The sequence below is a fragment of the Marmota flaviventris genome, chromosome 6, assembly GCF_047511675.1.
Source record: "Marmota flaviventris isolate mMarFla1 chromosome 6, mMarFla1.hap1, whole genome shotgun sequence".
NCBI lineage: Eukaryota > Metazoa > Chordata > Mammalia > Rodentia > Sciuridae > Marmota > Marmota flaviventris.
The window spans coordinates 120,918,705-121,030,605 of record NC_092503.1 but is presented as its reverse complement, the minus strand read 5'-3'; the positions used below and the strand labels follow the sequence as shown (position 1 = coordinate 121,030,605).

General features: G+C 42.4%; 2 protein-coding genes, 1 long non-coding RNA gene and 1 pseudogene across 4 annotated transcripts; 3 read left to right on the top strand and 1 right to left on the bottom strand.

Annotated features, from left to right (window-relative positions):
* The first annotated feature begins 20,520 nt into the window (after window positions 1-20,520).
* On the top strand, window positions 20,521-23,784 carry LOC139706132 (putative POM121-like protein 1-like). The gene has a single exon (XM_071613829.1). The coding sequence runs from the start codon at window positions 20,521-20,523 to the stop codon at window positions 23,782-23,784; it is 3,264 nt and encodes a 1,087-aa protein (XP_071469930.1).
* A 27,948-nt stretch (window positions 23,785-51,732) lies between these two features.
* On the bottom strand, window positions 51,733-66,971 carry LOC139706246 (uncharacterized). Of its 2 annotated transcripts, none has more exons than XR_011707880.1 (3): window positions 66,767-66,971; window positions 57,460-57,559; window positions 51,733-52,117 (listed from the first exon to the last, which is right to left on the bottom strand). It is a non-coding gene; the product is annotated as an uncharacterized lncRNA (long non-coding RNA). The 2 variants fall into 2 exon arrangements; XR_011707881.1 differs by having other exon boundaries at window positions 51,733-51,968; window positions 66,767-66,922.
* Window positions 66,972-95,974: 29,003 nt separating this feature from the next.
* Window positions 95,975-106,980, top strand: LOC139706131 (butyrophilin subfamily 1 member A1-like). The gene is made up of 5 exons (XM_071613827.1): window positions 95,975-96,389; window positions 99,194-99,475; window positions 101,776-101,802; window positions 105,968-105,994; window positions 106,343-106,980. The coding sequence occupies exons 1-5, from the start codon at window positions 95,975-95,977 to the stop codon at window positions 106,978-106,980; spliced, it is 1,389 nt and encodes a 462-aa protein (XP_071469928.1).
* A 4,698-nt stretch (window positions 106,981-111,678) lies between these two features.
* The window catches only part of LOC114082446 (protein cornichon homolog 4-like), a 528-nt pseudogene continuing 305 nt past the window's right edge, over window positions 111,679-111,901 (top strand).

The following is a 111,901-nucleotide window of genomic DNA, read 5'->3' as shown; positions in this document are numbered from 1 at the left end:
AAATCAATACCCATAAAACAAATGTATTTCTCTATATCAGTGATGAATCCTGACAGAGAAATTAGGAAAACTACCCCATTCACAATAGCCTCAAAATATATATGCTTGGGATTTAACTTAACAAAAGGTGAAAGATCTCTACAATGAAAACTACAGAACACTAAAGAAAGAAATTGAAGAAGACCTTAGAGGATGGACAGATCTCCTATGCTCTTGGATAGGCAATATTAATATTGTCAAAATGGCCATACTTCCCAAAGAGCTATACAGATTCAATGCAACTCCAATTAAAATCCCAACATAATTTCTTATAGAAATAGAAACAGCAACTGGAAATCCATATGCAGCAAAATGAAAATAAACTCCTATCTTTCACCATGCACAAAACTCAACTTAAAGTGGATCAAGGACCTAGGAATTAGTCCAGTAACCCTGCACCCAACAGAGGAAAAAGTAGGCCAAGTCTTAATCAGGTTGGATTAGGCTCTGACTTCCTTAAAAAGAGTCCTAGAGTGCAAGAAATAAAATCAAGAATTAATAAATGAGATGAACTCAAACAAAAAACCTTCTTATCAGAAAAAGAAACAATGAGGTGAACAAAGAGTTTACAATTTAGGAGCAAATTATTGTCACACACATGTCAGATAGAACACTAATTTCCAGGATACATAAAGGACTCAAAAAACTTAATATAAAAAATAAACAACAAAATCAATAAATGGGCTGGAGCTTAACAGACACTTCTTAAAAGAAGATAGACCTTCAATGAACAAATATGTGAAAAAAAAGTTCAATATCTGTATTAATTAGAGAAATGGAAATCAAAACTACTCTAAGATTTCATTTCACACCAGTCAGAGTGGCATTTGTCAAGTATACAGACAACAATAAATGTTGATGAGCATGTGGGGGAAAAGGTACACTCATTTATTGCTGGTGGGACTGCAAATTTGATGCAATCACTGTGGAAAACAGTGTGGATATTCCTTAGAAAACTTGGAATGGAACCACCATTTGACCCAGCTATGCCACTTCTCAGTCTATACCCAAAGGACTTAAAATCAGCATACTACAGTGACACAGCCATATCAATGTTCATTAGCAGCTCAATTTATAAAACTAAACTGTGGAAGAAACCTAGATGCCCTTCAATGGATGAATGGATGAATAAACTGTGGTATATATACACACAATGGAATATTACTCATCATTAAAAGAGAATAAAATCATGACATTTGAGGTAAATGGATGGAGTTGGAGAATATCATGCTAAGTGAAGTAAGCCATTCTCAAAAATCCAAAGGCCGAATGTTCTTTCTGATAACTGCATGCTAATCCAAAACTGGGAGGGGGGAGGCATGGGGAAAATGGAGGAAATTTTTGAATGAGCTACAGAATACTTCCTTTGAAACAGAAAGGATGGTATGCAGATAACATGATTTTACCCATACAAAATAGAAGTAATCTTTCTAACAAGTGGACCAGCTGCCCAATCCCAGAGAGAGTGCTTAACATCCTCACTATTGGTAAAGATGTGTTATCATTGCTCTGATTTATAAGTTACTTAGGTATACATCTTGCAATGAGTTTCTCTTGGAAAGTTATACTGATCAAGGTTGCAAAATGTTTTTCTGGGCTTTTTAGTTTTGTTGTAGGGAACATGTTTGATTTTACAGAAGAAAAACTTTTTTTGGCTACATTTATTACATCCAAACCCATGGTGTAGATCCTTGAAACCCTGTTCTCTTTGTTTTAAAGCAGAGCTCACTTCTCCAGAAGATTCTTGGTGCTTCTCTACAGGCACAGGTTCTTCAAAGTCTGAGCAAGGCTCAAAGGAAGTAGGTATTTAGCAAGGTGGATATCTAGGGGGCTAGAGTTTAATGCTGAGGGAGCACCTGGTATGAAACCTTTGAAGTAGGAGTATGGTTGATTATTCTGGGTATAATGAGGCCATCATGGTTCGTAGAAGGAGTGAGGAAGAGGATGGTAAGAAGTGGCAACACTATAATAAAGAGATGGTCCTGTATTAACACCACTCTCAGGTGTCAGGATGACGTCATTAGGAGTGGACACCTGAGCTGGCACAAGAGCCCTGGATGTTGATGGGCTGGAAGGTGAAAAGGCAGAGGTACTACAACATGGTGATGGTGGCTACTTGCATTTGAGCAGATAGTTCTTGGGGTTGAGTGTGTGGGCCTGAGGTTCTCAGATGGTAGAGTTTGGGAAGAACTCTTGGAGAGAAAGGCAGATACCAGATCAGTAAAGGTTTTGTGTGCTGTGTTATGGAGTTTGGATGCAGAATAGTGGGAATCCTAAACAGAGCCATGCTGGGAATGCTCATTGGTAGCTGTGAATGGATGGATGGGAGGTGAGCAAGAAGGAGGCCTGGAGTGCAGTTATGATGTGGAGAGAATGAGTGACTCACCTGAGGCATGGCAGTGGGGTGGGAGAGGAGGGGTCAGACAGGTTTAGAAACTAGAGTCAACTGAGTAGATTTGTGGGCATGGAGTTTGGAAGGGGAGAAGAGTTCAGAGACTTCCAGGGTTTTATTTTAACCATTTTTTGTTTCCTGACAGGACACTTGATAATTGTGTGTCAGTTGTACTGCTATAATTCTGCTGTGTAACAGACAGCCACAATCTCAGGTACATCTGGCAATAAAAATGTATTTAATTCAGGCACTAAGGGATTTCAACTAATGGGGGCTGAACTTGGCTAATATTACCTGGCTTTGCTCCTACATTTTTGTTCATGATTCAGAAACATAATTAAAAGCAAAATATCCCTCAATCAAGAAAACACTTTTATTACTGTATAAGCATGAAATCAGAGAGTGATACATATTATGGTGATACTCAAATGTATTACAGAACTAGAAAGGAATTTCATCTTTCTTTTTAGAGCCAAGCATATATAATCTCCTGTATACTTGTTTTGAAATTGAAGAAGAACTAATCCTAAACTAAGAGGGCTGAAAGCAGTATTTGTTCCACATAACTCATCCTAAATTTACCTAGTAGTTTGGGAGACCATCTGTGTCTTTATCTGGAAGCAAAATAAACTCCTCCAGCTTTAGGACAGGAAGTAGTTTTACAACTTGGAGCAAGATGCCCACATAAGTTAGGCTCCTATATTTCCACAGAAAAGGAGGCAAAGAGTTGCTATCTTCCCTCATGTTTGCATTTCAAAGAAATGGTTCCCAGGTCCTTGAGAAAGGCATTTCTGAGCCACAAAGCTGGTAAAAAACCTAACCAGTTTTCAAAATCATATATAAGCATTTCAAAAGAGGAGAAAATAACTATTTATAATTGCAGTTTCCTAAAGCAAGTGGCATAAGAAAAGGGAATAGACTCTTCTTTTATTCAACAGGGATAATTAAGCTTTTTACTTGTAATTTTTATTTGTTTTTAAGTCAGCTGAAATGTTCACCAGGTGCACCTTGGTTGGGTGTGCTCACATTTCAGGTGGTCATGTGGCTGACCCAGGGCAGCTATAGTAGGTTGACCAGGAAATGTTACATGAATCCATCCTCCAGTGGGTAGCCCATGATTGTCTTCCTGTGGAAATGGCAGAGGGTAAAACCAAGGCACCAGTGCTTTTCAAACTTCTGCACTAGTCCCATTAGCTAATTTCTCATTGGCTAAATTAAATTCCATGACTGGGTCCAGAGGCAGAAGGTAAAGGTAGTAAAAGTCTGTGGAAGTGAGAGAAATAGCTATAAATAAGGGTGAAGAATTGGGGACATATTAATAATCATTTTATCACAAGTGGTGCAACTTTATGAATTCAGTTTGGAGTTTTGAGTTTCAAGTGTATGTGAGGAAATCTGGTAAAGATAACTCATGGGAACATGGGTGTAGGGGAAGAGAATTCAGGAAAAAAGGTGGTCACTCAATATAATTTTGGATGTGATATACACAGAGAGGCAGAGGTCCCAGGAGAGTCTGTGAAGTGAGAAAACTAGAGATTCAAGGAGGGAGCCCTGGGACCAAATTCTTCCTCATGGTTGGGCCTCATGTTTGGGGAGATGAGCCCACTGCCCTGTGTAGGTCCCTGTGCTCCTTCCTTTTATTCCCTTTTCCTATAGAACTCCCAGAATTTAACATGAAACCTTCTCCCTGATATCTAGGCAACTCTGGGGTCAAGGCGGCCTCCTGGGGCTCCACAGCTTCCTTCCTTCCTTCCAGGGATGGGCTCTGACCCTCAAGTGCACATAGAAGGGCCAGAAGAGGATGGAGTGCGCATGGTGTGCAAAGCCTCAGGATGGTTCCCAAAGCCCCAGGTGCAGTGGAGAGACCTCAGTGGAAACAAGTTCCCAGCGCTTTCTGAGGCCCACACCCAAGACACTAAGGAGCTGTTTAGTGTGGAGGCCACTCTGGTGGTGAGAGACAGTTCTGTGGGGAATGTGACCTGCTCTGTCCTCAACCCTGTCCTGGGCCAGGAGAAGGCCATGGCTATTTACATCCCAGGTCAGTGCTGCTTCCCACTCCCAGCAGAGCTGTGGGGAGGGGCTGGCCTCTCTGAGTGTGCTGGTCTCCTGGGTGTGCCCCTGACCTGCTGTCTGCCTGGGCCACAGAGCCCTTCTTCCCTCAGGCTTCTCCCTGGAGGTCAGCATTTGCTATGATCATGATCATGCTGGGGCTCCTACTCTTGGTGGCTAGCTATTTTTTCACCAAAGAACATTCAACAAGGATGCAGGTGAGGCAGGAAAAGGAGCATCTGTTGAGGCTTAAGGAGGAAGAACAGCAGGCGAAGGAAGAGGTGCTGAAGGCCATTGGTAAGACCACACAGGGCAAGTGCAGACCTGGTAGTGAGTGGGACAGCTGACAGGGGGCAGAGTCTGGGCTAGGGAGATCCAGGGTCCAGGGCCCAGAGGAGGTGACTGAGGAGGTCTGAGAGGACAGCTAGAGATTGGTGGGCTCTGGTGGGTTTGTAGTTAGAAATTCTGTTTAATAGAAAAGCTTTTCTGGGGTTTTCTAGGCACACAGTTTTTCCTTTTCTTGGGGATGGGTGTTCACACTATTTTTCTTTTTCTTTCAGATGAACTTGAGGCAGATCTCAGTAAGTTCTGCTTTCCCTCCTGAATTTCTGTTTCCTTGGTAGCAGATGTTCTAGTTTCTAGTTCCCCTATTTCTTGTTGTTTTTCAGATCAGAGGAAAGCTGCTTATCTGTCTGGTAAGTGACTTTCCAGGTATCCCTTGATTCCTTATCCTACCTATGTCCTAGTGTACCTTCTTGTCTCTATCTAGGCTCAGACATGTGTGGCCCAATCACTGCGAAGCTAATTGGAAGCTAATGGAATCCACAACCCTGCTCCCTGAGCTTTCCTAGATCTGGGATGCTATTTGCTACCTAAAGCTTGGAAACCTGGATGTGATGGAGACCCCTGGTCTGTCATGCATTCTGCATCTTATTTAAACCTTGGCTTGCCCACATTATATTGTGTGGGAAGCCATCCGTGAATTACTTTAGGGTCTTCTTTAGTTTTGGCAGCCAAGAAGGTTTTAGGTTTAACCTTGGAATCTCTCTGTGGCTTTCCCATGCAATAGATTTCCCAAGACACATAACCTTTACTAGAAGGATACTTCATAGTAGCTGTGAAAGTTGGTGTAACCTGTTGGGAATTAAACAGCTCACTTAAAATTTTTTTCCATTCTATGGAAGTCCTTTGATGTTCCCTGATATAAAAAAGCAAGCATGGGCTCCATTTTGCATTTTTTAGTATATAGAAGCTGGATCTGTATGATTGACTACCTGATCTTGCCCCTGATTTCTAAAAATATTTTCTGTGTCCTGGGTTTTTTTTTCCAATCATTTTATTTTTCTTAGCTTTTATTTTGCAGCCAGCACATTCCACCGATGGGAACCACATTACCATTACCTGCATGGGTCTCATGTGAGAATATAGATTTTTAGCCTTCAGTGCATCTAGTTGTTAGTCTGCACCTAGAAGCTTAAAGGCAAATACTAAGAGTTCGTTAAATGATCTATATAAGTAAATGGAGTCATTAAGTTTAGGAGTGTGGCTTTCTGTTCATCTCCCAACAAATCACCATCCAGAGATTTTGTTTTCTCCAGCTCCCAATGGTGCTAATCCAAGTGGGCTGCTCACCACAGGTTGGAATGTGATGGAGTGAACCGAGTACTTCCTAAAAAGTGGTTCTTATTCTCTAGAAGTATTTTGCATGTGAAAAGTTGGGCAGTTTTACCCCAGAACTCATTCCTGTCATTAAATCATTCTTCATTTTGGTAATTTCCCAAATGTCTTTTTAAATTCAATGTTTTTTTTTTTTTTGTTGTTGTTTGTTTTTTTATCTTGTGGTGCTGAGTTGTAAACCTGGTGCCTTGTGGATTCTAGGCAAGCCCTCTACCATGGGCTACATCCCCACCCCTTTTCCAAATATATCTTTGCCAGAAAAAACCTGGATATAATAATGCCTCTGACTATTTTGGGGTGAATTATGTTTTATTCTCTCAAATATTTTCACGTGGAGTATAATTTTTATCCTTAAAAGCAAAACTAAATAAAGACAAATACAATACAGATTGTTATGAGTTCTGAGGCAGATGGTTTTCTGACAGAGAGGAAGCAGTGGGACAGTGGTAAAATCAGCCGTCTTGATCTGTGGTCCAGGGGATTTCCCATAAAACCCTGCTGTCCCTGAATATACTGCAGAGGCCATCTCCTTTCAGGTCTCTGTCCTCCTGTGGGTAGTCTCATCTTTAGAATGGAGGGAGGCAAGGGCTGAGCAGCATTCATGCTGAGCAGGCTTGTTTTAGCTGTGGTCTCACCACCGTGTGTTCCCTTTCAGCCTGGAGGAAGGCCCCCTGTATGCAGGTAAGTGACTCTGATGTTTCCTTGGCCTTCCCTCCTCCAGGAGCCTCCTCTGCCCTTCTGTATCAGTGGCCTCCACCCCAGGATAGGATGGATTTCCTGGTCTCTCTAATTTGTTTCCCACGCCTCCCAGTAAACAGTTTTAATTTCTCTTGTTTTTTTTTCCTTTCATATTTCTCACACTTTAATCTGTCCCCTGCCCAAACTAACCAAGAGCCAAGCACAACGGAAAAGCAAAATTCTCCTAAATCAAGAGGAAAATGATTGTAACGTGTGTTGGAAGACCACAGCGACCTCTCCTAGGAATTGGACCACAGAACTTACCTCACATTCCTGTTTAAATCATTCTTCATTTTTTTCAACATATTTTTAGTTGTAGGTGGACACAGTAACTTTATTTTATTTTTATGTGGTGCTCAGGTAGAACCCAGTGCCTCATGCATGCTAGTTGAGCACTCTACCTCTGAGCCACGATCTCAGCCCTAAATCATTATTCATTTTTGATAATTTCCCAAATGTCTTTTTAAATTTTGATTTTAGCTTTTCATTTTGTGGTGGTGAGAATTGAACCCTTCCTAGGCTTTTCCTCTACTGCAGGCTAGTGTTAGCTGTACCCTCTGAAAACATTGTGTTCAACTGGTATTTGTTGTTAGTACAATGACACTGAAGAGTTCAGTTGTGAGTAGAGCCTGGATGGAGCAGGGTTAAAACTCTGAAAAGGAATTGCTGGTTTCTATAAAATTTCAGAAACCATATTTGACAGCTTAGGACTTTCATATTCCTAATGTGGGGCCTTGGTTCTGTATTCCCTTTACCCCAGATTCCTACTATTTGGGTCCAGATTTAGTTTTCTTGTTTCTTTCTGGTGCCCTGGGTATTGGTCTTCTCTCAGCCACCTCCTACTCTGACTCGCTGTCCTAGCTGGGTTTATTCTATGCACCTTGGTTGCTGAGCAATTAGTTTCTGGTATTCTGAATTTGGGCTCCAAGATGCTTAAGGGGGTATGTGAACTACTTACAATTATATGCAACACTCTGTGTTTTTGTTTATATTACAGGAACAAAATGCAAGTTAATGTTCACAACAATTTTCTCTGCTTTTAAGAAAATTTTGCTTTGCCTGTTGGGGTTGGTCTTTGATTTTTTTTTTTTTAAATATATGAAGATCATAAGAGGAGGAACCTGGAGAGTTTAAAATTATTTACCCGATAAAGGGTTGGGAACAAATCAGAGAAGAAAGGATGAGGTGGGAGGAGAGAGGAGGTGAGAAAGAAAGTAGAGTGCCCAAGACTCACATAGACATTGTGCTGAAGCAGTGAGAGCTGGAAAATCACATCCAAGGTGGTTTGAGTTGAGTGTGAAGAGGATTTGCAGGTTCTTTGTGTACATGAAATGTAACCAACTCCTTGATACATCTTTGAGAGTTTTCAGTGAATTTAGTGTGTGTGTGTGTGTGTGTGTGTGTGTGTGTGAATTCCATTAAGCCATTCCTAAGTAATCATCTCATTGAGTTTGCCTATGATAATGAGACCACCTCCACCTTTCAGTAGCAGTTAGGACAGGCATATGCTAAGGCAGTTTCCAATGCAATGAAACTTCACTTTTTAACTGTGGGGGTTAGTTTAGGAACTGTGTCATCTGAATTTATGTAATATGCCCTTTTCCTGCTCTGGATGTTTCTTTTTGACATCAGGGATATAGAATGTGAGAGACAGAGAAGTGTGAGCCATGGCATCAAGGAGGCTTTAGATTCAGAAGTCTGAGAAACACTCTTTGAGAATCTTAATGATTTTTCTGGGGACATGTTTATTAAAAAAGAAGGATCAAATAGTCTTTTTTAAAAACCATCTCCTCTTTCTCTGCTGAATTAATGTCTATATGTTTTCATGTATAACTTGCATATTCTTTTATTTTGTAAGGATAAACACCATTACTATACTAGAGTCCAAACTTTCACATTGACTGGTCCATAGTGTGAGGTGGACAAATGTCTGTCTCATCTTGTTCATGAAATTGTAACAATGAGTTATAAATTAAAATTTTCTGTGGGAATTATATGAAGGATGCATTAAGGTGCATAGCATGGTACTTGACACACTGGAAAGTTTCATTTTTTTTTCCTTTCACTCTTTCTTCTTTTCTCCCATGTCTGCTTTCTTCTCCTTCTTTTGCTTCTCCTTTGATAATCTGAGTCAGTTATTACATATGTCCTCTGGGACAAGAGTCCCCTGTGTTTTTCCTTTGCTTTCAAAGCAATTAAACTTCTGTTTATCAACTAATATACATATAAACAAATGGGTATATCCATCTAACAGAAGTTATGTGTGGATTTGTGTATGTACATATACATTGTATTTATATAAGATTTTGATATTAGGGATGGAACCCAGTATTTAGTTATTGAATAAACAATATAGGAAGCCTAAATCAATTAAAAATTGATTAGTAATTTTCTCTCTTGAAAAAATGTTAATAGCAATTATACTTATTTTCTACATCTATATTACTTGTTGAGATGTGCATATATATGCATGTTTGTCTATAATATATGTATAATATAAAATATATAATACATATACATATATATCTACATATATCTATATCTATTATCTATCTATCTATATCTATAACTATATCTATATATCTATAACTATCTATCTCGCTATCTATCTATCTATCTATAAAGTTAGGGCTGATGCATTAAGACTATGTAGGAATAACAGTTAACAAAGAGATGTGCTCCTTATAAGTAATCTTTATTTGAAGGTCCTTGGAAAGATCAATTATTGCTACAATTAAGAAATCAAAACCAGTTGACTTGTATCTAATTTTTCTTATTTTATTTCATAGAGTGCTGTGTGGAGTGCTCCTCATCCTTAGAGATTCACAGATATTCCAGAACACAGTGTCCATGGTTTGCAGGTATCACTCGTTTGATCCTGGAGTTTTTTAAGTCTCTGGGCTGGGGCACCATCCCAGCTGTCTCCTTGACCTCATCTGTTTGTGGAACCTGCTGCCCAGCAGGGATAGCAGGAGTGGTCCTGATGTTGAGAGGAAGGGTCCCTTCACCTAGGATATGGGTGCCTCAGAAGAGACTCCTCCCTTTTTATTGCCCTACTTGTGTAAATGCAACTAAGACTGTAAACGGTGCTGTATGGGTGTGTGGCTACTGGCCACAGGCTTTTAAATAGATTCTAAGTGTTTGATGTTCTAGCACCCTGAATGATTCGAAGATGACTGAGTAAACATCTTATCCTAATTTTTAAATTATCAAGCTAACTTTCATTGTGGTGAAAAAAGATAAACACCAGCTTTTTTGTTAAAAACAATCATGAACATAGAAATCTGTGGGAACAAGTGCATGAAGTACTGCATACATGGCATACCTTAAGGGTGTCTGAGAGGCAAAGCACGGCCCTGTGCTAGGGTGAGTAGCATACCATTCACCCCATAGGCACAGCCCTAGGCATGAGGCCACATGTTGCAGTACCAGCACTTGGTCCATGGCCCCTCCTTGATTGGTCGCTGCCAGGACAGTTGGACAGAAATTGTATTGGTGGCTGCCTATAGTCTGCTTAGCTATTGCCTAAGTTTATATACATGGTAACTGTGCAATAAAATCAGACCCGCTTCCTGCTTGGTCTCTGAAGGTCTTGATTATCAACTGTACAGCCACACTCTCCTCTACCCTGTACCATGGACCTCCTCACTGGATGAGAGAGAGCCCACAGATATCCATCTCCAGGAACTGTGATTGACATGGTGATAACCAGGAAGCAATAGTATGATGGTTTTAGTTTTACATCTGAATCTATACCATTCTCAGTTCACCTTGGCAAAATCACTTAATTCCAATAACTTCAATTTAGAAGGATTTTCTGATCCTTGACAACTAATTTGATCTATGTTTCTCACCCTTGACCAGGAACTCTCATTTGGATTTAGAAATTGTGATTAAGTTTCTTAATAAAATATTTGTGTCTGTGACAAAATCAAGGTTAATTTTAGTGTGCCCCTAAAGCCCCTTCAAGTGTGAATATGAAAGTAGCAAGTTATGTGTTTGTTGCCAGGTTGGAGTCATACAAATCAAATATGAATTATGCCCTATCAAAATGTTTAATTATTGAATAGCCTGAAGAGGTTTTCTGTTTTTAAAAATGATTTACTGTCTTTAAAAGGGACAATATAAAAAAAGTTTCTCTTATGCCACTTATCCTTAAGAGCATGGACAAATGATGCACTATAAAGTAATATGAACATTGGATAAGCCACAAAATACAGAGTTATTCTTAAACTGTCAGCTCTACTATCCATGAATATATCAGAGCAGTTACTTATAATTTTTTAATGTAAGGAAATAATCCACCATGAGTGAGAATCAGCAGGCAAATGACATCAGGATCAGACATTCAAAAATTTTACAGAATGAAATGGTATAAACATTCCATAGTAAAGTATGCTTAAAGGGGAAAATTATTAATGGAATAAAAGTCATAAGAAAAGAAACTAAGAATGTTGAATTAAAAGGTCAATTTATATTTTGATATTTAACAATGGTAAACTTCACAAAAATAAAGGAAAATTGGAGGAAGTACCAAAGAGCAGTTTACACCCAAAGAACATGTTTAACTAGAAAATACATGAAAATATCCATGGTTTAGTTGAGAGCCATAAAGATGTGGAAGGGAAGAAGTAAATGTTCAGGAAATTATAGGACAAAATAAGATCTTGCTGTATATCAAATAGAATTTTCCTTAGAAAAAATGTGATTGGGAATAATAATCAAAGACAGACTCTGAGATGTTTGAAAATCATAATGTAAGCAAGATCAATAAAAATAATTCTTCACTTAGGCATATTATAGATTTAAGAATACTAGGGGGCTGGGGTTGTGGCTCAGTGGTAGAACACTTGCCTAGCATGTGTGAGGCACTTGGTTCGATCCTCAGCACCACATATAAATAAAATGAATAAAATAAAGGTCCATCAATGTCTAAAAAATATTTTTAAAAAGACATTTAAAAAAAGAATACTAGGAACAAGAAAATTTACAATTGGAAGAATAATATGTTTATAAAAACAAATCATAAATGTATTATTTATTATTCAATACCAGTAGTAGAAACCAGAATAAATTCTATTGTATCCTTAAACTGTGCCAAAGTAATCAAAGTAGAATTTGATTCCCAGCTAAGCTATCATCAAGGTTGTCTGAAATACAAACATGCTTACATGAATACATAGGGCATACATTGAAAGCCTTGATTTCATAAGAAATGAGTAACTGCTAGGGTATGTTAAAACAAGGTAAAGTCCTATTTTAAAATTGATATGCATGTGTTCAAAGAAAACTCAAAAAGATAGATCTATAATACTATAATAACATTTACACAGTAAAAGTTTAGAGGATTAAAACATTTTAAGGTTGTTCAGTTACTGGGAAAAAAAGAGGTGCTGGATAAATTTAGACTTAACATTTTATTTCCATAATTCAGTTGTGTGAAACCACAATAGGAAATAAAACATATCAATAGAAGGGAAGAAATGAAGTAACATTAAGGAAGGGTAGAAACATTGATCAATAGAGTAGCATGCAGGGAAGGACTAATTGAAAAAGCTAAAGTATAATAAAGTCTTACCTAGGATTGTACACAGCCTCTTCAGTTACTGCCATTTGCATCATGCATGCAGGACTTTGAACTCTCCTTCTGCCAAATGTTAACTGGGTGAATTCTCTGAATCTCAGTTTCTTCTATAAAATGAGAATAATACTACTTATCTTAAAGGGTTGTTTTCAGAACCCGAAATGAAAGTAGGGCTTTACCATAATCCCTTACTTTGCACCCTTGGCTTATAGTTTTAACACCACTTCTTTTTTTTTCCTTTTTCTTTCTTTTTGTAATTCTTAGTGAAACAGCATTTAACATTACCACTCAAATTTTGTGTCAAAAATACATTTGTAAACTACTTGCATATTAGAATTTTTTTATCTATGACTTCCTTTATTTTGCCAGATCCTTTCTGCCAGGATTGGCAATGCCTAGCTCATCTTGCAGATTGGCAATGCAAAATAGGCTGCATGGGATTCAGAGTGAAGTGAGTGGAATAGACAGGTGATAATTTACCTTTCCTACAATGTCCTCTTATTCCCTGTTTTCCTGCCTCCATTGATAGTACATATTTTGAATCTTCTGAAGTTCACATCCTCCATATATTTGGTGTTTGGACAAATGGAAATAGGATGATCACTCCAAAAAGTATTTAGACTCAAACACAATTCACATTACACATTGGTAAAATAAGTTGCTTACTCTTAAGTCTATGGATCACTATAGTTTTAATGACTTACATTCAACATAACTCTACCAATGCCCTAAACTTTAATTTTCAATGCATTCAATGAACTAATAATGTATCTGATAAGGGGTTAAGTGCAAAAATTGTTTTCCTGATGCACATACAACTGAAATTTTATCCATCCACTTGTTTTTATATTTTCATCTCCTCCTCCATATCTCATACTTCCTGACATAAGGAATACACACTTTTTGGATTACAAAATTTTCACACAGGAAGTTGCAAGGATGATGGCCTTTAACCTATAAAACCTTGGCAAAATATAATGAAGAAGTACCAATGTTTTAAAATGAATAAATCATGAAGAAAATTCAGGAAAAGAATAACTATTATTTAATTTTCAGTTGCTTTCAGGACACCATTAGATACTGCACAAATATAGGGCCTGCTATTTTTTTAAGGCCACAACAGCTAGCCAAAGTGGAATCCCTTCCTGGGATGCACAGTGCTAGTGGGATTCATTGCTGGTGAAAAAGCATCATCTCATGATTTTTGTCTTTCCTTCCTTCCAACTGAAAATTTAATCATGATACTGAAAAAAGGAAGGCAGGGAGAGAAGGAAGGGAGTTACAAAAGCAAGAACACATATCACACACTACAGTGCTGCTATTTGAAAAGAGTCACATAGATTTGTGCATCAGATAGCCCTGAAGATGACAGTGGCCTTGTCCAAATCAGTGTATTGCATTCCTAAACTACATTTCAGATAGAAGAGTGACCTGGCTGACATCAATGTCCTGCAAAAGGTGCCAGATGAGCTGACCCTAGCCAGAGCTGAACTGGAGATGCTGACTGAGAACCTGACGGAAGAGTTGGCCTATCTGAAGTAGAATCAATCATGAGGAGGCCAAAATTTGATTTTTTTTCCTCCCAGACCTCAAAATTAAAATATCAGGTTTGCAAATCTGGAGTTAAAACATGACCTGTGTAAGTGGCCATTTGTTTTGGATGTGCCCGTGCATGTACATTGCTGCTACTGCTGTTTATAATGGTTCTTACTAAGGTTTAATTAATCAGAGACACATTCTGATTTTGTCATTTTCATTATAGGTAATAAATTAGGTAATAAGAATTTTAACTCTCTTGATTTAGTGATTTTGAAAATATACATACATATATAATTTCAAAAGTTAGAAAATAAAGAAGTCTACCAATAACATAAAATGCTATCTGTGCCACACATGGCACTCTGATGGACCACAGTGTATACTAGTGACTAGTGTAGAGAATAGATACTGGCAGTAAGTTTTTACTCAATTTTCAGTGATTCTACCAATTCTGCAGGATTGGACACTTCTTGCAGCCCTTGACTTAACAGCTGTAGATGAAATCTCTCTAGCAACCTGCATACCAAGCCTCCCCTTCCTGTACAGACAGGACAGTGGATTCTCTAGAAGGAGGGTTAACCAATCCTTCTGGCTCTTAGACACAGCATATAGAGTCCATGGTCACTTAAATATCCTGTGAAAATATCTTTAGTAGTTATTTTGTTGTTGTTGTTGTTGTTTGATTTAGTGTGCCCAAGAACATTTACTTTTATTTGTTCTAATTAGTTATATGTGAAAGTGGAATTCATTTTGACACATCATACATAAATGGAGTACAAATTCTCATTCTTCTGATTGCACATGATATAGAGTTATTCTGGTCATATTGTAATGGGCCAGGCTATATGGATAATAACCAATCAGACTCCATTTTGCCCTGAGACTCCACATCATGTAAGAAATGCTTCTCCCAGGGAAATCTCCACCTCTACCCATCAACAGTTGCTTAGCATAGCATGTTTGGCAACACAAAATGTCAATTCTTATACAATGTAAAAGTGTTTTCTTTGTGGTTCCCATTTTTCTTGGACAGTGTGTTCTGTCAAAGATTGATTATCTAGATAATAGTAACCATTCTTTACGATGTACATGACATTTTTGTCCATGCTGGGTGAACAAACAACAACAACAAGAAGTAACATTGTCTTTAAAGTTACCAATGCAGTTTCGTTTCTAGGTCATCAAACAGTTGTTGAAAAAATGTGAATGTCTATAAAATGTCTACTATACATTGTTTCTAGGACTTTTCCTCAATTGAAAAAAAAATTGATACTGTTCAGTGCACTTCTCTGATATCTTTGATTTTAAAAATAAGTAAATTTTATTTAACATATATAGAATTAATTTTAAATAAGTTTGTTAGAGACATCTAATTGGCTTACAAAGTTAAAATGTTAACTGCTAAATATAACATCAAGTACTCTTGACTCCTAAATTTTATAGGGTAACATACTTAAACATTAAATGTGTTTTCCTAAATTGATAAATAAAAGAATTTAAAATTACTTTGTGTTGTCACTAAAAATTTGTTTTTCATTCTGCTTATGATTTTAGATCTCATGACATTTGTTTATGGTTTTGAATTATACAAACAGCCACTTATTCTTTAATGTGGTTTTGGACTACAAAAAGTGTACTCACACCCTGGGTGGGGGTTGAAGGGTATAGACTTGCAGCCTACCTATCCCTTGGATGGTGGATCTGGACTACCAGCTGGTGAATAAAGTTTCCATCTCCTGCTTTAAAATCAACTCAGTAATTTATTGCAATGTCACCTTTACAATATATGCATGTAGAGTAATAATTTGCAATTCATTCTGCTCTTCTTCCTCCCTTCATACCCCTCTCCCCTTTCACTCCCCTTTGTCTAATCCAAAGTATCTCTATTTTTTCCTAGCTCCACTTCCTTATTGTGCATTAGCCTCCACATATCAGAGAAAAACATTAGGCATTTTGTTCTTTGGGATTGGCTTATTTCACTTAGCATAATATTCTCTAGCTTCATCCATTTACTGATAAATGTCATAATTTCATTCTTCAAGGATGAGTAATATTCCATTATGTATATGTATTACATTATTTTTATTAATTCATCTCTTGAACAGTACCTAGTTTGGTTCCATAGTTTGTAACTGCTTTGCAAATATAACCTCGTGACATCTTCACCTTATCATTGTTGAGAAGGTTCATTTACTAGGCCCATTTGCTGGATGAGAAAACGGAATCTCAGGGAATTCCACCTAATTATTCAGAGATATTTTGTAAAGTAGAAATACAAATCTAGTTCCATCAGCACCCCCAATGCATTCTACTTCTACACAGTTCATGGCTGACCTTATCTTACCCACAATCCATCCCGAGCAGGTCCCAGAAGGAAATCAGGCTGGCTCTTCCCAGAGCCCTCTAGACAGAGGTTGGCCTCCTCCACTCTTAGTGTTATTTTTTCTCTGATTGCCTGGCTCCTCTCCAGGCTCTTCAAGCTGTCCTCTCCCATCTTTGTTGTTCAGTGACATCACCTGTCATTCATGTTTTTATAGACCTCTCAGGAAGAGAAAATCCACATGGATTTCAGAATGGCTCAAGATGTAAATGACTGGTCATAATTGGACACCCTAAAAGGGGATGGTATTGATGGCACAGGGGTATAAATCTCATGATGGGCCAGAAAACTCATTTACAGAGCAGCCAAAGGTTTATGTAGATCCATAAAATGGCCACAAACAACCTGAACATCTAGGTAGTAACTCATCTGGAGCAGTCATAACCTCTTTCTGCTGGAGAAATATCAGTGGCTTCTTTTGGAATTGAATTAGGTGTGAAAAATAGCTCCTATGCCATTTGGCTAGGAAAACTGGTAATGATGATGAAGGTGATAATGCAATAGCTTATATTCATAGACCACTTTGCATACATTATTTCATTGAATATTCACAAAGTCCTTTCACTGACTGTCCTAGTCAGTTCTAGCTGCTACAACTAAATACTCGAAGCTTAAGGAACATTTATTTCTCCCCATTTGGGAGGGTGGGAAGTTCATGGTCAAGGTACTGATAGATTGAATTCTTGGAAAGAGCCCTCTTTTTGCTCATAGCTGGCTGCTTCTCACTGTATTCTCACTTGGTGGAGAGCAAGTAAGCCCTGGTCTCTTTTTCAAATTCTGAGAACACTAATCTCATCTTGGGAGACATGCCCCCCCTGGCCTATCAAAATCTGATTAGCTCCCAATGGCCCCACTTCTCATGCCTTCGCATTGGCATTAGGGCTTCAACATCAATTTGGAGGAGACACAAACATTCAGTAGGGAATGCACTGTGGAGGCCCGGGCATATTATGTATCTTCTCTGTGCTTCTGCTGCCTCATAAAGAAAAAGGATGGTAATAACTCCTGATCAGTGTGTGTGTGTGTGTGTGTGTGTGTGTGTGTATGATTACATTGAATTAAAAACAGGGGATTAGATGATATATGCAAGTAATCCTCGATTTAAAAAAATGAATATACAAACACAGGTATCAAAATAAAAGCTGAAACCAAGTTTAAGAAAAAATTTCAGTGTGGGAATAGAACATTTTATCCTCTTCCTGGGAAATATTGAGTTTTTTCCTGATGATATCAACTTTTTAGGAGATCTAATACATATTTATGAAATTTAACATGATAATTTAGAAACAATGATATATACTTATATTATACATGTATTACTTTATTCTGATTCCACATTTTAGAAATCAATTTTTAAATAAAACTCATCATAGTCCTCTCTAACATTGTTTTTTTTTTTTTTTTTTTTTTTTACCCTCTCCAAAACAAATTTGGAGTCTTAAAGGCAGTTTCCAGGACTTGGGTTCTGTTCCCTCTAAGGCGAAGGAAAGACAGGTCCTTGTGAATCAGGATGATCTTGACAAACCACAGTGAGGCCTTCATGTGGCTTAGTATATTTGCAAGTTCATCCTACAGGTGTATGTTTGCGACCACCACAATGTGTATTCCTTTTAAATGACTGAACAACACTTGTACACAACACTATCCATAGACTCAAACCCAAGGCCACATTCCAAGGAATCCTAGCAATCTGTACTTTCTATCTGATCTACCCTAAGCATGAATTGCTGATTTAATAAGAAATAAAAGAAGCAATAAAGACTGTGTTTACCTTTGTTAGTAGAAAATAAAGAGTTCGGCCAACCTCATACTCCAGGACCACTCAGGTGTGGCCCACATTTGGTCACCCTGTCCATCAATATAGTCACTACCCTGACTCCAGAGGCAGGCATGATCTAGGAGGGTGTCCATTTTTGCTCCCTATGCAGCAGGAAATGGTGACTGAAAGAAGAAACTGAGAATTTCCCAGCATGTAAGCCTGTGGGGAGGCCTATGGTGGGGGACATAAACCCATCTTAAAGCCATTTTCTCAAAAGCCATATGATTTCATGACACTTGGGAAGTGAAGGAGCTTCTGGTTCTGGCCACTCCAGAGGAAAGTTCAAGATAAGTGCCAATTCAGCTGTGTGGCATGAGGAAGGACCTATACACTGAGCCCCAGGACCATGTTCTTGGCAACCCAACTCCAACTTTGTCACCCACTGCAAGTCTGTGCTGCACTGGCCCATCTGGTGATTCATTACTTCCAGGACCCTGATTCCCAATGCAGCCTACTGGGCAGCACCTTGAACTGGGTTCAGAAGGATGCATTGGCAGGAATTATCCCACCAGGAGAGATGAGCACTGCCACAACCTCACCCAGCGGCTTTCACTGATTACTGCAGGTCCAGTGGACCCAGAAAAGGCCATGGACAATGGAAGGGGCCCAAGGAGCACCCATTTGGGACAACAGTTCCAGGTGAGGCTCCCTCCAACCTCACTCCTCCAGGTCCACACTCACTGATATTTTGCCCAGTTCAGAAACAAGCCCAGAACTCCACCAGTGAGGAGGTGGGACAGTTCATAATAGCTGAGCATGGAGGAGCATGCAGGGCTGCTTAGTGGGTTATGGGAAGCTTGAGCTTGAAACCTCACAGCTAACTCTGGCAGGGTGCCCTTCCATCCAGGAAAAGCCAAGACCCATGACAACTGGAACCTCCAAAGAGTGAATGCTGAGATTGGACTGGTGAAAGGTAACATATCTTATACTCTTGGAACAGTAGGAGGCTTAGTATTGTCCCCAGAACAGCTAAGCAATGAAGACAGTCAAAACAATGGAGAGCTGGGGTTGTGCCTCAATTGCAGAGTGCTTGCCTAGTACGTGGGAGGCACTGGGTTCAATTCTCAGCACTGCACAGAAATGAATAAAGGCCTGTTGACAACTAAAAAAAATAAATTTAAAAATTGGAGAATCTTGATAACCAAAATTCAAAGAAAGCAACCCAAATATGAATAAAACTCGATTTTGTGAGCACACAGCTGGGTTTTTCTGGTTTCCACAAAAAGAGAAAGGACTGTGCACAGAGGGTAGCATTGCCTCCCAGCCTGCCCTGCTGAACCCCTCAGCCAGACTCTGGGGGATGCCTTAAATGCATTCTCAGCAGCTGTTCCATCCACTGTTCCCAGAGGAAGTGCAGGAAGACACACAGGCCATGATCCCAAAGCTGCCACCACCTGCAAATGCTGCTCAGCCAAGAAACTTGCCCCCCAGCAGTTCCCCTTCTGACTGGCCAGGCCCAGGCAGGACAGAAGACAGAACTCTGACAGCTCAGGGGCGGGGCCACGGGCTGAGGGATTCTTGCCATTGCAAGAGCTCCTGGCTGTCAAACTAAGCCCCGCCCACCCTCACCATAGCAACGCTAGATACAAACACTAGCTCACACCTTCAAGGGAGGACAAGGTGTCCTTGCCTCACCCTAGTCCGCACGTGCTCCACGCCCCAAGAGCTACCCTCAACCTGCAGCAAGAACCTGCTCAGCCCTCTGACTGCCCCCACGTCCATCGGAGTTCAGCCCATCTGTGCTGCCATCCTGGCTGCCTCTGGGGAGGGGCAGGGTCGCCGCACCAGTCTGAGGGGAGAGATCCCTGGCCTTGCCATAGCTGCCACCCCTCAAACCCAGCATCTACAACCCTTCCGAGATGATCCGGAAACCTCACTGGGTCAGGAGGTGGACCAGCGGGATCTGAATCACATCCCAGTGTCAGCACTCAACAGTCCCCCAGGACCCACGCACGCACCAGGCACGCAGTTCCCTTGCCTATTTCTTCTGCATCTGGTGCAAGCACGCGGACTTTGCACGAGCATGCAGACTTTGCACGTGCATGCAGACTTTGCACGTGCATGCAGACTTTGCACACGCACGCGGAATTTGCACGCGCGCGTCCGTTGCTGGCGCAAGCCTGCCTCTTGCCCAGTATTGACGGTTTTCCTCGCGTGCTCGCCTGTTCTCCACTCATTCCTTCCTCAGCCGCGCCCTGGCAACAGCTCTGACAGCCATTTCGCCTGAAGCTGCGTGAGCAGCCGAAGAAGGCCTTCTGCGATGGCTGCTAGAATTACCCACTAGAGCCTACGCTAAGACTGCCATGGAGACTTCCCACAGCAAGTGTTGTCCCTCACCCCTGCCCCCGGCGCTGAGTGGCAGAGACCTGCCAGAAGGGTCCCACAAGAAGCCCGGTCATGGGCCTCGCCGACTTCCCTCTACTGGTTGGCCACTAAGGGCTTCCTGGGCTGGTGGCACCACTCGCAGGTCATCTTCCAGGTCATTTTGCCGCCATCCTGCAACTGCTCTTCAGCGGTTGCGAAAAGTGCCTGCTCGGTGCTTTTCCAGGGTCCTGCGGACCCTTGGATCTTTTCTCGGAGACTTGGATATTGCCTCCTCCCTCCGCATGCCAGGTCTCCTGAGGAGGACGCTGCTGTCAACTGCAGCTTTCATGAATTCCTGCATCCCAGGCCGCAGACTCAGACAGCCGCCTTGTAGGGTGCAGGGGCAGGAAGTGGCTCCTTGCCATCTTCCAGCACCCCAAGAACCCTGCCCAGGGAGGACTGTGATCACAGCCCCTGAAGACAGTGGCCAAGTGGTGGCTGAGCAAGCAGAGCACCCTGTAGATAGAGAACATCAGAGGGGGCGCCCTCAGGTCACTGGGAGAGCATCTGCTTTTAGGCCCCTGGGGGCCCATAGCGGTGTGCCTGCCTTTGTGCCCAGGCCTGGGCCTCTGTGGAGAAACCTCTGCACCCAGAGCTCCCAAGACAGAGCTGAGAGCTCCCGGGCCATCTGCATGAGCTCCTGCCCCAAAAGAAACCCCATCAGCAGCTCCTACAGCTCCACACGAGGTCTCCGAGCCCTGAAGAGGAGGGCTCCAGACCCATCCAAGGGGGAGCCGCCCCTGGAATGTTCTTCATCCCCAGGGATTCCCCCAAAGAAGGCCCAGGGTGAGAAGGTGGCAGAAGGCAGGGCGGGACACCCATTGCCCAAGAAGAAGTCCTCACCCACGGGAGACACCAGTAGGCCACGGAAACGCAAGTTTCCTCTCCTGCAATGCCGCCGAGGGGAACCTCTGAAGCTGCCACCACCTCTGTTAGTGGCCCATCCAGTGACTGCTGAGGACCTAGACAGGGAGAAGAAGAAAGCTCTGCAGCACATCAACCGTCTTCTGATGGGTGAGACCCAGGCCATGGGGAACAGCTGTGCCATGGCCCCACAAGCCCATGGGGGGGTCCCCTCTCCACTGGGAGGGGCCAGGCCTCTGCCATCAGTGGGCCTCAGCCAGACCTTTCCCCATCCCCCCAGCAGCTCAACCATGGTGGCCCACACCCCAGTGTGGGTCAGCTCTGCTGTCTCTTCCCAGAGCCATCCTCCCATTAACAATCTTACAGGATGGCTCTCCCCCAGCCTGCCAATTGCTGCTTTGGCCCTTCCTCCAAGGCCCTCTCTCAGCACATTGGCAGGCTTGCCTGCACAGCCAGTGGCCCCCTTTGGGGTCACACCCTTGAACACCACTATGCCTTCACAGCCCCCACATCTGGGGCCTCCCTCCACCTTGGGTAGGAGCTTCCGGCGCTCTCACCAGGGCCCAAAGCCCTACTATACTCACAGGCCCTCACCTGTAGCAAGCTCCAGCTCTCCAGCTCGAAGGGTGCGAGGACACATTCCGCAGGGTAAGCAGCCTCTCACCCCTGGAGCCACTGTCCCACCAAGTTCTGGGGTTCCTGGTGGGATGAACCCTGGAGCCCCTAGCTTAGTCAGCTGTCATCAGCTTGGACACGTGGGAGCTCCAGGTCCAGGGGCAGCTCCAATGCCACCCTTGACTGTGGGCCCAACAACCTTGGGCAGCCTAAACTACTCAACCCTTGGGTCTGACAAACAGAGAAACTCCACTGTGGGTCCTCGTGGTAGCACCCAGACACATTCAGTGACTTCAAAGGCAGCTGGGAGGAGAGACTTGTCCTTGGGTCAGACATCACGCAAGAAAAGATCAAGCTCAGAAAGTAGAGAAACCCCCAAAAGTAGAGAGCACTGTGGGGCAAGTTTGGGAAATGACACCTACACTGCCCCTAGCCAGAACACCACCATGGCACCCAGAAAACACACCAAAGAGGGTAAAAAAGGGCAAGGAAAGAGTGGAGTTCCTACCCCGAGTGCCATTCCTCAAAGCCTGCCCATCCAGAAACACCAAAGCTTACCTCAGGGGACAAGCACTCCCACTGAAAAGGGTATCTCTAGTTTGCCTTCAGTCCCTGGGACATCAAGGAGATCAGAGAGCCCAGACTTGCTTCCTGAACTCATGTCAGCCTTTGGGGCCTGGTGTAGCTCCTCCCAAAGAGGAGAAACCCCAAGCAACAGGCAGCAACAAGGAGCAATGTTGGAACAGAACACCTCCAGTGCCCCTAGCCAGAGCACCACCATGGCACCCAGAAAACACACCAAAGAGGGTAAAAAAGGGCAAGGAAAGAGTGGAGTTCCTACCCCGAGTGCCATTCCTCAAAGCCTGCCCATCCAGAAACACCAAAGCTTACCTCAGGGGACAAGCACTCCCACTGAAAAGGGTATCTCTAGTTTGCCTTCAGTCCCTGGGACATCAAGGAGATCAGAGAGCCCAGACTTGCTTCCTGAACTCATGTCAGCCTTTGGGGCCTGGTGTAGCTCCTCCCAAAGAGGAGAAACCCCAAGCAACAGGCAGCAACAAGGAGCAATGTTGGAACAGAACACCTCCAGTGCCCCTAGCCAGAGCACCACCATGGCACCCAGAAAACACACCAAAGAGGGTAAAAAAGGGCAAGGAAAGAGTGGAGTTCCTACCCCGAGTGCCATTCCTCAAAGCCTGCCCATCCAGAAACACCAAAGCTTACCTCAGGGGACAAGCACTCCCACTGAAAAGGGTATCTCTAGTTTGCCTTCAGTCCCTGGGACATCAAGGAGATCAGAGAGCCCAGACTTGCTTCCTGAACTCATGTCAGCCTTTGGGGCCTGGTGTAGCTCCTCCCAAAGAGGAGGTACCCCAAGCAACAGGCAGCAACATGGGGCACAGTTAGAACACAACACCTCCAGTGCCCCTAGCCAGAGCACCACCATGGGGACCAAGGGACAGAAAGCAAGGCACACACCAGGGAAAGCAACCTCTGGTGTGGCCACAGTTACTGCCATCCCCCAAAGCCTGCCCACACAGAAAGGCTTAAGCTCTCCTGGGGGAACCAGCACCACCTCCTCAAAATCAACCTCTACTTTGACATCCACCCGTAATCCATCTATGAGCCCTGGGAGCCCAGACTGGCTCCCAGATCTGATCTCTGCTTTTGGAGCCATGGTCATCAGCCCACGTGGAGAAACAAGAAGCGTGAGAAAGCGCTAAGAACACACTTGGGCTTTAACACCTCCAGCCCCCCTACCCAGATAGGATGATGCTAACTTCTTTAAGGACTGACACTGCCTAGATCCCAACAGTCCTCCACTGCCCTCAGCTGGGCCTGCCTCCACTCCATGGGTCCACTGGGCATCCTATCACCTCCACCATAGGATGGTGAGTCTGGCATGCTGTAGCCCTTGAAGACTTGTGAGGGCACTCAATTTGGCCAGGGCATCCACCCCAGTGAAGCAGGGCCATACCCCCAAAGACAACAGCCCATGGGAGCAAGGTCAGCTACTTGCTCTGTCTCAACCTATACTTCCTCTCCTCTTCTGGTCTGCCATTTGACCTTAAGTCCCAGAGGCCAGTATGCTGTCTTTACCTTAAAAGTTACTTTTAAAATAGCCACAATGTTTATCATGGAACTAAAATATAGGTGGATTCCCACTGTAGCCAATGTAATTAAATCCAGGCACATGCATTCATCTTTAAAACCTCCCATTATATGAATATCATTAGTAGATAGTGGGATGGATTCTTCATCCACATAGCTGGATGTACTAAAGTTAGATCTGGGAAATAAGTCCAATAAATTTTTCCATAGACTCCACTCACCTGGCAACTCAACAGAACCAGCATAGCCATTGTGGTTGAGACTTATTACCTCCTTGTTGTTGAACTATCTGCTCAGCCTGAAAGGCCAGGTCCTTCAGTTGTCTCCTCAATGACAGGTTGGGTTTTCTGGAAATATAGAGGCATAGCCTTTACCCTATGTTATTACTAAATCTGGTTTATTCTAGTGCTCCATGTGTCACTCAGTAGGAGTGAGACTTTTAATATCACAATTTTGAAACTTTTCAAAATAATTGTGAGATTTAGTTGGGTTATATGGGATTTTGTTTCCCCCTTTTTATTTTTAAAATTGTAGAAATAAGTTGATATTAGCTGGAGCACCATTAGATTTAGAGAATGGCCCAGCACTGTACAAGTACTTAAACAGCAAGAAGTGACAATACATATTTTTATTTGGCCAGGAAAATTAGCAAGAGTGACCTGTGATGCAAGGGAGGATTGTTAAAGTCCATGCTGTCGAGCTAAAGAGGGCACCACAGCAACAGGAGGCCTAGATTTTTGTTGTTTTGTTTGTTTTTATGAGTCTTATGATTTCCCTTTGTCTCTACTAATGGGCTAAGCAATAAAAGTATAAACTGGGGCCAGTATAGATACTAAAATACAGTACTACAACTTGTTTGTCTTATAAGTAATCACCTTATTATTATAAATTACCTTCAGTTGTTACATTAAAATTAGTACTTGCATAAGGCTTTATGAGATAATAGTTTTAAAACTTGTAAGGATAATACATTATAAAACTAATAAGAGTAAAACATTTAATTTTATAATAGTTATAAATTAAGGAATATAATTTTTATAATTTGAAACATTTACTTATTTATATATAGTGTTTTTGCTTACTTTAGGAATATAGTAATCTTTATAACAAAAGCCTATCTTCTGAATTTAATTTTAAATAAACTTGAATAATTGTCTTAACTTGGAATGAGATGAAAGAATTTTAACTTAGGTATGGTGGCCACTTGTTCAATCTTAGGTAAGATGTTTTGATTTTGAAACTAATCTTAATTTTTTACTTGAATATTATTTTATAAAAAATTATACATAATTTTAAAATTAATATTAATTAGTGAACCTAATTTATCATTATATATGAAACATGAAACAGACAAGGTAAGAGAGCTTTTAATTCCCTCTTAAGGCAAAGAGGCACAGCATTTTAAAACTTTAAATAAGTGAGGCTCTCTTTGTTGACTTTTAGAAATATATTTAATTTGACTTCTCAGGAGAACATAAAATTTTATAACATTTCTCAGTAATCATCATGAACCATAGAGTGAAGCTGCATGTAGAGGTATCCCATCGGCTTATAGGAGGGTGCAGTTGGCTGAGCGAGGAGGCCAGTGGTGATACCCTGTCGTTCATCCATAACGAGGTGGAAAGGGTGTTTAGGGTTAGGAAGAGAGAGTGCAAGAATATGTAAGAGCATTCCTGAGCTTGCAAAAGGAATTGGCTACTAGCTTAGGGGAGGTGAGGGTCCAATGAGGGGTCTCCTTAGTGGCCTTGTATAAGGGATTGGTAAGAAGTGCAAAGTGGGGAACCCAATGCCTGAAAAAGTCTGCCAGACCCAGGAAGGAGAGGATGTAGTCCACTGTTTTGGGTGATTGTAGGTCATGGAGAGCTTGAATTCTGTCTGATGTCAGGCTTTTAGAGGTTGAAGTGAGAAGTGTACCTAAATAGTTAACTGAAGAGGTAGTAAGCTGGGCTTTGGCTGGAGAGGCCCAATAGTCCAGGGACCCCAGGAAATTGAGGAGCTGAGCAGTGTGAGTTCACAAGCCTTGAATGATGAACCGCATAGAAGGTCATTCACATATTGTAAGAGTGTGCTGCCCCCTAAGTCACAAGCAGTTAGATCCCATGCCAAGCCTTGCCCAAAGAGATAGGGACTGTCCCTGAAGCCTTGGGGTAGGACTTTCCATGTCAGCTGATGATACCTAAAGGATGTAGGGTCTTCCCATGTGAAGGCAAAGAGCTAATAAGAGTCAGGATGGAGGGACACTATAAAGAAGGCATCTTTAAGATCCAGGACAATAAAGTGAGTGCTCAAAGGGGGGACATGAGAAAGAAGAGTGTCAGGGCTGGGAACCACCAGGTGGATGGGAATAACTGTCTCATTTGTTAGGCGGAGATTCTGGACTAAGTGATAGGCTCCTGAGGGTTTGCATCCTGGCAATATGGGAGTGTTGCAGGGGGAGTCAGTAGGAAAGCAGGGTCTCTGGGCAAGTAAGCAGTCTATAATGGGTTTAAATTGCTCCCTATAGGTTTTGGAGATGGGAAATGGGGACATAAAGGAAGTTTAGTTTGCAGTTTCAGCTAAATATGTACTGGCTTGTGGTGGGAGGCTATGACCGGCTTGAAGATGTTCCAGTCCTGGAGATTGACTAGATCAGGGGACGATGGCACAGTAGATACTGTCTGGTTATTAGAGAGGGTAAAGATTAGAGGCAGAAGGACATGGGTGGTAGTATTCTTTGGATGGATTTTGGACCGTGGCTCCTAATAATTGGAGAACATCTCTGCCTAGGAGAGGAATCGGACAGGATGGAAGGACTAGAAAAGAGTTTGTGAATGGGTGTCCCTTCAGGGCACAGGTCAGCTGAGCAGTTCAGTTTGGGGAGGAAGGTTTGCCTTCAATCTCCATAACTGAGACCTTGGAAGAAAACAGAGGCCCAGAGTGGGCAGGCAAGACCGAATAGGTAGCCCATGTGTCCACAAGGATGGTTGTGGACTTAACCACTACCTGAACTGTTATCCTGGGCTCCGTGAGTGTAATGGGGGTCCTCAAGTCTGGGATTCTTCAGTCTTCTGTGAACCCCAATAGTTTAAGAGAAGATACCGCCTAGCTGGTCATACCCTGATGTAGAGGCACCAAGGAAGGGCCAACCATGGGGCAGTCACTCTTCAAATGTTCTGTCTGCTTACAGATAGGGCATGGCCTGGAAGGAGGGTGTGGCTTTGGGATGGAGGGGGAGGGGAAATATTATGTCAGTAGAAGAGGTGTGCAGGGGAGCCTTGGCTGCAGGAGAAGAGGGAGTTGTATGGAGCGAGGGAGGAGGAGCTGTGGTGGCAGGAGGAGGGGTGGAGGGGTAAGAGGGGTGGCAGGAGCAGATTGGTGTGTATTGGGAGGGGGAAGACAGGTAAGGTAGGGCTGAGAGCAGCTCGCGTGGTTCTGAGAATGTGGAAAAAGAGGTTGAAGAACAATGGGAAGGAGTTTGGGATTTTTCTAGCAAGGAAGTCTGGATCAGGAGAACAGATAGAACAGAGAGGAGGACAGAGCAGAGAGTAGAGGGAAGGACAGGATCATTTCCCAAAAAGCCTGAATGTTTTTGCCCACTTTCCTGTCCAGCAACCAAAATTGTCCAATTCAGTGAGGGTTTCAAACCAAAGTTCCTTCTGGGGGCCATTGTGACTCATTGTTTAAGTCTGGTTCTTTTTCAAACATTCTCTCTCTGGGTTCATGTTCTGCCATAAACCCCTTCATTCTTTCAGCTGAATTCTCTCAGATTCCATTGATATTTTTAAAAGATTAATGTTTTGCATAGTTTGTCTGGCAAGTTCAAATATTTGGCATCTGTGCCAAGAACATTATAGAATGTAGGAGGTGTCAGGTTGCCTTGTATTGTGAAATTTCTTGTATTTGTGCTAAATTTGCACTGCCCATGAGATGGATGTGTCTCTGCTATTTATTTATTTATTTATAATCTAGGATGGAACACAGAGGAGCTTAAGCCCTGAGCCAGCCACATCTTCAGCCCTTTTTTTCATTTTCATTTTGAGGGAAGCTATCACCAATTTGAATAGGGCATCACTGTGTTACAACAGGGGCTGGCTTTGAAATTTCAATCCTCCTACCTCAGCCTCCCATCTTCTGGGATTAAAGGCAGGCACTGCCATTCCCAGTTGTGTCTCACACTTGTTTTGGATCCATTTTTATCATCTGCCTTCTCCTGGTGCAGTCGGCTAGGGATGGTTTTGTGGTGTGTTGTTGAGTTTCACTCCAGATGCACTCCATTGCCTCTATTCCCTGTTGCATCTCTAGCTGTGACTAGTGAGGACTGACCCTGGGCATTGAGTTCCACAGTGTGAAGGCATGGAGTTCTCTGTTTGTGAAGAGAGTGGGGAGCCTCTTGTGTTCCTGTGGTGTGATGTAGACAGAAGGGTCTGTGGGTCATGCCTCTCTACTTCCTCCTGCAGTTGGTAGGGAAGTGCCTACCATTAGAAGAGGTTTTCTTGAGCACTGATGGACATTGGTTTTGGCCCTTAAGATCTCATTTTGGAACGGATATGTGTATGCAATTATCCAGACTGCTCCTCTGAGGAAATGGAATACTTCTGACAGAAAAAAGATGTGACTCAGATGCCAATTCTGTGTCCAAAAGAGACTGAAAATGAAAGAGCTGCCAACAATAGTGTGCCCAATTTGAGGGCCATATTGTTTTGAATATTGACAATGAACTTCACCTAAATGTCCAAGACTGTTAGAAAATTGAATGGAAAGGGGCTCAAAAGCACCCTGAGGGCGACTATTGGGAGACAGCTTCCACAGGGAGAGTATAGGTGACTCCTTCAATGTAATTATGTTCTCACCTTTGTCTCCAAAGTAATTCACCAGTTGAGTAAATCTTGAGGAGTTCTTTGGAGACTGTGTGATGCCTGAAGTCTCAATCAACATGGATCACACAAAATATGACTCACACCCTAAAATGTAGGTAGGGAAAGAGCTGGGTAGGCAGATAGGAGACTTGCACTCACCAAGGTCAAGTTTCTCCTAACAGAAAGACGACAGTGGAACAGAATAGAAAGACCACAGATGCAAGGCTGATTTTCAAACAAAGGGTGAGACATCTGTTAGAAAGGGATAAACTTCAACACAGTGACCATAACATGAGGGGAAGAAATGGCACATGAAGTGCACATTGTCCCTGAATGCCTTACCAAGAGTGGGCTGGAGGCTTATTTTCTTAACCCTTAGATCCTTATAAAATCTGAGACAATTGCCACTCATTGGCAACCCTCTCTTGGGACCACACCCATGCAGGAGTTCTGCTTTCTTTATATTGTTTTTGTATAATCTGACACTTTGCCCTCACACTTTCACTATTTGTGTCTGTGAAATTCCTTCAATGGATGAACAAGGCAAAGAATGCAGTCAATTCCATGGTGTGTGTCACAAAATAACTGAAGACTAATTATGTCAGGAAACTAGATTGATATGGGAAATGATATTACTGCCCAGCTCCACCTCCTGTCTGTCCCCAGAATGGGGCTGCAGTTGAACCCTTATGAGATCATTCAGACCTCACTAAGAAGAATGCATTCTCCATTTTGACAATATGAAGACAGCACTCAATATTCTTTACAGCTGCTGAAACTAATTCTGACCTCCATGCAGGAATTTCCTTCTTCTAGGACAACACCATCTCCTCAGGACCCTTCTCATTCATTCTAGGCAGGAGACTCAATCCTCCTTAAGACATAGAAAAGCCAGAGATCAGAAGTGCAACTCATCGATAAGTGGACAGGCCCTCATGAGTTTCTCCTAACCACGCAGTCACACATTTCTAACCCTCATTCACCACATCTGAAGAGGAAGGACACCACCAGAAGATGATTGTCCTGCTCATCCTGGGAATCCACAGTCCCTGGTTAGCTGACAACCCCTCTACAAATCTCACATGTCTGTTCAGGAGACAAGCCCCAGAGGGAACATACCAAGCTTTCATGTGTTCAATTACTGTTCCTCTTGACCTGCTCTATCTCTCCCTCAATCCAGGTCAGATTTCTTTCCACCTGGTTACAGATTGGGCTCTCAGTTTCTGATCTCCATCATCAGGTAGATGGCTGGGACTTCAGAGAGCTCCCTCTGCTGGCCACTGACTAACTTGGAAAATTCAGGCAGCCATTCAAAGTACCAGCAGCAGTTTCCTAACTGGCTCAGATCAGGGGGGAATGCTGCCATGCTCAACCGAAAATGCCTCCTTCCCCCTTCTAACCAGGAGAATCCTGAGATGTTAAAAATCAAGGCTGAGAAGAGAAAATTTGTCTCTTCTAGAAAGAGAAGGATTCGACACCATTCCAGACAAAGGCAATGGAGTAGGTAATGGAGCCAGATGGCTACTGACAGGAGAAGCTGAATGGGTGAGAGATCCACCTCATGTATTAGTACACTACATGACTTTTGTGGGACTCTCCACCGAGTAGATTGGGCTCCCCAAAGATGTGGAATGCAACCATCACTCCAAAGGAGACCATGTGCCTTGGCCTATAGATGCATTCTTGCAAAATAAAGCATCCCCTTTTCTGGCCTATTCAAAATATTTCTTGAGTTGAAGGGATGCTGGCCCCTGATCTAGTGCCCCAACTATAAGTGTAAATGGAAGACTCACACTTGCTGTACGAGCTGCCACCTGTCACCCACTTCCTTGGTCTTGAAGGATCTGCATCATCTGTCACATTGACTAGGGGTCCCACTGCCCACACTTTGCCCTTTCTGAGGTGGCCTCTTCTTTTTGATTTTTTGTGCAGTTTGTGAGTCTTGGGCCAATCACCATCACAAACATCTTAAAAGAGAGTGCAGGCCTGGCATCAAAACACCTGGGCCAGGAAGAACAAGAAAAGAAAACTCACTTTTTTTTGAACCCAGGGAAAAAATAATTCAAGGGTGTAACATATTCTTGAGGCATTGGTGTCATTCTGCTTTGACAGAGGAAGAGTGTCCCCTGAGCACATCTTCCCACTTTGTGGAATTGGGATGGTAGTAGAGTGTTTTCTGTGTGAACAAAAAACTTAATCGCAGTAGAATACACTAAGATGGTTATTCTGCACCTATTTTATAAATTTCATGAGGGAAAATTAAACGGTCATAACTACTAACAAAAGTGGGGTTGGGGGAATGTAGTATCCAGGAGCAGCTGTTGGTTGGGTCATCACTTCTAGGATTCCAGCTCTCCATTAGCTTGATTTGGATCACTTCACATTTCTACCAGGACACTTAATTTACTGAGAGCCATGTTGCCTGCCTCAGAAGGCTGACACCTGTGAAGACTTGTGTTGGTGTTTCTTTTAGGTCTTCCTCCGATGTCATCAAACAAATATCTTGTGGCATTTTTTCTATATTAAAGGGTAGGCTAATTGACAAGTCCCCTCTCTCTCCACCCCCAAAAACAAGCAAACAGTGGTTTTATGTGAAACGTGATACCTCTCCGTTTTTGAGAGCTGTTCCATTCCCTTAATGACTGGTTGTCTCAGTTGTTGGGGTTAGTATCCAGATTTCCTAGTGATCTTTATCATTTTCCCCAAATTTTTACTGATGCAGTATGGCTCAGCTATGCTACCCCTACCACTTGGTCCCTTTTCTCTACTCATCTTTCCCACATTTCCTTTCCTTTTTGTTCTTTATTTTTTTGCATATCAGAGAAAACGTACATCCAATATTTGTGCATCTGAGTTCTTTGGGGATGTTGATGTGTAGGTTTTTTTCCTTGATATATCCTTATCTGGTTTGGGTATGTGTGCGATGCTGGCTTTATACATTTAGAATGTGTTCCATCCCTTTGTATTTCATGGGGTAATCTGAGGAGTTTTGGCATCACTTCTTCTTCAAAGGTTTTTGGTAGACCTCAGCTGGGAGTCCATCCAGCCCTGAGTTTTTCTTTGTTAGAGACAGTAATGAAAAGCCTTCCATCTTATTACAAGTCATTGGTATTTTTGGGTTTTCTTTTGCTCTGGATTCACTTTTGGTAGATGCTATTTATCTAGAAATGTATTCATTTCTTCTAGGTTTTCCAATGTATTGGAGTACAAATTTTCAAAATAGTCTCTAATGATCCACTGGATTTCTCTGATATCTATGGTGATTTCACCTTTTTAATCTCTAATTTTATAAACTTGGCTTTTCTCTTGGTTACTTTAGCATGGGGGCTTATCAATCTTGTTTACCTTTTTAAAGAAACAACTGTTTCATTGGTCCTTAGTGTTGTTATGTTTGTTGTCAGGTCCATTAATATTGGCTCCAATTTTATTTCCTTCCTTCCTTCAGTGTTTGCTCCTCCACCATAGCCTGGCTTTTACACCATTTCCCATTTACACAGTGCATGATGTTGGCTTCCTCAGTAGAGGCCTGAAGTGACACTGCAGGAAGCAGAGGCCTCTTGTGGTTAAGCTACTGCACCATTGCTCTGTGATGCTGGTATGAGTCCATGTGAGGGCAGCGTGGATCAGGTGAGGAGATCCTCAGATCCTGAGGAAGGCTTTTGTCTCCAGGAAAATTTTCCAACACTTTCCAAGCTGATCTTAGGTGATGGTGCCCTCCTAGTGAATGGTTCAACTGTAGTGGGAGGCACCTGGCTCTGAGTTCAGAACTTGGCAGTCCCTGGCTCTACCCATGCCCACCTGAGTTGTAGCAGACCAAACACACTGCCCTTACCAGGCACATATTCGCAAGGGTCCCCCATCCCTTTCTGTTCAAAGGATGCTGTGAGAGCCAGGGCTGCTGCTCCCTCAGGTAAGGAAGGTCCAGGTGGGCTGGGGAGTGGACAGCCCAGAATGCTCCTACCATGTGGTCACCCATGCCCACCGGCTTGTCCCCTAGAGATGAAGACCCGGCATAAGGCAGAAGCTGCTGCAGAGTATTGAAGCTACTGCTGATCTTGAGGAAGAAGGTAGGTGTAGGATGCACATCTGGGAAGGCACAGCCAACTTGGGTGGGGGCAATGGTTCTTGGAGGGGTGCTCCCTGGTGACAGGAGCTGCCACATTGTAGGCAGGCTCACCCAGGATGAGCATCTACCTCTGGAGGGCTGGAGGGGTGACCCATGAGTTTAGGGTTCTGGGGCTGAAGGTATGGGGTACCTGTGGTGTCTTTAAGCTGTGTGCAGGGGTGGATGCAGTGTGAAGATCCTCCAGGTTGGGGGCATACCTTGAGGTGAGTGGTTGGGACCCCCTGTTTTGCAGGAACAGTTGTGTGGGTCTCAGTGAGGGGGCCTTAAAGGAGAGACAAGCTCCTGGGGACAGGTAGGCCTGTTTGGGGAGGTCCATGTTGAGTGGGCCTGCCAAAGAGGGCCCAGTGTTCAGCAAAGGAGAGGAAAGTCTCCCTCCTGCACCCACACATTCGCATTACCCAGAGCCACCACCACCAAGAGACAGAGGCCACTTCTTGGGGGTCTCAGGTATGTGGACTGCTCCTTTGGCAGGCAGAGTCCCATCATCTTAACCACCTTACACAGGAGAATGACAAACAGACTTCTGCTGCTCTGCTTCCCATTTACTGTCTCTTGGGCCATGGTGGAGATTAGTCCAGCCTCTGGATTTATAGCTAGTCACCTCTGAGGTCCCTGTAGAGGTGGGGGAACATTTATAGTGGCGGGGCTAAGGATGGCATCTGCAGGTCTGGACTGAGTGTGCATGGGTGCACACATGGCTGTGTGTGTGTGTGTGTGTGTGTGTGTGTGGTGTGCATATGTGTGGAGTTTGGGCTGCAGTGTGTGAGTATGAGAATGTATGTGCATCTGTCTGCAGATGTCCAAGTGCATTTCCAGACATTGCATGTGAATCGGTGTGAACTGTTTTTGTGAGTCTGTTTTGTGTAATGCATGACTATATATGAATAAATAAGGCTATGGTTTGTATGTGTGTGTGTGTGTGTGTGTGTGTATGTGTGTGTGAGATTTGCCCTTCTCTTGTCACCCCCCACCATTGCTCAGCCTGGCACCCCTTTGCAGCCATGTTTGCATCTTGTGAGCTGTCAGCTCGAGATCTTGCATGGTGTAGACATTTTGGGACAGCCTGGTCTGTGTGAGTATGTGTGTGTGTGTGTGTGTGTGTGTGTGTGTGTGTGTGTGTGTTAGGGGTGGCATCATATGGTGGACGAACTGAGCACCACTGAGGCTCCCCTCCCTGTGCAGATGCAGATTGAGCACTTACTCACATGCATTCATTGAGAGTACAATCCAGTCTGAGGACAGGTAGATAAATAATAAGTTCCATGGCAGAAATAAAGGTCAGAAAGACAGGGAAGGGGCTCACCAGAGATGGTGGTCAGCTTGGCCTCACTGAGGGGATAATGTTTGAGCAGAGCATTGAAGGAAGGGAGGACATACACTTCTTCAGGAAGGGTGTTCCTCGCAGAATTATCAACACCTGCAAGATATGAGCTGGGAAGACAGAGTAGCAAGGTGGCCAATGAAACCAGAGCAGAGTGAAGGAGAGTGATGATGAGGTCAGAGAAAGAACAGGGTCCACCTTGCAGTCTTGTGGCTGCTGAGGTCTTTGGCCCTTACTCTGGGTAAGATGGGAGCCCTGGGGGAGTTTGGACCAGAGGAGGAACATGGAAGTATCAGGGACCAGTAGGAAGGAAGCAGGTCACTAGGATGTCAGGCCAAAGAGGAAACTTCGGCCTATTCTTTTCAGAATTTTGCCTCTGGGCTGGGAACCCCAGGCTCAGCCTCCACTTTTCAGCATTCAGAGTAGGGGTGGCAGAATCCTTGTTCATCGAATGGGCACAGAACTTCCAAGAAGAACATTTCTAGGTCCCTTGAGTCCTGTAGGATTGACTCAGTTGAGCCTGTGTGTAGGCTCATGGGGGCAGAACTTCTCATGAATAATGCAGTCCCACCCACATGATGTGTTTTGAGGCTGTTTCAGACTCTGGCAGCACAGCTCCTGGGAGCTCTCGATAGTGTTGGGTGTCTGGTAGCCTTGATCTCCCTGGTTATCAATAGTGAGAGTGGCAAGAAGGGCCTGGCTTTCTTGTTTGCTTGTGTCTCCTGTGCCATGCTGTTGGGTCTCCCTGCAGAAGCCTCATGAGGTGCTATAGTAGCTTGGGGGAGCATTTTGTCATGGGTTAACAAGTAGGAAAGGGCACTTTTGTCACCCCCATGGGCCTGCAATTTCTAAGGCTTCAGGCACCTGATGCAACAGGACATGGCCTGAGTCCTTGTTCCCAGGCCTCTGTCCCTAACAACCATGTGATTCCTAAAAAGTCCCTGCTCGCATCCCCCTGTTCCTGCTTTCTAAGCACAGGAGGTTCTAGAGCTGACCACCACCTCTGGTGAGCCCTAGGTTCTAGCCACCAGCTGGCACCACGCTCTGTGACTGGGCCCTCCCTGTAATTTGCCAAGGCTGTACTTAAGATATAATAAAACAGCAGCTGATAAGGCTTGCTCCCCTCCAGGAAGCCCAGGATTCAATTAAAGACATCCTGAGTAAATAAAGGCATAAAAACAAACAAACAAAACAAAAAATTACCATATGATACCTAGCTGTTCAATAGACAATCTCATTTAACCACCCCCATGCTCTGTGGAGTGAACAACACACCTTCACTGGTGCATTAGAAAACTGGGACAAGGACATGGCAGGTATCATGCCTAAGGTCACAGAGATAGTGAGTGGTTCACCCAGGGATCTGGCTGCAAACCGTGCTTTACATTGCTCTGCAGCTGCAACCAACAGCCCATAGGTGGTTGTGACCTATGCTGGGAGTGTGAGTTGGAGTTGGCAAAGGGCCAGAGTTTGGAATCAGACAGTCCTGGGTTCAAATTGTGATCCTGCCTATTTAGTAGCCAGTCTCTTTTCCCTTGTGCAGCAGTGTTGCTGACCTAGTCTAGTGGTGCCATCTGTATGCAGGAAGGACTGCTTCGCTCACTCCAGTGGGAGCAAGATGGACTCAGCTGCAGGGGGTCAGTTTCTGCCCTCTGCTCACAGATGACTTTGCAGATGCTCTCAGAGCATGAGCTTGATCACCTGGATAAGCCCTTGGTAGGGGTGCTGCAGGCCCCAGAGCTGTGCTATATGTTGAATGCAAGGGGTATTTCTTGATGTCCAAAGGGACAAGCTCTTTGTGGGGAGCCTCCTGATCCTGCCATGGAGTTGTCCTGAGCCCTTGGGTGAGGGGTTTCAGAGTTCTAAATTCAGATGGGTCACTGTGTTTTTCTTTTAGTGATATGAGAAGATGGAAGATCCATATTTTTATGCTTTTTCTGTGCCTGATGTTTTAGGAGCTCAGATTGTGGGTGTTCTTAGGAATGCGACAGTTGCTGCCATACCAAGGCCACATTGAAAAATCAGATAGCTGAGGCCTAGGAGTCAGACACTCAGTGATACTTGGGTCTTTGAAAGCATTCCCTGTAGTGATTCTTCAGTCAATTATGCTTAATTAGTAGACTAGAATTATAGAATCTTTAGTTCATCAAACATCAATCCTAAGTGCTTTGCCTTGTCTCATATAATCTACAAGGCTGACTTCCTCTTGTGTAGGTGAAAGTAGCAACTCCTTTATTAGCAAGGAAGTTGAAGCTCTGAGGGTTTAAGGAGTTGAGCCAAGGCCACACAGCTATGAAGCAGCAAAGTGATCCACCTTTCAAATTGGATAAACCCTAACAATGTTAGCTAGAACAATAAGTAAACAAGCATAACTTTACAGGAGAAAGAAAGGCTGACAAGTGGATCGCTTTGGTTCACATGTTTGGGAATTGTGGGCTGAACACAACAGATTTAGGCACAGCTTTATCCAGAGGTTGCAGTGACATCATCAGGATACTACCTCTCTCCATCTCCCTGCGCAGCCTTCTTTGCCCACCCTGACTCTGGGGGTGGTGGCATGTTGCCAAGCAGCTTTAGAGACACAATCTTCTAGTTTGGCATTGGAGGAAAAGACAGTGTCCTAATGATGATAGTGAAAGTCATGGGCCAGCCTGGGTCACTGCTTCTTTCTGCCCATCATGGTGGGATGGATTGATCTCAGTGGTCAAGCCTGGAGGGGCTGAATCATTGTGTGAGAGAAAGAAAGAGTCACCAAAAATATTCAAGGGTAAATGATGAGACAGGGAGATGAAAGCCAAGCAGGCAAGCCACAGATGTCCCCACTGAAGGGGTGAGAGCAGCTGCATTTAGAACACAGCCTCTTGCAGTAGAGGTGGCTGATTTTGCCCCTGTGCCTGTCTTTGGTCCTAAGTGCTGCCTGCAGGCTTACTATTTGCCAGGTGTCCACTGGATCAGGTGAGCAGGCCCTGATATTGTACAAACAGACACCAACTTGCTGCATGGAGAGAGCATCCTCAGCTTTCCTGGGTACTTCCAAGTGTCCAGAGTACAGTACCCAAGCCTGGCTCACATTGCCCAGGTCTTAATCAGTGGAGGCAGTTGTAACTACGACCATCAACTGTGTGGCTTTGATACATCAGAAACTGATTTCTCACAGATCTGAAGGCTGGCAGGCCAAGATCAGGGGGCCAGGATGGCAGGATATGGTGAGGGCCCTTCCTCAGGTTGCAACTGACCCACTTCTCATTATATCCTCACCCTATGACTTTTCCACAGCTCCCAAGCCCTCCTTTCCAATCCTGGGGGACCTGGGGAGACAACAGTGAGCACAAGGAAGGCCCCTACCCTCTGGGAGCCCACAGTCTAGATGGAGAGACTGAGCAAGGACTAGTAAACTGATGAAGAAATAGGATGAATTCAGAAATGGTTGAGGAAACAGAGGAGAGAGAGGGTCAGAGTGTTCCTAGGTGGCAGTCAGAATGGGCTTCTCAGAGGAAGTGTCATTAGCGCTGAGAGCTTATTGATAAACAGGAGCTGCTGGGCCAAGAACTGGGAAGGGCAGCTTAAAGGTAATCAGGCAGCAGGCAGCTGGCAGCCTCTGAGGGAGCAGGAGTGGAATGGAGATAAGTAGGGACAGCCCAGGGACAGAGAGGGAGAGGTGGGCCACCCTAAATCTGAGTCTCCCATCAAGGCCTTCTGAGGAGGTGTCAGGCAGGGCTTCTGAGCTGTCACCATCAGACAGCTTCTCTATAAAGACCCCGAAGCCCCTTGAAGACCCTGCTGTGCTGAGCTTGGAGAGAGGCAGGTTGGGAAGGAGGTGCTGGGTCTGTTTGCCCCAAGCTCTGGTTGCCTGCCCTCAGCCTCTCCCAGTGCAGAGTGACAAAGCACACTTCTTCCTCCTCTTGTTTTTTACTTGATAACTTTTTAGAGCATTTTAAAGCTCAAAATTGAGGGGAAGAACAGAGATTTCCCAAATGCTCCCATCCCTGCCCAGCCTCTGCCTCTGTCACCATCACTACCCACCAGAGAGGCACATTTGTTCCAGTTCAGAAACCCACATCATTGTCACCTAGAGTCTGGAGCTTACCTTAATCTTTACTCTTGCTGATGCACATTCTGTGGGAATGGACAGTTGTAGAATGATATGAACCCACCTTTGGCCATGACCATGATGTTTACTGGCTGTGATCTGAGGAAACAGGTGCATTGGCCATCAGGACAGAGCAATCTGAATCCATGTGGAGCTTCACTGATGCAAAGTGCAGTCTCCTCACAGGCCTGATGGGCCTTGCCTTCCTAGGTCAGCAGCCTCATTGGAAACCTGGGAATGGTAAAAGTGACACCTACAATGCATGGGTGCTATGAATCTTTGGGCTTACACAGGAAGCACTCACTTCTAGGAGGCACCCATAGGGGTTTGTTGAATGAGTGAATAACGATACACTCTTCCAGACTTGGTGTGGGACAGCCTGGATTTGAATTCCCACCCTGGCAAGTCATTTCATCTGACCATGACTCAGTTTCCTCATCTATAGAGGGGGGATATACCCATCACATTGAGTTACCATGAAGAGTTGAAGAAACCATATCCATGAGCATGGGCCAGAAACACAGTGGTAGGTGGTGCTACTAAAACAAATGTATGCAAACTTACTATGCAGCAGCTACTGTCTTCAATTCTTGAAAGGTACTGTATTCTTCCCAAAATTTGGACATTCCTCAGAAGGTGCTGGAGCTGCTGTGTAAAAGATGTGTATTGCTTCCAAGCCCTGGCACATGGCCATCTCCTGCTTGGTGCTGGGAATTCTGGGAACTCAGTCAGCTCTGGGGAAAGTAGTGTTTTCAGAGAAGCAGCCTGCCTGGATGTTTAGAAAACTGAGTAAGATAAGCCCAAAGAGTGTCTGCCTCAGGCCTGGTTCTGTGTAACTATAGGCAGCCTATAGCTCTGGCCTTACCCTGTGGGCATATCCCCTCCCTGTGAGAAAGTTCTCTGCCTCAGGCCTCACTACTCTGAGGCTTCAGGAAAAACAATTTCCACATTTAGGAAGGAGTCTGTGGATTGCATCTGGGAGCATTCCAACCTGCATGTAGCCAGAACAGGGACACTTGGGGAGAAACGAATAGGGTCCTGGCCCTGAATAGCTAGGCAGTAGGTGGTTTGACCCAGTCATCACTCAAGTGTATGTGTAGCACCACCATGGGCCATCATTTGGCCTATTATTTAGGAATCAATGCAGACAAACCTTCTAGTCCTCCTGGAGTTCCAATATTGTCAGGAAGTTAGTCAAGCCCACCAGCCATCTTGGCAGATGAGGGGCACAGGATGTTAGAGGTGTCAGCCTCCTCGCCATCTCTAGGTCTAGAAACCTGCAGCCAGATGTTTGTGAGGAGTAGCTTCAAGGAAAGAAGGGAGTGTTCTTTGGGCCAGTCAGGAGGGCTCCTGTTTCATGGGGAGCTGTTATAAATGATGGCTGGGCAAACCCCAATTTCCACCCTGTGTGATTTCCAGCAGAGGACTCAACTCTGGGGTTTACCCTGTAGAAAGAACATATTGTGGTGCATTTGATTCTGGGTACCAAAGGAACAGAGTAGTGGTTGGGGCCTCAGAGCCAAGCCCTGTGTGGATCCCTTTCCAACACAGCCAATCCAAACCCAGGTTGCCCATGCTTTTTTGTACAGAGACCGGAGAGCAAGTGTGGGGAGCCCCTTACCCACACATGTGCCTCACAGGTTGCCCTTTTGATCGGGTGCATGGACCTGCCTGGCTACTCTTTGGGAACCCATGACGCAGGGACCTTGGGAGGTTCCAGTTAAAAGAGAGGCCCTGTCCATCATGACTCCCTGTTTCACTCCACATTCCACAGCACTCTCTGCTCCATCATCAAAATGCAGCTGTACCTCTATCCAGAAGATTTTTGAGGTCCCAAGACTTGGACAACCTGAAGCTTTTCAGGACCTTCCTGTTTGTCATTATGCCTGAATCAGAGGGGAACTTCCATGTCCTTCCCCAGCTGAAGAACACAGATCCTGTAAGTCTGAGCTCTCTGATGATGGGGTCTGGGGCAGATGACAAAGGTGTGTGCAGAGGAATCTCAGCTGGCGCCCCTGGGATCTGCCATATGTTCCCAAGACACACAACGCTAACATCCTTCAGCTGGTGGAACCTAGTCTGGGAAGATGGCCAATTGTGGAGGAGGGCCAGGACTATTCTCAGAGGCAGGGTTCTGGTGTGAATTGGTAAAGGCCAAAGGAAATTCAGTCATGATGGGTGTTTTCTCCTGCAGCTCTAGCACCATATCAAGTGATATAATTGCCTCCAGCAGCTGTGGCCCAATTTACTTGCTTACATTTGGGGGAGCATGTTATCACATTCCCTGTGAAGGAGGAGAAATAGCCCTCAAAATCAGAGGTTGGTCCAACACCAGCATTGACCACACAGGAAGATATGGAGCCACCAGTGGCCACTGAACCTTCAAGAAGAGGAGGAAGCTTAGCTGCCAATAAGAAAGTCAGTGGATATTGAACATTATTATCTTCCACTTGGTATATATATAGTACATATGGTGCTCCAAGCTGCCATCCCATCCTTTGAAAGAGAGCCACCTTTCCTGGCAGCAATATACATTCAGGGTCCAAAACAATAGAGGCAGGAGGTCAAGAAACTATTAGGCCACAGCCCTCCACATCTCCTAGAATGTATCCTCACTTCCCTAGTTCTAAACTTTTCAATGGCATCTCCCACATGTGAGCTCCTGAGCATTACCCAGTGCCAGAACCCCCAGCACAGCTATCCTTCCCCTCCCCTCTGAGATTACCTATTTTATTTTTTGTGATGCTAATTCTTATGGCATTGTAAGTATTTTTAGTGACATTCTTTTATGTTGACCTAAAAGTGCTTAATCCATTCACCAGGCTGTGCCACCACCAGTACTGCGTATCTGCTGACGGAGCCCATGTAGAGCTCATAGGTGCTGTGAGAGAGGATGCAAACAGGCCATGAAGGATGAGGTGAGATAGATGCCCCTGTGATGGAGCAGAAGGGACTGCCTAATGAGTGTTGAAGATTTTAGGCCATTATAACTCATACTATGATCTATTTTAACTGTCATGTGGCACTACAAATCCCACTCATATAAGATAAAAACCTTAATATGTACATTCTTATTGCTCCACAGATCATGGCTCACCATCCTCTTATTCTTCAAGACACAATATTGAAGTTAGAACCGTTAATGACTCAGTAATGGTCTGTATTGTTTAAATAAAAAGAAGAGTCTTCTTACGTTTTGCACTTCAAGTAAAAAGCTGTGACTCTTACACTACTTTGTCACACTGAGAATGCAAAGGAAATGTTCAAGAAGGAAATTAAAGTGCTGCTCCAGGGCATATGTATATGACTAGAAAGCAAGAACAGCCTTATTGCTGATCTGGAAAAACTTTTTATATTCTGAAGAAAAGAAGAAACAACCCACGTTCTATGAAGATGAAGCCAAATCCAGATAAGGCCATCACTTTAGATTGTTATACTGACAAGAGAAGTGAGAAAGCTGCAGAAGAAGTTTGAAGGTGCCAGAGTTTGGTCCATTATGTTTTTGGCAAGAGGCCCCTCTCCATAAAATAAAAGTGCAAGGCAAAGAAACAAGTGCTGATGTAGAAGCTCTTGCAAGTCATCTAGAAGGTCTTGCTAAGCTATTCGATGAAGATGTGTTGTGCTTTAGGTAGTAGGTGTCCCCAGAAGCTCATGGGCGAGCCAATACAAGGATTATCAGTGAAATGATTCAGTTCTGAGAGCTTTAACCCAATCAATGGTTTATTCCACGGACAGATATGAACAGGCAGCAGGCATGGAAGGGCATGTGCTGGACCCTTCCCAAGCCTGGAGGTATAGGTGGCACCTGCAAAGGCATCTAGTGGCTGTGAAAGAAGTCTGGTTTCTGGGACTGAAGCATATAGAAGCCAACCTCAGCGTTCCACAGCAGGGTTTCCCATTGGAGGTTCCCAGTGACCAGGAGCAGTGTCAGCATCCATCTGTGGGGAGAATGTCAAACAGCGAGCCTAGGTGTCTTAAGGCAGTTTGAGGAGCCCAGATGTATCAGTGGCAGGATGGAGAATTGGCCTCAGGCTTGGAGGACAGCCATGGGCAGGAGCCTGGGCAGTGAAGCCTTGGCGTTTGGAATCTGTGGAGGTATTGGTGTCTGAAGTTCAGTTATGGCAGCGGTGGCAAAGGCAACCAAGGAGTCTGTAGGTGGCAACGTCAAGCCAGGCATCCAGAGAGGAGCATTCTCATCCTCTGGTAGTGGCAGGAGTCTGGTCCCAGTGCAGTGATGGTGGCTGCGGCATCACTGGTGGCCCTGTGGGGACTCCAGTGGCCGCAGTGTGGAGCTCTGTTAGCGGAGATGGTGAAAGCTTGGGACAGCAGGCCTCAGAGTCAGAGGACGACTAGAGGCTGTGATGGCCTCTGCAGTGGCTCCTCCAGGCAACTGGCATTGCTCCTGGTAGGGCCTGCCTGCTCACGAAGCAGGGCGCAGGAGCTGGTGGTACCCAGACACCTGCTGAGTACCTTATGCTGCCCATTCCACCAATGCCTGGCATTGGCCTTGAGTCCACCAGGCTGCTCACCTAATCCTTGAGTTCACCCTGCCCCTCCCTGAGTTGCAGCCTCTGAGGGATGAGTAGGCCTGCTGCCAGCTGGGCAGCCTTGGGAGAAGACACCCACCCTCCCCAGCTACATCTCCCCTTGGCTGTGGTAGCAGAGTGCAGAGGTGGGAGGTGGGGGGGCCTAGAAAATCCTCACCCTCCAAGTGCATCCCTGGGGTAGGACAAGGGTGGAGGGCACAGGTGGCAGTGGGATTCTAAGGGCAACGAGTTCTCTGTCTTGGTCTTCTGCCACCCCCAGTCACAGAATTGCACTTTGGGGGTGACGATGTCCTAGGACCTCTGCTTTCTGCACCCACAGTCCATGCAGGATGTGGCTGGGTATGGTGAGGTTCTCTCCCAAGACCGCCCCAACCTAGCAGACAGCCTAGTTCCTCAGTAGAGAGGCTATATCAGGTGATGGGGTGAGCAGACATCCAGTGGGCTCATGGCCAGAGCGAGACATGGCAGATGTGGGCAGCATAAGATCCTGGGCAGCTGCCTAGGTACCACTGCCTCCCACGTGCTTCTTCCTGAGCAGGCCAGTCGACCAGGAGCAAGACCAGGGCCTGGAGCCTCCACCACAGAGGACATCCCAGCTACCGGTTACCTTCTCACTCTGACACCCACTATCCCATGCCCTTGCTGACATGCCAGCCTGGAGCTCTTCGCTGCGGCCAACCAGACTCCCCACATGGCTACTGGATGCCACCTTCACTGCCCTGCAGCCGGACCCCAGTTCCTTCTGCAGGATGAAGATTCTCACTGCTGGACACTGCCTGTTGTTGCTGCCCCTGCTTCTGAACTCTTATGGTGCCACCACCATTGTGCAGCACTCAAACTTCCAAACTCCAGATGGACTCCAACACTGCCCACCCCACACCTGGTGCCCAACCCCTATACTGAGGCTGGACCCCTGATGCAGCTGCATGTTGCTCCCGCCCCTGCCAGACTCTGGAGCTACACCCTGCTGCCACCAGACTTTAACATGGATACTAGACAGTGACACTCACTACTGGGGCCAACTTCATTGCAACTGCAGCCAGACCCTTGTCACTATGGCAGATGAAAACACTCATGGCTGGATGCATCTGTTGTTACAACCACTGTTTCTGGATTCTTCCACTGTCAGCGCCACCATGAGTAGGAAGCAAGGAACTCCCAAATCACAGCTGCATGCTGACACCACCACAGTCACCCACACCCCATGCCAATACTCAACTCCTGACTTTTGAGGCCTGATGCCCTATGCCCAAAACAGCTGGATGCTGCTCTTGCCACCATATGCCACCATTTCATGATGGTGCCATTGCAGTGAAATGATCCCAAGGATGCTTCTCTGCTCAAGATGTATAAGAGCTGGGAAACTGATCATTCTCCATTACAGTCACCTCACCAAGTTCCACTGCATGCTGCCTGCCTTTTGTCACCCCAGGACCAGATACCAGTCCTCAGGACCCTTGAGGAGTTGTGGCTCTAACTCAGGGAACTCATCCAAATAAACAAGTGAGCACTTTAAATAAAGGCTGCAGTCCTCACAGCAGGCAGTGGGTGGGGCTGGGTGGGTCCAGCTCACTGGTGAGAGGGTGGGGTTAGAGCCTGGGAGCTGCTGGCCAGGTCTAGACCTGATCTTGTAGGACAAGATAGAGAGGGGTCTCTGGCTGCTCTGGGAGTCTAGCCCTGGAAGAACCTTCTGGTCCTTTCTCTTGAACTTTCCATGGTGTCTCCTTCCCCTACTCCTCCACTCTTCCCTGAGGAGACTCTGTGTCCTGGACATAGGGTCATCTGGGCACAGGGTCTCTGGGCAGTGGTGTGAGGCCCCAGTACATTGCAGCAGGCTGGGGACAGCCAGAATGGCCATACCTGGACTTGTAGGAAAAATAGCCTATTGGGAAAATACCCTCCTAGATCTACCAAATTTAGCCTAGCCTAACACTGGCTTCTTCCAAGAGATTATCAAGAAAGGAAAAATAGAAGTAAGCAAGTTTGTCTGGCTAAGGGGTAGTGTGAGGAGAAGTGAAGACTTCAGATTGGATAGAGCTGGATTTAGATCCCTCTTAACTGGGTGACCTTGAGCAGGGTGCAGAACTAGGTACAACCTTGGGTTTGCATCTGGTAAAGTAAAGTTGGTGAGGAGGATAAGCCAGGGGTAAAATTAAGCTGTTGAGCAGTACCTAAACTTTGGGAGCCAGGAAGGCATTTGACATGATTTCCATGCAGAAATATCTTCTGAGATTAAAGTCAACCCACTTAGAGGTGCACCTTTGGAAGGCAACTGACCTGTGAGCAGGCAGTTGAATTTACTTCATTTTTTAGATGAAGTAATAATATATGGAAGATCATAAGCCAATGTTGGTTCAGGCTTGTGAAATTATAGGCTGTTTTCAAATTTGTTTAAAGTTACATTGAGTTAAATCTACATAGTTCAAGCCTCCTGGGATATCCCCCACCTCTTGTCACACCCCCACATAGAGCACTATCTACAATCCCTTACTCTTTTTAGAGTGTCACCAAATATGTTGGTCCTACACCAGCATTGACCACACAGGAAGATATGGAGCCACCAGTGGCCACTGAACCTTCAAGAAGAGGAGGAAGCTTAGCTGCCAATAAGAAAGTCAGTGGATATTGAACATTATTATCTTCCACTTGGTATATATATAGTACATATGGTGCTCCAAGCTGCCATCCCATCCTTTGAAAGAGAGCCACCTTTCCTGGCAGCAATATACATTCAGGGTCCAAAACAATAGAGGCAGGAGGTCAAGAAACTATTAGGCCACAGCCCTCCACATCTCCTAGAATGTATCCTCACTTCCCTAGTTCTAAACTTTTCAATGGCATCTCCCACATGTGAGCTCCTGAGCATTACCCAGTGCCAGAACCCCCAGCACAGCTATCCTTCCCCTCCCCTCTGAGATTACCTATTTTATTTTTTGTGATGCTAATTCTTATGGCATTGTAAGTATTTTTAGTGACATTCTTTTATGTTGACCTAAAAGTGCTTAATCCATTCACCAGGCTGTGCCACCACCAGTACTGCGTATCTGCTGACGGAGCCCATGTAGAGCTCATAGGTGCTGTGAGAGAGGATGCAAACAGGCCATGAAGGATGAGGTGAGATAGATGCCCCTGTGATGGAGCAGAAGGGACTGCCTAATGAGTGTTGAAGATTTTAGGCCATTATAACTCATACTATGATCTATTTTAACTGTCATGTGGCACTACAAATCCCACTCATATAAGATAAAAACCTTAATATGTACATTCTTATTGCTCCACAGATCATGGCTCACCATCCTCTTATTCTTCAAGACACAATATTGAAGTTAGAACCGTTAATGACTCAGTAATGGTCTGTATTGTTTAAATAAAAAGAAGAGTCTTCTTACGTTTTGCACTTCAAATAAAAAGCTGTGACTCTTACACTACTTTGTCACACTGAGAATGCAAAGGAAATGTTCAAGAAGGAAATTAAAGTGCTGCTCCAGGGCATATGTATATGACTAGAAAGCAAGAACAGCCTTATTGCTGATCTGGAAAAACTTTTTATATTCTGAAGAAAAGAAGAAACAACCCACGTTCTATGAAGATGAAGCCAAATCCAGATAAGGCCATCACTTTAGATTGTTATACTGACAAGAGAAGTGAGAAAGCTGCAGAAGAAGTTTGAAGGTGCCAGAGTTTGGTCCATTATGTTTTTGGCAAGAGGCCCCTCTCCATAAAATAAAAGTGCAAGGCAAAGAAACAAGTGCTGATGTAGAAGCTCTTGCAAGTCATCTAGAAGGTCTTGCTAAGCTATTCGATGAAGATGTGTTGTGCTTTAGGTAGTAGGTGTCCCCAGAAGCTCATGGGCGAGCCAATACAAGGATTATCAGTGAAATGATTCAGTTCTGAGAGCTTTAACCCAATCAATGGTTTATTCCACGGACAGATATGAACAGGCAGCAGGCATGGAAGGGCATGTGCTGGACCCTTCCCAAGCCTGGAGGTATAGGTGGCACCTGCAAAGGCATCTAGTGGCTGTGAAAGAAGTCTGGTTTCTGGGACTGAAGCATATAGAAGCCAACCTCAGCGTTCCACAGCAGGGTTTCCCATTGGAGGTTCCCAGTGACCAGGAGCAGTGTCAGCATCCATCTGTGGGGAGAATGTCAAACAGCGAGCCTAGGTGTCTTAAGGCAGTTTGAGGAGCCCAGATGTATCAGTGGCAGGATGGAGAATTGGCCTCAGGCTTGGAGGACAGCCATGGGCAGGAGCCTGGGCAGTGAAGCCTTGGCGTTTGGAATCTGTGGAGGTATTGGTGTCTGAAGTTCAGTTATGGCAGCGGTGGCAAAGGCAACCAAGGAGTCTGTAGGTGGCAACGTCAAGCCAGGCATCCAGAGAGGAGCATTCTCATCCTCTGGTAGTGGCAGGAGTCTGGTCCCAGTGCAGTGATGGTGGCTGCGGCATCACTGGTGGCCCTGTGGGGACTCCAGTGGCCGCAGTGTGGAGCTCTGTTAGCGGAGATGGTGAAAGCTTGGGACAGCAGGCCTCAGAGTCAGAGGACGACTAGAGGCTGTGATGGCCTCTGCAGTGGCTCCTCCAGGCAACTGGCATTGCTCCTGGTAGGGCCTGCCTGCTCACGAAGCAGGGCGCAGGAGCTGGTGGTACCCAGACACCTGCTGAGTACCTTATGCTGCCCATTCCACCAATGCCTGGCATTGGCCTTGAGTCCACCAGGCTGCTCACCTAATCCTTGAGTTCACCCTGCCCCTCCCTGAGTTGCAGCCTCTGAGGGATGAGTAGGCCTGCTGCCAGCTGGGCAGCCTTGGGAGAAGACACCCACCCTCCCCAGCTACATCTCCCCTTGGCTGTGGTAGCAGAGTGCAGAGGTGGGAGGTGGGGGGGCCTAGAAAATCCTCACCCTCCAAGTGCATCCCTGGGGTAGGACAAGGGTGGAGGGCACAGGTGGCAGTGGGATTCTAAGGGCAACGAGTTCTCTGTCTTGGTCTTCTGCCACCCCCAGTCACAGAATTGCACTTTGGGGGTGACGATGTCCTAGGACCTCTGCTTTCTGCACCCACAGTCCATGCAGGATGTGGCTGGGTATGGTGAGGTTCTCTCCCAAGACCGCCCCAACCTAGCAGACAGCCTAGTTCCTCAGTAGAGAGGCTATATCAGGTGATGGGGTGAGCAGACATCCAGTGGGCTCATGGCCAGAGCGAGACATGGCAGATGTGGGCAGCATAAGATCCTGGGCAGCTGCCTAGGTACCACTGCCTCCCACGTGCTTCTTCCTGAGCAGGCCAGTCGACCAGGAGCAAGACCAGGGCCTGGAGCCTCCACCACAGAGGACATCCCAGCTACCGGTTACCTTCTCACTCTGACACCCACTATCCCATGCCCTTGCTGACATGCCAGCCTGGAGCTCTTCGCTGCGGCCAACCAGACTCCCCACATGGCTACTGGATGCCACCTTCACTGCCCTGCAGCCGGACCCCAGTTCCTTCTGCAGGATGAAGATTCTCACTGCTGGACACTGCCTGTTGTTGCTGCCCCTGCTTCTGAACTCTTATGGTGCCACCACCATTGTGCAGCACTCAAACTTCCAAACTCCAGATGGACTCCAACACTGCCCACCCCACACCTGGTGCCCAACCCCTATACTGAGGCTGGACCCCTGATGCAGCTGCATGTTGCTCCCGCCCCTGCCAGACTCTGGAGCTACACCCTGCTGCCACCAGACTTTAACATGGATACTAGACAGTGACACTCACTACTGGGGCCAACTTCATTGCAACTGCAGCCAGACCCTTGTCACTATGGCAGATGAAAACACTCATGGCTGGATGCATCTGTTGTTACAACCACTGTTTCTGGATTCTTCCACTGTCAGCGCCACCATGAGTAGGAAGCAAGGAACTCCCAAATCACAGCTGCATGCTGACACCACCACAGTCACCCACACCCCATGCCAATACTCAACTCCTGACTTTTGAGGCCTGATGCCCTATGCCCAAAACAGCTGGATGCTGCTCTTGCCACCATATGCCACCATTTCATGATGGTGCCATTGCAGTGAAATGATCCCAAGGATGCTTCTCTGCTCAAGATGTATAAGAGCTGGGAAACTGATCATTCTCCATTACAGTCACCTCACCAAGTTCCACTGCATGCTGCCTGCCTTTTGTCACCCCAGGACCAGATACCAGTCCTCAGGACCCTTGAGGAGTTGTGGCTCTAACTCAGGGAACTCATCCAAATAAACAAGTGAGCACTTTAAATAAAGGCTGCAGTCCTCACAGCAGGCAGTGGGTGGGGCTGGGTGGGTCCAGCTCACTGGTGAGAGGGTGGGGTTAGAGCCTGGGAGCTGCTGGCCAGGTCTAGACCTGATCTTGTAGGACAAGATAGAGAGGGGTCTCTGGCTGCTCTGGGAGTCTAGCCCTGGAAGAACCTTCTGGTCCTTTCTCTTGAACTTTCCATGGTGTCTCCGTCCCCTACTCCTCCACTCTTCCCTGAGGAGACTCTGTGTCCTGGACATAGGGTCATCTGGGCACAGGGTCTCTGGGCAGTGGTGTGAGGCCCCAGTACATTGCAGCAGGCTGGGGACAGCCAGAATGGCCATACCTGGACTTGTAGGAAAAATAGCCTATTGGGAAAATACCCTCCTAGATCTACCAAATTTAGCCTAGCCTAACACTGGCTTCTTCCAAGAGATTATCAAGAAAGGAAAAATAGAAGTAAGCAAGTTTGTCTGGCTAAGGGGTAGTGTGAGGAGAAGTGAAGACTTCAGATTGGGTAGAGCTGGATTTAGATCCCTCTTAACTGGGTGACCTTGAGCAGGGTGCAGAACTAGGTACAACCTTGGGTTTGCATCTGGTAAAGTAAAGTTGGTGAGGAGGATAAGCCAGGGGTAAAATTAAGCTGTTGAGCAGTACCTAAACTTTGGGAGCCAGGAAGGCATTTGACATGATTTCCATGCAGAAATATCTTCTGAGATTAAAGTCAACCCACTTAGAGGTGCACCTTTGGAAGGCAACTGACCTGTGAGCAGGCAGTTGAATTTACTTCATTTTTTAGATGAAGTAATAATATATGGAAGATCATAAGCCAATGTTGGTTCAGGCTTGTGAAATTATAGGCTGTTTTCAAATTTGTTTAAAGTTACATTGAGTTAAATCTACATAGTTGAAGCCTCCTGGGATATCCCCCACCTCTTGTCACACCCCCACATAGAGCACTATCTACAATCCCTTACTCTTTTTAGAGTGTCACCAAATATGTTGGTCCTACACCAGCATTGACCACACAGGAAGATATGGAGCCACCAGTGGCCACTGAACCTTCAAGAAGAGGAGGAAGCTTAGCTGCCAATAAGAAAGTCAGTGGATATTGAACATTATTATCTTCCACTTGGTATATATATAGTACATATGGTGCTCCAAGCTGCCATCCCATCCTTTGAAAGAGAGCCACCTTTCCTGGCAGCAATATACATTCAGGGTCCAAAACAATAGAGGCAGGAGGTCAAGAAACTATTAGGCCACAGCCCTCCACATCTCCTAGAATGTATCCTCACTTCCCTAGTTCTAAACTTTTCAATGGCATCTCCCACATGTGAGCTCCTGAGCATTACCCAGTGCCAGAACCCCCAGCACAGCTATCCTTCCCCTCCCCTCTGAGATTACCTATTTTATTTTTTGTGATGCTAATTCTTATGGCATTGTAAGTATTTTTAGTGACATTCTTTTATGTTGACCTAAAAGTGCTTAATCCATTCACCAGGCTGTGCCACCACCAGTACTGCATATCTGCTGACGGAGCCCATGTAGAGCTCATAGGTGCTGTGAGAGAGGATGCAAACAGGCCATGAAGGATGAGGTGAGATAGATGCCCCTGTGATGGAGCAGAAGGGACTGCCTAATGAGTGTTGAAGATTTTAGGCCATTATAACTCATACTATGATCTATTTTAACTGTCATGTGGCACTACAAATCCCACTCATATAAGATAAAAACCTTAATATGTACATTCTTATTGCTCCACAGATCATGGCTCACCATCCTCTTATTCTTCAAGACACAATATTGAAGTTAGAACCGTTAATGACTCAGTAATGGTCTGTATTGTTTAAATAAAAAGAAGAGTCTTCTTACGTTTTGCACTTCAAGTAAAAAGCTGTGACTCTTACACTACTTTGTCACACTGAGAATGCAAAGGAAATGTTCAAGAAGGAAATTAAAGTGCTGCTCCAGGGCATATGTATATGACTAGAAAGCAAGAACAGCCTTATTGCTGATCTGGAAAAACTTTTTATATTCTGAAGAAAAGAAGAAACAACCCACGTTCTATGAAGATGAAGCCAAATCCAGATAAGGCCATCACTTTAGATTGTTATACTGACAAGAGAAGTGAGAAAGCTGCAGAAGAAGTTTGAAGGTGCCAGAGTTTGGTCCATTATGTTTTTGGCAAGAGGCCCCTCTCCATAAAATAAAAGTGCAAGGCAAAGAAACAAGTGCTGATGTAGAAGCTCTTGCAAGTCATCTAGAAGGTCTTGCTAAGCTATTCGATGAAGATGTGTTGTGCTTTAGGTAGTAGGTGTCCCCAGAAGCTCATGGGCGAGCCAATACAAGGATTATCAGTGAAATGATTCAGTTCTGAGAGCTTTAACCCAATCAATGGTTTATTCCACGGACAGATATGAACAGGCAGCAGGCATGGAAGGGCATGTGCTGGACCCTTCCCAAGCCTGGAGGTATAGGTGGCACCTGCAAAGGCATCTAGTGGCTGTGAAAGAAGTCTGGTTTCTGGGACTGAAGCATATAGAAGCCAACCTCAGCGTTCCACAGCAGGGTTTCCCATTGGAGGTTCCCAGTGACCAGGAGCAGTGTCAGCATCCATCTGTGGGGAGAATGTCAAACAGCGAGCCTAGGTGTCTTAAGGCAGTTTGAGGAGCCCAGATGTATCAGTGGCAGGATGGAGAATTGGCCTCAGGCTTGGAGGACAGCCATGGGCAGGAGCCTGGGCAGTGAAGCCTTGGCGTTTGGAATCTGTGGAGGTATTGGTGTCTGAAGTTCAGTTATGGCAGCGGTGGCAAAGGCAACCAAGGAGTCTGTAGGTGGCAACGTCAAGCCAGGCATCCAGAGAGGAGCATTCTCATCCTCTGGTAGTGGCAGGAGTCTGGTCCCAGTGCAGTGATGGTGGCTGCGGCATCACTGGTGGCCCTGTGGGGACTCCAGTGGCCGCAGTGTGGAGCTCTGTTAGCGGAGATGGTGAAAGCTTGGGACAGCAGGCCTCAGAGTCAGAGGACGACTAGAGGCTGTGATGGCCTCTGCAGTGGCTCCTCCAGGCAACTGGCATTGCTCCTGGTAGGGCCTGCCTGCTCACGAAGCAGGGCGCAGGAGCTGGTGGTACCCAGACACCTGCTGAGTACCTTATGCTGCCCATTCCACCAATGCCTGGCATTGGCCTTGAGTCCACCAGGCTGCTCACCTAATCCTTGAGTTCACCCTGCCCCTCCCTGAGTTGCAGCCTCTGAGGGATGAGTAGGCCTGCTGCCAGCTGGGCAGCCTTGGGAGAAGACACCCACCCTCCCCAGCTACATCTCCCCTTGGCTGTGGTAGCAGAGTGCAGAGGTGGGAGGTGGGGGGGCCTAGAAAATCCTCACCCTCCAAGTGCATCCCTGGGGTAGGACAAGGGTGGAGGGCACAGGTGGCAGTGGGATTCTAAGGGCAACGAGTTCTCTGTCTTGGTCTTCTGCCACCCCCAGTCACAGAATTGCACTTTGGGGGTGACGATGTCCTAGGACCTCTGCTTTCTGCACCCACAGTCCATGCAGGATGTGGCTGGGTATGGTGAGGTTCTCTCCCAAGACCGCCCCAACCTAGCAGACAGCCTAGTTCCTCAGTAGAGAGGCTATATCAGGTGATGGGGTGAGCAGACATCCAGTGGGCTCATGGCCAGAGCGAGACATGGCAGATGTGGGCAGCATAAGATCCTGGGCAGCTGCCTAGGTACCACTGCCTCCCACGTGCTTCTTCCTGAGCAGGCCAGTCGACCAGGAGCAAGACCAGGGCCTGGAGCCTCCACCACAGAGGACATCCCAGCTACCGGTTACCTTCTCACTCTGACACCCACTATCCCATGCCCTTGCTGACATGCCAGCCTGGAGCTCTTCGCTGCGGCCAACCAGACTCCCCACATGGCTACTGGATGCCACCTTCACTGCCCTGCAGCCGGACCCCAGTTCCTTCTGCAGGATGAAGATTCTCACTGCTGGACACTGCCTGTTGTTGCTGCCCCTGCTTCTGAACTCTTATGGTGCCACCACCATTGTGCAGCACTCAAACTTCCAAACTCCAGATGGACTCCAACACTGCCCACCCCACACCTGGTGCCCAACCCCTATACTGAGGCTGGACCCCTGATGCAGCTGCATGTTGCTCCCGCCCCTGCCAGACTCTGGAGCTACACCCTGCTGCCACCAGACTTTAACATGGATACTAGACAGTGACACTCACTACTGGGGCCAACTTCATTGCAACTGCAGCCAGACCCTTGTCACTATGGCAGATGAAAACACTCATGGCTGGATGCATCTGTTGTTACAACCACTGTTTCTGGATTCTTCCACTGTCAGCGCCACCATGAGTAGGAAGCAAGGAACTCCCAAATCACAGCTGCATGCTGACACCACCACAGTCACCCACACCCCATGCCAATACTCAACTCCTGACTTTTGAGGCCTGATGCCCTATGCCCAAAACAGCTGGATGCTGCTCTTGCCACCATATGCCACCATTTCATGATGGTGCCATTGCAGTGAAATGATCCCAAGGATGCTTCTCTGCTCAAGATGTATAAGAGCTGGGAAACTGATCATTCTCCATTACAGTCACCTCACCAAGTTCCACTGCATGCTGCCTGCCTTTTGTCACCCCAGGACCAGATACCAGTCCTCAGGACCCTTGAGGAGTTGTGGCTCTAACTCAGGGAACTCATCCAAATAAACAAGTGAGCACTTTAAATAAAGGCTGCAGTCCTCACAGCAGGCAGTGGGTGGGGCTGGGTGGGTCCAGCTCACTGGTGAGAGGGTGGGGTTAGAGCCTGGGAGCTGCTGGCCAGGTCTAGACCTGATCTTGTAGGACAAGATAGAGAGGGGTCTCTGGCTGCTCTGGGAGTCTAGCCCTGGAAGAACCTTCTGGTCCTTTCTCTTGAACTTTCCATGGTGTCTCCTTCCCCTACTCCTCCACTCTTCCCTGAGGAGACTCTGTGTCCTGGACATAGGGTCATCTGGGCACAGGGTCTCTGGGCAGTGGTGTGAGGCCCCAGTACATTGCAGCAGGCTGGGGACAGCCAGAATGGCCATACCTGGACTTGTAGGAAAAATAGCCTATTGGGAAAATACCCTCCTAGATCTACCAAATTTAGCCTAGCCTAACACTGGCTTCTTCCAAGAGATTATCAAGAAAGGAAAAATAGAAGTAAGCAAGTTTGTCTGGCTAAGGGGTAGTGTGAGGAGAAGTGAAGGCTTCAGATTGGGTAGAGCTGGATTTAGATCCCTCTTAACTGGGTGACCTTGAGCAGGGTGCAGAACTAGGTACAACCTTGGGTTTGCATCTGGTAAAGTAAAGTTGGTGAGGAGGATAAGCCAGGGGTAAAACTAAGCTGTTGAGCAGTACCTAGGAAGCCAGGAAGGAGCTTTGGGAGCCAGGAAGGCATTTGACATGATTTCCATGCAGAAATATCTTCTGAGATTAAAGTCAACCCACTTAGAGGTGCAGCAACTGTTGCATTCCTAAGAACACCCACAATCTGAGCTCCTAAAATATCAGGCACAGAAAAAGCATAAAAATACTGATCTTCCATCCTCTCATATCACCAAAAGTAAAACACAGTGACCCATCTGAATTTAGAACTCTGAAACCCCTCACCCAAGGGCTCAGGAGAACTCCATGGCAGGATCAGGATTAAAGTCAACCCATTTAGAGGTGCACCTTTGGAAGGCAACTGACCTGTGAGCAGGCGGTTGAATTTACTTCATATTTTAGATGAAATAATAATATATGGAAGATCATAAGTCAATGTTGGGTCAGGCTTGTGAAATTATAGGCTGTTTTCAAATTTGTTCAGAGTTACATTGAGTTAAATCTACATAGTTCAAGCCTCCTGGGATATCCCCCATCTCTTGTCACACCCCCACATAGAGCACTATCTACAATGCCTTATTCTTTTTAGAGTGTCACCAAATATGTCAATACATGTATGTACACATGCAGAGATATACATTATGTAATACTTTGTTCCTTTTAGCCTGCTTTGGAACCTCCTGAAAATAAAATCTCTTATTCTTATGTACATTCTTTTGCAGCTTTCCCTCCTTAATTTGTACCCCTTAAGCTGAGCATCAGGAAGAAGGAAACACCAGAGAAACTCAAAGATCCGAAGGACACCAACCCTGCTCAAGTCACTCTGGAAGCTGACTAGCCTGAATGTGCCCAAAGCCTGAGGAAACATCAGCCCTGCTTCAGCCACTCTGGGTTGGTTGTACAAGGTGAAAGATATACTAACCTAAAGGAAAATGGACTGTTTCACTCTTTAAGACAGCTCTTATACTGTCATTGCCACCCCTTACTTCTGTCATATACAGAGTTCTTTGTTTTGTCTTGACTCTAGGACTGATAACAATCAAACACATAGTTAATAATATCAGAAAACAAACACATGTACCACTTCAATCCTGAAAGGGCATTGCAGTTGAGATCCAAGCTCACTATTTGGAGGATGGTTTCCATTTCTTGGTGGATTCAAAAGCTTAATTGACATAGCATGGATTATGCTATGAACTTGTTTATTGCTTCCATGTTTGTTTCCTCTTTACATTAAAACTAGTGGTTCTACAATAGAAGCAGGTTTTTTTTTTTTAAAAAAAAAAAAAGAGAAACAAGTACTATGATATTACATTATATAAAGCTTTAAGCCAAGAAGATAATAATGCCCTTTGACTTAGAGGATTAAATAATGAGCATCAAAGTGGGTAATGCTGTAGTTCCCAAAAGACTCCCACCTTAATTGTAACACACAAGTCTCTCTCCTAAACAAGAAGAGATAATTTTAAGAAGTCAGCAAAATATCCAGAGCACTCATTGTGCTTTGAGCTCCTTTTTGTTGTAAAGGCCAGGTTTCTCTTTCTTGTAAGAGTTAGGCCTGCAGGGCTGGGGTTGTGGCTCAGTGATAGAACACTTGCCTAGCACATGTGAGGCCTGGTGTTCAATTCTCAGCACCACATAAAAATAAAAGTATTGTGTTCATCTACAACCTAAAAAAAAAAGTCTCCAATCAAGTTTGTTGATGTGCGAAAATTTCTGTTTTCTGTGTAAAAAATTGTGAAACCTCTGTCCAACCTATGAATGTGGAACAAAATTAAGTTTTATTAAACATTGTGCTGTGTAACCACCCACTGAAATCTTAGAGAATTTCCAGATCTGGGGTCCAGAGCTTGTTTGGTGTTAGCCCCTCTGGATTGCTGCAGCTTAAATAAATCTGCTTCCTACAAATTCCTCAGGTGTCCAGACTCATCTTTCCTGCTTGAAATGCTAGAATGTCCTAATTCTTGAAGGGCCTGAAGAGACAGTCTCTCAGACTCTGTCACAGTATGAATTCTAGGAAAAGTAATTCATCACAATGAAACTAAATTCAGGTTTCATTATAGGGACTTCCTGGATGTAATATCAAAGTTGCATGATAAAACTTGTATACGTCTATTGAGTTGCCATAATATACCCCATAAAGATATATAAATGATATATGTGAAAAAAAAATTAATCTGGGGGAAAATATGTTTTGTGAGAAATCTAAAGTGTTGCTTGCATTTTGTGTTGTTTTAAATATTATTCTGTAATAATATTATATTTTATTATTACATTTTTAAATCTGAAAAAGACATCAGAGTTTTGTACCATAATATTGTCAAAAAGGGAAAATTTTATTGATTAGAACATATGCTTTCCTGTTTTTAGAGCTAACAGTTGTATTAAAGTTTTGCACCAGACACCAACTCCATCAGAACCTCAGTCTGGTGAAACCACATCTCTTGGTGCCTGCCCAGGCCCGTGCCCATGTGTGCCTGGCTCTTTGCCACCCAATAGATATGAGCCCTGAACGAGGGTGGTGGGACCTGAATTCCAACCCCCTTAGTGCTTATGTTTGGGCCACTTGGACAGCTGTGCTCTGCTTTAATTTCTTCTCTGTGAGGACTTTTGTCCAATCTGCCCACAGGGCTGTGCAAGATCAGTGAAGAACTTCACCAAGTTTTAGGAAGCCTGGTTGCTGTACAGTGTGAGGAGGGACATCCTGACAAAGGTAGCTCTGTGACTGACCCCCACCCTCTTACCTGCTTTCCTTCATGGTCTTTGTGGAAGGCAGGGGGATTTTGTTCATCTGCCATGCAGCCTGCCAGCTCCAAGGCAGAGGGACCCTCCTCTGACCTCTACCTGCCAAACCAAAGAAGGCCATTGTCAGTTCTCTCAGTGGGTGAGAGATGTTAGATCGCAGTTAGTAGTGAGCACTGAAATGCAAACAAATAACAGCCAATGTCATGGGTTTTCTTTATGTTGTTCTTAAGGCTTTCTTTAAATTACTTTTAAGGCAAGTGGGTAGGCAGATAATGCAGAAAAACAACAGGTACACAAATAATCAGAACAAAGAGTCAATTAAGAAATACACCAAGAAAGATTAATGGGGCTATTACTAACTCTTGTCAGGGTCATTGTGAAGCTAGAATTTATGGTCATAAGTGTCTCAATAAATTTCAGAAGAGACATTTTCTTAGCATTACAGGAGAAAAAAGTTAAGTTCTTTCTGGTCATTGACCCCAATACTCACAGTAACATAGTATTTACTTGTAAATGAAGCCCCCCCCACTTAATATGATGGCCAATATGACAGTTCTGGAGAAGAACAACTAAGTAAAAACTCTACCCCTTGACATGAAGGAGTTGAACACCTGATTGTCAAAAAGTGGTGAATGTGGACCCAGTTCTCAGGGCAACCATAAAATACCAAAGAATTTGGAGACAGGACTCTTTCCTTCATTGTTCTCTGCTGGGAGTGAACCACTGTTTGGAGAATGCTCTTTGTTTGAGCCTTACTTTATTTTTACTTTAAGAAAAAGTTATCTTGCATTATCTTTGGTTTCTGACTTCAAATTTTCTTTGTTTGGAACACAAGACCTGAGGTTTGGAGTTTCAACTCCCCACTCACCAGTGACATCTAATCAAGTGCCTTGAATCAGATTGACAGCCATCTACAGGAAGGAATTTAAACTTCACCTTTTCCTCTCCCAGCTTTGGTTGAGATTATGTCTAACTTAGCCTCTGATATCTTACAGTTTGCTTTAGTTTCTCTGTCTACACTTTCCTCTGCTGAATCCTCTTCCATATGTCACACCCATGCTTTGTCTAATGTCATTTATGTTGTCACTGTTCATCTTTATTTTTCCTCTTAATAACAGTGACATTTTTTTTTCCTGCTGACATGTAGATGTACACTTTCTCTTGCTTTCTGTGGCATTCTTTTGAGCAAGGCCATCAGAGAGGCAATGAGGCTCCACTGTTATGGCTGTTGCCTTATGGTGTCCCCCTGTCTCTCTTTAGTAATGGGCATCACACCACCATTTTTATAGGTTACTTCCAGAATCTGGAGGGCAATGAGTTAACCACCTTTATCTATTTACAAATCTTCTCATGGGGCACTAGTTGAAGATCCCTCATAGCTAAGAAATATATTCTCAGTTGGTATCTTTTCTTCACCAAAGTGGTAGTTATGGTCCTTATTCTATAGTGCCTTTGCATGGACCCCATGTCCCCTCACATTTATTATTCCAAAGGAAAGCCAAGGAATACAATGATTCTTCCTCTTTTCTATGTCAGTAATCCTGTTGTTATTTTTGGACTATCTATGTTTCCAATAGAGTGACACAAAAACTCTTGGTTCCCTCCCCCACTTTTCAATATCATGCCCATCCTACTCTGATGAGGCCTTTCTAGTTCAATGAGTCAAAACATTACTGGCCTAGGGACCCCCAAACCACACCTTCCTTCCTCTCAACAATGTACCTAACACTCTTCTGTCAGTATCAAATTCTCCCACTCTCCTCTGTACCCACCATTACCTGCTCCCATTCCCGCAACCCTGTTTCCCTCATCATGAGTCTGTCCCTATTTAGCCTACTACCAGTTTATACACATTACAAGAGGAAAATGGAGAATATTGACTGGTAAGAATGCAGGTACCTTTTTCTATGCAAGGTCTAAAACAGGCCCAACAGGATTTAGAAAGGTTTGCTGATGACCCTGATAAATATATAGAGGATTCAAACTCAGGCCTTGAGGTAATCTGGAGAGATATAACAATAATTTTGAGTCAAACTCTAACAGAGACCTCAGTTTGCTAAGGTTTGGAGGATGATTTATATTTTCCTAACACTTTATACCTTGTGGGCCCTTCTGCTGTTCAAACTGAGCATCCTCATTGGACTTATGATGAATCACTTTGAAGGTGATACAGAGATCACCTGATCATTTGTCTCCAGGCAGCACTTAAAAATAATAGGATGAAACCTATTCTATGACATTGGCATCACTTGATCAGGGGTTGGCATGAAATCCCAGAACTTTTGTAGAAATATTGAAGGAAGGCTTAGTAAAATATACATTCTTAGATCCTGCATCTCTTGAAAGGCAACTTATTTTAAAAGATATATTTATTCTTCAATTTGCCCCAGATTTTAGAAATTACAAAATTGGTAGCAGGCCCTGGGACTTCCCTTAAAGTTAGCCATGTAGGTCTTTTATGATCAAACCAGGAGGAAACATGGAGTGACCTAAGAAAGGAGAAAAGAGGGACAAGAGACCAATACAATTATTGACTGCAGCTCTTCATGGCCACCCTCTTTTCTTCTCCACAGAATCCTTGAGCCTCTGTAGGTGTCTGTCATCATTACAGAAAGTGAGGGCACTAGAAGAAAATCTGCCCAATTAAGGGCAGGCTTCCAAAGATTTCTTGCCCTTTATGTGGCAGGAGAAGCCACTGGAAAGTGAAACACATGCCTGAACCCCAGTGGCTGGGGAGCCTCTGGCAGGAAGATTGTAAGTACAAAGCCAGCCTCAGCAAAGTAGCAAGGCCCAAGCAATTCAGGAAGACCCTGTCTTTGAATAAAATATAAAAATGGTTGGGGATGTTGGTTAGTGGTGAGTTTCCCCTGACTTCAGTCTCTGGTAACCCCTACCATAAAAACCAGATTTGCATTCCCCAAAAGATGCTCTGTCCTCACCACCCTTGCCATGGAGTTTTTTTTAATTGGTTGTTCAAAACATTACATATCATCTTTCATACATTTGATTCAAGTGGGTTATGAACTCCAATTTTTACCCCAAATACTAGTTGCAGAATCACATCGGTTACATATCAACATTTTTACGTAATGCCATATTAGTGACTGTTGTATTCTGCTACCTTTCCTATCCCCTACTATCCCCCCTCCCCTTCGCTCCCATCTTCCCTCTCTACCCCATCTGCTGTTATTCAATTCTCTCCCTTGTTTTTTCCCCCCTTCCCCTCACAAGCTCTTATATGTAATTTTGTGTAACAATGAGGGTCTTCTTCCATTTCCATACAGTTTCCCTTCTGTCACCCTTTCCCTTCCACCACTCGTCTCTGTTTAATGCTAGTCTTTTCCTCATGCTCTTCCTCCCTGCTCTGTTCTTAGTTGTTCTCCTTATATCAAAGAAGACATTTGGCATTTGTTTTTTAAGGATTGGCTAGGTTCACTTAGCATAATCTGCTCTAATGCCATCCATTTACCTGCAAATGCCATGATTTTGTCGTTTTTTAGTGCTGTGTAATACTCCATTGTGTATAAATGCCACATAATTTTTATCCATTCATCTATTGAAGGGCATCTAGGTTGATTCCAGAGTCTAGCTATTGTGAATTGTGCTGCTATGATCATTGATGTGGCAGTATCCCTATAGTATGCTCTTTTATGGTCCTCAGGGAATAGACCGAGAAGGGCGATAGCTGGGTCAAATGGTGGCTCCATTCCCAGCTTTCCCAGGAACCTCCATAATGCTTTCCATGTTGGCCGCAACAATTTGCAGTCCCACCAGCAGTGCACAAATGTACCCTTTTCCCCACATCCTCGCCAACACTTATTGTTGTTTGACTTCATAATGGCTGCCAATCTTACTGGAGTGAGATGGTATCTTAGGGTGGTTTTGATTTGCATTTCTCTGACTGCTAGAGATGGTGAGCATTTTTTCATGTACTTGTTGATTGATTGTATGTCCTCCTCTGTGAAGTGTCTGTTCAGGTCCTTGGCCCATTTGTTGATTGGGTTATTTGTTATCTTATTGTTTAATTTTTTGAGTTCTTTGTATATTCTGGATATTAGGGCTCTATCTGAAGTGTGAGGGGTAAAAATTTGTTCCCAGGATGTAGGCTCTCTATTTACCTCTCTTATTGTTTCTCTTGCTGAGAAAAAAACTTTTTAGTTTAAGTAAGTCCCATTTGTTTATTCTTGTTATTAAATCTTGGGCTATGGGCATCCTATTAAGGAATTTGGAGCCCGACCCCACAATATGTAGATGGTAGCCAACCTTTTCTTCTATCAGACGCAGTGTCTCTGATTTGATATCTAGGTCCTTGATCCATTTTCAGTTAACTTTGTGCATGGCGAGAGAAAGGGATTCAGTTTCATTTTGTTGCATATGGATTTCCAATTTTCCCAGCACCATTTGTTGAAGATGCTATCCTTCCTCCATTGCATGTTTTTGGCCCCTTTATCAAATATAAGAAAGTTGTAATTTTGTGGATTTGTTTCTGTGTCCTCTATTCTGTACCATTGGCCCACCTGCCTGTTTTGGTACCAGTACCATGCTGTTTTTGTTACTATTGCTTTGTAGTACAGTTTGAACTCTGGTATCGCTATACCTCCAGATTCACACTTCCTGCTTAGAATTGCTTTTGCTATTCTGGGTCTTTTGTTTTTCCATATGAATTTCATGATTGCTTTATCTATTTCTACAAGAAATGCCATTGGGATTTTGATTGGCATCGCATTAAACCTGTAGAGGACTTTGGGTAATATCGCCATTTTGATGATGTTAGTTCTGCCTATCCATGAACAGGGTACATTTTTCCATCTTCTAAGATCTTCTTCTATCTCTTTCTTTAGGGTTCTGTAGTTTTCATTGTATAAATCTTTCACCTCTTTTGTTAGGTTGATTCCCAAGTATCTTATTTTCTTTGAGCATATTGTGAATGGAGTGGTTTTCCTCATTTCCATTTCAGAAGTTTTGTTGCTGATATACAGGAATGCCTTTGATTTATGTGTGTTGATTTTAATTCCTGCCACTTTGCTGAATTCATTTATTAACTCCAGCAGTTTCTTTGTAGACCCTTTTGGGTCTGTTAAATATATTATCATGTCATCCGCAAATAGCAATAATTTAAGTTCTTCTTTTCCTATTTTTATGCCTTTAATTTCTTTTGTCTGTCTAATTGCTCTGGCTAGTATTTCAAGAACTAAATTGAATAGAAGTGGTGATAGAGGGCATCCCTGTCTTGTTCCAGATTTTACAAGGAATGCCTTCAGTTTTTCTCCATTTAGGATGATGCTAGCCTGAGGTTTAGCATATATAGCTTTTACCAAGTTGAGGTAAGTTCCTGTTATCCCTAGTTTTTCTAGTGTTTTGAACGTAAAGGGATGCTGTACTTTGTCAAATGCTTTTTCTGCATCTATCGAGATGATCATATGGTTCTTGTCTTTAAGTCTATTGATGTGGTGGATTACATTTATTGATTTCTGTATATTGAACCAGCCTTGCATCCCAGGGATGAATCCTACTTGATCATGATGCACAATTTTTTTGATATGCTTTTGTATTCGATTCGCCAGGATTTTATTGAGAATTTTTGCATCCAAGTTCATTAGAGATATTGGTCGGTAGTTTTCTTTCTTTGAAGTGTCTTTGTCTGGTTTCAGGATCAGGGTGATGTTGGCCTCATAGAATGAATTTGGAAGAACTCCTTCTTTTTCTATTTCTTGAAATAGCTTGAAAAGTATTGGTTTTAATTCTTCTTTGAAGGTTTTGTGGAACTCCGCTGTATACCCATCCGGTCCAGGGCTTTTTTTGGTTGGTAGTCTTTTGATGGCTTCTTCTATTTCTTCTTTTGTTATTGGTCTGTTTAAATTGTGTGTGTCTTCCTGACTCAAACTGGGTAGATCGTATGACTTAAGAAATTTATCGATATCTTCATTATCTTCTAATTTATTGGAATATCGGGTTTCAAAATACTTTCTAATTATCTTCTGTATTTCTGTAATGTCTGTTGTGATATTGCCTTTTTCATCCTGTATGTTAGTAATTTGAGTTCTCTCTCTTCTTCTCTTCATTAGCATGGCTAAGGCCTGTCGATCTTATTTATTTTTTCAAAGAACCAACTTTTAGTTTTTTCAATTTTTTTTTGTTTCAATTTCATTGATTTCTGCTCTAATTTTAATTATTTCTTGTCTTCTACTACATTTGCTGTTGTTTTGCTCTTCCTTTTCTAGGTTTTTGAGGTGTAGTGTGAGTTCATTTATTTGTTGGTTTTTATCTTTTTTTGAGGAAAGAACTCCAAGAAATGAATTTCCCTCTTAAAACTGCTTTCATTGTGTCCCATAGATTCTGGTATGTTGTGTCTGTATTGTCATTTGTCTCTAAGAATTTTTTTATCTCCTCCTTTATGTCTTCTGTAACCCATTGATCATTCAGTAACATATTGTTCATTTTCCATGTGATGTAGGATTTTTCCTTCCTTCTTTTATCATTGATTTCCAGTTTCATTCCATTATGATCAGATGTGGTTCATGGTATTATCTCCACACCTTTATATTTACTGAGAGTCACCCTATGGCATAATATATGGTCTATCTTTGAGTAGGATCCATGTGCTGCTGAGAAGAACGTGTATCCACTTGATGATGGTTGATATATTCTATATATGTCAGTTAAGTCTAGGTTATTGATTGCGTTATTGAGTTTTGTAGTTTCTTTGTTCAGCTTTTGTCTAGAGGATCTGTCCAATGGTGAGAGCGGTGTGTTGAAGTCACCCATAATTATTGTGTTGTGGTCTATTTGACTCTTGAACTTGAGGAGAGTTTGTTTTATGAGCGTTGCAGCACCATTGTTTGGTGCATACAAATTGATAATTGTTATGTCTTGATGGTGGATGGTTCCTTTTTACAGTATATAGTGTCCTTCTTTATCCCTTTTGATTAACTTAGGTTTGAAGTTGATTTTATTCGATATGAGTATGGCCACTCCTGCTTGCTTCCGAGGGCCATGTGAGTGGTATGATTTTTCCCAACCTTTCACCTTCAGCCTGTGTATGTCTTTTCCTTTCATATGAGTCTCCTGAAGGCAGCATATTGTTGGATTTGTTTTTTTAATCCAGGTTACTAGCCTATGTCAATTGATTGGTGAATTTAAGCCATTAACATTTAAGGTTACAATTGAAATATGGTTTGTACTTCCAGTCATGTTTATTTATTTATTTATTTTAGTTTGGCTAGTTTTTCCTCTTTGGTTATTTTTCTCCCCCTTTACTGAGATACCTCCCACTGTTAGTTTTGGGCACTATTTTTCAATTCCTCTTCTTGTAGTATTTTGCTCAAAATGCTTTGCAGTGCTGGTTTTCTGGCTGCGAATTCTTTTAGCTTTTGTTTATCGTGAAAGATTTTAATTTCATTGTCAAATCTGAAGCTTAATTTTGCTGGATACAGTATTCTTGGTTGGAATCCATTATTTTTCAGTGTTTGAAATACGTTGTTCCAGGATCTTCTCGCTTTCAAAGTCTGTGATGAAAAATCAGTTGTTAACCTAATTGGTTTACCTCTGAATGTAATCTGCCTCCTTTCTCTCGTAGCTTTTAATATTCTCTCCTTGTTCTGTATGTTAGCTATCTTCATAATTATATGTCTTGGAGTTGGTCTATTATGGTTTTGGATGTTTGGGGTCCTGTAGGCTTCCAGAATTTGGCAATCCATTCCATCTTTCATCTCTGGGAAGTTTTCTAGGATTATTTCATTTAATAAGTTGTCCATTCCTTTGGTTTGATCCTCTGTCCCTTCTTCTATCCCAATGACTCTCAAATTTGGTTTTTTTTTTATGAGATCCCATATCTCTTGGACAGATTGCTTATGAGATTTAAGCATCTTTTCTGTGTTGACTATATTCTTTTCAAGTTGATAAACTTTGTCTTCATTAACTGATGTTCTGACTTCTACTTGATCTAGTGTATTTGTAATATTCTCGTTAGAGTTTTTAATCTGGTTTATGGTTTTTTGCATTTCTAGGATTACTGTTTTTTGTTTTTTTTTTTAATCTCTATCTCCTGGTAAAGCTCGTTCTTTGCAGTTTGAATTTGTTTGTTTAGTTCGTTTTCAAAATATACTTTCAATGCTTTGACTTGCTGTCTCATGTCTTTTCTAATATTCCATTCCATCTGAGTTAGGTATGCCTTGATTTCTTTCCCTGTCCATGTTTCTGATGCTTCTAGGTTCTCCTGTAGATTTAAGTTGTCCTGCATTGTTTGTAGTCCTTTTTTCCCTTGTTTTTTCATTTTGTTCACGTTACTTTCCAGCTCTGTTTGACTGCTTTGTAACTGCTTTCTCCTATGCATTTGTTTTGGCTTTGTATATCTCTGTTCTCTCTCCTTTGTGGTGGGAGATTATGTCTAGAAATGTTGGGCTTTATTGTACTTTAAAGCTGATTCATTCAATTCATAAAAGGCTTCCAGGTTCTGTATGCATATAGTGATTTGTTGTTTGTTCTTAGGACTATATGTTTAGGTTAGGTGCTATGATGGTACGAGGGTTAGTATGTCTTGGCTACTTTAGAAGATTGCTCTACTGAAGGTGGATACTAACAGGCAATCGGATCAGGGTGTTGGTAGTAGCTAGGTATTTAGGAGCCCTATAGACAGCCTCGAGACATTCACCTATTTGCATTTAGACAATTACACATAATGGAAGACGTAATGCTTGGGATGAAAGTTGGGGGGTAGGGGAATGAAAGTGCTCTTAAAAAGAAAGAAGGAGAGAGAGATAGATAGATTAGAGGAGAATGAAAAGAACAATAAAACTTGAAACGGGAAAGAAAGAGAGAAGGAAAAGGGGAGAAAGGAACAGAGAGAGAAGAAGAAGAAGAAAAAAAAAGAAACAAAAATATTGAAGTCTTAGAGATCCATTTTCTTCTCTTCCAGTAGGTGGAGCTGTGCCCTCTGAGCGGAGCTTCTGCTCTCTACCTGCCCATAGCAATCCCTGTAAGGCGTCTCCTGGGAGTCTCTCGGACTTGTCAGTCCAGAGCCGTTTCACTTTTCCGGCCCTCACCCCGCTTCCTCCTGTCAGCCAGCCAGCCAGGTCCTGTTCACCAGAAGAGGTTCCCCAGAGATCTAGTTACACTTGCAGCCCCACCGCGTGTCCCATTTAAGCACCAGTGCTGTGGTAAACTGGAGGCTAAGACCTTGGGAGTCACCGCTGGTGATATGGGGGGTTGGGGGTCGGGGATCCCCTCTGCTTCCCTACAGACACGACCCCTGAGAGGTCCATGAAGTTTCCTGGCTGCTTGTATCTGGATGGGGAGGGAGTCACACACCTGCTAAAGTGGATTCTGCTGGGAAGGAATTCTGTCGGCTGACCTCCGATGATGTCACCTCTCTGCTATGGCGGGCCCCAGGCTCCTTGCCGGAGTGCCGGAAGGGAGGGGTGTGACTGGTCCGTCCCCAGTTGGCTTCAGCTCCCAGCTCGCTATTTCATGAAGGCTTGGCTAAAGACTTCTTCCTGCCAAGCTGCATCTCGGAGGCTAGCGGGACCCAGTCATGTTTGCTGCTGGCGGACAGGCCGGCAGCCACGCAGTGGCGCGCGGACTGTGGCTATCGGATCTGGACCTGTGCGTCTCCTGGCAGGGATTCGCTCGTCTGGGGCAATCTGTCACTTCAAAAAGTCCTAGTAGCTCCCGGCCGGTCTCTCTTCAGTGGAATTTTGCTAGGAGATTCTCCGTTGGTAGAATCTAAGTGTTATCTATGCGTCTTTATGACCCCATCACTGGGGGGGTATTGAAAATGCTGCCTCTCCGCCCGCCGCCATGTTGGATCTCTGAAGTTTTCTTTTTATGTGTCTTTGCCTTGTTTTGGAGTCAGGGTGATATTGGCCTCACTGAATGAATTTGGCTCTTTTTCTACTTCTGAAATAAATTGGAGAGTATTGGTATTATTTCTTCTTTAAAGGTCTTGCAGAATTAGGCTGTGTGTGAGTCTGGTCCTGGGCTTTTCTTGGTTGGTAGACTTTTGATGGCATCTTTTATTTTGTCACTTAAAATTGATCTGTTTAAACTGTGTATATCTTCTTGATTTAATCTGGGCAAATTATATAACTCTAGAAATTTGTTGATGCCTTCGTTATTTTCTATTTTATTGGAGTACAAGTTTTCAAAAATAATTTCTAATTATCTTCTGTATTTCTATAGAGTCTGTTGTAATATTTCCTTTTTGATTATGTATGTTAGTTGAGTTTTCTCTCTCCTTCTCTATGTTAGCATGGCTAAGGGTCTGTCAATTTTATTTATTTTTTCAAAGAACCCACTTTTTGTTCTGTAAATTTTTTCAATTGTTTATTTGTTTCAATTTTATTGATTTCAGCTCTGATTTTAATTATTTCCTGTTTTCTGCTGCTTTGGGTGTCAATTTGTTCTTCTTTTTCTAGGGCTTTGAGATGTAATGCTAGGTCATTTATTTTTGACTTTTTCTTCTTTTAAGGAATGCACTCTATGCAATGAACTTTCCTCTTAAAACTGCTTTCATAGTGTCCTAGAGATTTTTGATATGTTGTATCTGTGTTCTCATTCAGCTCTAAAAAATTTTTAATTTCCTCCTTGATGTCTTCTGTAACCCATTTTTAAAATTCAGTAGCATGTTATTTAGTCTCCAGGTGTTGGAGTGCGTTTTATATCTTATTTTATCATTGATTTCTAATTTCATTACATAATGATCTGATAGAATGCAGGATAGTATCTCTACTTTTTAATATTTGCTAAGAGTTGCTTTGTGGCATAGTATATGGTCTGTTTTAGAGAAGGATCCGTGTACTGCTGAGAAGAAAGTATATTCTCTCATTGAAGAATGGAATATTCTATATATGTCAGTTAAGTCTAAGTTATTGTTTGTATTATTGAGTTCTATAGTTTCTTTGTTCAGCTTTTGTTTGGAACATGTATCTAGTGATAAAAAAGGTGTGTTAAAGTCACCCAAAATTATTATGTTGTGGTCTATTTGACTCTTGAATGTGAGAAGAGTTGGTTTGATGAACATAGATGCTCCATGGTTTGGGGCATATACATTTATAGTTCTTAAGTCTTGTTGGTGTATGGGTCCCTTGAGCAGTATGTAGTATCCTTCTTTATCTTTTTTGATTGACTTTTGTTTAAAGTCTACTCTATTTTATATGAGGATGAAACCCCTTCTTGCCTTCACAGTCCATGTGAGTGATATGATTTTTCCCCAACCCCTCACCTTCAGTTTGTGAATGTCTTTTTCTATGAGATGAGTCTCTTGGAGGCAGCATATTGTTGGGTCTTTTTTACTTGATACAATCTGCTAGTGTATGTCTTTTGATTGGTGAGTTTAGGCCATTAACCTTCAGGGTTATTATTGAGACATGATTTGTATTCCCAGCCATTTTTGTTTATTTTTTGTATTTAACTTGATTTGTTTTCTTCTCTGATTAGATTTTCCTTTAGTGTAATCCCTCCCACTGCTGATTTTCATCATTGTTTTTAATTTCCTATGGTGACTTTCTGCCCTGCAGGGGGAGTGGTGGAAGGGGATGCTGTGTGCCTGGGACCTGCACAGGCTGGTATGAGTGGATCTGGTCCTGGCTTGATGTCCTGCGGTAGTCTGCTGGCAGGAAAGGGCGGCATTATTTTGATCATTCTAATCTTGTTCCTGAGGCTCTGCCCTGTTGGAGGCAAAAGCTTTCCAATTAAAGACTTTTTAGAGTGTATGACATATGTTAACTTTTCTTTGGTCAATGACCTTCCTTCCTTTTGAACATGAAGTATGGAGGTTGGAAGAGACTTATGTGGCCTTGGACAGTGGGGGGAAAGAGGCCATGTGTTTTCTCTTAGTTATTTCAGGTCCTCACCATTAGTAGGCTACTCTGAACTGGTTCCTAAGACCTTTGGGTTGGTGTCTCCTGAGAAAAGGAAGGTCTCATCTCATTGCTTGGTCCCCTTCTCCTGACCTGAGGTAAAGTCCAAAGTCTGGGTCACCTATTTCTGGTTACTATTGGGCTTTCTCCTCAAACTTCAGACCTCCTCTGGTTCACTGGCTCACTGGGAACCTGTCTCTTCACCTTCTAGTGGAGCATGTGAAATTTTCAGGGTCCTGGCTTCCTATGTGCAGAAGATAAGGAGTTTCATGCTTTCTGCAAGCACATTTCTCTGCCAGTGCTTTGTTCCACATTGGGTGTGGCACCTATGTAGGCATATTAGTTTTGTATTGGCTGCCAAGTTACTACAAACTTATTGGCTTAAGCCAACAGAAATATATTATCTTACATGTTTATAGGTCAGAAGTCCAAGAAGGTGTGGAAAAGCCTTTGTTCCTTTCTGGAGGCTGTTGTCTTGTGTGGTTTCTAGAGGCCATCTATATTCCTTTGTTTAGGGGCCTGTTCCTCCATCTTCAATGCCAGAAACACAGCATGTTTGATAACTCTATCAACAGGATCTGTCACTTTGGATCCAGACTCTGCTCACCACAGGCTTTCTGTGTCTCAGGAAAAGATATGTCTGACTTGGAAGGAGCCATGTGTGTCCCACAATGAAAAATGCAGTGTGTTAGGTCTTGAGGGCATCACATCAGGAAGATGTTACTGGGAAGTGGAGATAGAGAATGGATCTTTCAGCAGGGGGACTCTGGGAGTCTGTAAGTAAGTGAGCAGAACACACTGGCACAAGGAATTACCAGATAGGGGGTTTTGGGTCATGGAGAAGTTTAACAATAGATATTGTGCCAAGACAGATCCTGTGACTTCATTATCTTCTAGGGAGGATCCCTTCAGGGTGGGGGTTTTCCTGGACTACAGTGAAGGGGATGTCTCCTTCTATAACATGATTGATGAGTCTCACATTTTCTATTTCCGTCCAGCTTCCTTCTCTAGAGCACTCTTTCCATACTTCATGATTATGTATGAAGATGTTCCCATGACAATCTGCTCCATGAAGAGTGGGTCTGTACCCCTTAACAATTATCCTTTGGAGGAGATCCTGAGCATCCCAAGGGAGAGGTTCAGCTCAGGCTGTGGTGTTGATGATGCTCCCCCAGAGGCTGAAATCCATTACTTCCCTGACACTGCAAGGTTTTCTTCCCACATGGTCCCTTGCTGTTCCTGAGTTCCCACTGTGGTCCTTCCTTTGGCTACAGACTCCCTGTGACAAATCCCCTGATATGAGACTTGGAAGGCTCAGTGGACTTGTCCTCCTGCTCTTGTTCAGATGTATTGTTATGAGAGTTCTCTTCATGTCTTATAAGCAGATAGCAGAAGATAAAGTTGACTGTTTTGTAACTGGTTTAGGGAATGTGGAATTTAACTAAGAGGAGCATTTATTTTTGTTTTTTGGTATTAAAAGTTATTTCAGACAGGTGTGGCAGCACATACCTATTGTCCTAGATACTGGGGAGGCTAAGGCAGGAGGATAAATTTAGCTCATAAGTTTGAGACCAGCATGGGCACATTGTGGTACATTATCTAAAAAAAACAAACAAACAAACTAAGGGGACACCACATTACTGGACTTAAATGTTTGCAGAGGAACCTTGAGGTTGAGAATGTTTCCCCGTTCTGTTTTCGCAGATTTGTACTATGAGATGATAGAAAGTTTATCATCCAAAAATTTCCAGAGAAATGAATAGTGTGTTAGTCACCTTTTTGTCTCTGTGAGGCAATCAACCTAAAGGAGGAGAGATTTATTATCCTCAAAATCTTAAGGTTTCAGTCCCTAGTCACCTGGCTTTATTGTTTCTGAGGCAGAATGTGATGTGATGACAGGGAACAGTTGGTGGAGCTAGTGGCTCACTTCATGGCAGACAGAAGGCAAGGGGGTGGGGAGGCAAGAGCAAGAGAGACAGAGGGCCTGGGACAAGACATAGTCTTCAAGAACACAGCCAAGTTACCTATTTCTTTCCTGTTTCCTAGTCCCCACCTCCTAAAGTTTCTACCACCTCCCAAAAGGGCCACTAGCTGGGGACCAAGCTTTTAACACATGATTCTTTGGAGGATATTTCAGTTCCAAACTCCAAAGAATGATTGAGTATTAAGAGAAGAGTCCAACATTCTATGTTATCTGCTTCTTATTCTGGGATGAATAAAACATACCTGTTTTTCCATACCTCAGTAAATTTCTGGTACCATTGAGAATGTTGTGCTGTGTTAATCCAGGGAATTAAGAATAAGGCAGTAGATCCCCTCCTTAAAAAGCTATTAGTACATATTCATTGTACAAAATATTGGGTTTTATTTTGATAATTCCATACATGCATATAATGTACTTTGATCATATCCACCCTTCCTGCTACCCTCTTTGACTTTTCTCTCCATTTCCCTTTTGTGTCAATACTCCAACAGAGGAAAGAGAAGTATTACTTGAGGAACATAAATGAAAATGAGAATTTTCAGATGCAAGATGAATTGCAGCAAGCTTTGACCATAAGCATAGGTCCAGTTAATTTGTCTTCTCTTGGTGCTTCCAAGTCTGATGTTAATGGTATGGAAAACCACAGAAAGAAGAAGAGTCAGGACTATTGAAGAATTAGACCCTGTAAAATAAAGGTGTGTTCACTCTACCAGGTGAATAACTGTGACCAGTTGTTATGACTGGGGGAAAGATGACACAGGGAACTGGAAGATAGAAAGTACATATAACCACAGTCTTTCTAGAAATAAGAACTTGAATAGCTTTGTATATTTTCATTTTGCTTGTGGTGTATATGTGTGTATTTGTATATATTGACCATTTGCTTCCTCTCTCTTATATTTATGATTTTCTATACAAATTATTATCTTTTAGGTAACAGTATAGTCAATGAGTCTGACTGAATTTGAAGAGTAGATAATATAGCAGTGTAGTGTACAGTGCTTGGGAGTGCTTCTTTCCTTATGTGGGGAAACAGATGAGAACCTCTTCATTTGTCTGGTGGCTTTTTCATGATAGATTTGTTGTTTTATGGAAGTTCAAATGGTTTGGTGTAACATGTATGCATACATAAAATATAACGTCAAAAGTGTGGACAGAGTCCTGTATCATTTCATTGCATTCCTGTTCCAAATCCACTCTATGTTGGTCTTCTTTAATTATTGGAACTGGACCTTGTAAACACTTTTTTGCCATCTGATACAATGTGAGATTGTTGGTACAATGCACTGGAAGGGCCACTGCAAGGCAAGTTAATTCATTCTTTCTTTTTCTTTCTTTCTCTCTCTCTCTCTTTCTTTCTCTCTCTCTTTCTCTCTCTCTTTCTTTCTTTCTTGGTACCAGGGATTGAACCAAGGGATGCTTAACCACTAAGCCACATCCCAACATTTTAAAAAAATATATTTTTCTTTACTTGAGGATGGACACAATGCCATTTAATTTAGTTTATTTTTTTAATGTGGTGCTGAGGATCAAAGCTAGTGCCTCACACTTGCTTCACCACTGAGCTAAAACCCCCAACTCTTTTTAAATTTTAAGACACAGTTTTGCTACATTGCTTAGGGCCTGGCTAAGTTGTTGAGGCTGGCTTGTGATACTCCTGCCTCAGGGATTGCAGACATGGGCCACAATATTGGGCTGTTTTTTCTTTTTGATGCACCTTCCAGTGGTGTGCAAAAGGCTAACCTTTTGGTCACATAGTAAGAAATGTCTATATTGATATCTTTATCTATAATTTTAGTCGCTGCTTTAGTTTCCTGAAAAATTGTTTCCCTCCCTTGTCCCTAAAAACAGTTACTAATATCCTTAGAATTTCCTGGTGGAGATGAAAGGAGAGTCTGTTGTTATTAATAACCAGCCCCTTTCAGCCATCTGAGTTTATGTTAATAAGGTAACTTTTAGAAATCCCCTGTATTACTTCAGGATGGGGGCAAGTTGCCAAAGGAACAAATTTTGAGTAGAAAATTGAAAGAGGGGAGAAGGAAGGGCAGAAGGTTGAGTTAATTAATTTCAAGCAGTCACTGATTTAATTAATCATAGTGGGAGTGTTTCTCCATAAAAACTTTGAGGGACTTTCTGAGTTGATGAACAACCTGTATTCTTATGGTGCCTCTCAAACTCCACCATGGGGACAGATACTCCTGAGATCAAGAATTTTCTGGGCCTCAACCTGTGTACATGTTCAGCTGGCTATTCACTATATCCTTTTCAAGATCTTTTGTAATAAATGGTTAGTAAACACAGTTGTTTCTCTTGGTTTTGTGAGCCACTCTAGTAAATGGCTGTAGAAAATCATCCAATATGAGGATGGATCTTGGGAATGGAGGATGGGCCTTTGGAATGGGGTAGAAATTTAGGGATACTAAGGAAAAAACTGTGTAAAGGAGAAATATGCCTATTGGGATGTGGAACAATAACATGTGAACTGCCTGTAACCTGGACAAAGAAACTTAAGGAACAGAAAGAGACCAAAATATAAAAATGCACCAAATAATCCCCTAAATTACTTTACAACTTTCCAGTTCTGCATAAATTTTCTGGAATGCAGCAAAGCAGAAACAAGATTTCAATAGAAAGACAATTCTACCCTTGTAAAGCAAGGGGCTAACATGATTGGATCAATCACCTGATCAATCAGATGAAACAAGATACAAGACTAGATTCCCTGAAGGGAAAACATCTTGCTCAATATTTCCCAATCTCCAGGGAAGTCCTGTCCCTTTGGATCATATATTATACTTTTTTACCCTAATAAAGAAACCTGACCTTAATCCCTGGTTGTGTGTCTCTTTTTGCCCACATTATTCTCTGAGGGTTCCTATATTCACTTTTCATTTTCTAATGATGGTCTTCCTCTCTTTGCTAAAGCCCAATACATCCTTAAGTTCTTTTCTATGTTATGGGCAAGAGTCTGAAAGGTCTGAGTAGAAGTTTCCTTTCCTACTGGAGAAACTTCACTGGATCTCCTATGGTGACAGGAATTTCAGAAACAAGTGGGTAACTTGAGGAGTCATCTTGTGATTGTCATCTGAAGTCAGGGGGGCATACTTTTAAGACTGTGGGGCCCACTTGACCTGTGGGGTCTCTGCTCATCCCTTAATTGAATTACAGGACACACAGATATGTGCAGAGAATTGGAGAATAACTTGGTGTGGAAAACTCCAAACATTTGGTGTCAGAAGTGTTCTGGAGGGCATTATGAAAGAGGACACCCAATTAGTTGGAGTATTATAAATCCCTTTCAACCTTCCAGTGGGCCATAGTCCCATCTTACCCATTGAGTTCTGCACCTCAGTCTCACTGGAAACCCTATCGTACATTTCTTCCTTCCTTTGCTACTCTGCCTCATCCCAAGAGGTAGTATCTGCTCACTATATATGTCATTTCTGCATTCTTTGGAGCCACCTTTTACTTCTTTTAGTAGATAACCACCTTTTACTTGTTAATTCTTTTCTTTTTTAAGTGCTAGGGAATAAACCCAGGGCCTCAGGCATGAATAAGACTGTACTAAGTTTTCCTTGTTCAAATGGTTTCTGGACTTTGATAGAAGCACCTAAACCACAATAATTTAGTACCTTTTAAAGGAGAGCACTGGCATGCTCACAGCATGTGAAGAAGAGCAATTAAGGCATTGATCAATTTAGTAAAATGGTTAACTCCAACAATAATGTTATATAAATATCTTGATTTTTTATAGATTTTAAGTATTTTCTATATGTAAATAGATTATTTGTCAGGTCAATGGAAAAAGTGTCAGCAACAGATGTGGAAGGAAAGAGAAGGAGGAGGATGAGTTCATCTCCTCACTCCACAATTGTTGTTTCCTCATCTTGCTTGCAGTCTACTCAGAATTATATCATCTGATTTAGAATGTGATTACATTAATCCTATATCATGTTGCTCAGAATTTTTTGGCCATACCATTGTCACCATATTCTGCTTGTTTCATTGCACTGCTTCATCTTCTCTCTAAACTTACCTGTTTCTACTTGGAATGTATATATTCCATATATATTATATATATATACTGGGCACCATAATGAATATATATATATATATATATATATATATATATATATATGCCCAGTGGGGCAACATGGGGGTGTTTGATCCAACAGAAATACAAAATTGAGGTCTACTGAAGTCACACATGAAAGAAGCCATGATCAAATTTGTTTCCACTTGCTTCATTTACTCATGTATTTTTATAACATGATTTTAGCTGTGATAAATGTCTGAAGCCAGAGAAACTGTGGTTGGAGTTAATATACACTACAGTGGCATATGATCAACCCAAACTGAGTCATAGGACATACACAATTTAAATAGATCAATTTCAAGCAAGGAATTAGATTATACCATCAAAAGCCTATCAACAAAGAATCCTGAGACCAGACAGATTCACAGCTGAGTTGTACAAGACCTATAAGAAGGAATTAATACCAAATACTCCTCAAATTTTTCCATGAAATAGACTAGGAAGTAGCCCTTCTGAACTCATTCTACAAAGTCAGTATCATCCTGAAACCAAAACCAGGAAGAGACACATCAAGAAAAGAAAATTTCAGACAAATATCCCTGATGTAAATTGATGCAAAAATTCCCAGTAAAATTCTGGCAAATTGCATACAAAAGCACATTAAAAAAGTAGCACACCATGATCAAGTGGGGTTCTTTCCAGGGATGCAAAGTTGGTTCTACATATGGAAATCAATAAACATAATTGATCACATCAATAGATTTAAAGATAAGAATCATATAATTTTATCAATTGATTCAGAGAAAGCATTTGACAAAATACAGCACCTTTTCATGTTCAAAACACTATAAAATCTAGGAATAGTAGGAACATACATCAACATTGTAAAAGCTATCTATGCTAAACCCAAGGCCAACATCATTCTAAATGGCAAAAATTGGAGGCATTTTCTCTAAAAACTGGGACAAGACAGGGATATCCTCTTTCACCTCTTCTATTCCTTGAAAAACTCTGCCCAGAGCAATTAGACAGATGAAAGGAATTAAAAGTGTACAAATAGAAAAAGAAGAACTCAAATCATTATTTGTTGGTGATATGATTCTATACTTAAAAGATCCAAAAAACTCCACCAGAAAACTCGTGGAATTAATGAATGAATTTAGCAAAGTAGCAGGATGTAAAACCAATACCCATAAATCAAATGCATTTCTATATATCAGTGATAAATCCTCTGACAGAGAAATTAGAAAAAATACCCCATTCACAATGGCCTAAAAAATATATAAAATCCTTGGGAATCAACTTATCAAAATAGGCAAAAGACCTCTACAATGAAAACTACAGAACACATCTTAGAAAATGAAAAGATCTCCCATGCTCTTGGATAGGCAAAATTAATATTGTCAATATGGCCACACTACCCAAAGTACTATACAGATTCAATGCAATTCCAATTAAAATCATAATGTCATTCCTTAAAGAAATAGAAAAAGCAATTATGAAATTTATTTGGAAAAATAAGAGACCCAGAATAGCCAAAGCAATCCTTATCAAGAAGATTGAAGCAGGAGACATCACAATACCAGACCTTAAACTATACTACAATGCTATAGTAACAAAAACAGCATGGTATTGGCACCCATATAGACATGTAGACCAATGGTATAGAATAGAAGACAGAGAGAAACCAATTTAAATATCCAATTTAAAAAACCAATTTAAATCTTATAGTAGACAATGGCTCCAAAAACATACATTGGAGAAAAGATAGCCTCTTCAACAAATGGTGCTGGGAGAACTGGACATCCATATGTAGCAAAATGAAATTAAACCCCCACTTTCTCCATGCACAAAACTCAACTCAAAGTGGATCATGGACCTAGGAATTAGTTCAGAGACCCTGCACCTAATAGAGGAAAGAGTAGGCCCAAAACTTAATCAGGTCAGATTAGGCCCTGTCTTCCTTAAAAAAAAGAGTCCTAAATTGCAAGAGATAAAATCAAGAATTAATAAGTGGGATGGACTCAAACTATAAAGCTTCTTCTCAGCAAAAGAAACAATCAATGAGGTGAACAGAGCCTACATTTTTGGAGCAAATTTTTGCCATACACACGTCAGATAGAGCACAAATCTCCAGGATTTATAAAGAACTGAAAAAAACATAAAACCAACAAACCCAACAATCCAATCAACAAATGAGCTAAGGAGCTGAATGGACACTTTTCAGAAGAAGATTTATATTCAATCAACAAATATATAAAAAATTTTCAACATCTCTAGTAACTAGAGAAATGCAAATTAAAACTACTCTAAGATTTCATCTCGCACCAGTCAGAATGGCAGTTATCAAGAAACAGACAACAATAAATTTTGGCGAGGATGTGGGGGAAAAGGCATACATATACATTGCTGATAGGACTGCAAATTGGTGCAACCACAATTCAAAGTAGCTGAACTGTGGAGCCAACCTAGGTGCCCTTCAGGGATGAATGGATAAAAAAATGTGGCATATGTACACAATGGAATTTTACTCAGCAATAAGAGAATAAAATCATGCCATTCACATGTAAATGGATGGCATTGGAGATGATAATGCTAAGTGAAGTTAGCCCATGCCCAAAACAAACAAATGCTGAATGTTTTCTCTGATATAAGAAGGCTGACTCATAGTGGGGTAAGGAGGGGTAACATGGGAGGAATAGATGAATTCTAGACAGGGAAGAGGGGAGGGAGGGAAATGTAGGAGGCAGGGGAGTAGCAAGGATGGTGGAATTTGATGGATATCATTATCCAAAGTACATGTATGAAGACACAAATTGGGTATCAACCTACTTTATATACAGAGATATAAAAAATTCATGGTATATATGTGTAATAAGAATTGTAATGCAAAAAAAAAAAAAACAAAGTACATGTATAAAGACATGAATTGGCATGAACATACATTATATACAAAGATATGAAAAATTGTGCCCTATATGTGTAATAAGAATTATAGTGCATTCTTCTGTCATGTATTTAAAAAAATCAATTAAATAAAAAAAATTGGTGCAATCAATCTGTAAAGCAGTATGAAGATTCCTTAGAAAACTTGGAATGGAACCACCATTTGACCCACTCCTTTGTCTATTCCCAATGGACACAATAACGCAGCCACATCAATGTTCATAGCAGCTCAATTCACAATAGCTCAACTGTGGAAGCAACCTAGATGCCCTTCATTAGATGAATGGATGAATAAACTGTAGTATATATACACAATGGAATATTACTCTGCATTAGACGAGAATAAAATCATGGCATTTGCAGGTAAGTGCATGGATTTAGAGAATATAATGCTAAGCGAAGTAAGTCAATCCCAAAAAACCAAAGCCGAATGTTGTCTCCGATAAGTGGATGCTGATCCAAAATGGGGAGGGAGAGGCATGAGGAAAATGGAGGAAATTTGATTGGGCAAAGTGGAGGGAGGGTGGGGAGGGGGCATGGGGACAGAAAGATGATGGAATGAGGTGAATATCATTACCCTAGGTACATGGAAGACTGCACATAGGCTACATGGTGTACAACGAGAGAAATGAAAATTTGTGCAGCAATGTATATAATGAATCAAAATACATTTTGCTGTCATATATTCCTAATTTTTTTAAAAAAAGATATATTACAGTGAACAGTTGAGGAGTCAGTGACTACTTACATCATCCTGAGAATCATGACCATAGCAGTATATAATTTTGTATTTGAACAAGAGTATTTTTACCATATAAAATATTTAAAAAACAACAGAAAAATATTATTTGTCATATTCTTCCTTCCATTTAGACTGTACATTTATGAACTATATTATTTTTGAAGGAGCTACAGGCACACTTCTTTTGAAACAGAAAAGATAGTATGCAGATAACATGATTTTATCCATAGAGAATAGAAGTAATCTTTCTAACAAGTGGACCAGCTGCCTAATTCCAGAGAGAGTGTTTAACATCCTCACTATTGGTAAAGCTTTGTTAACATTGTTTTGATTTATAAATTACCTAGGTATACATATTGCAATGAGTTTATCCTGGGAAGTTATACTGATCAAGGTTGTAAAGTAATTTTCTGAGCTTTTTAATTTTGTTAAAAGGGAAATGTTTTATTATACAGAAGGAAGACTTTTTTCCTGGCTACATTTATTACATCCAAATCCATGATGTAGATCCTTGAAACCCTACTGTCTTTGTTTTACATCAGAGCTCACTTCTCCAAAAGATTTTTTGATGCTTCTCTACAGGCTCAGGTTCTGCAAAGCCCCCCAGATTTCATAAGAGCGTGAACTTAACTCCACAGGCCAGCTCCACTTCACTGTCCACATTGAATGGCTGCTGCAGGGCCTGTTTGAGCAGTTCTACTCAGTCTCTGGTTGTTTTGTCATTCTTTATTCCTATTTTAATACTAAATATATTATTAATATATTTAATAATAAATATAATATATTATTCATGGCATCCATTCTTTATATTGCCATGAAAAATTATTTAAAACCTAATAATGTTAAAGAGTTGGGTTTGTGTTCTTTCAGTGTCATACTGGAGCAATAATAGGCTAATACAAATATTATGTATTACTTGTAGATATGTGTACATGTGCATTTGTGTTTGTGTGTTTGTTCATATATTTTCTTTATCTATCCATCCATCCATGGACACCAAGGTTGATTCCATATCTTGGCAATTGTGAATAGTGTTTCAGTAAACATGGGAGTGCAGATATCTCTTTTCCACACTGATTTCCTTTCCTTTGGATATATTATTAGTCTTGGTATTGCTGGATCTTAGCATCTTTAATTTAAATTGTATTTCTTGTTGCACAATAAGTATCCTATTCCTTAAAATACTCTGTGAATTAGCCTACAGTAATACCAATTGTTATACTGATTAATTAATTAAATAAGTTCTTTGATTTATATACTTATCCCAGAATCTTATTTATTTATTTACTGTTTTTGTATCAGAAAAGATTTATGAAAAATTTCTTGCCTCTAGCTGGTGTAGTATGTAATACTGAAGTAGCATTCATTGAAACTGGAGAGAGAAATAAAGAAAGAATAACATCAGAATGAGTGAATGTGGTTTGTTTGAGAAATTTTATATATATATATAATTATATATATTATAAATTATATATATAAATTATATATAATATATATAATTTTCTTTTATCCTATTTTATATATATAGTATATATTTATATATAATATTATTTTCTTTTTTCTATATTTAATTTGAGCGTTATAATTATACATAACTGTGGGAGTCTAGTTCTATATTCATAATTGCGTGTGATATATACTTGGTCAGTATTTTTCCTCAGAAAGAAAGGTATTTATTTATTTATTAATTATTTCTTACATACATGACAATAGTGGAATGCATTACAATCATAATAATCCATTCACAGCACAATTTTTTGTAACTCTGTATATAAAGTATGTTCATGCCAAATTCTACCATTACACATGATCTCTCTTATTATTATTATTATTATTTTGCATTACAATTCTTAACATACCTTTATACCCCAATTTATCATATCTCTGTTTGTATATAAGGAATGTTGACATCAAATTCATGACTTCATACATGTACTCTGTATAATGATGAGGGTCTCATCATTCCACTATCCATGCTATTCCCCTTCTCCCTCCCTTTTCCTCCCATCCCTATTCCCTATCTTGAGGTAATATTCCTCCCATGCTCTCCCTCCCTATCTCATATTGAGTCATCCCCTTATAATAAAGAAGACATTCGGCATTTATTTTTTTGGGATTGGCTAACTTCACTTAGCATAATCTGCTCCAATGCCATCCATTTCCCTCAAATGCCATGATCTTATTCTTTTTTAGTGCTGAGTAATATTCCATTGTATACAATTGCCACATTTTTTTTTATCCATTTATCCACTGAAGGACATCTAGGTCGGCTCCACAATTTAGCTATTGTGAATTGTGCTGCTATAAACATTGATGTGGCTGTGTCCCTGTAGTATGCTGCCTTTAGGTCCTTTGGGTATAGTCTGAGAAGAGGAATACCTGAGTCAAATGGTGGTTCCATTCCCAGCTTACCAAGTAATCTCCATACTGTTTTCCAAATTGGCTGCACCAATTTGCAGTCCTACTAGCAGTGTATGAGTGTACCTTTTTCCCCGCATCCTCTCCAGCACTTGTTGTTTTTTGTCTTCATCATGGCTGCATTTGCATTTCTCTGATTGCTAGAGATGATGAGCATTTTTAAATGTATTTGTTGATTGATTGTATATCCTCTTTAGAGAAATGTCTGTTCAGGTCCTTGGTCCATTTATTGTTTGGATTATTTGTTTTTTTTTTTTGGTGCTTATCTTGTTGAGCTCTTTGTATACCCTAGAGACTAGAGCTCTATCTGATATGTGAGGGGTAAATATCTGTTCCCAGGATGTAGGCTCCCTGTTTGCCTCACAGATTATTTCTTTTGCTGAGAAAAAACATTTTATTTTGAATCCATCCCATTTGTTGATTATTGGTCTTAATTCTTGTGCTATAGGCATTTTATTAAGGAAGTTGGGCCCTAATCCCACGTGATGAAGATTAGAGCCTACTTTTTCTCCTATTAGACACAGAGTCTCTGGTTTAATTCCTAGATCCTTGATCCATTTTGAGTTAACTTTTGTGCATGGGGAGAGAGAGAGAGATTCAATTTCATTTTGTTGCATATTTATTTCCAGTTTTCCCAGCACCATTTGTTGAAGATACTATCCTTTTCCAGTGCGTGGTTTTGGCACCTTTGTCTAATATAAGATAGTTGTAATTTTGTGGGTTAGTCTCTGTGTCCTCTATTCTGTACCATCTATCAGCCTGTTTTGGTGTCAGTACCATGCCGTTTTGTTACTATTGCTCTGTATTATAGTTTAAGGTCTGGTATAGCAATACCACCTGTTTCACTTGTCCTGCTTAGAATTTCTTTAGCTATTCTGGGTCTCTTATTTTTCCAGATGAATTTCATGATTGCTTTTTCTATTTCTATGAGGATTGCCATTGGAATTTTGATCGGAATTGCACTGAACCTTTATAGTGCTTTTGGTAGTATGGACATTTTCATAATATTAATTTTGCCTATTCATGAGCAAGGTAGATCTTTCCACCTTCTAAGGTCTTCTTTTATTTCTCTCTTTAGTGTTTTATAGTTTTGATTGTATAGATCTTTCACCTGTTTTTTTAAGTTGATTCCCAAGTATTTTTTTGAGGATATTGTGAGTGGGGTAGTTTTTCTCATTTTCTTTTCTGATATACAGAGATGCCTTTTATTTATGGGTGTTGATTTTATATCAACACCCATAAATCAAAATCCCAAAGGAAATCCTGACTCTTTGCTGAATTCATTTACTAGTTCTAGAAGTTTCTTGGTAGTGTTTTTTGGGTCTTCTAGGTATAGAATTATATCCCAGCAAATAGTGCTAGTTTAAGTTATTCTTTTCCTATATTTATTCCTTTAATTTCTTTCATCTGTCAAATTGCTCTGGCCAGTGTTTCAAGAACTATGTTGAGTAGAAATGGTAAGAAAGAGCATCCCTGTCTTGTTCCAGATTTTAGAGGGAATGCCTTCAGTTTTTCTCCATTTAGAATGATGGTGGCCTGAGGCTTAGCGTAGACAGCTTTTACAATGTTGAGGTAAGTTCCCTAGTTTTTCTAGTGTTTTGAACATAGAGGGGTTATGTATTTTGTCAAATGCTTTTTCTGCATCTATTGAGATGATCATATGGTTCTTATCTTTAAGTCTATTGATGTGATAAATTACATTTATTGATTTCCATATGTTGAACTAACTTTTCATCCTGCAGATGAATCCCACTTAATCATGGTGCACAATCTTTTTGATATGTTTTTGTATCCAATTTGCCAGAATTTTATTGAGGATTTTTGCATCTATGTTCATTAGAGATATTGGTCTGAAGTTTTCTTTCTTTGAAGTGTCCTTATCTGGTTTTGGAATCAGGGTGACATTGGCCTCATAGAATGAGTTTGGAAGTACTCCCTCTTTCTCTATTTCCTGAAATAGATTGAAGAGTATTGGTATTAGTTCTTCTTTAAAGGTCCTATAAACCTTGGCTGTATATCCATCTGGTCCTGGGCTTTTCTTGGTTGTTAATCTTTTGACAGCTTCTTCTATTTCCTCACTTGATATAGGTCTGTTTAAGTTGTGTATATCTTTCTGACTCAATCTGGGCAGATCATATAACTTAAGGAATTTATCAATGCCTTCACTGTCTTCTATTTTATTAGAGTATAATGTTTCAAAATAATTTCTAATTATCTTCTGTATTTCTGTAGTGTCTGTTGTGATATTGCCTTTTTCATCTTGTATGATAGTAATGTGGGTTCTCTCTCTTCTTCTCTTTGTTAGCATGGCTAAGGGTCTGTCAATTTTATTTATTTTTTCAAAGAATCAACTTTTAGTTTTGTCAATTTTTTCAATTGTTTCTTTTGTTTCAATTTTATTGACTTCATCTCTGATTTTAATTATTTCTTGCCTTCTACTGCTTTTGCTGCTGATTTGTTCTTTTTTTCTAGAGTTTTGAGATGTAGTGTGAGGTCATTTATTTGTTGGCTTTTTCTTATTTTAAGGAATGAACTCCATGCAATGAATTTTCCTCTTAGTACTGCTTTCATAGTGTCCCAGAGATTTTGATATGTTGTGTCTGTATTCTCATTTACCTCTAAGAATTTTAAAATTTCCTCCTTGATGTCTTCTGTAACCCATTGTTCATTCAGTAGCATATTGTTTATTCTCCATGTTCATTCTTCCTTATTTTATCATTGATTTTCAATTTCATTCCATTATGATCAGATAAAAATGCATGGTAATATCTCTACTCCTTTGTATTTGCTAAGAGTTGCCCTGTGGCATAATATATGGTCTATTTTTGAGAAGGATCCATGTGCTTCTGAGAAAAAAAGTGGATCTGCTTGATTTTGGTTTATATATTCTATATATGTCAATTAAGTCTGTTATTAATTGTGTTATTGAGTTCTATAGTTTCTTTATTCAACTTTTGTTTGGAAGATCTGTCCAGCGTTGAGAGAGGTGTGTTAAAATCACCCAAGATTATTGACTCTTATACTTGAGAAGAGTTTGTTTGATATACATGGCTGCACCATTGTTTGGGGCATATATATTAATGATTGTTATGTCTTGCTGGTGTTTGGTACCCTTGAGCAGCATGTAGTGTCCATCTTTATCCCTTTGATTAACTGTGGCTTGAAGACTACTTTATTTAATATAGTATGGACACCCCTGCTTGCTTCCACAGTCCACGTGAGTGGTATGATTTTCCCAACCTTTAATCTTCAGTCTGTGTATGCCTTTTTCTATCAGAGTCTCCTGTAGGCAGTATATTGTTGAATCTGTTTTTTTTTAATCCAGTCTACTAGCCTATGTCTCTTGATTAGTGAGTTTAAACCATTAACATTTAGGGTTACTATTGAGATATAGTTTGTATTTCCAGTCATATTTGTTTACTTTTGTTATTTAACTTGATTTGTTTTTCCTCTTTGATTAGTTTTTCCTTTACTACCTCCCACTGTTGGTGTTCATTATTACTTTTCATTTCCTCTCCATGTAATGTTTTGCCAAGGATATTTTGAAGCACCAGTTTTCTAGCTACAAATTCTTTTAACTTTTTTTATTGTGGAAGGTTTTTTATTTCATCTGCAAACCTGAAGCTTAATTTTGCTGGATACAAGATTCTTGGTTGGATCCCATTATCTTTCAGCGTTTGAAATATGTTGTTCCAGGATTTTCTAGCTTTCAGAGTCTGTGTTGAAAGATCAGCTGTTAACCTAATTAGTTTACCCCTAAATGTATTCTCATTGCTTTTTCTTGTGGCTTTTAAAATTCTCTCCTTGTTCTGTATGTTGGGCATTTTCATTATAATTTGTCTTGGTGTAGATCTCTTGTGATTTTGCACATTTGACATCCTGTAGGCTTCCAGAATTTGGATTTCCATTACATTCTTCATGTCTGGAAAGTTCTCTAATATTATTTCATTGAACAGAATGCTCATTCCTTTGGTTTGGTCCTCTATACCTTCCTCTATCACAATAACTTTTAAATTTTGTCTCTTTATGCTATCCCACATTTCTTGGATGATCTGTTCGTGGTTTCTTATCATTCTCACTGTGTGGTCTACACTCTTTGAGATGATATACTTTGTCTCCCTTGTCTGATATTCTGTCTTCTAAGTGTACTACTCTGCTGGTGATACTCTTTTAAAATTTGGTTTATTATTTCCTTCATTTCCAGGATTTCTGTTTCTTTCTTTCTTTTTCTTTTCTTTTTTTTAATAACCTCTCTATCCCTGTAGAGTTGATCTTTTGCTTCTTGGATTTGTTTATGTAATTCATTGTCAAAATGATCTTTCATTGTCTGCATTTGCTGTCTAAAGTCTTCCTTAAGACTCCAGATCATCTGACCTATGTATAAGTTTAGATCTTTATCTGACATTTTTTCTGCTGTAGATGATTCCTCTTCTAATGTTGAATTGTCCTGCATTGTTTGTGGTTTTTTCTTTCTTTGCTTTTTCATGCTGCTCACGTTTCTTTATATCTCTGTGTGACTGTTGTGTTATTGTTTTTCCCCTGTAGATTTGTATTGCTCTTGCATAGTTTCAAGATCTCTGCTTTGTATGGGAAACAATGTTAACAGTTCCCAATATCAACTATATATCATCTATGAGTTAGTTTTTGTTATTAATACATTTATAGTTAGTCTTTATTCATAGAGATGTTGGATTCAATTATTATTTAAAATATATTCATTAGTTTCATAAAAGGCTGTTTCCGGTGGCATATAGAGGACTGAGGGTCAGGAATCAGACGTTATGTTCAGGGGGAAAGATGTGAGGGTGTGGGATAAATATATATTAGCTTCTTTGGAGGAGAACTCTAATGAAGGGATTTATTATCAGGAGAATAGACAGGAGGTATTTTAGGGTAGTTAGTTAAGTATGTGGGAGGACAATAAAAAACAGAAACAAATGCCTATTTGCATTTAGTAAATTACACATTGTAGAAATAGTAACTTTGGGAGGTTGAGAGAGGAAGAGAAGGAGGAAGAAAATTAAAATGAAAAGAAGAAGAAAAAAGGGGGAAAAGATAGAGAGAAAGGAATAAAAAAAAGAAAGGAAAAGAGAGAAGAAAAAGCTAAAAAGAAAAAAGGAAATAACAAAAAAAAAGGCACTCTTAGAATTCTGTTTTCTTCTTTTCCAGTAAATGGCATTGTGCATCCCAGATTGAGTCTCTGCCCTCAGGGTGGTGAAAGCAATCCATTTGAAGAGGCTTTCCCTTACCTGCTGGGTGCCCCTCCAATCCTGGTCTCTTTGGGTTGCCTGCGGTCTCTATCCCCCTTCCCTCTCCACCAGACCCCAATTGATGGATCTCTTGTCCGTAGCCCTGAGTTTATTCTGGGCATGCTGTGCCCTGGTCGCCCCATGCTCCTGATCAACTGAGTGCTATATCTGTGTAGTCACCAAGTGATCACAGCTGTGGAGAGGGGGAGTTGGAAACCATCAACCTGTTCTGTCATATTCCCTCTGATAGCCACGCCCACCAAGAGCTGACATGAAAGGTTTTGTGTTATCACAGCTGTGGAGATGGCAATGGCACTGACAGCTACACTGGCCAAAAATTGATGAGGTAGATTTTCCAAGATGGCAGCCACCCATTTCTGGGCTGTGGTGTCCAGTGAGGTGGAGGGGGCTAGGTTATTCCTATACTACATCCAGAATTCAGTCCTTGGTCCAGTGCCCTGCGTGAGCTGGGTGGCAGTCTGGTGTGCTCCAGCCCTGATGGATCAGTAATCCTGTGTCTCCATGCTGCTAGAACTCTGTGGTGCTCAAACTCCACCAGTCTGTGGCAGTTCCTGCACCCCTACTGAGGGTCGGCATCCACGTCAAAGAGCGACTCTGGTTTCCCCACATTCTGGCCTGTGTGTTCAACAAACCACTGTTTAAAATCCTGCCACACCCTCAATGAAGCTTAAATTCATGAATGGGAGCCTCTGTGGGGGAAAACATCTGACTGCTCACTCAGAGTCATGCTAGTAATGGGTTCTCCTCTCCTCTGCCATCTTGGAACCTCCAAGAAAGATATTTATGACTATGAAAATTATACAGTATTTTCTTGCTTTCAATAGATCAATTTTATACAAAATTTTATATTAGTTGTATATAGAACATTTTTTATATTAGGTAATTTTAATGATAGACATGTTTCAAAATTTCTTTTTATTAATTTGGAAATATGAAATATTGAAACATAAGTTGCAACATACCTAAATATTTTTCCCTTGCATAACTGACAAGAGTAAAGAGAGCAAGAGACTTTTGGGGATCATCCCTACAGGACTGGAACTCAGATCCTTGAAATCTCATCTTATAAACATAGACCCCATTTTCTTTCCCTTATCTTGGTCTTCCCCACAGCTGAGTACCTTCCAGTTTCCACTTCATCACAGAATTCTTGGCTAATGTTTTCTTTGCCTCATTTTCTGTATGAATCTTCCATTGCTGTCCACCACCTTTCCACTCACCTTTCTGATTATCTCTGCATCAGTGAAGAGGACATCTGATGGGAAACAGAGTTCTTTACCAAAGGGAGAGGGACTCTCATAAAGGCCAAGGGATGTTTGGGAGAGTTAGTTTCTGTTTTCAAGAGTCATCCTCCCCAAATGGCTTTGGTTTTCCTTCTTTGGTACCTCCTGTGTGTCCTCTCACCACACAAAGCTCTGGAGAAACATCCGAGACTCTTGAGTGAATCCCAGACTAGATATCTGATCAGTGGTTCTAAGGGAGATCATTAATCTTTCACTTCCATTGGGTCCTTTATTCTTTCCTTCTTTTTCTCCTCTACTTTTCTACGTTGACTAGCCACATGGGCTTTGCAGTGGGGTTGGAGGGATGCTCTAATAATCCTATTATGATCAAGATATTCTTCATGTCCATCATCATTTCCAGTACCAGCAGAATACTTTAACAAAGTTTTATGTGAGCTGAGCACCATGAGGAAGGGTACACAGCTCATCTGTTCCTTTATCAACTTACCTCTGAAGGAGGTTCCTGCCCCATAACCTCTAATTCCCTCTGGAGATTGCTCCTTTGACCTGGACTTTGGCATTTTGCCCTGGTCCACACCAGAAAGTGTAACAAAGGATGATCTGACTGGACTCACTATTGGGTGTATTGTGGGGCTTTTGCTTGCTCTATTAAGTGATATGTCATTTTTTCTGAGGGATGACAGGGGTGGGATCTCTCTGGTCTTATTTCCAGGAAACAATGGAGTAGTACCATGCTATTATGATTTGGGTCTCCAATGTCCCCACATTTAAATGTTTGGCTCCCACCTTGGTGCCAGTGGGAGGTGGTGGATCCTTTAGAAGGTGGGGCCAACTGGAGCTCTTTAGGTCATTGTGGATGTTCCCTTGAAGGAAATTTTTAGGACACTATTCTCTTTGTGTGTCTCACTTCTTGGCCATGAGATGAGAGGTTTTGCTGCTGCATGTGCTCCCACCATGATGAGCTGAGTCACCCCAAAGCATCAGGGCAATCCATGTGATCAGTTATAGTCACTGAAAAAATATTTATTAAGTAGCCCTGATATGACAGGCACAGTAATCTCAGGCTTTGGGAACACATTTACACCACCATGAAATTTATATTCTAGAGGATACTTGGACATTAATCAAATAATGAAGACTAACTGTAAACTGAAAAATTTTATGTATGCTTTATGTGTGTTATAAGGATTTTTCAGCGTTATTTTAGCCATGCATAAGTTTTACCTGCCTAAAACCTTTGTGTAAGGTGAATAGTATTTTTTTCTCTTCCCCTCCATAAACTCTTTCCTTATATACATATATTTTTTTGTAGTAGGGATCGAACCCAGGGGTGCTTAATCATTGAGGCACATTCCCAGCCCTTTTTATTTTGTATTTTGAGAAAGAGTCTTGCTCAGTTGCTTAGATTCTTGCTAAATTGCTAAGTCTGGCCTCCAATTTATAATCCTCCTATCTAAGCCTCCCGATCTGCTGGAATTACAGGTGTGTCCACTGTGCTCAGCTTTTTCTTCTTTTTAACATTGAAAGTGAATGAATGCCCTGATCACCAGTTTCCAGTTACATGGTTTACATGTGTGTATACCTGAGGAAGCGCCCCAGATTAAGATATGAAGCCTTCCTTTATCTTAGAAGGCGCCATGCTGTCTCTTCCTGTCTTAACTACCTCCTCAGCATGCCAGAGAGCTCCTCCTTAGACTTCTGTCATCATAGCTTCCATCTCTGTATTCTTTAATTTCATATATTTGGAAACATACAGCATCTGGCATTTTATATCTGGTTTCCTTTGATCCCTTCCACATTTTTAAGATTCATTTTTTTAAAAACTTGATTTTATTCATATATTTTTTATGGGTTGCTGAGGATAGAACCCAGTGCCTCACATATGCTAGGTAAGCTTCCTACCCCTGAGCAACAACCCCAGCTCCCCACAGTTTTAATATTTCTTGTATGCACCTCCATACCCTCTCTGTCTTCCTTCTGGAAACTGCCCCTTCTTTCTGCCACATTCTAGCCACAAGGGGCAGCAGAGGCCAAAGAAACTGGGCAAGACTGCCTGGGTGACCTTTCCATTGGCCCAAAGTAATCTGGCAACCACAGAGCATGCTCTTGCTGGGTGCTTGTTGTTCCTTCCTCTCTGGGAGGGAGTTTCCAAATGGTTCCAGATATGCTCTCTCTCTCTCTCTTTCTTTTTAATATTTTTTTTTATTGTAAATGAACTTTTATTTTATTTATTTTTATATGGTGCTGAGAATTGAACCAGTTACCTCACACATGCTAGGAAAGCACTCTACCACTGAGCCACAACCCCAGCCCCACATGCCCTTCCTTAAAGTTATGAATTTTGAACTTGCACTTAACAAATATGTACACATACTATTCAGCTAAAAAAAAAAAAATAGATATAATGCCGTAGTCCGGCTGCAGCAAAATAACCGGGGGGTGACGAGGAACTTGTGTAGATTGATACAGCAGGAGTGGGAGCCGTTTATTGTAGGACAGGAGGGGTATTTATACATTCCACACAGCTTATCTAATTAACATAAACTAGATACAGCAGTCAACCAATAAGGAATCTCCATACTTAATGGCTTGCTGGCATTACTTCATAAATCACTCCCTCTGGCAAAATGCCAGGCTCCATCCAGACTTGTTTACAGACTCTCACATTTCTCTGGCAAAATGCCAGGCACCATCCAGACTTGTTTACAGACTCTAACAATATAAGAGTAAAATTTTTATGATAGAAGTTCTAACATAATCTTTGCCTCCCCTTTTGCCCTTCAGGTCTCTGGAACACACCAAGGGCTGGTGCCCCAAACTGTTTTAGACTGTGCTTTGGAGGCAGTCCTGCTCCTGTCAGTGTTTGTCCATGTGACCCTATGACCTTGGAAAGTTTCCACTATTGTAGAGGCTCCATCCCTCAGCTCTCAGTGAATGGTGTGCCTAAGTATTTCTTGGTGGTTATTAAAGAGCAGAGGCCCTGGCTGTGCCTGGGGGGAGGAGTCTCTGTGTCAGGAGAGGAACAGGGTGTGCAGCATCCCAAGGACTCTTAGAATGTGCCTCTTGGGGCTGGACATGGACTCTCCTGCCCTGGGCCCCTCTCTACTTTTCTGAGGGGCATAGGTCAACATTTGAGACAACTAGGCCTTTTCCATGACCCAGTTCTGAAATCCCTCCACTGTGACTTACCTGTTTCACCCTTGACTGTACATGGGCCTGATCTACCTGGGATTGGGAGGGTCAGTAAATTCTTCCTGGGTCACTGATGGGTCACACATATGATCAGTGCCTGTGCTGGCTCTCTGCAACTGATCTGACATTGCAGTAACTGGGGAACAAGTTTCAGATACTCTGGGCTGATGTGTTCATTCTGGTGTCTCATCTCCTGATAGGTCAGACCAATGGCAGGCCCCTCGACCCTTCTTCTTCTTCTTTTTTTTTTTTTTTTAATAATTTTAGTTGTAGATGGACACAATACCTTTATTTTATGTATTTTTATGTGGTGCTGATGATCAAACCCAGTGCCTCACAAGTGCAGGGCAAGAGCTCAACCACTGAACCAGACTCCCAGCCCTGCTCCTTCCTTTTCATGCCAGCTTTCTCTCAGTCTGCTGACTTTTCATTTAAATTTTTAGTTATTGTTTGCTTTTCATTAATCTAATACATTTCACTCAATTTTCTATAGAAATGTATATTTTTCTCCTTCTGACTTCACTCCCTTACCCTTTTCTATCTCAGGGCTTGAGTGGGAGGGATACTTTATGTCCCTGGAATCTCAGATGAGGAAGGGGTGGATGCTCATGCAGAGGGTGGTGGGGCAGGTGCCTTAGCCAGGAGGGCTCAGCAGCTGAATTCGGGGGGAGGATGGCTGGGCCAGGTCCTGGCTCCAATAAGAGAGAGAGAGAGAGGCACAGGGAGGTCTCTCAGCCACTTCTGGTTGGATATTTCAGGATGTGTTCATTCCGCAGTATCAATAAAATTGGGGGTTTGGGTGAGTTAAATACTTTATATCAACTGTCACATTTTTAGAATCTCAATGTATTTCACTAACCATTGTTTTATAGTTTAGGTATTTATCTGAAGCTATTTAGAAAACACTTAATACTTGAAAAAGATAAGAGGTATTTATTACATATTATTCATAAAAGAAAGTTAATATTAACCTCATTAGTATTAGGATCATTTAAGTTTATACAAGAAAATTATTTGTTGTTTCGTGAATAGAGTTTCTTGTCAAGGCAGCTGAACGGTGATCCTGATGAGCTGGGAGAGGACAGTGCTGAGGTTTAGTGTCCCCTGCCAGTGCTGGTCAAGGATTCTGCCAGTGTTCTTTAAGGAGCCCTGACCTGCACTTTGTCACTGCTTCCACCCCCTCCTCCCCAAATGGAAGGCAAAGGGCAACCTTGGGAGGGAGAATGCTCAGGTCTGGGTGAGATAAGCTTTCTGGCCCTGTAATTGAGGCAACTGAGAGTCCAAAATCCCTTTCAGGATCTTGCTCATTTGAGTTACCTGGGTCAGGGGGCTGGGCTGGCCTGGAGATGTGGTGGTGGGAGGCAGTCTCTTGGCACAGCTAGCTCCTCCCTCATCTAGGAAGTTACTAGATTGATGTTACCAGATGGCAGGGCTCATGGCTTTATCTCTGCAGTTGTGATAATGAGACCCATAAGTAAAGTTTATGTAGCACAGTTCTTGATACTTAGTAGGGATTCAATATAATTTTGTTTTCTTATTTTTGTAAGATTTCCCTGACATCTCTAAGCCTCCAGGATTCTGCTGTTTGGGCAGGGATTGGTGGTGGCATTCTGGGCTTGTTCTGCAGTGTTCCAGGAAAATTGTGGGCACACTTTTTTTGCTGCTCTGCTCTACTGCCTTCTTCCTGGTGAAGGGAGCGATGTCCAGAGGGCAGGGCACACTCTGCCCAGGCTCCTTTTGCAAGCTTTCGCTTTAGATGTTGGAAGAAGCCAGAGAGGGATTTCTCCTCTGATTGGGAGGGCTTAGTGGGGTCTCCAGTGTCAGAGACTCTGCAGAGATCACTGCAACTTATGTGTGGCTCTGCTTTTTCCCTGTTTCCTGGGGACAAACTGCCTCTTGGAAATGAAAAATTTGGGCCCCAGCATTGGACTCAGAAGTAAGGATTGGTCTCTGAGAGCAGCCTGGGGCAGGTGCAGATTCTGAAGGCAGATTTGGGGCCTGCCAGGGTCCTTGTGAGTCTGACCTTTCTCCAGCTGTTGTGTTTAGAGACGCTCCAGGAAGTCACAGCCTTTCATAGGTGGGAGAACAGAGAAGCAGGTAAGTTGGCTTTGAAGACACCTGTGACCTAAGAGGAGGAATCCAGGGAGAAGCTGGTGGCAGGAAGAAGCTGAGGATGAGGTGGTGTGAGAGGCAGTGGGGTTGGGTAGGTGGGACAGTCTTGTTCTAGGAAGAACCAGGAGAAGCTTAATGAGGGTTATTCTTTTATTCATTTGTTTTAATGATATTTCTGTAACATTTTCTGGGACCAGTCCTGTTCTAATTACATGTAGTGACTATAAATTCATGTCATTTTTATTACAAATAGGGAGGTAGAAGTTGTGACTATGCCCATCATATAGATAAGGAAACTGAGGCCAAGAAGGTAATAGTGAGAGTGGCTGAGCCTGGAGGGCAGCCTAGAAGTCATCTCCCAGAATTTGTTCTTCCTTATACCACAGACTGCTTTCTCCCTGCTCCTTCCAAACAGTAGGCAATTTAGGGTCTTTTCTCTGACTAGGGCTATTTTATCTCTATGCTCTGTCTCCAGGAAGGGTCCCTTACCTCTCAGGCAGAAATCTTTCTCAAAGAAAAAGAAGACAAGGACAAACATGTTGGTGGGGAAGTGCTTGGCACCTGCCATATGAAGCACCATGTCCTGAGCCCACAGTGTAAGGGATTGGGCTGAGATTCAGGTTTAGGTGAACTCCCCATCTAAAAAGGCAAGATGGGGTTCTGGGCTTCTGTGATGGGACCACAGCCTCCTTGAGGAGGTGAATATCTCTGACACTGTCCAAGTCAAACCTGGGCATAACTATGGGGCAGAACAAGGGGGAAGCAGGAGCTGCATGTGCTTCCTGATGGGGACCCTGAATCTGACCATCTTTTCTGGTGGGTTATCAGTGGTGTGCAATAACAGAGAGTTAGAGGAATGGTTTCCACCACAGAGCTCCAGGTGTGGGGAAGGAAAGAGCCTGGTGTTCTGGGCCTAGTAGAGCTGCCCCGTGGTTGGCATTGGAAAGGAAGGAACAGTTTCTTACCAGGTAACTAATGGTTTCCTGATACCACAGTCTTCTAAGAAAAGCTGGAAGGAGCCCAGACTCAGCTGTTTGTCAGTATCAGGGTTCTGGGGTCCCAGCACCCTGTTGGTATGATGTGCCAATAGGAATGCTTTGCTCCAGCAGGGGACTACTGTCCAGCCCTAAGCCCTACTCTCTATGCTGATGTGCTGGAGCTCTGGGCTGGACCTGACTCCTTCCTGCAGGTCTTGGCCCTCTTCCCCATCTCTCTCCCCAGCTCTAAAGATGGAGGGGTCGTGCAGTCGCTCCTTGTTCTGCTGTCTCACTTCTCTGCTTTTCCTTGTCCAGCTGTCCATAGGTGAGTGTTCCCATTTGTCTTCCTTTGTGGTTTTAAAAATTAAGGTAGAAAAACATTTGAAAATACATTTTTCCCTCATTTTTTGTTGTTTTCTTGCCTTTTTTTGTGCTGCAAGCATTCATTCATTCATTTTCTTTTTGAAATATTTATGAAATGTTGATTATTAAGTGCTATTCTATGAAAGAATCAGACAGAAATTCTGTCATACAGTTTACCTTCTAGCAGGAGAGAGTGAGTAATAAAAGCACCTAGGCAGAGAGGCCTAAGTGTGTTGGAAGAGATGACCATGATTGGAAATGCAACAGGGCAGGGTTTGGACAGTGAGGGTCATGGGAGGCAGGTGTAACAGGAGACAGTGAGTAATAACTGCAGCTAGCCAGAGAGGCCTATGTGTGTTGGAGGAGATGACCATGATGGGAAATGCAGCAGGGCAGGGTGTGGGCAGTCAGGGGCATGGGAAGCAGGCGTGGGTAGGCAGCAGTGTTCAGTGAGGTGGTGTGTAGATGGGAACATAACTCTGGAGAAGGAGAAGTGAGCTGTAGGACTATTTGGAAGGAGGGTTCCTGCAGGGGAAGGAGCCTGTGCAGAGCTGGCAGTGTGCTGAGGTGTAAGGAAGCTCAGAGGCCAGTGTTGCTGGACTAGAGCATATGGGGAGACAAGCAGCAGGTGAGTTCAGAGGGGTCTTGGGAAGGAGGGTCCACCTTGTCAAGCCTGGGGACAAGTGGGGAACCATGTGGAGGCTACAATGGGTAGCCTCAGAAGACCAAGAGCACCAAGGGGGTGGAGAGTGAGGTGAACTTGCTCCTTGAACATGCAGTGATGGGGGTTTCTGTGAATTGCAAGAGCAGGAGTTTCACAGAAATAAGTAGCATTTGACTCTGTGTTTTAAAGTGCATATATATTTCTCTCCTCCATCAGTGGAGGAGAAAAATATAGACTGAAGTAACAAATTTAGAATAGGAATAGGGGAATTTTCTAGGTTTGGCTGAATGATCAAAGAGTGCTGACCTAGGCCACAGGTATGCCCTTGGTTTGTTTTCAGGTTTTCCTGAAAAAGGGCAAGTTAGACCTGTGGTTCCCAAAGAGTGCTCCCCAGACCATCCTTGGAACTCGTTGTACATGTGCATTCATTGGTCCACCCCAGATCTAGTGAATGTGATGCTCTGGAATGAGGTCCAGTGATGTGTGCTCTATAAGGCATCCTAGTGCTTCTGGTGCATGAAATCTTGAGAACCACTGAATTTGAGATTACTTCATGGGAGGGACTTGGACCAGGAGCAGAAGCCAATGAGGGAGTGTCTTTTGTATAATTTCTGGCCACATCACTTTAATCAGAAAACCTCTTCTAAATTCATCAGACCTCCGGGGTCATCTCATGTGGCCCCTGCCCCAGCTTTCTGGCCTTTCCACCTGATGTTGTGTGTTCTATGTTGTTTGGTCTGTGTCTCTATAGTTTCCCTCCCCATGTCTCTGTCCACAGAGCAGTTCCAGGTTGTTGGCCCTCGACATCCCATTGTGGCAGTGCTGGGCGAGGATGCCATACTGCCCTGTGCCCTACTCCCAGCCATGAATGCAGAGAACATGGAACTGGGGTGGTTCCGTACCACATTCTCACAGGCAGTGTTAATCTACTGGAACCAACAGGAACAGACTGAGGAGCAGATGGCTGAATACAGAGGGCGAACCTCACTGGTGAGGGACATCCTTACTGAGGGTCAGGCTTCCGTGCACATCCACAAGGTCCGGGTTTCTGACAATGGAATGTACACCTGCTTCTTCAGACATGGAAGCTTCTATGATGAGGCTGATTTTGAAGTGAAGGTGGCAGGTTAGTTACTTGACCTCTATTCTAGTGAACTTGGGAGTACTGGGCTCAGTGGGAATATCAGAGATCATCCAATTTTGCCTCACATTTTGTAGGTGAAATGGAAGAAAAAAGTGGCTCATCTTTTATTCATTGATTTAATACAAACACTGTATATGGGTCATCTGAAATATGTGGGGACTTGTTCTGTGCATTAGAGATATATCAGTGTAACAGAGATCCCATCAGTGAGGAGGTCACCTTCTAGAGACAAAGGAACAAAAGTTATAACAAATAATTCAGTACAAGATGTTATAAGGTGATAAGTACTTAAGATAAAAGACCAAGTAGAATTAAGAAAGGGGCTCAGGATGTGGGCTGGGGTGTTAGGACAAGCTGCAGTGTTACATAGGGGCTCAGGCAGAGTCTTATTCACAGTCTGAGCAAGGCTCAAAGAAAGTAGGTATTTAGCCAGGTGGGTATCTGGGGGGCCATGGTTTAATGCAGAGGGAGCCCCTGGTATGAAACCTTTGAGTTGAAGTTTGGTTTATTATTCTGTGTATAATGAGGCCATCATGGTTGATAGTAGGAGTGAGGGAGAGGATGGTAATAGTGGGTATTACTGGAACAAAGAGATGGTCCTGTATTAACACCACTCACAGGTGTCAGGATGAGGTCCTTAGGAGTGGACACCTGGGCTGGCACAAGAGCCCTGGATGTTGATGGGGTGGAAGGTGAAAAGGCAGAGGGCATACAACATGGTGATTGTGGCTACTTGCACTTGACCAGATAGTTCTTGGGGTTGAGTGTGTGGGCCCTGAGGGTCTCAGGTGGTGGAGTTTGGGGAGAAGTGATGGAGAGGAAGGCAGTTACCAGATCAGTAAAGGCTTTGTGTGCTGTGTTATGGAGTTTGGATGCAGAGTAGGGGGAATCCTAAACAGAGCCATGCTGGGAATGCTCATGTTGGCAGCTGTGAATGGATGGATGGGAGGTGAGCAAGAAGGAGGCATGGAGTGCAGTTATGATGTGGAAAGAATGAGGGCCTGACCTGAGACATGGCAGTGGGATGGGGGAGGAGGGGTCAGACAGGTTTAGAAACTAGAGTCAACTGAGTAGATTTGTGGTCACAAAGTTTGGAAGGGGAAGAGAAGACTTCAGAGACTTACAAGGTTTTATTTGAACCATTTGTTGTTTTGTGGCAGGACACTTGAAAATTATATGTCAGTTCTACTGCTGTAATAATGCTGTGTAACAAACAACCACAATCTCAGGTGCATCTGGCAATAAAAATGTATATTTTCAAGCACCGAGGGAGTTCAACTATTTGGGGTTGAACTTGCCTAATCTCATCTGGGTTTACTCATACATGTTTGTCATTTATGAGAAATATAATTAAAACAAAATCTCTCATGCTAGGAGAAAACACTTTTTATTACAGAATAAGCATCAAAACAGAGTGTTAAACATATTATGGTGATCTGTGAATGGATTACACAACCAGAAAGGAGTTTCATCTTTCTTTTTAGAGCCAAGCATATATAATCTCCTGTATGCTTGTTGCCAAGTCGAAGAATAACTAATATTCAACTAAGAGGGCTCAAAGCACTATTGTTACACATAATTCTTCCTAAATTTACCTGGTAGTTTGGGAGACCATCAGTGTCATCTAATAGGCTTTATCTGGAAGCAAAATAAACTCCTCTAGCTTTATGACAGGAAGTAGTTTTACATTTTGGAGCAAGATACCCACATAAGTTATGCACCTACCTTTCCAGAGAAAAGGGGGGCAAAGGGTTGCTATCTTCCCTCATGCTTACATTTCAAAGAAATGGGTCCCAGGTCCTTGAGTAAGATATTCCTGAGCCACAAAGCTGGCAAAAAACCTAGTCAGTTTTCAAAATTATGTATAAACATTTTAAAAGAGGAGAAAGTGCCTATTTGCAATTGCAATTTTCTAAAGCAAATGGTGTAATAAAAAGAAATAGAGACTTCTTTTATCAACAGGGAGAATTAACTTTTTTACTTGTAATTTTTATTTGTTCTTAAGTCAGCCGAAAAGTTCACCAGGTTCACCTTCGTTTGGTGTGCTCAAGTTTCAGGTGGTCATGTGGCTGACCTAGGGCAGCTGTAGCAGGTTGACCAGGCAATGTTACAGGAGTCCATCCTCCACTGGGGAGCCCACGATTGTCCTCCTGTGGGAATGGTAGAGGTTAAAACCAAGTTGCAAATGTTTTAAAAACCTCTGCACTAGTCATATTAGCTAATTTCTCATTGCCAAATTGAGTCCCATGACTGAGCCGAGAGGCAGAAGGTAAAGGCAGTAATAAGTCTGTGGAAGTGGGAGAACTGTCTATAAAGAAGGGTGAGGAATTGGGGAGATTTTAATAGTTGTTTTGTCACAAGTGGTGCAAATTTATGAATTCAGTTTGGAGTTTTGAGTTTGAAAGGAGGAAACCTGGTAAAGTTAACTCATGGGAACATGGGTGTTGTGGAAGAGAATTCAGGAGAAAAGGTGGTCACTAAATATAATTTTGTGAAATACACAGAGATACAGATGTCTCAGGAGAGTGTGTGAGGTGAGAAGACTGAGATTCAATAAGGAAGCCCTGGGACAAAATCATTCCTGTTTACTGTGGTACTCATGGTTGGGGAGCAAAGCCCAGTGCCCTTTGTGGGACTCTGTGCTGCTTTCTTTTATTCCCTCTTCCCCTAGAACTCCCAGAATTCAACATGAAAGCTTATCCCCTGATGTTGTATAATATGTAGGCAACTCTGGAGTCTCAAGGCCGAAGATGGCCTCCTGGGGCTCCACAGCTTCCTTCCCACAGGGATGGGCTCTGACCCTCAAGTGCACATAGAAGGGCCAGAAGAGGATGGAGTGTGTGTGGTGTGCAAAGCCTCAGGATGGTTCCCAAAGCCCCAGGTGCAGTGGAGAGACGTCAGTGGAAACAAGTTCCCAGCGCTTTCTGAGGCCCACACCCAAGACAGTGAGGAGCTGTTTAGTGTGGAGGCCACTCTGGTGGTGAGAGACAGTTCTGTGGGGAATGTGACCTGCTCTGTCCTCAACCCTGTCCTGGGCCAGGAGAAGGCCAAGGCTATTTACATCCCAGGTCAGTGCTGTTTCCCACTCCCAGCAGAGCTGTAGGGAGGGGCTGGCCTCTCTGAGTGTGCTGGCTCTCCTGGGTGTGCCCCTGACCTGCTGTCTGCCTGGGCCACAGAGCCCTTCTTCCCTCAGGCTTCTCCCTGGAAACCAGCATTTGCTGTGATCCTGACCATGCTGGGACTCCTACTCTTGGTGGCTAGCTATTTTATCACAAAAGCACATTCTACTAGAATGCTTAAGAAAAAGGAACAGCAGGCTAAAGAAGAGGTGCTGAAGGCCATTGGTAAGACGGCACAGGGCAAGTGCAGACCTGGTGGTGAGTGGGACAGCTGACACAGGGCAGAGTCTGGGGTCCAGGTCTCTGGAGAGATCCAGGGTCCTGAGCCCAGAGGAGGAGACTGAGGCGATCAGATAGGACAGCTAGAGCCTGGTGGGGTTGAGTGGGTGTGTAGGTAGAAATTCTAGTATCAAAATTTTTTCTTAGGTTTTTCAGGCACACAGACTTTTCTTTTCTTGTGGATGAAGGTTCACGCTGTTTTTCATTTTCTTTCAGATGAACTCCAAGCAGATCTTAGTAAGTTCTGCTTTCATTCTTAATTTTCTATGATGTGTTGATAGTGCATTTGCTAGTTCCCACCTCCCCTAATTCCTGGGTTGTTTTTCAGATCAGAGGAAAGCTTCTTATCTTTCTGGTAAGTGATTGTCCCGGTATCCTTGATTTTCTTATCCTGCCTGTGATCTGGTGTTCGCTTTCCTTGTTTCTATCTAGGCACAGACATGTTGGTTCCCATCCCTGGGAGGCTAATTGTGAGCTAGTGGAAGCCAGAACACTGCTCCCTGGGCTTTCTTAGATCTGGGCTGCTGTTTCCTATTTAGTGCTTGGAAACCTGGGTGTGATGGTGACTCCTGGTCTGTCATGTATTTTGCATCTTATTTCAATCCTGTCTTGCCCATTATATTGTGCTGGAAGCCATCCTTGAATTACTTGGGGTCTTCTCTAGATATGGCAACCAGGGAGATTTTCGGTTTATCCTTGGCTCTCCTATGCAATGGATTGCCCAGGGCACATGACCTTTATCTCAGCCCTACTAGGAAGATTCCTCATAGTAGCTGGTACTCGTTGGGTACCAGACAGTCCACCTATAACCTTTTTGGTGAAGAACATTCTATGGAAGGCCTTTTATCTTCCCCAATATAAAAAAGCAAGTGTAGGCTCCATTTTATGTTTTTAGTACAGAAACTCGATCTGTATGATAGTCCCGGCCTGTCCCCTCTTTCTAAAAATATTTTCTGTTGTGTCCTGCCTTTTTTTCATTGTTTCATTTTTATTAGCTTTTATTTTGCAGCCAGCTCATTCCACCGAGGGGAACCCCATTCCCATCACTGGTGAGGGACATGTATGAGAATATTGTTTTTTAGCCTTCAATACATCTAGCTGTTGGTCTGCACTCAGAAGCTTAAAGGCAGATACTAGATATTATTAAATGATACATATAAGGAAATGGAGTAATCGGGTTTAGGAGTGCGGCCTTCTGTTCATCTCCCAACAAATCACCATACAAGGATTATGTTTTCTCCAGCTCCCAAAGGTGCTAATCCAAGTGGGCTGTCACCACAGGTGGGAATGTGATGGAGTGAACCAAGTACTTCCTGAAATAATGTTTCTTATTCTCTAGAAATATTTCATCTGTAAGAAATTGGGCATTTTTACACCAGAACTTACCTCACGTACCTATCTTTAAATCATTCTTCACTTTTTGGTAATTTCCCAAATGTCTTTTTAAATTTTTATTTCATTTTTTCATTGTGGTGCTGAGGACTGAACTTTGTGCCTTGTGCATGCTAGATAAGCCCTCTACCAGGGGCCAAATACCTACCCCTTTCCCAAGTATATCTTTGCCAGAAAAAGTCTGGATATAATAATGCCTTCTGATAATTGTGGAATGATTTATATTTTATTCTCTCAAATATTTTCACACATAGTATGATTTTTATCCTTAGCAGAAAACTGAGAAAAGACAGATAGAATATGGATTTTTATGGGTTTTGAGTCAGAAATTTTTCTGAGAGAAAGCAGTGGGACAGTGGTAGAATTTGGCCTGTAAAGCAGCCATCTTGATCTGTGGTCCAGGGCATTTCCCACAACACCCTGGGGTCCCTGCATACTGCAAGAGCACATCTCCTTTCTTGGCTCTGTCCTCCTGTGGGCAGTCTCATCTTTAGAATGGAGGGGAGGCCAGGGCAGGTACATTCATCCTGAGAAGGCTTGTTTTAACTGTGATCTCTCCATTGTGTGTTCCCTTTCAGCCTGGAGGAAGGCCTCTCTGTATGCAGGTAAGTGACTCTGATGTTTCCTTGGCCTTCACTTCTCCATCCTCCTCCTCTGCCCTTCTGTATCAGTGGTCTCCACCCAGGATGGGATGGGTTTTCCTGCTCTGCTGTCTCTAATTTGTTTCCCTCCCCTCCCAGTAAACACTTTTAATTTCTCTTTTTTTTCGTTTAATAATCGTCACACATTAATCTGTCCCCTGCCCAAACTAACCAAAGCCAAGCACAACAGGAAAGCAAAATTCTCCTAAATGGAGAGAAAAGTGATTGTAACTTGCATTGGAAGACCACAGGGACTTCTCCTTGGGATTGGACCACAGAACTCACCTCACATTCCTGTCTTTAAATCATTCTTCATTTTTTTTCAACATTTTTTTAGTTGTAGGTAGACACAATAATTTTATTTTTATGTGGTACTGAGTATTGATCCTAGTGCCTTTCACATGCTGGACAATCACTCTACAACTGAGCCACAACCAAACCCTCAATCATTCTTCATTTTTGGTAATTTCCCTATAGTCTTGTTTAATTTTAATTTTATTTTTTCGTATTGTAGTTCTCAGGAGTGAACCTATTCTAGGACCATCCTCCCCTGCAGGTTAGGGTTAGCTGTACCCCCTGAAAACATACTTTGAAAAGGTATTTGTTGTTGGTGCAATGACACTGGAGAGTTCAGTTGTGAGGAGATCCCAGATGGAGCAGGGTTGGAGCTGTGTAGATAAGAATTGGTGGTCTCCATGAAATTTCAGAAATTATATTTTACATCTTGGGACTTACATCTTCCTAATGTGGGGCCTTGGTTCTGTATTCCCTTTACCCCAGATTCCTATTTTGGGGTCCAGGTTTAGTTTTCTTGTTTCTTTCTTGTCCTCTGGATATTGGTCTTCTCTCAGCCCCCTCATACTCTGACTCACTGTCCTAGCTAGGATTCTTCTAAGCACTTTGTTTGCTCAGAAATGAATTTCTGGTATTCTCAGTTTGGGGTCCAGGATGCTTAGGGCATCGGTGAACTACTTAAATTTATATGCAACATTCTGTGTTTGTGTTTGTGTTACAGGAACAAAATGCAAGTTAATGTTCACAACAATTTTCTCTGCTTTTAAGAGAATTTTGCTTTGTCTGTTGGCTTGGTCTTTAATGCCTTTGTTATTTTAATGTGTGAAGATCATAAAAGGAGGAACCTGGATAGTTTAAAATTGTTTACCTGACAAAGGGTATTGAGCAAATCAGAGAAGAAAGGATGAGGTGGGATGAGAGAGGAGATGAGAAGAAAAGTAGAGTGCCCAAGACTCACAATGAAATTTTGGGTGTGCTGAAGCAGTGAGAGCTGGAGGATCATATCCAAGGTGGTTTGAGTTCAATGTGAAGAGCATTTTCAGGTTCTTTGTGTGCATGTATTGTAACCAACTTCTTGATACATCTTTGAGAGAGTTCAATGAATACTTTCTCTCTCTCTCTCTCTCTCTCTCTGAATTCTATTAAGCCATTCTAAGTATTTATCTCATTGAGTTTGCCTGTGATAATGAGACCACCTGAACCTTCCAGTAGCAGTTAGGACAAGTATATGCTAAGGCAGTTTCCAATGCAATGAAAGATTATCTAGAAGACTCTTTAACTCTGGGGATTAGTATAGGACCTGTGCCATCTGAATTTGTATAATCTTCCCTTTTTCTACTCTTGTTATTTCTTTTTGACATCAGGGATATAGACTATGAGAAACAGAGAAAGGTGACCCATGGCATCAAGCAGGCTTTGGTTTCACATGTATGTGGAACACTCTTTGAGAATCTTAATGATTTTTTTGTGGACAGGTTTATTATAAAAGAAGGATCAAATAGTCATTTCTTTTTAACCAACTCCCCCATTCTCTGCTGAATTAATGGCTGTATTTTCATGTATAACTTGCATACTCTTTTATTTTGTAAGGATAAACACATTATTGTACTAGAATTAATACTTTAATATTGACAGGCCAATAGTGTGAGGTGAACTAATGTCTGATCTCATCTTGTTTATGAAATTGTAACAATGAGTTATATATTCAAATTTTCGGTGGGAATTATGTGAAGGCTGCATTAAGGTGCATAGCATGGTACTAGATACACTGGAAAATCTCAAAAGTTTTTTTTCTTTCACTCCTTCTCCTTTTCTCCCCTGGCTGCTTCCTTCACCTCTCTTTTCTCCTTTGATAATCTCAGTCAGTTATTACATATGAAATTATAATGGGTTACCAAATAATGTCTTGGTGAAAAATGAGAAATATTTACTTTTCTCCAAGGGTCATCTGGGTCTCCTCAGTCATTTTATATGATCTAGTTTCTATGAAGAAACTCAACAAAGATGGAAATACCAATGTATCTGATTGAACCTGTATTATTGGATATGGTGGGCACAAATTTAAACACAAATCTTTAAGAAAGAAAAATGTTGTTTAGTTATTATTTTAACTATTCTAATCTTATTCCTGAGGCTCTGCCCTGTTGGAGGCAAAAGCTTTCCAGTTGAAGACATTTTGCAGTGTATGACATATGTACACTTTGCTTTGGTCAATGACTTTCCTATCTCATTCCCAAAAGGGAATATGGAAGGTGGAGGAGAGTTATGTGGCCTTGGGACTGTGGGAGAAGATGGACCTTGTGTTTTCTCTTGGTTATTGGAGGTCCTCACCATCAGGAGGCTCATCTGAACTGGTTAATAATACCCTTGGGTTGGTGTCTCCTGAGAAAAGGCAGGTCTCATCTCATTGCTTGGTCTCCCTTCCCCTGACCCTGAGGTTATGTCCAAGGTCTGGGTCACTTATTCCTGTTTGACATTGGGCTTTTTACTCTGAACTTCAGACTTTCTCTGGTTCACTGGCTCACTGGGAAACTATCTGTCTCTTCATCATCTAGCAGAGAATTTGACATTTTCTGGGTCCTCAGCTTCCTGTGTGCAGGAGACAGGGAATTTTATGCTTTCTGCAAGAACATTTATCTGCCAGTGCTTTGTTCAACACTGGTTTTGACACCTATGTAGGCATAGTAGTTTTCTATTTGCTTCCAAATTTCTACAAACTTAGATCTTTATAGACCAGAAGTTCAAGAAAGTTGGGACAAGGCTGTGTTTCTTTCTGAGGCTGTTGTCTTGCTCAGTTTCTAGAGGCCATCTGTAATTTTTCATTTGAGGGCCTGTTCTTGCATCTTCAAAGCCAGCAACACAGCATGTTTTTGACCTTGTTACTGTGATTCTATCTGCTTCTCTGACTATAGCCATGAAAGGTCTCTGTTTACAAGGGTTCATGTGAGTAGTTTTGGAGTGATGCATAGGATCCAGAATAATCTCAGCTCCAGAACCTGAATCTTAATCACATTTGTAAAGTTGCCTAGTCATGTATTTAACACATTCACACTTTATGAAGTTCAGGAATGTGGGTTCTATCATAGCTGGAAGTTTTGAAACTCTTCAGGGAATTCTTGTGGGAGGCAAAGGACTAGGTCCTAGATTTTTGGGTTCACCCATATGTGTCAGGATGTTTTTCTCCTCTTGGTCTGTGAGAAGTGGAAGAAAAGTCACTAGTGATGACCTCTCACTGTATATATTTGTTTCCTGCTTTGAACTTCTTTCTTTCCCATCCTAAATCCCTCTCCATTGCCACCTACCTTGGCAAAATTTCTCTGAGGTCCCAGCACTCATGATTTCTAGTCATCCTCCAAGTTCAGCTAAGCTAGATGTAATTCTCTACTCATGGCTTAGAGGTAACCTTACAAGTCCAGCACAGTCAGTTCTTTATAAGTAAAAGAGGTCTTGGAAATTTTGGTAACCTCAACTGTATCACAAGATAACCTAGTTTTTAGCATGGTTGTATGTTTGGGTCTTGAGAAAGTATTATTTTGTAGTTAAATCTAAACAGTGACTTTTCAGTTTGTTATACAGAATTTTGATCCCAGGGTGTTAAGCTTTTTGACATAGTCTTCATGGGAATGTTGCAGTGGCCTCTCCATACTTCATGTTTATGTGTGAGGTGTGTGTGTGTGTGTGTGTGTGTGATTAAAAAATAAATACAGCTGCTGAATTTTTTCACACAGCTTTTCCATTCTTCCTCCCACATTGTTGTGTTTCAGTAGACTGGGTGCTGGTCATGATGTGTGGAGTACCTGCAAATCCCTGATATGAAATATGTGTTCTCTCCTAGATTGGCGGAAGGAACAGTTCCAAGCCTGTGAGTGATTGTGTGCTTCCAGATGTTCCTCCTGTTGCTCTCATAGTTTGTGGCTTCTCCTTAAGCCCTCTGTGGTGATTCAGATACTGGCATCACCAATGGTGTTACCGTGGCAGAAGTGATGGTCACAAAACTGTAACCAATGGTCCTGTCACATGGCTACCCTCAAGTCAGCCTTCTGGCTCCTTCTTCTGGTTGAGGACGTTGGTTTGAGTTACAAGACTTATATCTCAGGAGTCTAATCCCCTCCTCAGCTCAGGCAGCTATGTGGCTGTGAGGTGGTGGGTGGCTGTGTGCTATGTGTTGGGGCAAGGGCGCACCTTACATGATTGATAACTCTCTCAACAGGGTCTGTCACGCTGGATCCAGACTCTGCTCACCCCATGCTGTGTGTGTCTCATGAAAAGACGTGTCTGAAGGACCCCTCTGTGAATAGTGATAAAAATTTCAGTGTGTTGGGTCTTGAGGGCATCACATCAGGAAGATGTTACTGGGAAGTGGAGATAAAGAATAAATCCCATAGCAGGTGGACTCTGGGAGTCTGTTGGAAAGATTTAAAAAGAACAGACTCATACAGGGAATTACCAGATAAGGGGTTTTGGGTTATGGGGAAACATGACAATAGTTATTTTGCCGGGACTGGTCCTGTGACTTGGTTATCTCCTAGGCAGGATCCCTGTAGGGTGGGGGTTTTCCTGGACTACAGTGAAGGGGATGTCTCCTTCTATAACATGAACGATGGGTCCCACATTTTCTCTTTCCCTCCAGCTTCCTTCTCTGGAGCTCTCTTTCCGTACTTCATGATTATGTATGGAGATGTGTCCATGACCATCTGCTCCATGGAGAGTGGGTCTGAGGGGCTCCCTGTACCCCTTAACAATTCTCCTACTTTGGAGGAGACCCTGAGCACTCCAAAGGAGGGGTTCATCTCAGGCTGTGGTGTTGATGGTGCTTACCCAGAGGCTAAATCTTTATTACTTCCGTGACACCAAAAGGTTTTGTCTTCATAGAGTCCCTTGGTATGTGTGATCACTCACTGTGGCTGTTGCTGTGGCTATAGACTCAATGTGGCAAAATCCCCTGAGATGAGACTTGGAAGGTGCAATGTACTTGTCCTCCTGCTCTTGTTCAGACTTCAGATGTGTGGTTAAAAGGGTTCATGTCTTATATATTCAGATAGCAGAGGTTAAAAGTTAACTCTTTTTGAACTGGTTTAGGGAATGTGGAATTTAAATATAAGGAACCATATCTTTTTGGTATTGAAAAATATTTTAGATAGGTGTGACAGCTCATACCTCTATCCCAGCTACTGGGGAGGCTAAGGCAGGAGGATCACTTTAGCCCTTAAGTCTCAGACTATCTTGGGCACCTTAGTGGTACCCTGTCTGAAAAAAATTCAAACAAAGGGGAGATCACATTACTGGACTTGCATGTTTGTAGAGGAAACTTGAGATTGAGAAGGTTTTCCAGTTCTATTTTTGCAATTTTGGACTATCAGATGCCAGAAAGTTTATCATCCAAAAGTTTTCTGGGATATGAATAGGTGTGTTAGTCATCTTGTTGACTCTGTGACAAAATACTGAGAAATCAACCTATAGGAGGAGAGATTTATTTTCCTTATAGTTTTAGAGGTTTCAGTTCATAATTGTCTAGCTTCATTGTTTCTGAGGCAGAATGTCATGTAATGATTGGTAACATGTGGTGGAGCAAGTGATTCATCTTATAGAAGACACAAAGCAAGAGAGGGAGACAGAGGAAAAGGGTAGGGGAAGGGAGGGAGTTAAAAGTGAGGGTAGCGAGAGAAAAAAGAGAGAGGGAGGAAGGGAAAAATAAGGGTCTGGGACAAGACCTAGTCTTCAATTACACAGCTACATTTACCTACTTCCTTCCTGTTTCCTAGTCCCCACCACCCAAAGTTTCCACCACTTCCAAAAAGGGCCACAAGCAGAACCAAGCTTTTAACACATAAGCCTTTGGAAGATATTTCTGTTCCAATCTCCAAACAATGGTGGATTTTTAAGAGAATGGTCCAACTTTCTATGGTATTTGCTTTCTATTCTGGGATGATTGGAACATATTTGTTTTCCCTTGCCTCAGTAACTTTCTGGTACCATTGAGAATATTGTGATATGTTAATCCAGGGAATTAGGGATAAGGGAATGGATCCCCCTTAGAAGCTATTAGTACATATTCATTGTACAAAATGTCAGGTTTTATTGTGACAATTTCATACATGCATATAATGTACTTTGATCATATCCACCTTTCCTGCTACCTTTTGATTTTTCCCTCCATTCCTCTTTTGTGTCAATACTGTAACTGAGGAAAGGCAAGAATTACTAGAGTAAATATAAATGAAAAAGAGAATTTTCAGATGCAAAGTGAATTTCAAAAAGCTTTGATCATGAGCATAGGTCCAGTTAGTATATTTCCTCTTAGTACTTCCAAGTCTGATCTTAAGGGTTAATGGAAAACCACAGCAAACAAGAAGAGACAGGACTATTGAGAATTAGACCCTGCAAAAATAAAGGTGTGTTCACTCTACCAGATTTTTGTGACTAGTTTTCTGACTTGGGGAGAGGAAACACAGAATGGGATTTGGAAGAAAGAGAGTACATATAACACACAGTACTTCTAGAAACAAGGATGTATTAGTTTTGTATATTTTCTCTTTGCTTGTGTTGTATATGTGTGTAACTGTATGTATTGACCATTTGCTTCCTCTCTCTTCTTATATTTTGATTTTCTATACAAATTGTTATCTTTTAGGTAATAGTATAGTCAATGAGACTGAGTGAATCTGAAGAGATCATATAGTAGTGTAGTGTACAGTGATTGGGAGTGCTTTTTCCTTATGTTGGGGAGTAGATAAGAACTTCTTCCTTAGTCAGGTTGCTTTGTCATGATGGATTTGTTGTTTTATGGAAGTTCAAAATTTGTAAAATGGTATAACATGTATGTATACATAAAGTATAAAGTCAAAGGTGTGGACAGAGTCCAGTATCATTTTATTGCATTTCTGTTCCAAATCTGCTCTATGTTGGTTTTCTTTGTGTTAATGGAGCTGGACCTTGTAAACACTTTTTTGCCAACTGAGACAGTGTGAGATATTTTGTACAATGCAGTGAAGGGGCCACTTCATTGCAAGGTAGTTCTGTTTTTTTTTCTTTTTTCTTTTGGCTGTGGGTTGGGGGACCAGGGATTCAATTCAGGCTCCTTAACCACTGAGTGATGTCCCCAATCTTTTTTAAAAACTATTTTTATTTAGTTGTGGTTGGACACAATAAATTTATTTAGTTTATTTTTTAATGTGGTGCTGAGAATTGAAGCCAGTGCCTCACAATGCTCCCGCACTGAGCTACAACTCGAGCACCACCAAACCTTTTTAAATTTTATTTTAAGACAGTGTTTTGTTGTATTGCTTAGAGCCTGGCTATGGTGCTTAGACTGGCTTTGAGCTTGTGATACTCCTGCCTCAGGGATCACAGGCATGGGTTACCAAACTGGGCTGTTTTTTTCTTTTTGAATCACCTTCCAGCAGTGTGCAGAAGGCTCACCTTTTGGTTACATAGTAGGAAATGTGTATATTGATATCTTTATCCATAATTTTAGTCTTCACTCTAGGTCCCTGAAAAGTGGTTTCTCTCCCTGATCTCTGAAAACAGCTCCTAAAACTCTTGGAATTTCCTGATGCAGATGAAAGGAGAGTCTCTTGTTATTAATAACCAGCCCCTTTCAGCCATCTGAGTTTATGTTAATAAGATAACTTTTAGAAAGTCATCTTATTAACATGGGTCACCTCAGGAGGGGGGCAGATTGCCAAAGTAACAAATTTTATGAGTAGAAAGTTGAAAGAGAGGAGGAAATAGGGCTGAAGGTTGAGTTTATTATTTGCCAGTAGTCAGTGATTTAATCAATCATAGTGACTCAGTGAAACCTCCATGCAAACATTGAGGGAGCATCTGACTTGATGAATAACAATGCATCCATGTGTGTTTTGGGGTGGTGCCTCTGAAACTCCACCATGGGACAGATACTCATGTGTTCCAGATATTTTGGGCCTCACCCTATGCACATGTTCATCTGGCTATTCACTGTGTCTTTCCAAGATCTTTTATAATAAATTGGCTAATAAACAAAGTTGTTTCTCTTGGTTTTATGATCCCTTCTAGAAAAGGGCTGTAGAAAATCATCCATTCTGAAGATGAATCTTGGGAATGGAGGATCGTCCTTGGGAATAAGGTAGAAATTTAGGGATACTAAGGAAAAAAAAACTCTCTAAAGGAGAAATGTGCCTTTTGGGATGTGGAACAATAATTTGTGAACTGCTCCTGACCTGGACAAAGAAGCTTAAGGGACAGAAAGAGACCAAAATATAAAAATGCACCAAACAATCCCATAAGTTACTTTATAACTTTCCAGTTCCCCATAAATGTTCTGGAATGAAGCAAAGCAGAACAAGATTTCAATAGAAACACACTACTAGCTAGAGGCTAAAATTTGATTGGATTAATCACCTGATCCATCAGATGCAAACTACATTCCAGACTAGACTCCCTAATAGAAAACCATCTTGCTTTATATATCCCAATCTCTAGGGATGTTCTGTCCCTTTGGATCATATATTCTACCTTTGTACCCTATTAAAATAAACCTGACCTTAATCCCTGGTGGTGTGTCTCTTTTTGCTTTTGAGATTGCCCACATTATTCTATGAGGGTTCCTTTATTCACTTTTCACTTTCTAATGATGCTCATCCTCTCTTTGCTGAAGCCCAACACATCTTTATGTCTTTTCTGTGGTATGGGCAAGGGTCTGAAAGTCTAGTAGAGGTTTACTTTTCCAATGGAGAGACTACATTGGACCTCCTTACAGTGACAACTACTTCAGAAACATGTGGGTAACTTGAGGCGCCATCTTGTGATTATCATCTCTAGTCATGGGTACATACTTGTAAGACTGTGGGGTCTCTGATAGTTCCTTAATTCAACTATAGGACACCCAGATATATGCAGAGAATTGGAGAATAACTTGGTGTGGAAAACCCCATACATCTGGTATCAGAAATGGTCGGGGGAATATTATGAAATTACATCTGATTTGTCGATGCATTACAGATCCCTTTCAACCTCCAGTGGGCCATGGTTCATCTTCCTCAATGAGTTATGCTCCTCAGTCTCATGGGTCCCTCTTGTACATTTCTTCCTTTTGTGGCTACTCTGCCTCATCCCAAGAAGCAGTATCTGCTCGCTATATATGCCATTTCTGCATTCTTTGGAGCCTTATTTTACTTCTTTTAGTGGTTCACCACCTTTTACTAGTTAATTATTATACTTATTTTTCTTTTCAGTATTGGGGATAAAAACTGGAGCCTCGGGCATGAATAAGTCTATATTAGTTTTCCTTGTTCAAATGATTTATGTGGTTTCTGGACTTTGGTAGAAGCATCTAAATCACAATAACTTAGTTCCCTTTAAAAGAGGGTACTGAATTACTCACAGATGTGATAATGAGTAATTGAGGCATTTATAAATTTACTAAAATGATTAACTCCAACAATAACGTTATATAGATATCTTGATGTTTTATGGATTTTAAGTATTTTCTATATGTAAATATAATACTTGACAGTTTGATAAAAGGAGTGTCAGCAACACAAGAGGAAGGAAATGAGAAGGAGGAGGATGGAGGCAGTAGTGTTCATCTCCTCACTCCACAATTGTTGTGTCTTCATCTCCCTCTCAGTCTGCTTCAAATTATATCATTTGATTTAGAATGTGATTACATTAATTAGGCTACATCATGTTGGATCTAGCCTAATTAATGTAATCACATTAATTAATTAATTAAGTGGATAATTCCAGAATTAATTAATGTAATCATATTAATTAATTTTGGAATTACCCA

Bases quoted from the DNA above. Each gene is read 5' to 3' on its own strand.
- LOC139706131 (XM_071613827.1), top strand. From the start codon at position 95,975: ATGTTGTGTGTTCTATGTTGTTTGGTCTGTGTCTCTATAGTTTCCCTC. The intron at 96,390-99,193 runs GTTAGTTACTTG...TCCTTCCCACAG, and splicing joins TTTTGAAGTGAAGGTGGCAG to GGATGGGCTCTGACCCTCAA. The intron at 101,803-105,967 runs GTAAGTGACTCT...GTTCTCTCCTAG, and splicing joins GAAGGCCTCTCTGTATGCAG to ATTGGCGGAAGGAACAGTTC.
- LOC139706132 (XM_071613829.1), top strand. From the start codon at position 20,521: ATGGAGACTTCCCACAGCAAGTGTTGTCCCTCACCCCTGCCCCCGGCG.